Source organism: Ammodytes marinus (genome assembly GCF_949987685.1).
Source record: "Ammodytes marinus genome assembly, chromosome: 6".
NCBI lineage: Eukaryota > Metazoa > Chordata > Actinopteri > Uranoscopiformes > Ammodytidae > Ammodytes > Ammodytes marinus.
The window spans coordinates 22,335,589-22,457,484 of record NC_137235.1 but is presented as its reverse complement, the minus strand read 5'-3'; the positions used below and the strand labels follow the sequence as shown (position 1 = coordinate 22,457,484).

The 121,896-nt window shown below is 40.4% G+C and overlaps 5 protein-coding genes and 1 pseudogene across 12 annotated transcripts in view; 2 read left to right on the top strand and 4 right to left on the bottom strand.

Annotated features, from left to right (window-relative positions):
- Positions 1–14,809: 14,809 nt before the first annotated feature.
- pold4 (DNA polymerase delta 4, accessory subunit) lies at positions 14,810–24,076 on the bottom strand. Of its 3 annotated transcripts, XM_080029715.1 has the most exons (6): positions 23,917–24,076; positions 22,972–23,080; positions 21,314–21,431; positions 19,890–19,973; positions 17,724–17,835; positions 14,810–15,176 (listed from the first exon to the last, which is right to left on the bottom strand). In XM_080029715.1, the coding sequence occupies exons 2-6, from the start codon at positions 23,077–23,079 to the stop codon at positions 15,152–15,154; spliced, it is 447 nt and encodes a 148-aa protein (XP_079885841.1). In that variant the 5' UTR covers position 23,080; positions 23,917–24,076; the 3' UTR covers positions 14,810–15,151. The 3 variants fall into 3 exon arrangements, with proteins under 3 accessions (XP_079885841.1, XP_079885843.1, XP_079885842.1); XM_080029717.1 differs by lacking the exon at positions 22,972–23,080 and having other exon boundaries at positions 23,841–24,076; XM_080029716.1 differs by lacking the exon at positions 22,972–23,080.
- A 10,407-nt stretch (positions 24,077–34,483) lies between these two features.
- On the top strand, positions 34,484–61,812 carry LOC307251468 (large neutral amino acids transporter small subunit 3-like; the record flags this gene model as incomplete). Its single annotated transcript, XM_080028839.1, has 14 exons — positions 34,484–34,637; positions 36,693–36,858; positions 36,941–36,996; positions 37,305–37,381; positions 41,832–41,924; positions 45,314–45,447; positions 49,857–49,996; positions 51,989–52,135; positions 53,117–53,152; positions 53,562–53,694; positions 54,991–55,120; positions 55,275–55,348; positions 61,366–61,489; positions 61,585–61,812. 14 exons carry the CDS (start codon positions 34,484–34,486, stop codon positions 61,810–61,812), a joined length of 1,692 nt encoding a protein of 563 aa, XP_079884965.1.
- A 4,288-nt stretch (positions 61,813–66,100) lies between these two features.
- On the bottom strand, positions 66,101–82,562 carry zdhhc5a (zDHHC palmitoyltransferase 5a; the record flags this gene model as incomplete). Its single annotated transcript, XM_080028679.1, has 11 exons — positions 66,101–67,743; positions 69,029–70,005; positions 71,048–71,157; positions 71,297–71,387; positions 72,650–72,776; positions 74,350–74,441; positions 75,455–75,557; positions 76,239–76,411; positions 81,299–81,456; positions 81,754–81,875; positions 82,399–82,562. 11 exons carry the CDS (start codon positions 82,560–82,562, stop codon positions 67,533–67,535), a joined length of 2,328 nt encoding a protein of 775 aa, XP_079884805.1. The 3' UTR covers positions 66,101–67,532.
- Positions 82,563–87,445: 4,883 nt separating this feature from the next.
- On the bottom strand, positions 87,446–94,331 carry tmx2b (thioredoxin-related transmembrane protein 2b). Its single transcript, XM_080028789.1, has 8 exons — positions 94,050–94,331; positions 93,863–93,923; positions 92,534–92,647; positions 92,046–92,122; positions 91,822–91,928; positions 91,677–91,742; positions 91,438–91,567; positions 87,446–89,254 (listed from the first exon to the last, which is right to left on the bottom strand). Exons 1-8 carry the CDS (start codon positions 94,236–94,238, stop codon positions 89,087–89,089), a joined length of 912 nt encoding a protein of 303 aa, XP_079884915.1. The 5' UTR covers positions 94,239–94,331; the 3' UTR covers positions 87,446–89,086.
- Positions 94,332–96,881: 2,550 nt separating this feature from the next.
- Positions 96,882–97,299, top strand: LOC307251419 (late histone H2A.1-like; annotated as a pseudogene). The gene has a single exon. The product of its transcript is annotated as a late histone H2A.1-like (transcript).
- Positions 97,300–99,972: 2,673 nt separating this feature from the next.
- LOC307252039 (uncharacterized protein) overlaps positions 99,973–121,896 on the bottom strand; it is a 29,802-nt gene continuing 7,878 nt past the window's right edge. For 2 of the 5 annotated variants that reach the window (XM_080029573.1, XM_080029574.1), the window contains exons 3-25: positions 118,550–118,611; positions 115,901–115,930; positions 113,051–113,148; positions 112,671–112,763; positions 111,163–111,326; positions 110,060–110,275; positions 109,615–109,713; positions 109,398–109,435; positions 109,242–109,288; positions 108,098–108,129; positions 107,808–107,924; positions 106,552–106,683; positions 106,133–106,174; positions 105,623–105,754; positions 105,324–105,488; positions 104,619–105,134; positions 104,096–104,482; positions 103,838–104,002; positions 103,533–103,710; positions 103,214–103,432; positions 102,145–102,270; positions 101,341–101,462; positions 99,973–100,532 (exon numbers count right to left, since the gene is read on the bottom strand). In XM_080029573.1, coding sequence (XP_079885699.1) covers positions 100,476–100,532; positions 101,341–101,462; positions 102,145–102,270; positions 103,214–103,432; positions 103,533–103,710; positions 103,838–104,002; positions 104,096–104,482; positions 104,619–105,134; positions 105,324–105,488; positions 105,623–105,754; positions 106,133–106,174; positions 106,552–106,683; positions 107,808–107,924; positions 108,098–108,129; positions 109,242–109,288; positions 109,398–109,435; positions 109,615–109,713; positions 110,060–110,275; positions 111,163–111,326; positions 112,671–112,763; positions 113,051–113,148; positions 115,901–115,930; positions 118,550–118,611 — 3,237 coding nt within the window. In that variant the 3' untranslated portion in view covers positions 99,973–100,475. The remainder of the gene's footprint in view (positions 100,533–101,340; positions 101,463–102,144; positions 102,271–103,213; positions 103,433–103,532; positions 103,711–103,837; positions 104,003–104,095; positions 104,483–104,618; positions 105,135–105,323; positions 105,489–105,622; positions 105,755–106,132; positions 106,175–106,551; positions 106,684–107,807; positions 107,925–108,097; positions 108,130–109,241; positions 109,289–109,397; positions 109,436–109,614; positions 109,714–110,059; positions 110,276–111,162; positions 111,327–112,670; positions 112,764–113,050; positions 113,149–115,900; positions 115,931–118,549; positions 118,612–121,896) is intronic. The other 3 variants (XM_080029577.1, XM_080029575.1, XM_080029576.1) reach the window with 3 other exon arrangements.

Sequence of the window (121,896 nt, the reverse complement as noted above, 5' to 3'; positions counted from 1 at the left end):
GTCTAAGGCTTTGTAATGCCAAAGGACCTTAATTGGTAATTGTCTAGCATTTTCATTGAAACCACTTTGTAACTTTCTCCCAACAGGTTTGCCAGATTGTCTGGGCTTGCGCTGTTCTCCACTACGTGGCACAGCGCAATGGCATCCCTGCGCCAGCTGAAATCATGCCAGAGGACGAGGACATGCCCCCCCCCCCCTCCCCCACCACTCAATCCAGCCATTGCCCGGGCCTTAGCCATCCGGGAAAATGTTATGCACTGTCTATAAAGACAACAAACTGGGTACTTTTTGGCAATTTCTTTTAATACGTTGCACATTTCATTCAACACATTATGGACCTCTTTTGTCAGTTGCTGCACAGATGTAACAATTTCTTTTTGTATTTCCAGCACAGCATCCGTCAGAACGCGCGCACTGGCACGTGTTCCGGAGGAGACTCCACTTGGGCCTGGCCGTGGGGACATGGACACACGGACCCCGCTTGGCCCTGGCGCCTCCTCTGCCGTCTCAAGACCTTCAGCCACACTTGATTCTAAATAAATGAAACCGAAATCAATGAGTTGTCTGGTTGCTTAAATATTGTAATGCCTTCTTACTTTGCTTTGTTTAAAAAAAGACGTTTAACTTACCGCTCTCTGGACTGGCTGCTGTGGCTGCTGCTGCGTCGCTGTCCCCCACTGCCTCTGGCACAATGCCGGACAGCACAGTTTCGCCAATCATGCCAGCAATTTTTAGATGGAGCGGTGAGGGTTCGTCTGCTTCCCCCTCGCCCCCACCAGTTGCTCTCACGGAGTTGCGATGTGAAGTGATCGACTTTTGTCTCCACCTTCATATCCGACCACTTCTTTTTGATTTCGGCCACTGTCCTCTCGGTCGAGCTGACGTTATTCACCGCCGTTGTGACATGTTGCCACTCAATTAATTTTTATTTATTTGAAATTCCTCTGCTGAGGCCTCCAAACAAAACCTTTTAGCGGTGCTCCACCTCTGTTACGAGCACCTCCATTTCGCTTTCAGAGAACTTTGATTTTTTGGTCTTCTTCAAAGTCATTTTCCTCATGTCTGTCAATCGACCGTCCTCATTATATAGCGTCCATATTCATGAGCTATTTAGCATATGCCATGTATGGTAGATAGTGGGAGGAGAAGTGGGATGACACGGGGTGGAGATCATCTGCGCACAATTCACCGCAGGTGGGTATTTATAAAGGGAAGATTGCGTCCAGGTGTGCACCGCACAGTTTTATAAATCTGATTTTTTTTTGCGCAGCACATTTTTGGCTTTGTGGCACAATGTTTTAGGATGGTTTCTACGCACACCGTTATAAATGAGGCCCCTGGTCACCTCAAGTCCCCGTGTCAACCAGAACAGTTCGTAGAATTCTGTCTGGAAATGGCCTCCATGGTCGCATCATTGCCTAGAAACCAGCACTAAACAAAAGGCAATTAAAAAACGTGTGGCATTTGCCAAGGCCCACAGCCTGCTAAAAGGATGGACGCTGGAAAAGTGGCAGAAGGTGGATTTCTCAGAAGAATCTTCGGTTGAATTACATCACAGCCGCCGCAAATATTGCAGGAGACCTACTGGAGCCCGCAAGGATCCGAGATTCACCCAGAAAACAGTCAAGTTTGGTGGCGGAAAAATCATGGTCTGGGGTTACATCCAGTATGGGGGTGTGCTATATCAGGAAGTATTTGCTACCTCTTACATTCCCAACCGTAAAAGGGGTCAAATTTTGCAGCAGGATGGTGCTCCATCGCATACTTCCATCTCTACATCAAAGTTCCTTAAGGCGAAGAAGCTCAAGGTGCTCCAGGAATGGCCAGCCCAGTCACCAGACATGAACATCATTGGGCATGTCTGGGGTAGAATGAAAGAGGAAGCATGGAAGACCAAACCAAATAATCTTGATGAACTCTGGGAGGCATGTAAGACTGCTTTCTTTGCTATTCCTGATGACTTCATCAATAAATTGTATGAATCATTGTCGAACCGCATGGATGCAGTCCTTCAAGCTCATGGAAGTCATATTAAATATGGATCTCACAGCACCACTACTTAAGTCATTGATGTTATGCAACATATTTTTGTATTTGAAGTAAATTATTTGTTCAATTTTCATAATAGGCGACAACTTGTCCTGCCAACATCTGACATTAAATGATCAATATTTCTTCACTAAAGCTAATTTATTTTAGTATATCAAATAATTTGGGAGGGTTTTAGCTTTCATACGAGACATTTCTAAAACCAATGGATTTATTGAAAGTCAGGTTATAAGCTGTTGTTTCTACAAAATGGATAAGAGACAAGACTTTTGTCCGGGACTGTGAAGGCTGCTGTCACATCAGGCGCCCTCTAAACTAGCTTGCTCGCACTAGTCTTACGTCGCGAGAGAGGGTGTGTGTGTGTGTGTGTGTGTGAGACCTAATGCCAGTCACATCTCATCATTATAAAAGGTTGCTGTCACGTCAGGCTCCCTCTATATTATAAGCCTAGATAACCAAGCTAATTCAGAAATGTATGCCGTGTTCGTTATGGTTCAATTAAGAACTTTTGTCACCTTTTTAAATGATAATTATATTTATTTATGTACATTTGAGCTAAAATGTATATGCAAATAAATACATTGGTGAGAATCAGAGCCGGCCCAAGCCTTCATGGGGCCCTAAGCGAAATATGCTTAGGGGGCCCCTCTCCAATATTAGCGCTGCTGAAATTATACACTCAACAAAAATATAAACGCAACACTTTTGTTTTTGCTCCCATTTTTCATGAGATGGATCTAAAATTCATTCCAGATACACAATTGTACCATTTCTCTCAAACATTGTTCACAAATCTGTCTAAATGTGTGATAGTGAGCACTTCTGCTTTGCTGAGATAATCCATCCCACCTCACAGGTGTGCCACATCAAGATGCTGATCTGACATCATGATTAGTGCACAGGTGTGCCTTAGACTGTCCACAATAAAAGGCCACTCTGAAATGTGCATTTTTTTGCTTTATTGGGGGTCTGGGGACTCAGAACCAGTCAGTATTTGATGTGACCACCATTTGCCTCATGCAGTGCAACACATCTTCTTCGCATAGAGTTTATCAGATTGTCAATTGTGGCCTGTGGAATGTTGGTCCACTCCTCTTCAATGGCTGTGTGAAGTTGCTGGGGACGGCTCATGGTGGAGAAATGAACATTCAATGCACGAGCAACAGATCTGGTTGACATTCCTGCTGTCAGCATGCCAATTGCACGCTCCCTCAATGCTTGTGGCATCTGTGGCATTTTGCTGTGAGACAAAACTGCACATTTCAGGGTGGCCTTTTATTGTCCCCCCACAAACAAAGGTTTTTCACACCTCCACACTCAATTTGCATACACAGACACACACACACACTCTGTGTGCTTTAGTTTTAGTGGTTTTTAAATGTGTTGGATTTTATTTACTTTATGTTAATAAATTACATGCATTTTCTTTTGTAACTAGAAGTTTCTGTCATTCATTTGTGTGAATATTATTGGGAAGTCCACAACCAACAAGTACAAGGATTCTGTAGCCTTCAGTGTTAAGATCATATTACCAAATTTATAATAGTAATTATTTGATTACATTATTTTATGGAAATGATCATTGAGACTAGGATTGATTTATTTAACTGAACATTAAACTAATCAACATTTGAGAATAAATCATTGATTAAACAAGACAATTTGCTATTATTTTTCCATTCTTAAATGAATGGTGGTGCCCCTTTGAACTTTAATAAATTATTAAGGTATTATTAATCTTCAGATTAATTTTTAATAGGATTAATCTGAACCACCTGTAACCGCTACAACATCTAGAATATATAGAACTTTCACTTTTTTAATTAAATTTGATTAAAAAAAAGTAGCTTTTCCATTATATTCTAATAATATGAGTTTCGTATGTGTTGGTGTTGTAATGTGTAAACCTAGCAAAAGGTAATTTAGGACATAGTCTGGCTTGACCTGTTTCACCAGCGTCTATCAGCGCGTACGTCAGCTACCAACGGAACTTCCCCTCTTCCTGTTGCTGGCTTTCCCGTATTGAGCTCCCCCTCAAACTCGGAAACAATTCGCTCACAGCCAACCTGTGTGTGTCTGACTGTCAGGGCAGCGCCGCTCTCCCACACACACACACACAGAGGGTGTGAGAAGTCACGTAACTGTAGACAGAAATAAGGTGTGGAGATATGCTGAGGATACTAATAGCGGCCGCGCAGCCTATTAGCTTAGCCTAGCCACTTCATTGTAAAACTTCCCCCGGGCAGAAATACCCTCATAAACTCTGGAAAATGAAGCGTGGGGGTTTGGATTGAGCAGCGGACCTTATAACCAGCTAGATTAAGAGCCGCCATTCCTTTTCTTTGGTGATTTACGGGACATCAGGCCGCCGTTGTTAATGTTACCAGAGTAAACACTGTGTGACTACTAGTTAATTCCTGTTAAATTATCCCGTGAGTTCCTTGAGGGCAAAAGTGTATGGTGTCTTGACATCCTGGTGAGCAAGCAAATAACTATGTTTATTCCTTTTGTCTTTAATATTTTGTTTTTGTTTGCGGTTGGGATTTAGCCATTTCGCTGACAGCCTCTGAAAGTGCAGACGTTCCAGCAAAACAATTCCCCCCGGGACTATTTTGCAGGGACACCGCTGCTGCTTCCCGGGCTTAGCCCTGCCCTAGACGATTGTGATTGGTTTAAAAAAAATTAAAACAGGCCAGCCCAGTTTCCCCCCGGATAGACGGCTCTAAATAGAGTGGATCCAGACCATACTACTTGCTGTAGTTTGGTCTGGCTTTACGAGACTACTAAGGACATAACCCAAACCATACCAAGGTGCGCCTGTGGAGACAGCCAGAGCAGAAGGCGGGAGAACTACAAGACTGCTGCAGTTTAAGTAACCTCAGCACACCAGAACCATGTGAGCTGAGTTACTCTAATTAGTGAACTAAAAGGGGAAGGCACATGTTAGAGACACAGGGGCTGTGTTCGGAAAGCCATACTAACGTCCTACTCATACTCATTTTGACTTCAATTTGAGTATGTGACGGTTTGGGTATGCGAGAATTGCCCGGATGAATGAATCCATTGGACTTGGACTTAATTGCACTGACATGATTACAAACTTATGTAATACATGATTTTGTGAGATTACTGTAATATTTTATCTTTGTTTGGGGTGAACCAGGGATGTAAACGATTTAGCATGTCATGTAACTCCAACTCAGTATGTGTTTTTGGACACAGCCCTTTTTTGTTGCTAAAACACAGACTTGACATTCAATGTAAAAGTTATTGCACCCAAAAGTAACTTAAATTGGAGTTGTACGACTGATCATAAACTACTCTGAATTAGTTTAGTTGCCAGCAGTAACTTAATAGTAACTCCCTTAATAGTTGTACATTTCTGGGTTAAGAGCTGCTTGCGTGCCTGATTGACTGATTCCTAGCTGCTAGTGCAGTCATACAGCAATAACAGAAATCGCTCTAGAGGCTCCATCCAGTTGTTTTTTGAGTAAGCTAAGACACTGAACACTCTTGTGAAGTCATCAAAGCTCCCCTGTGTATCCCACGCTGTCTTCTAGTCCCTGCCACCAAAAAATTACGTTGTCACAACCATTAAATGCTTGGGACACTGGTAAGGCTACACATCGATCTGGACCTAGTGGGGTTGTTTTTCAGTGTTGAGGGTTGTCACACCAAGGCAAGGCAAGTTTATTTATATAGCACAATTCAGACACAAGGCCACTCAAAGTGCACCAGTTGCCAGGAAGGAAACAGTTCAATGCAAAACTTTGGCCAGTTTAAGAATGGCACAGGATGGCTCATTGCGTTTACTAACTCCCTTCCCTCTCTTGCTAGCATTGCTGCAGGGTTCTCCATCCGGTCTACAACACCACCGGCACCTTTCACAGAGGCAATAATCTGCTTGTGGGCCTAGTCAATGGCATTGGCTGAGAGGCTGCATGTCATCTTCTTTACAGCAAAGTTTCCTTTTAGAAACTGCCCACCGGGATTAGTATCTTTCAGTGTAATCATGTCAAGCAAGTGGACTGCTATCCATCTGGCAGTGTGGTTGTGTCCCAAAGCAATGAACTAAGGCACGATCTTGGTCAGGGCATCAATATAGAGTAGGAAGTTGGCCTCTCTTATTGATCAAAACATAAACATTATATCATAGTTCATCAACTATTTCCAGCTGCAGGGTGATTGACCAGAAGTGAAACTGGGGACATCACACAGCTCTTTCAGTGCACCTGTCAGGGATGTATGATTGTTTTCCTCCTCCATTGATATACTTAGTGTAGTTCTTCTGCATGAGAAGATATAGGATGCTGGCTGTGACCTGATGAGCATGTCAGGTACTTGTCACTTTGGAGGCTTTCAGAAAGGTATCTATTGTCCCAGCAGTAGCAACTCCAGCTTGTACATGTGCTCCTGTCCATTTGTTCTTGTTTTTTTGTGGCCAACAAGTTTACCAGCGGCGGAGATTACCCGATTCAGGTACAATGCAAAGCCGTAATTTATGGCCAGCTGGAAGGTGTGGCCAAAGCAGGCAACGGAAACCCAGCTGACTCTGGTTGGACAGTTAGCAGCAACTATATTGGCCTCGTTGTCGTGAACGCAGGCAATGACTCGGTTTTAAGGGCAGGGGTGAAAAAATTAAAAGGGCACATTCTGCCCAACACCGGCCCCCACCAGCGTGCAAAAAGCTATGATGCATCATGTATGATGAAATAGTCCTCATCCTTGATTAAGATAAGCATTAAATTATAAGGAGATCCAGATAAAAGTAATTAATGATGTGGTAATGTCAATTACAATTATAACCACACACCTCTATGATAAAACCACACAGGAAACTATAAAACATTTACTATATTTATTCTACAAACAAAAGACAGAGGGAACTATAAACATGTGTTTCACAAACACACACAGACGTGATAATGACAATGAAAGCTATGATTTGGGAGCTTAGTTGTCAGGGGACGGAGATGGTGGGTGGTGGAGTCATAGGAGAATTCTTCTTTTGGCCGTGTGTTTGTAGATGTCAATGACCTCGTTATAGTCAATTGGGATATCCCTTTCGATTGAAAGCAGCAGAAGATCCGAGAGCCTACTTTCCCCACATCGGTTTCTGAGCTGGGTTTTGATCAGCTTCAGTTTAGAGAATGATCGCTCTACTGAAGCAGTTGTCCCCGGGATTGTTGCATATGTTTTAGTAGCAAAGTCAGACCAGGGAAAACTGATTGCACATCATTGTCTTTTAGGCACTTTAACACAGCTTTCACATTGCTGGGGGGAAGAGCATACGATGAGTGGAACACCTTGAGCTCGTTGACAACATTTTCAACATCATAAAATCTGCATACATCTTTGACAGATAGAACAACTCTGTAATTTGTCATGCCTTTCCAGTGACTTGGGATGGTAAGGCAGTGAAGGCCTGAAATAATTAACCCAGTTGGTGTCTCATCCTTCCCCTTGAACCTCCGGTGTAGCTCCTGAGAGAGTGCATCAAGAAAGGTAAAGAAAACCTTTCCCCGGTAGTGCTCCTCCAAGTCTTGGGCTTGGTAGTCCTCCGTAGCATGCAGATTTGGTGCTGTATTTGTACTTTTGGGGTACCTTTCTGAGTCTGGCTGCCTCTGAGTTCCCTTTTGCCTTTGAAAAAATTATCTTGAACTCCTCATCCTTCCTCATTGTTTTTACTCTCTGTATAACTCCCTCCACAATGGTGTATGATGTTGTCAAGTCAAGGTCTTTCTTCTGCAGTGAAGCAGATGCGATGGCAGTCTCATTGAAAATGGGTGTGGTAATCTCCATGCATAGAATGAACTCAAAATCTATGCTACGCAGGAGCATCCGGGCATCACCTGCTGCAGCGTCTGGTGGATCACTGTCAGCCATGTTCTGAAGCAGCTTAACGACGGCAGAAAGAACCTTCTTCAGGGACCTCAGAGCGTCTTCTCTGCATGCCCACCTTGTGTCAGACAGCCTTTTCAATTCACAGACCCTTTGGTCAGGGTACATGGACTGTTGAATTTTAACAAGCACAGCATGGCGTTTTGTAGATCCGGCAAAAAATGTGTATAGACTTTCCACTAAGTTGAAAAACCTAACAAAATGCTGGTTTGATTTGGCACTCTCAACCAAGACCAGGTTCAGACAGTGGGCATGGCAGTGCATGTATAAAGCTTTGTCATTATGGCTCTGAATTTGCGACTGCAGACCCTTGTAGCTTCCACTGATATTTGCAGCTCCATCGTAGCCTTGGCCCCTGACATCTTCCAATTTCAGTCCATTCTCTTCAAGGAGTGTCATTACAACATTCTCCAATTCCTTTCCTGTTGTTCCTGTCACATCGCAAACTTGTAAGAATCTCTCCTTGATTTCCATCTGATGGACAAAGTTAACAACGAAGGACACTTGTTCGACATGGGAAACATCAGTGGTCTCATCCAAGAGAATGGAGAATAACTTTGACTCATTTTTGTTCACGTGTAAAGGGCAGCCAATAAGGCACTTCTCTTTTTTTCACCACCATAGAGGGTACTCTATGCACTTTCTTCCCCTTGGAAAAAAAACAATTAGAGTGTGTTAAAGATTTACCTTTTGATTTCAAAACAAAATCTTGTGTGTGCATACAAAAGAAAATATTGGTTATGTGGACTAATGATCATCTTTTCCATAATTTGGAAATATTGTCACATCGATCGAATATATCATCAGGTGTTGAACTGCATTGTTTACATTACCTCGGGAACAGCATCTAAAATTAAACAGGCTGCATGGTATATCCTGAGATGGCTCAGTTGGATTTGGTTCAAGGGTTCATTTGTCATTTTTATTCCTCCTATATCAAGCTCTGCTGCCTAAAGTAAGTGATACAAAACTGTCAATGTTTTTACAACACAGATCTCATCTAATAACATTTACATAATCTATTTGTAATCACTTTAAACTCGAGAAATAGTCAGTCAAAATTCACTCAACAAAACAATACTCACTGTGAGGATGAACACACCACAGTTGACACCATCCTTCTGTCTCCATTGGTCAGGATATGACACAGACCATTCTTTCAGCATCCATACGGTTTCAAAAGCTCGGCTAAACACAAAAGAAAAGTGTTGTACTTTGTGACCAACTTTGTAAACATTCTGCATAATTTTCCTTAACATATCATGCATTTTAAAACAAAAACATTGGATACCATATAATGTCCATATCCCGAGTAGAAATGTCCTTGTTCACCTCCAGGAAATCATATATTCGAATCTCTTTTTTTGAGCCATCTAATACCTGTGAATATACTGGCCATTATTAGTTTTATTATTTTATTTATTATTAGTATCATGGCATTCACTTGAGACTTTGAACAGGCATTCTGGTATTTAAGAAAAAAACAGCTTTTCATTTGAGTGAAGCTTACCCACAGAATTAAGTGATTTCCTGTTTCTGGAGTTGGATGGCAACAACTCGGGAAAACGGAACAGTTGAGTCTTGCTTTACATCCTTTAATAAAAAAAGGCAACATTCAATTAACTTAACAGATACAGCAACTCTGGCATACTTTCGGAAATGTTATGCACTGTCCCTGTCAAATAAAGCAATAAACTAAAAAGTAATCAAAATATAAAATCTTGTTATATAGTCATTTAGTGCATTTCTTTTAATAAAGCAAAAAAGAACAGGCATTGAAAACCCACAAGCTCACCTGGATGCATGATAGATGCCGGGAGCTGATAGATTCCCCATTTAAACAGTTTCTCCACCAAGCTGTAAAATGGTATGTTTGCAAAGCAAACACCTGTTTAAAAAAATAAAAATAATTAAAGAACAAGCTAGTGCACCGTTTTGGCATGCAAATGTCTTTACAAATAATTACAAAAACAAAAGGCACATACATTCTGCACAGGTCTGGCCATTTGGAGTAGTCTCACATTGACTAGCTGTGAAGGAGTGCGGGAGGAATTATTTTTGTACGCCACATGTACTCGTAACTCGACCATCTTTTTTATTTGAACTGAACTGATATGTTCTTGCCTTTTGAGCCCCTTGGATGGCTCCATGTCTTCACCGTATACATTGTCATCCGTGTCACTGCTGCTGCAACCCATATCTTTTTCACTCTCTTGTAACAGATTTTTCCTGTGCATACTGAGAAGTTGACTCTTTGACCAGAGTAGCCGTGTTCATCGTAAAATACTGGAAATACACCAACAGTTCCCTCTTGTTTGGCCTCGTCATTTAACTTTGTGCATTCGTCTCTGATCCAGAAATCAAACCCTTGTCAAACATCTCCCGAATGGAAGGAGTCTTGAGCAGTGGAGGTGGTTCATGGGGCTTGTAGTATTTCACCCTTTCAAGGTGGAAACATTCCCTGCCTGTAACCATTGTCATAAATTATCTGCAGTCCGCTGCTTCACAATCTATAACTTAATTGCTAAAGGACTTGCAGATATGTACAATTGAACGTGGTCCTGATTTGTCCTTTGCAGTAATAAAAATGCCTTTTGCGTTGTCTACCATGAAGATTGGTTCTGAGCATTTAGCATGTTTTTCTAGTTTGTGATTTCTTAAAGTAGCCGATGTGGAAAAGCACACTTTACATGAGGGACACGGAAAGGATTTTTTCTTCTGTTTAACAGAATCCACAGCTTTCTCCTTTGTACTTTTTTCTGGAGAAAAGGGGGACAAATAAATTAGAGTATATAAGGCGCATCATTTTTTTCATAATATGTCATGTTATGGCTATAGGCTTATAAAAAAATCCAAAGTGTGAACACTTTGTAAAGAACATCTAATATTCAGTTAAATATTTGTCTGAACCAAAATATTCCAAACCTCACCATTTTCTCTTTGCAATGCAAATACATACGTTTAACGCTTAAATCAACTGCATGGATTATAAAGTTTCCCTTTCAGGAACACTTTAATATTATCTAATGTTAAAACATACCTTCAAGGAATTTGTTTTCCTGCAGAGTCAACCCTGTCCATTGAGAAAAAGAATAAACATACATTATCTGCAAAACACTTCGGTAGTTTAACTAGACATTTTTTTAAGAGTAAACAGGGGACCTAAACAGAGGAGACACATAAAGCAATGCCATTGACTACGTTTACATGCACAGCAATACTCCGTTATTAACCCGGTTAAGTTAATATTCAAAATAAGACATGGTCATGTAAACAGCAGTTCTTGCTCACCTTAATCAGAATAAGCTCATATTCACAATAAGCCCTAAACAGGTTAAGATCTCAAGCACAATATTGTGGCATGTATAATCAGAATAAATATTCGAATTGCTGTTTTTGCTGCAGTTTGCAACCCATGCCCTGGTTTATGTACAGTGTGTAAACTAGCAACACGGCCCCTTGAAAGAAGAGGTGTAATTTTTGGGAAAAAAATACGCTGACATGTAAATGGAAATATCCAGAAGCTGCTGCACATGTAAACCTTATTTGATTATTGTCTTAACCGGAACATGGACTTTACCATGGCTTTTCACGTGATTTTCAAAACTATGTTTCCTCTGAATTGTTGATTTGCACTTGGGACAGTGCCAGTGACTTCTCCCTGACGGTTTGATTTGACAGTGACATAGTATGCAAAAATGTATGGAAGAAGAATTGTAAATTTAAAAAAAAAAATTGGCCAAGAATAAGAACTTAAAGAATGATAAACTATGATACTTTTCGACTTTTATGACCTATAAACGTTGTTATAATGATTTATAGTCATGTTTACAAAGGACCTATGATACTTTTCGACTTTTATGACCTATACATGTTGTTATAATGATTTATAGTCATGTTTAACCATACTAGAGTATCAAATAATTACGTACATGTATTTCGACGTATTCCCTGCTGACCGTCTGGGGTGGCTATGCAGAGCACTAAACACTATGACAGCCGGTCGAGCCGAACTCGTTCAAATTTCCGGATTGTTTCTGTCACACTCGGGTCGTTTCTGTCGTGTTTCCATGTATGGTAATGCTGCCGCTCAGGCAAGCTCCGGCTGCATGCCCCCAGCTTCCTGAAAATTTCCCGCTACTGGAAGGAAGGTAACCAATCACAACGGAGTGGGGTTTGCAGCAGGGGGGGAGGGGCGGAGAAGCTCAAAGCAGTGTGTAGAGAGAGACTGCTGTGCTCGCTAGGGTAAGAGGAAGAGTGTCCCGAAAATCTACATAGTTTTTTGTGATGTGATTCGTGTCAGGTTGCTCTATAGCAGTTTTTAACAAGAAATGAAGACCAGAAAAGTAGTATAATAGGATCTCTTTAACTTCATAACGACGGCGTATTAGGGCAACTTAAAAGAAAAAGAAAAAAATCAGATATTCTGCGGGGAAAACTCGGATGATTGTGTTTTTTTGTTGTCTATGGCCACATGTGCTCATTTTAGAAGGCTTAAATTATACTTTGACATTTGATTCAGCACTAAGAAAATGCTTCTTATTTTAGCCTAGCATCATCAGATTGTAGCGCCCAGAGAAGGCATATGCTCTTATTAATACGCTGGCGTACACGTGTTTACGTTGTTTTGGTTTTATTAGAGCTATTCCAAGTGATAATACTGTCTGTGTGGTTAGGACAGGACAGCATACACTTGTTATTTAGAAATATATACAGCGTCCCCTGTGGCCTAGCCACGTAACGCGCAATAATGATCTAGCCTACTCTTAACACATTGTAATTATAAGTCACCTTACTACAACTACAACATATTTAATCCAGACGTCAAAGTGACTGTGAAATAAACTGGGTCTATTGAGAAGAAAATAACCCCCAAGTATTTTTTTATTTTCTTATTTTTTTCTCCACAGTGACCCTAATATGTCGTCGTACTTCACAGTATTTGCCGACATTTGCTTGCATTTTGATAGAGTGCCCAGTTGTAGCCTACTTACCAACGTTGTCCTCCCTGAAGCACAGGGAATACAATACTTAAGGTGCACTGTATTCAGATGGTGTTTGGTTGCCACTGTGGTTGACAGTAGCCTACTGGCAAGCACTGTCCTCTTTTTTTATAAAACTCCTCCAAGGTGGAGAAAGCCGTATTGACCTCTAAATAGTAGCCTACAATTAATTATTATTATTTTGATACTGACATAACCTTAAATACAAAACCGAGTAGCTCAAACCGCGTTTAAAAAATATTGACAATGAGTACAATAGCCTACGTGCTTACATACCTGCGGCAGCCATGGCCATCCGTTAAATTATCCACTTTCAGCTATAAAAGCAAAATCATCTGGCCTATCATTTTGATAAGCATAAAATTGTGCTTATTTTGAAAGTTTAACTTTTCAGTCAGAAATGTATATGCAAAAATGTTTGGGGGAACAATTACAGATGACTTGGTCAAATGGTAAACGACTAGAGGGGGAAAAATAAGAATAGGAAATTTGATGGAATGGTGATGGAAGTAGTGGACTATTTGTGTTCTCAATATAAACTAAGTCCTCATAATTTTTTAAGATTTCGGGGGAATTTAGATCAGAATAGGCAGAAGGAAGTCTGGCGATCATGAAAATCCCTTTCTTTTTCGAGCTTAATAACTATTTTGGGATGGGGTAAAGCTTTAGACGATACTTATTGGGCATGCATATACCCTTTTATCGTTTCAAGATTTACAAAAATGTTGAAAAGAGATCAAGTCAACAGATATAATGGGAAATAGAAATAACTCCAATTGAGGAGTATGCAGGCACACAAGCTCTTTTCTTTTCCTTTCCTTTCTTGTTCATTTTATGTAATATACCTATACTCTCTTGTATTTTGCAAATAAAATCCCTTAAATGTTGTAAAGTCTCAGTCGTGAATTAGTTTATAACTGGAACAGAAGGACTTTAGGTATAGGTTTTTTCTTCAAAGAGATGGTTCCGTCCTCGGGGAGGTAAGTACAATGCCGGGGTTCGCAGCTCGTAGCAGGAACCATGATGAGAGGGGAGACCTCTTTATGAAGAAATAATGTACAATTAGAGCATCGTGTTACAAAGTTGGTTAATACGGGTTTAATAGGACATAACTAATAAACTTTGGATACTAGCTTTTCATTATAGATCAGACTTTGGTAGTCTAGATCGCTACAGAGTGAGTGTGTGTGTGTGTGCGTGTGCCCAAGCGTCAGAGTACAGCATAAGCTAATTACAATAAAATATCTGACTTTTTTATTTATTTTAAAAAAATTAAAAAAATCTTCTTCAGTTATGCTACAAACAAATCAGAGAGTGCTACAATAATGAAATAAAGGAAGAGTCAATGGATCTCTATGTTTAAAAGCATTGCCATTACAGCCATGTACAGAGATGAAGAGAAAGTGAGAGACCAGTGAGTCACTGTCTGGTCCGTGCCACTAGCTTTAGCGCCCCTAGTGGCAATGACCAGTTGTATGTGGTCGCTGAATGCGGTGCAAATAAATTGAATTTACAATTCTGTCCTGCATGTCTACTTCACCATTTCACTGATACTGTGGTTACAATGTACTGAACCCCTCCCTTCATTTTTACTCACAGTTTTGGTACATTAGTTTATTAGAAATAAAACAAAACAAAAACTATGAGTAGCAGACAAACAGGAGTGCAACTAACAGAAAACACACAAGTAGATGTTGTCACTCTTCCAAAGTGTTTTTAATGAATGACAGGATTGCAAAAACATTTACTGTAAAATGGAATATACATATTTTTCCTTTATTTTATTTTATTTTTACCAAAAACATACCCCACCCTCCCACCCGATAAGAAACACACCTACATCACACTTACATGACTACAAGAGATGGTTTAAATCACAGTCTAAATTATAATACATAAAGGTTGAAAATGGCATAAACTGAATACACCAAAAGCATAAATAAATATAATAAATGAAAATAAAACGAAAGAGGGGAAGGGGTAGCTACTCTGATATTGTTGTAGTTGGTTTCTCCAAAAATGTCAAGAAGGGGCGTGATACTTATTAGTTTTCATCCTCTAACAAGGATCCTTGCTCTGATGTTCTTTTTTTAAGTTTCTCCCTTTTAGTTTTTTCCTATACAGGGCTGGCGGACAAGGTGAATCACTTCAGACTTGGCTTTTGTTGGAATCCGTGGTCTTTTTCTAAGCTGTCTTCCTCACAAAGGATATTCGCTCCATAAGCTGAAACACAAAGAGAACACAATCATTAGACATTGAGATCATCTTCAGTGTCCACCAAGCTTTACTTTCTGAGTGTGAGGTTCTTTTTTATAAATAGATTGTTCTCAATGAGGAGCAAGCGTGTGCAGCACGGCGAAAAGACACAGCGACCAAAATCTTTGCCTTTGAGTGGCTGCTTCATGCACTGTGTGTTGAAAATCTCTCAACTATCATATAGAAGATCGGTCAGGGCTCGTCACTGTGGCAACCAAGACGACGAAAGAGAAGCTGGTATTTACTGTCTCCGTTAACTTGAAGCTGTACTACATGAGTGAAAAAAATGAACACAACAGAGGACGGACACACTGAATACTACTTTTAACAGTATGCCATGAACTTAGCCCAAGTTAAAGGTGAAGTAAGCGATTTATTTATGTTAATATAAGTGTTAAATCGCTCTTTATTCATACAGTGATCACTTCTATAGTTCTGTATAATTGATAGGTTTTATATAGCGCTTTATTGCCTAGGCACTCAAAGACGCTTTACAGGGTTCCTGGTTCAATTCGTTCACACACAGTCATACCGGTGGTGGTAAACTACGAGAGTAGCCACAGCTGCCCTGGGGCAGACTGACGGAAGCGTGGCTGCCATTCAGCGCCAACGGCCCCTCCGACCACCACCTCAAACATACAGCAATCATACACATTCACACAAGGCAAGGTGGGTGAAGTGTCTTGCCCAAGGACACAACAACCATGACGCAGGTGGCAGGGCGGGGATCGAACCGCCAACCCTTTGATCGTTGGCCAACCCGCTTAACCACCTGAGCCACAGTCGCCCCAAATATATAATGTATAGTCACCCGCTCTGCATGTAATCGGCAAATAAACTTTTCGGGGATCCCACTACCGATAAGTGATAACCAATCAGAAGAGAGAACGCTACAAACTGACACCTGTCTCACTGCCGGTGCACGTGAAGAGCGACAGATGGGTGAATGGCGGAGCAGGTAAAAATCCTTCCCAATGTCTATTTTGATGTTTTTTATCATGTTTTATCACACTTACAGATCTGAGATGATGCTAGATAACCACCTGTGTGTTTCCTTCAGTTGACACTTCAGGTCAGCGGTATGATAATGACACTTGTAAGACCAGGGATATTAAAGTAGTACAACACACTTATTTAGCTAATGTTATCAGGGTGGATTTTATTTTATTTATTTTGTAAATTTCACCCAAGACAAATGATCTGTAAACTCCTCAATACATTTCTGATATTCATGGAGAGGGCATGGAGGTCTAGTCGTGGAGGGGTTGCAGTTCACTGGGCTGACGAGCTCATTGCTGCTGTTTGCAGTTGATGTGGTTCTGATGGCACAGCTCTCACAACATCAGTCCACAGCCGAGTGTGAAGTGGCTTGGATGAGGATCAGCACCTCTAAATCTGAGGCCATGGTTCTCAGCAGGAAACTGATAAACTGATAGACTGCCAACTCTGGTTAAGGAAGCGAGAAAAGCCTGGTGCGGTCGGGCGGAAATAGTGTCACTAACACCCGAGGAAGGACATTGTCAAAATAAAAGCATATACTACATCAATATGCATCGATTTTTGGACGTTACATCGATGCAGTTGGATCGTTCGCAAATCAATCGATGGATCGATCTACATCGATGGATCGTTACAACCCTAACTTTTATGCGTCCCAGGTCTTCCTCCTGCAAACTGGACGCTCCTGAATCACCTCCCCAGGGAGTCGCCCAGGGAGCATCCTTACTAGATGCCCCAACCACCTCAACTGGTTCCTTTCTGCCAAAGGAGCAGGGGCTCTACTTCAAGTCCATCACGGATGACTGAACTTCTCACCCTATATCGGGAGACGCCAGCCACCCTCCTGATTAAAACCCATTTCCACCGCTTGTACCCACAATCTGGTTCTTTGGGCCATGACCCAGCCTTCATGACGATAGGTGAGATAAGGAACCAAGTTTAAACGGTAGATTGAGAGTTTTGCTGTCTGGCTCAGCTCTCTTTTCGTCACAACGGTGCAGTTAAGTGAGTGTGAAAGCTCAATTATGGTCCCATTAAGTTCGAAAATAGAGACATACTTTTCCAACGTCAAACATGGCTCCAATAGGAAGAAGAAGAGTCAAACAGAAGAAATAAATAGTTTAATCGATAGCGACATAGCCATAACGATGAAGAGGCAAAATGGGAGACAGTGAAGACATTAATATCATGACATGTCAAACAGACTAGTCTTGCACGGACCTCCCCTTCTCTGTTGCTGCCGTCAGCCTACCGTTCATCTGATCTCTGCCCAGCAGCACTGTAGTTGTCTGTCTCTGTGCCCATACCAGGCATGCAACAACAACTCATACAACCTGTCCTCAAAAAGTTATGCAATTTTCCAAAGTATACTTTGTGTTTTGTTAGTGTACACGTATATACCATAGATACATAGTATAATATATATAGTATGTACAGCCTATGGTTCATACAAGAGCCGTTGGAAGCTTGAACTGTTGGCTGGTGTGTGTGTGTGTGTGCACGTGTGCATTCTACCTCAGGTGGTACTCGGGGTCAGTGTGTGCTTGCGAAAGCAGGTCTCTAATCTTCTCAGGTGGGTTCAGGCCATGCATGTTTGCTCTTTCCCATCGCTGCAGCCTGCTGATACCTGGAAAAGGAGATTAGGGAATTGCATATTAATTATGCAAGTGACACATAGGAACGCATTTGTAAACTGGCTTATTAGTGCATTTCTGAAAAAGTCCCATTTCCTCAAGGTGATTTGTGAAGCATTTTTTTTGTTTCATTTTGTTGATTATGGTTTACAGCTCATGAAAATATAATAAATAATCCGGCGTCTCAAAATATTAGAATATTCCAAAAAAAGAATTTATAATACAGAAACATTGGCTTTCAGAAAATAATGTTCATCTATGCACTGAATACCTGGTCTGTGATCTTATTTTGCATTGATTATTGCATTAATGCGGCATGGCATAGAGGTGATCAGCCTGTGGCACTGCTGAGGTGTTAAGGCCAGGACACACCAGCCCGATAATCGCCGTCGTCAAAAAAAAAGACGAATCTGTTTGGTGTGTGCCGTGACGTCGGCCGACGTAGAGGTCGTCGGGCTTGTTTTGAGCCTGTCGGCCGCCGATTGAACATGTTCAATCGGCGGCCGACCGTCTTTCATTTGGAGCAATTTGATTGGTGGAGGGCTAGCGAATCAGTGAAGCCCGGAAGTGAGGCGGGTAGCACAAACAGCTAACAACAGCTAGCCATCGTTTTAATGTGTTTGTTCGTTTCGTTTTGAGAGTACTCACATGCATCAACCCTTGTTGACTGCTCGACACCATGCTCGACACTCTCTGCTAAAAATTGTGCTCTTATGGTCCATAAATATAAATACGTATTTCTATCTATGTTTATGCTCTAGAGAGATGTCCAATCATTTCCGGCTATCGTATTTTTTCGGGCCACAATACAGATTAGCGCCGCCTGCTGTTGTGGAGACATTACGTCCCGCGAGCGTACGGAAAATAAACAGTCGTCTCGGTGTGTTCTTTAGCAGCGACGGGAAGCTGGAGCTTCCTGAAACGGCCGACTCCATTTTTTTTGACGACGGCGATTATCGGGCTGGTGTGTCCTGGCCTTTATGAAGCCCAGGTTGCTTTGATAGCAGCCTTCAGCTCTACTGCATTGTGAGTCTGGTGTGTCTCATCTTCCTCTTGACAATGCTCCATAGATTTTCTTTTGGGTTTCGGGTCAGGAGAGTTGTCTGGCCAATCAAGCACAGTAATACCAGTTACTAGTGGTTTTGACACTGTGGGCACTGGGCAGGTGACAAGTCTTGCTGGAAAAAGAAATGGGCTTCTCCATACAGCTTGTCAGCAGACGGAAGCATTAAGTGCTCTAATATCTTCCGGTAGATGGCTGTGTTGACGTTGGACTTGATAACACACTGTTGCCACTGTTTCCCACACTGCCAAAAATACTAATAACTGTTTGGCTGACCAAGGTACGTATTACTGTGCTTGATTGGCCAGACAACTGTCCTGACATTGTCAAGAGGAAGATGAGACACACCAGACACAACAATACAGACTAACTGAAGGCCACTATCAAAGCAACCTGGGCTTCCATAACACCTCAGCAGTGCCACAGGCTGATCGTCACCATGCCATGCTGCATTAATGCAATAATTCATGCAAAATAAGATCCCAGACCAAGTATTGAGTGGATTAATGAAAATACTTATCGGAAGTGCAACATTTCTGTATTATAAATCATTTTTTGATTGGCCCTATGGAATATTTTAATATTTTGAGATGCTAGATTTTAGAAAATAAATAAAAATATCACAAATCTAATACATCTAGACTATATGGAACTTTCACTTTTTGAATTAAATGACAGAAAAAAAGCTTTTACATGATATTCTAATAATATGACATGCACTATAACTGGGAGCGAGGCTGTGTATTCCTTTAAAAGTGAAAGTTTAAAATCTATTCTGAATTTGACAGGGAGCCAGTGAAGTGCTGCTAGGATGGGAGTGATGTGGTCTATTCTTTTGGAAGAGTTGTAGATGAGAGATGGCCCTTGACTAAGTAATGAATGCATTAATTACTTTTTCCAGGTCTGGTTTAACGGTTTAACTTTGGCAATGTTTTGAAGCTTTTTTTATGGGTTTTATTTAGGGTTCGGGGTTAGAAATGTTACCTGTGCAGGGCCCAAATCTCCAGTCCAGATCAAACTGTCTGAGCTCCTGATGCTCCTTCTGGCGGACAAGTTCAGTCGGAGACTCTGTTGCAATAAAAAGATTCAAAGAGAATCAAGACAAACCCATGCCTTTTGGAAATCAGACATGGAATGTTGTAAACGTAAAACCTGGTCAACTATCCCTGTTCCTGTTCAGCTGACTTTAGGCTGGGTTCAGATGACAAAAGGACAACAGTACTGTCATTGATTCATTTTTATCAATACTAGTATTTGTTATATAAAATAACAGATGTCTATTTATCAATTCCACATTTTTCTTTTCCAGAAATCAATTGTTAAAACAAATAAAACAAATGGTTTTGATAAACATACACCTGTTATTAAATATAAGAAATGCTATATAGTATATAGTATATAGTATATATATAGTATTGATTCAAATGAATGAATTATGGTTAAACTATATTTAGATATAGTTTAACCATAATTATATAGATGCCGCATTCTAGGTTGTCGGATATAGTCCATCGTCTGACCTTCTTACTGCATTAACTCACTGGAGGCTGACATCTGTCAATGCCCTACATCATCAAAACCTTCTGAATTTTCCAACGATTCACAAGCTGTTTGGTTTGATATAAAGGGCAGGAATGTATTTGTAATACAGGATACTTGTTTAAATTAAAGAAGGCAGGTTTTCATACTAAAATGCTTTATATTATGTTGATAGGCTGGCTATACAGTAGTTCTATAACAAATTCATATCTTATATTCTATATATTATTATATAATATATATAAATATAAGATATATAAATCCAACATGTATTTTTGGGTGTTTATTTGACTAAACCTTGTATGTTAGCATCTGTGTATTTCTCTTAAACATCTTAAAATAAAATAAGTCTTTATTAATATAGCCAAGTATCATAAATAACGTTTTGCCTCAGTGGGCTCAACAGTTTGCACACCATGGCCCTTTTCCATATACCATATGCAACCATGTGCTGAAAACGCATTAAGACCTGTACATAGTAGGCAATTTTTTGATTGATAAAATGAAAAAAGGCTGTATCCAAGATCTGCTCCGTGAAATCTTTGGACACTAATATGCTGTAAAAATGAAATGAAAATGAAATGTATCCAACACCTAGATTTTGGGTTTTAAAAGAAACGCGAATGTACGCATAATTAGTTAGATTCAGACAAATGTTGCATATAAAATGTCATGTCTTCAAAACCCCTTTGCCCCCTGGGTATATACAGTGAACTTTCATTTGACACATATTTAGCTAGATTTGATCACATCTCTTATAAAAAAAAACATATATACATATATATAAAAATATATGTAGTAAATGCTTTCAGGATTATTAGATACATCGCAGCATATGACACATATACAAACACTGCCCTGCTCTTTACCTTTCTGTGGTTGAGGAGGAGTGGGCCTTTTCTCTCTCCTGCTCCCTTTTGCTTTCTTCACCACCTTGAATGAATCCGTTATGAGTCTGCGTTTGGTTGTCATGGTAACTTCACTTATCTGGAAAATACAAACATAACAATAATTGTATGCTTTAAGTATTTATGTTATTGGAGGTTGAGGGGGTGTTGGATGACAGTCATTATCCGGTATTATTTTTGTCTTAAACTGCAGAGTATTTACAGCTTCACAGAGTCCCTCAACCAAATCCTACATTTAAGCACATTAAATGCTCATATTTTCCATAGAAGACCAACATATGTCGTGTTGTATCACCTCTTAATGAGTTTAGATTACCACAGAGAACTCTTACAACTAAAACATTCATATTAAGTAGGGATGCACCGAGTGTTTGGCCACCAAATATTGCCTGAATATAGCTAAACTTGTTCAGTGTTTGGCCGGAAAAGTGAGAATGTGGAAAATGTTTCACCAAACAATTAAGTTTTTGATGAAGCAATCAAATAGAATCCAGCGTGCTGGAGTGAGGCCGCGACGCTCGTTCTTTATCATTGCAGCTAACATGTTGGCAGTGTGGAAGCACTTCAAAGTATCAGAGAAAAACTTGGCTGCCAACACCAATTTAACTCAGGCTGACATAATTGGATTTGGGAAAGCCGTGGTGATGGAGACAGTCAAGGGCCCGTTACTACCGATGAGCAGAGCACACACTCATTGTCTGATGAGATACTCCAAGAGAATTGGAGCTTTTTAAACAAAGGATACCTATAATTTATAGTGACACAGTCTAGTGATCTGAATGTTCATTTGTTAAACAAGACAAGGTGATATAATTTTAGCAATTCATGTTGATTAAAGGTGCTCCGAGGAACATGGTTGTTGCTCCTGGGTGAGTGTACCCATGACAAAGACATTAAGAACAACTAAAAATAGCATTCTTTGCACTGATGGTCTTGTTTGCTGTTACATGTCATTTATGATCGTCAGAGGAAAAATTAGACTGTTTCAGAAGTAATGCACTAAAGTAGGCTAGAGCACATGACAATACACCTCCTTGGTGGAGGACTTTGCTCCAATTTTTGATAACAGAAATGTACACGCTTTGATTATATTTTTAGTAGGGGAGAGTGGGGTGAGTTGTGCCAGGGGTGAAGTAGTGCCACCCCATATTTCTAGAAAACCATAGAAGAAATTGGTCATGTACTTTCAAAGTAACATTTCTATGATCAAGGTTTTTTATTATTGTGTCTGAACAATTATAGTCAAGTTTGAATAATTTGACACATATTTTAGTGCTTTAGTATGCTATATTATGAGTCTATAGCACGATGTTAGCCCTGAACTGCTGCATCATGCTAGTTTTTCTACATTGCTGGGGTTGGGGATGATTTGTGCCAAACGGCCTAGGGTGAGTTGTGCCAGTGGCATGGCTGTATATGCTGGTCACCAAAAAGAAAGTGATTGTCTACAGTAGTGCAGAAGAGACTGACATCTCCATTTACTTTATTAACTTTAAATAAACCTTAAATGAATAATTGTCTAATAGATTCTTCTTGCTTGTATATAGCATTACAGTTTAAGAGATATATATCAATGGCACAATTTACCCCAACGTATTCTGCCCAAAGGTACAACTTACCCCACACCAGGAGCAAGTTGTGCCGCAAGACCACTTTTTTTCCCGAAAACTATATTTCTTACAGTTTATTTCAGATCCAAAGTTATTGTTGCCAGAGATGCACCACATCCTGAAATATACATATATATTTTAGTTGTAGACATTACTGTCAAGGCATCACTTTAAAGTCACTTTCAGTAAAAAGTGGCACAACTCACCCCACTCTCCCCTACTGATTAAATATAAATTGATAATTTATCATTTAACTAGTGTTGCTGATCTGCATACTTGTGAATCAGCTTGCATGATATGGTAAAGTAAATGTTTACTAAAAAGGGATGTTTGTAACCACATTGGAAGGTTAGCAAAAAAAAGGTAAAGCGAAATCACACAGAAATTAAAAGCTTTGCCTGTAATTACAACGTCAAACTTAATGATTAAAAACGTTACTTGTCACATTAGCATTCATATACCACTTTTCCTACCGTCTCTCTTTGGATTATTTAACAGGTCGGCATGTCCGTTTGCAAGATGTTTTGCCCAGTTGAATAACGCACCCTTTTGATTTCCAATGGCAATTGGCATTTCATTACCAATGTAAGGTGTAGTTAACACTGCTGCTGGGTCATGAGCAGTGAGACAGTATTCCTAAAATAAAATAATAATAACTACTACACCCCAAAACATCTAATAGACATATGCCTATGTTTTGAATGCGCAGAAAGTACTGAACAAAACAGGACAATAACTATTTGAAAGACATAGACTACAGAATGCCAGAGAGCTTGATCTTCCATTATTACTATTACAGAAAGAAAGACGCATGCGCGCTTATAATGTAGTATATTAATTAATAATAATAGTAGGCCTATTTAAGCTTTCATAATTACCTGATGTGATTGATTTCACACCACATTTGCCGATTCAAAGAAGGTGGAAAAGCTACTGTAGGCTATGTCTACTTACCAATATTCAACTGCAGGAAATAATCAGATTGGCTACGTTTGACCCCGATTCACAACGATACCAAATATAGGCTGGACGTAGGCCTACGTTCGCTCTGTCAGTCTATTGAACAGAACGTATCTCTTTATTTTATTTTCCTTTGACTGTAGTAAAAACCAAAACAATCTTCTTCTTCTTCTCTTTTCTGTTTTCTGGGTTTGGCAAACAACTTTTAGGTGCATTACCGCCACCAACTGGTAGGCTATTTTACACAGATGATGCACTCAGGCAGCGTCGTTGTCTTTCTTTATACTGTATATGTCCATGATCGTTATGCATCGTCGTTGTCCAGTTTCCAAGTAACCTTTTGGATACAAACGGCCCAAAACATGGAAGTATATAAGACTGTCTATAATAATTTATTTCGTAATATTCCTGTTAAAGCAGTGCAGTGTTTAGGTAGGCTACACAGATTTTACCCATAGACTCCTTACACCGTGTGTAGCCTATCGATGAAATTAAATTCATATTGCTATTTTTATGCACTTTTTATAACCAATCTTTCTATCAGCTTGTTCTCTTTAATCAAATGTAATTCCTATTGCTATTTGTATGCATGTTTCTTTTTTATAAACCAATAATATATAATTTTTTATATTTGTTTGGTTTGACTCCACGTATTTGGAAATGAGGTCCACCCATCAATGATCCCTGGAGTATAAATGAAAAAACAATATTATGTGCTTGTTTTCTTGGGCATAGGCTACAGAGTGTCAAAATGGATGTCAATTCCCCCCAAATTCAAATATGCAGCAGCGGTCTTTATCATATTTTGTACATTGAAGGCTGCAAAAGCTATGGTTGACTACCAATATTAAAGGCCATGCTTGAGACAAGTCTTTATTTGTTTATTAAACATATTTGAAGTTGTATTTTTATTTTAAATATTTTTATAATATTGTATTTAATAACATAGTATCTTCTTTTTTCAGAGTTCACAATGATAAAGTGTGGTTTGAGTTGCAGGAGTGCTACACAATTTCAATGTTATTGCACAGTTACTATTATAAACAGAGCACATCAGTTTTAAAAGCACATGGTATCTCATAAGACGTCTCTCCTCCAGTGACCACGGCTGGACTGACCATCTGGCATACCGGGAAAATGCCCGGTGGGCCGGCAGGCCTTTTGGGCCGACGAGGTTCAATTACATTTTTTTTTTTCTGGGCCCGGCCAGGCCCATCCATGCCGATGCCCGGCCTTCCCTCTCGGCCGCGCAGACTGTCAACTTAACCTGAAAGGCCAATTAAATATTGGTCCATTCATCATGATTGGTTCTGGGCCGGGCCTGGCCCAATCACACACAAAGCGGAGGGCCGAGGTCCCGCCCCTTGGACCTCGGCTGTCAATCACTCAATCTTGCACGTCACTAACTGACAGAAAAATGGAGAAGAAACTGAAAGGAGACAGTTGCTGGAATAGTGAAAATAAAGTTATGTTGAGAACAATTATTTCTGTAGCATGCTAAATTTTAACAGCATATAGTTTGCCAACAGCTAGCTGCTTGCGTTAACATCATGGATAGAGCCATCTAGATGCTTCCTGCTTTCCTACTGTGCAGACGCTTTTCTGTTTGCTCTCTCCTCCTCTTGCACTTTTTGCTTACATTCTTCTTTTTCGTCAACATAAATTTAGCAGCAGCGCCTGGATACATACAAATCAATGGGACTGTAATTTATTTTATTGTTTAATAGATACTACAGGCATTTTTAGAAAGAACGTGAAGAGGCCTACAAACAGGACAGGCCTGTGGTGACTGTAAGCGAGGCGCTAAGCTAAAGCTAATTAGCAGCAAGATGCCTCCCTTATCAAATGAGGACTATCAAATACTCCTACAGAGGATTACAGCACTGGAAACAAAAGTGAATCGAATAGAAGTGAACGTGGAAGTGAATGGACTATGTGGGAACGACACCACTCTATCAGTGACTCAAAACAGTGGACAAGATCGAGCTAACGCACAGCTAACTAGCACCAGCAAGGCTACGAAGAAACAGAAGGACAGTGTTCAAGGCAGTGATAACCCTCCCTGGAATCGTCTTGGTGCAAGGCCAAAGAGATTGGAAAAGGGAGGACGGATAACCGGCAGGGCCGAGCGTCATGAGATCTGGACGGCTGGCCTGCATTACCACCTAGGCACAGTGCCTCCTCAACCCCCGTGCCCCGGAGGCCGCAGCAATGGATAGCTGCAAATGGGAGACGTAACAACAAACTTCCCCAGCAAACAAGTGTGCTAGTGTCAAATAGGTTCACCCCACTGTTACAAGTCCCTGGATAACACAGCAGCCTCACACCGCAAGGTAAGGCCCGAAAGCCAAGAGCCACAGAGAGAGCTAACAACCGGGCTAACAAAGCTAACAACCGGGCCTGAAAATCTGATTGTTGGAGACTTTTCTGTTAGAGATATGAAAAGCATGTTTAGTGTTGATACCAAAGTACTCTGCTATCCAAATGATATGGTATCTGACTTAGAAAAAAGAATCCTGGACATTGCAGCTGCTCACACAACTGTAAAGAACATCATTCTGCACATCGGGTCAAATTATGTTGTAAAGCAGGAGTCTGAAATGTTGAAACAGGACTTTAAAGATCTCTTGAACACGGTCAGCTCACTGAAAGCTGAGGTGTATATCAGTGGTCCTCTCCCACCAATCAGAAGAGGACCTGAGAAATTCACCAGATTGCTGGCACTGAGCATGTGGCTTTCAGCTGCGTGCCCCGACCACTCAGTGCATTTTATTGACAATTTTAACACTTTCTGGAACCGCAGGCAGTTTTTTAAGACAGATGGACTCTGCCTAAATAAGACTAAAATAAGACTAAAAGATTAAAAGTATTCATATCAAATATGTTCTACGTCCTGCGCCACCCATCTGTTCGTGCCAAGGACAAGATACTGGAGAAAGCCAAAACACAGCTTTGCAGCAGCGCCGAAGGACAACTGCCGGCCCCAGATAACAGCTCAGACCATGAGAGATAACAGGGCAGAGAGGAGGGGGCTCCACCCATCCCCGTCTCCCCTGGACCCCGCAGGTCATCACCAAGCCGACCTCTCTCTCCTCCTTTCTCTCCTACAACCACCCTTTCTCCATCCTCTCCTGAGCTGGAGTTCATGGAAATCGTATGTACTCCCCGTCCTCAACGTCAATCCACTCCCCCTCAACTTGTCAATCTTAGCCACAGCGCCCGGCTCGTCACCCCTCCACGCACACCCCCTCTGATCCCACCGCGCAATCTTAGCCACAGCGCCAGGCTCGTCATCCCTCCACACACACCCCCTTTGATACGTCATCATCATCAGGCTTGGGAGACTTTGAACGGCCGTGTGTCTGAATCGAGCTTTGTAGATAAACTTGCCTTGCCTTGCCTTGATGATGTCAGCACTTGTTGATATGTGCCGGGCCGCGGCTACACAGGTATCGCCTTCGACTCACAGGATAAACTGACAAAGCTTCGAACACACTAATTTTTTTTACTCTGCACAATCTTAATTTTATGTTTTTAACTGAAACTTGGTTAGACCAAGATAACAACTCAGCTGTTCTCATAGAGTCCGTCCCCCCAAATTACAATTGTGTGAGTGAATCCAGAGTGCATAAAAAAGGAGGGGGGGTGGCTATTCTGTTTAAAGAATCTCTACAATGCAAAAAGATGTCTTATGAAAATTTTGATTCATTTGTGTATGTGGCTCTCCAGTTAAATTCAGCCTCTAGAGCTATTTTCATCAATATCTACCGGCCACCATAATACAATACAAGCTTTTTTGTTGACCTTGCTGAACTGCTGTCTGTAATCTGTACTGAGTTTGACTGTGTATTAATCGTCGGAGATTTCAATATTCATACTGACACACCAGAGGACAGATGTGCGAAAGAACTGTGCTGTGTCCTTGACAACTTTGGACTAAATCAGCATGTTGACAAACCAACTCATAACAAAGGGCACACGCTGGACCTTATCATTTCCAGAGGAATGAACATTTCAGACTTAACAGTGGCGGATATAGGTCCCCTCTCAGACCATTCCTGTTTATTTTTTGAGAGTAAAATGTCTGTGCACACAATTGATCAATCAAAAGTAATCAAAAAACGGTATATTACAGATAATACCAGTGAAACATTCATTCAAGCATTTTCTTCAATACCACCCTTTCCCTGTAACTCAGTTAAGGAGCTCTTAGACAACTTTAACGGCAAACTTCTAAGTATTATAGATGCTATTGCACCCACTAAGATGAAGGTTGTCTCTGGTAAGAAAATATCTCCTTGGAGAAATGCCCCGCAGGTCAGAATAGAAAGAAGAGAGTGCCGTAAAGCAGAACGCAGGTGGCGAAAAACAAATCTCCGGGTTCATTATGACATCTTCAAAGAGAAACTGTGCACGTTTAACTCAGAACTGAGAAATGCAAGGCAGTCTTTCTTTTCTGACATCATCACCAAAAACAACAACAATGCACGTGCCCTGTTTGCTACTGTCGACAGATTAACAAACCCTCCTGTGTCAGTAGCGTCTGAACATCTCTCCACGAGAGCCTGCAATGAATTTGCCTCCTTCTTTATTGAGAAAATTCACAAAATTAGACAAGCTGTCACTGCATCAATACCAAGTTCAACATATGTGTTCCCTCTTAAAGGTCACATATTATGCTAAATGCACTTTTTAAATGTGTTCTAACATATCCATGGGTCCACGGTGTGCCTAGAGACTGTCAAAATATAAAAAATAACAATCTCTCCTTTTCTCACTCTCCCCCTTTCTGAAACCCCCACCCCTCCCCCCCAATATACTCCAGTCAGAATTCTCCTCGTTTCTGACCTCACAAACTGGAAAGCCAGAAGCTTCCACTGTGCAGCCCACACCCCTATTTCTTATTGGTCCATGGCCCTGACAGACACAGGGCGAGGCGTATCTGGCTTCGCTTCCGGACAGGGGGCGGGGGGAGCTCAAAGATTGTATATTTACGAGGGGAGCTGCAGCTCTTTTTAAAAAATAGGCCATTGTGAGATTAGCTGAACATCAGCATAGTACAATAAATTATCTGAAAGTTTTTTTCAGCAAACAATTAAAGAAAAACGTATTAGGGACCACTAAGACCATATAATATGGTGTATAATAGTACCGAAAAGTGTATAATATGGGAGCTTTAAAATCAATTCAAATGCAATGACAGAATTTTATCTTATAAACCACAAAAACCTGGTGGACATTATACAACACCTGAACTCCTCATCCTGCTGCCTTGACATTCTGCCCACAGGCTTCTTTAAAACAGTTTTTAGCTGTATGGCCTCAGATGTTCTACTAATTGTCAACATGTCCCTTCAGACAGGTGTATTCCCACAGGCCCTGAAAACAGCAGTCATCAAGCCACTCCTAAAAAAGAATAATCTAGATACATCACTCATGAAAAATTCTAGGCCCATATCTAACTTACCATTTTTAAGTTAAATCATTGAAAAAGCTGTTTATCAACAGCTAAATAACTACTTAGCAAAGAACAACTGCTTTGATGTTTTCCAGTCAGGATTTCGACAACACCACAGCACTGAGACTGCTCTGGTTAAGGTCCTCAATGACATCCATTTAAACACAGACAGTGGCAAAAGTTCTGTCTTAGTTTTACTGGATCTCAGTGCCGCTTTTGACACAGTTGACCACAGCATATTACTAGATCGACTAGCAAACTGGGTTGGACTTTCTGGAACTGTACTAAGCTGGTTTGAATCCTACTTAAAGGATAGAGACTACTATGTGTCAATAGGCAATTTCACATCTGAGCGGACAAATATTGAATGCGGAGTCCCCCAAGGTTCCATTCTTGGGCCTCTTCTGTCACAGTAAGAGAAATGTAGGGTTAGACAGTGAGACCATAAAACACTATCTGCCTTTTCTCAGGCTAGGATGAACCAATTTCAATTTTTTTTTTGCACATTTATACTACATAGGATCTCAGAATTCAATACACCTTCATATTCCCACCGGTGAAGTAGGCCTTTAACATCTACATGCTCCCACTAGCTCAGATTATGAATAAGAACAAATTATGCTACCATAATTATGCAGACGACACACAAATTTACATAACCATATCACCAGGAGACTACAGTCCGATACAGGCACTGTGTAAGTGCATTGAACAAATCAATGATTGGATGTGCCAAAATTTCCTTCAATTAAACAACGACAAAACTGAAGTAATTGTCTTTGGTGCCAAAGATTAACAATTAAAAATCAGCGCACAGTTTACATCCGTTATGTTAGAAACCACACCCCAAGCCAGAAATCTTGGTGTTGTCGTAGACTCCAACTTGAATTTCAAGAAACACATTAAATCAATTAATAAATCAGCCTACTACCACCTAAAAAACATATCAAGAATTAAAGGGCTTATGTCTCAGCAAGATTTAGAAAACTTATCCATGCATTTATCTTTAGTAGACTTGACTACTGTAACAGTGTCCTTGCTGGCCTTCCAAAAAGATCTATCAGACAGCTTCAGCTAATTCAGAACGCTGCTGCTCGAGTCCTCACTAGGACCAAAAAAGTGGATCACATTACCCCAGTTCTGAGGTCTTTACACTGGCTTCCTGTCACTCAAATAATTGATTTCAAAATACTGATGTTGGTTTATAAAGCACTAAATGGTTTAGGGCCAAAATACATTACTGATATGCTGATACGTTATGAACCGTCCAGAGCCCTTAGGTCGTCTGGGACAGGTCTACTTACAGTCCCTAGAGTTAGGACTAAATAAGGAGAAGCAGCTTTTAGTTATTATGCACCAAAAATCTGGAACAAACTATCTCAAGATCTCAAGAAAACTTGAGATCTGCTGCAACTCTCAGTTCTTTTAAATTGAGTCTGAAGACTTTTTTGTTTCCATTTTAACCTTCAATTGTTATCTTATTTGCTTCTTTTATTCGCGTTTAAATGTTTTATAATGTGTTTTATGTATTCTAATCTTGCCCTTGTAAAGCACTTTGAGTGGCCTTGTGTCTGAATTGTGCTATATAAATAAACTTGCCTTGCCTTGCCTATAGAGCCAGGTCAAAGTGGCTATTTTAGCTAGCCTATAAACATTTGCTAGCTATGTGGTTTCTTTGAGGAGTTAAATAGCTCTGTTGTTGGTGTATTGAAAGAGTATCATTACTTTACTAGCTGATCAACATTAAAGTGAGGAAACTGTCAGTTTTTGCTTCTTGCTGTAGTACTTATTCAGTATAGTGGATTTATTAATGTTTACTTAAATATACTTTTCTGTACTGATTGTTGACATGGTTAAAACATACTTGAATTTTATTTATTTTATATATAATTTAATTGCAATTTAAAAATACAGACTGTAATTTGACCTGAACATAAAAAATATATTGATATATTACAAAGTTAACAGTAAATGCAGAAAAGTACATTCACTCAAATATGCAACATAAAGTTGTCACACTTTCTCCTTTCACAACACTTTGAGTGTTTGAGGCATTAGGCTTCATCTTTTTTTAGAAACATTCAGAAAATTTGACCACCACAGAATTGTACTTACTTTTTACAAGCTGTTGAGTTTCTTTGACTAGAAGTGCTTTCTAGACCATCATGTACTTTAGAATAATACACATTAGACCATTACTTTTGTACACTTTTTTCAAATTGGTTTACTTAGTAAAACAACAATTTGTGCATTTTGCCTATATAACTCTATATTGTAATGCATCTTTCCACCTCTTTAACTGATACATCCTTAAAACCTCAATCAATTGTGTGTCTCTCCTCCTTTATGAAAAAGGTTGAGAGACCATCCACAGAGGAGGAGTCTGTCGAGAGAGAGAGAGCAAGGAGCAAGGAGCAGGAGGTTGATTACTTTATCAGTCCTGAGCCTATGTTAGAGGCATTTTTTGAGCACCACCCACAACAGAATACTATAGCTACTATAATACTTTGTAAATATTATTGTATTATATGTCTGTACACTTGTTTAAAATAAACCAACATTTTAATTTAAATCAATGGAACAGTCATCGGGACCACGGTGATAAATATGTTCTGGTGGGTTGTCGATCAATTGTGGTGGGCTTGGAAAGAGTCATTACTGTTATGCTCCTATGTAAAGCGCTTTGAGTGCGAGAAAAGCGCAATATAAATTAAATATATTATTATAATTATTATAATAGTTTATGACAGCAAGACAAATACCCGGCATTGCCCTTGCTCAAAAGCTAAGCAATCATGCCTTTGCAAAGCCATAGGTAAATGGCACCATTTTGAGACAAACCAACACATGTTTAAGAGACCAAAGTCCTCAGATGTAGAGGGAACCCAAGTACCACAACAGACCTCAGAACAGGATGCCACTCAGGAAGAAGCGGGAAACTATCCACCTGGTCACAAAGATGTACAACGAATGCTTGAATACATTGTATCTAGGTCGATGAGATAATAAAATTGAAGGTCATTCTGATGTGAAAAAACTTAGCTAAATGCTAGTCTTTGCTACAACATAAAACATGATTTCTCAACAACAATGGATTAAAAAAAATGCATTTGCTCAACAGGTAGAGGAAGTAAGGGCTCAAAGACGGATCTTGTCATCAGGCTACAGGAGAAGATGTCTAATAAGGTTACCTACAATACTGTTTTGAGAAGCTGTGGGGAGCCTCTGGTGAGTGAAAAGTATTGGATTATTAAATCTATCAATGCTTTTTTTGTGTGACTGAACTACAGCGTTATAATTAATTTATGTCTGTAAGGCATTTTTTCTTCAACATTTAACCATTACTTGTTTTATATGCAGTTTGATGAAATCTAACATGATACTGGTGTGGGCAGTTTGACCTATATAAGAAATATTTACCTTCAGTTTGGATAACTGCTTTTCTTCTCCTTAGATCACTACAACTCCAAAAATCTTCTTAATCATAAATGATCAATTACGATCATGATGTTTATCCTTTATCCAGTAATTTTTACATTGCTTTAGAAATCTCTCTTATGAATTTGGTGTCGATACGAAGCCTTCTCTAAAAACCGTGTAAAAAAAATAAAGAGAGATAAACAGTAGCTGACCACATGATGGGGACAGTGGGCAGGCTACCATTATATCAGTGCTGCCACTGAAAAACTTTGTTCAAATCAGACCAATGTAAGGGTTATGAGATGGTTTTATGAGATTCTTCTATTGAGAAGTGTTAACCTATTCTCAAGTAACATCACCAGAACTGGAGATAAGACACACAAAATTCAGACACATAAGTTCCAGAAAAATCTAGCAAGCTTCTAGTGTAATAAAGTCAGAAAGAGACAGTGTGTGTGCATGCGTGCATGCATGCGACCAAGTGTGTGCGCGTGCGTGTGTTTGTGTGTGTGTTAAAGTAAGTTGGGCAGACAGGCGAGACCTGAGCTATTTATAGGCATACTGTAAATAGAAAGAGAGAGAGTCACATTTGCGCATATGCCGGTGAATACACGGCCACACATTGGGAAAGATTGCACACATTAAATCTACCAAAGAAAGAAAGTTAGATAGAAACAAAGTCAGACAGAAAGAGACAGAAAGAAATAAAGAAAGAAGAATTCAGCTTTAAAACAGAATCGACTTTTTACCTTTTAGGAATCCGAAGCTGCCAGGACGTGTGTTGAATCATTATCATATGATTGAAGATCTTCTGCCTCGTAAAGTAAGACTTACAACTTCTGACATCTTGCACAGTAACCAGCGAAGGTTTCCCCGCAGTGGGACAGAGTTTGGTTGCTGTATTTGATTGAACTCTGAGGTCTGTCTTGGTTAAAACGGCTTCAGGATCAGTTTCCTCTCCTGTCAATCATCAACAGCTGTAATGTGCATTCATCTGGGCACCTTTTTTCAAGTGTTGGAACCAGTACATGTATTAACATCAATTAGCATCTATTGCCACATTTGCATATTTATTCAAACATTTCTGAAAAAATGTAATATAAAAAATGTAATATAAAAAATGATGTAAGTAATCAACTGGCAAAGTTTCATCATGATATCTATGAATTATAAATGTTACCCTGTTCACCTGCAGTGTCTCGCCTCCATTACAGTAGCCTATAATTTAAGAGGTGATAACCGCTAAAAAGCTACCAATATAAAAGGTCTATCACATCAAACCCTCTTCTAGGGATGTATAGGATATAAAAGATCACAACTAGAATTTGCCCACCCAGATGGTACCGATATCTGGTCTGGCCAATGGAGTATATAAAGTACCCCAACTTTCAGCAACTCTCACGGATTTTCCTAGGGCAGTTGAATTTCAACTTTTTAAGATGTGTTAATAGACACATTTACAAACACATGAGGAATTTATTCCCAGATTTGCCAAAATCTGATAATATTCCTGCAGCTAAATGTATTGTGAATGAAACATAATGTGACATTAATGTTGCAATAGGGTGGTGCAAAATAAGGATTTTTTGTATTGCTTATTTCCACCACACCTAGGCTTTCTGTTGTTATGTGGACTAATGTTTTCCCTTTATATGCCTCCTGTTGTGTGTTTCTCCAGCTATCATGGCTCCCAGCTTGTCCCAGGCGTACAGGAGGAGGTGGTGGATGGCTATCACAGCCATTATAGAGAACCTGCTCTGCTCTGCTGTTTTGCTGGGCTGGGGCTCACTGCTCATCATGCTTAAGAACGAAGGCTTCTATTCCCACCTTTGTGTTGGTAAGATCTCCATCGACCCAGCTGTTCTGGTAGCCTCTACTGCAATCAACCACAGTCAATATGTCTCGGAACATGTATGTCGATGATGCACTCTGACTATCCCACAGCCAAGGTTTCTGGTACTTTAAGGCACTGATCCCCAACCAGGGAAATATTTGGGTACAGAATTTGAGTACAGAAAACAGAATTTATAATTTCATAAAAATAAATCCACATATTTTGTCATTTGAAGGAACTGTGTGTTTTCACCACAGGAACCAGGGTCTAAACCATAGTTTCTGGAACTATGATTACCCCAGAAAAAGATCCTTCTCGGGGGGTAGGACTTAAAGATTCAGGAACCTTTGTGTCTTAATCTTTCTCATAAGTGTGTCTGCCGACTGTGTAAACAGATCAGAGCAGCGACACTATTCAGCTCACCGGTGTCATTTATTTTCCCCACAAGACTTGCGCGTCTCTCTGCTCCGATTGACAACATACCAGCAACATTCACTGTAGCTTTTACAATTATGGTGTGTCCTTAAAAATAAAACCTCCCACAAGTGTACATGCCTTGTCTGCCTGATATACAATAAGGCACACTAATTCTGTTGAAAATCAACGTTAATTAAATGCTGGCCTGATCTGCATAACCTCTCCGGGACCTTTAAGTTCCTGGAACTATATGTTCCTTGGACTTTTGGTGGAAAAGTGGGCTTAATAAGTACTGGATACTTGGTTGATATAGATAGCTTAAAGTAATGAATGAGCACATAGTTGGCTAATGGAAACGGATTAGCTAAAGGTAATGGATGTATGTATGTATGTATGTATATTATTCGTCATACTCATTATTAGTGTGAATGCTGCAATCTCTCTCAGCACATTCAAAATCAAAATTCTATGACTTATTACCAGATTGCTTTTAGAAAAAGGCAACATAAAAGGATAACGCTCTATGGGGAAAATGTGAAGCCAAAATTGAATGAAAAGTTGACTCACAACATCTCTCCTTGATAGTTCAATGTGTTCTTCCACAGCAATATAATCATGACAGGTTGTTGAATAATGTCATCTTCACTTTAACAAAAAGCAGTGTAAGCACCAGCAGCTTGTCAGTTTCAGTTGAAGTATAAACATCACTAAAACAAAACCATTTGTCAAAAGGTATAATCAATATTCATTTCCATACAATCTGTGTATGTGAATCCAAAAATGTGGTAACTTCCACTTCTGGGTTATCTACTAACAGGACAGGCCTTGCCCTGTTAGAAGTTTATTGTGATGTCTAGACTTGCAGTGCAGTGAAGAAGTAGCCTAAGTTAAAGAGGACCTATGATGCTTTTTGACTTTTATGACCTATAAACGTTGTTATGATGATTCATAGTCATGCTTAACCATACTAAATTATCAAATAATGACTTACATGCATTTCGACGTATTCCCTGCTGACCGTCTGGGGTGTCTGTGCAGAGCACTAAACACTATTCTAGCCAGTCGAGAAGTCACGTCTTCAAAGCGGTCTACCCTTTCATAATTTGTGACGTCGCATAAAAATTTGTGACGTGACCACGCGGATGTTTCCATGTATGGTAATGCTGTCACTTCCCTGTTCGCGTCTGCCTCGCGCCCTTATAGGTCCATGCTCGCGCTTCCCGCCACTGAAAGTGTTCCGGAAGGAAGGTAACCAATCACAACGGAGTGGGGTTTGCAGGAGGGGGGGGGGAGGGTAGCGGAGATGGCCGATGCACAGGCGGAGGGAGCGGAGATTGCCGAAGCACACACACTCAAGTGTTGACAGGATGTGCTGGATCGCCAAAATAAGAGAAAGAGCTTCCCGAAAATCTACATAGTTTTTTGTGATGTGATTCGTGTTAGGTTGCTCTATAGCAGTGTAAAACAAGAAATTAAGACCAGAAAAGTAGTATAATAGGTCCTCTTTAAATTTCTTTATTTGTCAATTTACACATGGTACATCAACATATTTTCTTTGCATATGCCCTCTCAAGTTACCACACTTCAGAGGGGGTCAAAATGTGTCCTCCGCTGACATTCTTATTCTCTGACCCAATCCAGAAAACATCACTTCCATAGATAGCAGTGATTGGCCCAGTTGTGTGGAGCAGGAAGAGATACTGAATCTTGGCTTCACCATTGGCTCGTTCCTTTTGAGTGCAACCACTTTACCCCTGGGTCTCTTAATGGACCGATATGGGCCGCGCCCTCTCAGGCTCATTGGCAGGTATGACAGACACTCCTCTTATTTCACCATATATGTTATATCAAAAGCCTGTATGTTCTCTCATGTCCTGTGTTTTTGTCAGTTTATGTTTTGCAGCCTCCTGTGCAATTATAGCCATCGCTGCATACAACCCTGAAGGTAGGAGAACACATCTTGCCCTAGATTAGTGAGCAGTGTAACAGCCTGTAAACGTATGTGAAGATCAAGTCAAAATGCTTCAATTAATCAATTGAAGGAACTACTTGGACCTACCCTGTTTGCAATGTGCATATGCAAATGCATATTTTTATGCAATTAGAGCTTCTAAATGAAATGTTGGGTGCACTCACCTTCATTCTAGAATGATGGATAACCACCTACAGTATCAATGAAACCACACAAAAACAAAATACCTTTGATATTTTGTTAAACCATATGTTATTCTTCATTTCCATGTGTTCTGTCAGTGCTTTCTGTCCTCATCTTCCTTGCGGTCTCCCTCAATGGCTTTGGAGGAATCTGCCTGACCTTCACCTCACTCACAGTACGAATTTCACTCACACAAAGGCAGACACACACAGTATTTGTGAACAAGCAGATACTTGTATGTATGTTTTCACAACTGAATCAGTCCTGCGGTTACTTTGTAAAATGCTTTCCCTTGATGAAATATAACGACTAATATCACAGGATTTCTGTTTGCTGAGCGGCAACAGGCTGGGTAAAGTAGTCAAGTCAAGACTCTCCCCTGCTTTTTCTGAGGCATTCCCAGGGTGTCTCCGAGTTGCGCTGAACTGGCTTCCTCAAACGGAAAACCCAGGGTTTCCACTAACTCTAAGTCAACGTACCCTGAGTTTCTTCAAAAGCTCCTTCCTGAAACGGGCCCCTTGACTTCCCACATACCCACTTCTTTTACTTTGATATCTGTTAAAGCAGGGTTTTTCAAAGTGTGAGAGAGTGAGCCCCCCCTCAGAGAACAAATTTCAGCTGACCTTTTTAAAGTGAAATGCATGAATCTGGTGCACTTTGAAAAGAAAATTAAGAGGCTAAATCTGAGGAATTTTGTGTGAACAAATAATTTGGAGACACTGGGTCAGATGAATTAGAAGCTATTGAAGAAAGACACATGAATTTTCCATAAAAATATTTACTTAAAATAAAATATTATGCAGGGTCCTCTTGGTTGGCTTGGAGCTCTTTTTCTTTAACAAGACATATTTCTCTGTAATATAGTGAATGCATTTAAATGCAGGGAGAGGAACGAAGCAGAAGATCTCTTGTCCAGCTATCTTTATTTCCACAGACAAGGCTATAGACTATACACAGTGCATGGGAAACTGAGGGCAGCCCCATTTCCAAATGTTTTTAAATAAACTCAATACACACTGTGCATGGACGTGAATGTGACGTGATCACTTAACCTCGGATTATCTCCCAGATGATCTGATTCAATTATTAGGCTATTAACTATCTAGAACAAAACATTCTATTCCTTTTTTTTGTAAGATAACTTACATTTGCTTAATATGATGTTAATATCAAAAACACAAACTAAAAAAAAAAAATCGTTATTTTTTCTTAGCTTTTTCACATATTCATCCGCGCCCCCCTGCCATAACACCGCCCCACAGTTTGAAAACCACTGTGTTAAAGTCAAAATACATTCTTGGACAGCACACACTTGTGTGGTGTGTGTGGCCAAAGGTTAGAATGTTTGAATGTTTAAACTTCGACCTCTGTGCTTCACTGTGGATGTTTTGAGTCCAGTAAACAAAGTTCAGGTTCATGTCCCAAACACATTGTGTGTATGGTCAGGTGTGTGTGGTCAGGTGTGTGTGTGTGTGTGTGTGTGTGTGTGTGTGTGTGTGTGTGTGTGTGTGTGTGTGTGTGTGTGTGTGTGTGTGTGTGTGTGTGTGTGTGTGTGTGTGTGTGTGTGTGTGTGTGTGTGTGTGTGTGTGTGTGTGTGTGTGTGTGTGTGTGTGTGTGTGTGCGCAAGGGGGGGGGGGGGTATTTTGGTAAGAAGCACATGCAGATCCAATGGTTCTAAATTCTGCTGCAGCCTCTCAGCCAATCCAAAGCATGGTCAGTCAACACACCCTCCCACAGCCTGACCCCTAGCCATCCTCACCCCCCCCCCTTCTCCTCCTCCCACGTCCTGACCTACACCATATTTTGGATTTGTCATGGTGATTCAGGCATCACCGTCATTACAGTTTGTGTTGTAGTGTGTATTATTTAGTTCTTAAATACTACTACTACTACTAATAATAATAATAATAATAATAATAATAATAATAATAATAATAAAGTTAGGTAACACTTTATAATAACTATCCGTTGTAACTCGTTAATAGATCATTAGTAAACTCTTAATTAATGATTTGTTAAGTGTTTGTTAGCAGTTTGTTAAGGATTTATAACAATGGTAGATAGTTAATAGCTTAATAATTGAATCAGTTCATCTGGGAGGTAATCCGAGATTAACTGATCACGTCACGTTCAAGTCCATGGCATGCACAGTGTGTATTGAGTTTATTTAAAAATATTTGAAAATGGGGCTGCCCTCAGTTGCCCATGCACTGTGTATAGTCTATAGCCTATTTCAGCCTCGTCGGTATCTCGGATTACCTCCCAGATGAACTGATTCAATTATTAAAATATTAACTATCTACCATTGTTATAAATCCTTAACAAACTGCTAACAAACACTTAACACATCATTAATAATCATTAATTAAGAGTTTACTAATGATCTATTAACGAGTTACAACGGATAGTTATTATAAAGTGTTACCTAAAGGTAGAAAAAATAAAAATAAAACAAGAAAAAAGTCAGAATTCTGAGATTAAAGTCAGAATTCTGAGATTTAAGTATAAGAATTCTGAGAAAAAAAGTCAGACCTTAATAATTTTTTTATGTTTGGCCCTAATCCTGTTCCGTAGCTCCCCCCCTCCCCCCCTTCATACAGGGCTTTGAGGGGGTCTTAGTCAGGATGGCGAAGAAGCAATTTGAAGCTTTTTTTTTTAGAATCAACTGACAACCCTTTTTGTAACAACATTTATGAAAATCAAATAATGGAAAGTTGTGATGTAGAGAGTTTTTTTTCTTTAAGCATATTCAATTATCAATCATAATTTATTAACATTTGATTAATTTAGCTAACTTTAATACACAATAAGTGAGTGCCCTGCCCTTTGTGTATTACTCAGTATGTGGCCCTCAGTGAAAAAGGACTACAAGGGTCTTTGGAAGTCACAGGGGCCCAGAGGCACCGTGGGTTCCAAGGCTAAATGAGCAGGTTGCTGACTAGCAGCAACAGAGCAGGTAGGATGGATTGGCTAGTTGCAAATGCCCATAAAACGGAGGCCCTAAAAGTTGATTTCCACCAGATGGGCATTTGGTCCTTCTCCGCACTGCCACGGCAGCAGAGCTGATAAGTTAGACTCTAGTCAGTGTGTGAGCTTCCAGTAGTTGGACTGCATTGTCTCTCTAAACCTTTGCAGCACTGACCGGCCGATGCCCTCTGCAGCAAGTACGCACACTTTCTATTTATGCCGGTCGCTGGAACACGCTGCATTGCTTAAGCACAGTAGAGTGTGAAAACGGACACAACAAAAACATAATCAAACATTTTCAGAATAAGATACTCTTTGTTGACGCCAGATATACTGTAAATCTAAAAAAAGACAAATCCAAGTATGTCCACCATCCTTTACCTCTTCAGGTGGGAACAATAACCTTCTGTGTGTTAGTTGTGTAAATACCACACACAGTATCTCATTCCCAAGTGCGATGGTAGGTGGGTGTTGACGGATGTGGGAGCACAGAGCAAGACCACTACAGAGCCGTAACACAACGTTCACGCAACCAGTGGAATCCAGGGGTCGGTGTTTGGGGTAAGGGGTTCCACTCCCCCACTCTAGCCAGGGCCTGGGGTAAACTGCCTGTTCTGCCCAGGCTAGGACAGCCATCTTAACAGGGATGTTCTCCCAGAAGTCTATGATAGAGAGTATGGTATATAAGAGCTCCTCCATATTCTCACAAAAGGGCTCCATTTAAGGGTCTCATCCTACTGTTAAGATTTGGAGAGAGAGAGGAAATGTGGTCGGACCCAGGCACAGATACACACAGCAGCAAGTGGAATGAGGTGTGATTTATTGAGGTTGATTTTATTTAACAGAGTAGTGCAGAGTGGAAATTGGGAGAATGAGATCGGCATGAAACAAAGGTTTCCAGGCTGGAGTCTGGCACAGGACTGTTGTGTCTAAGGACTAGGCCTTAATTCCCTGTGAGCCAGCACGGTACTTCAAATGGGGTTATATTTCTCTGTTGTTTGTGCACCATTACCATTTCAAAATGATGGCACTGCTGAAGCATCTATGGCAATTGCCTTGTTTGGCTAGTTTAAATGGAAATTTGAAAAAAAACTGGCAAGCTGTGTCAAGCACACAACGAGCCAACTGATTCCATGAGCAGGAGCACCCAGTTCAAACTGAATATGAAGGTCTGCAGTGTGAACAGGGCCACATGCGCTGTGATTGGTCGTGCTATAGTTAGAGAACAAGTCTGCAAACACACTCTAATACTTACCATGTTCACAAGCGCACACCCACACACGGCAAGTTGTCATGACAAAGGATTGGTGTCACATAGCTGTGTGTGTGTTCAAGCTGAAAATGTGGACTGCACTTGTATGTCTCAAAAGATCAACCAGCAGTGCCGTCTGCTGGTTCAGTTTTTAGTGGGTTTTAAATACGTACTGTTTTAAATCATTTATTTTAGTAATTTTTATGTTGTTTTACACAAATGTCTGAAAAAGAGCAAATATCATGGGACCAAAGCATAGCTAATTAACATTACATTGTTACAGGGTGAAAGGTAAGGTGTAATTAGCTTATTGTTGTACATCTAGTGCTGACTGACTATAGCTGAATTCTTTTATTCTTCTTGTGTTATTGACTTTCTTTATCCCTTTCTTCTCTCTTTAATCTAGCTGCCAAATATGTTTGGGAACGTACGCCAAACCATCCTCTCCCTGACTTTTGGCTCCTATGCTTCTTCAGCCGTCACTTTCCCTGGGGTCAAGGTGCGCGTGCGCACACACACACACACACACACACACACACACACACACACACACACACACACACACACACACACACACACACACACACACACACACACACACACACACACACACACACACACACACACACACACACACACACACACACACACACACACACACACACACACACACACACACACACACACACACACACACACACACACACACACACACACACACACACACACACACACACACACACACACACAGAGTCCATGCTATAAGCCCAGACTTTTCATAAGATTCAAAACGTTTTCACACCTTAAGAGACTCATACATAAACAGCCCAACATAATATATAACATATCTTTCTTTTAAAACCAAAAAAAAAAAACATATATTTTGTCTTACGCCTCGTTCACGCATACATACATTCTCGTATGCGAGCCAACGGGAAGTCCATTCATTACATAATACGCCTTATTATCGGCCCGGTGTGTCTGCGCCTTAAGACTCTGAAAGGTGTGACTTTGCATAAATGGTAGATCTCTTTTGAAAAAACTAAAAAAAATTGTAATAGTTGCCTTTGCAGTGCATTTCAGATCAAGTGTCAGAAATAGAATAGATATAGAATAGAGTAGAATTTAAATTGTGATTTTATGGCATTTTTTTCTCATATCTAATTTTTTTCATGGGTTTACACAGCCTGCACAATAGAACACTCTTTGAATCTGCTCCAAAACAAACTCTACGTTATGTCCTCTTGAGTCTTTTACAGGTGGTTCCATCATCAAAGCCTCTCTCTATTGTACCAAAGATATCATGAATCATTCTTAAATAAAATTAGACTAGTAACACTTCCATTCGGGGTTCCATTCTCTATTTTTACAGTCTTGGAGCTGACACCAAACACCATAATTGTATAGTCCTTTTTATTAAAAACAGCTTTAATCCATTTGCCCTCCTAACTAAAAATGTAAATCATTCCAGAGAGTCAAATGCCTTCTCAATGTCCAAAAATACACTTTCTACTATTTGCTTATTATTAAATGCCCTTTTAATATCCTGATCTAAAACTTTGTTTTAGTTTTTAAATTTACATTTTCTTCCTCTTCTTCTAGTCTGCGATGCAGAGAAAAAATTCAGGCACAGCATAACAGCAATGGACAACTATGGTCATGCACGTTAATAAGAAAATGTATTGAAGTAGTGGAATGCTCTTATAGGGCCGGTTTCACAGACAAGGCTTAAGCCTACTAGTCCGAGGCTAAAATGCCTGTTGAGCTGGATTAATTCAAAGCCACTTGCACAGACTCAGTTTAAAATAGTCCTAGATTAAAGATATTCTGGATTAAACAAAGCCAATTGCAAGACTGTCGACTAGAGCTACTCTAGGTCTAAATTTGAGTTTAAATTAATCCTCCAAGGAGGCAGGTTTAACTTCAGCTTAGTGGTGTTTGTGAGAGATCATGGACTATTTGGAATATCTAAATGAAGACCAACTCCCACTGCAGAGGCCAGCCAGAAGAGTACTTGTGGATAGGTCTTATCCAAAACATTTATTTTATGAACTTACATTTCGAGACCGCTTTCAATATGGAAAATGCACTGAAAATAACAACTTTGCTTGAGTTTATTAGATGGATGCATTTAAATTGAAGATACTCACAATACAATGAGTGTCTAAAACAATTCGGTTTTCAAATGTGGTTGCTGTGATTTAAAATACTGACACACATGAATAACAAAACACAACATGAACACCTTTTATTTTCTACTTATATCTTCACTGTGATTAGTAATCACAATTGTCTTAGTACTGTATCTTGTTTGAATCATAGCTCTCTCTTCCAACTTCATGTCATACAGTTTACACTCTCTGGACTTTCTTTCCACCTCTATCCCCAGAACCCGCACTGAGTTTGGGAAGAGGGCTTTCATGTACTCTGCTCCCACCGCCTGGAACACTATTAAAAAAACACTCAAATGGCAGGAACTCATCACTAAGAATGATTTTTAAAACTTTTCTCATTGCCTCAAAATTGTTCTTCTTCTTCGCCTTCTGGAATGTATTTGTCTCTGTTTTCTCATGTCTGTGCTTTCTTCTTATGTTTGTCTTATATTTCATTAATTCTAACTGCTGCCATTTTCTGCCAGGCCTTGCTCGGAAAAGAGGTCATTTGACCTCAAGCAATTTTGCCTGTTAAAATAAAGGTTAAATAATGTCCAATTCCACCTGTAGAATTTTCTAGAGCTGCAACGATTAATCGACGAATCGATTATTAAAATAATCGCCAACTATTTTGATAATCGATTAATAGTTATGAGTAATTTTTTAATAAAAAATGTCCAAATTCTCTGATTTCAGCTTCTCAAATGTGAATATTTTCTGGTTTCTTTAATCCTATTATGACAGTAAACTGAAATATCTGTGTGTTTTGGACATACCAATACATTTGAGGACGTCAACATGGGCTTTGGAAAATTTATCAATTTTTCACCATTTTACGGACCAAAACACTAATCGATAAATAATCGATTAATCGAGAAAATAATCGACATATTAATCGATTATCAAAATAATCGTTAGTTGCAGCCCTAGAATTTTCATTTTCATGTTATACTTCCTTCAGATATTGCATTTTCTGTTCATGGAATTCTTGGGCTAACTTTCATGCAACGTCATCTTTTTTGTCCTTTGTTGAAAGGTTGTGGCAAGCTCTTCTTCAAGGCAAGATTCGGGTTTTTCCACATAGTCTATCAGAGCAGATATCATTAAATATAATGTCAAAATTATAAATGAGAAAGATGTGAAATACCGATAATAATGAAGATGAACCTGAAGTTGGTGTCTTAGTAACATTTTCATTAATTGAATTTGTTGCAAATTGCGGCCCAACTATTTAATTGCTCAGTCCCAGCAGTATGGTTTTTAGATTCAATAACCGAATGGTTTCAAACTATTTTTTTAAGAGATTTTTTTCAAATTCATTAAAGTTTATTGATGGGATTTTTTTAGCCTCTGCCATTGTTTTTTCTCACAAGCAATGGTGTTTCAGCTCCACTCCGGGTTTTTATGATCACCGTTGGAACAGCAGCATGTGCTCATGGGCAGGTGTTTACAATCAGGCTTACTTACCTTACTCCAGGACTTCATAGTCTCAGACAAACTAAGCCAAACTTAAGCCATATCCATGACAGTGACTTAAACGTCCTAGTTTAACTAGTCCACATTAAGGCCTACTCCTGGCTTGATCTAGGCCCTGTCTGTGAAACCGGCCTTTGTGTTCGTTTTTCCCCACATTGACTAGATTAAGTGGTGGCGGCGTGGAAATCGGTGGTGGCAACCGCCTCCAAAATTTGCAAGAAAAAGCCTGTTAACATTATCCCTTCCCATTCCTTTCCAGTTGATTTATGACCTTGGCGTGTCATTCCGCATCATCATGTGGGTTTGGTCTGGTATAGCCTGCTTGGTCTTCATAAACTGCTTGATAAACTGGCCTGCTGAATCCTTCCCTGCACCTGAAGACATCAGATACAAGTCAGTACACTCTACATCCTGTTATAAATACACAAGTCTATTCTGCCATGGCTGGAAAATCCAGTAATGAGATTGACTGTGCTTCCAAATAACACCCCTCCTCTCCTATCTTTATTCAAGAGTGTGGTCTTTCTCAGAGCATTATTTATAGAGGTAACACTTTGCAATAAGGGTACATTAATTAACTGTTAGTAAATGCTTGGCTAATGCTAAAGAAGCATTATCTAAGCATTAACTAACCGTTAATAACTTCCTAGTTAATGCTTAATTTGAATTTAAATAGCGTTTACTAATAGTTATGCTTAGACAATGCTTAACCAAGCATACGTTAACTAAGCATAATTCATGCTTAACCAACCAATAACTAAACATTAACAGTAAGTTAATGGCGAGGAATAATAAGGAATATTAACTGTAATATTGAAGGCCAATTTTTAAAGATATGGATTAAGCCAAGTCCTGGACTAAATGGAATTTTGAATAGAGATTGTCCATTGAATTTAGCAGAGGACTTGGCTTAATCCATGCCTGTGATACTGGCCCAAAGTGTCCCACAGAAAAAAGCCCAACTGAGTTAACTGAAGATCTAAATCACTTCTACTGCAGATTTGAGCAGAGAGACCATTCCACAGAGAGGGAGGCACTATTAAAACTATAATATCTTGTGTTCTTTTGTTTGGATGTATGGAAGGTAAAAAATAAAAGATGACTGGAAAAAAGTTTCAGAGTTCTCAGTTGTTGTTTAATGAGATCACAGCTTATGCAGGTCAAAAAGTCAAAAAAGTAATGAGCCTTCTCGACAGCAAGGCTTTTTAACATATCTTGACAAAGTCTACTGATTGGTGTATCTTGTTGTCTTCTATCTTCTCGTCCAATTCTCTTCTTCTTCGCTCTCGACCTGCACTATGCCGAAAAGTAGAATTATGCTCCTGGCCTTGAATGTAACTTGTATCTATGGCTTGGTCAGCTGAGTCAGGAAAATACAGTAGGCCTTTGATTAAAATAGATACATCTGTCCCTTCTCTGGCCTCGTTTTCTGGGAAAACATCTATAAAACTTACAAGACTTTTTGTGCTATTTCCCTCCCTTCCAACTGTCCCTGCTCCAAGGCCTGAAATGAGAACATTTTAGATCACATGTTATAAATGTATCGATTGTTAGTTGATTATATATAAGAGTAAATGCAAATTAATGATGGTGGTTATAAGCATCATTAATATTTAAAAATTAAAATCCTGACAGCACTCATGAGCGAGCTCACAGTTCAATTAACTATCCAGAGCAGCATTATCAATACAGAGGAAGGATGTATTTGACGCTTCTGCACAATGTCCACATTGCAAGGCTGGTGTTCATTGGGCCACAAGCTGCAGAAATTGGATGTCAGTTCACACCTAAATTCATAGGTCATATCATTCCTCACAGACAGACGGCAGCTGAGTGAGATTCAACGGCCACTGCAGCTCAGTAAGAACCATCTCCACAGGATGTCCTCCCGGTCTCTGTGATCTCCCCAGTCAGTGGCGGACTCAGGGGAGGGGCAGGGGGGGCGACCGCCCCCCCTCGAGGCTCAATGGATGAAAAAGCGCACTAAAGAGTGGCGAAAACGAGAGGAAATGCCTTATTGGCTGCCCTTTTCACGTGCAAACCATGATTAGGTGCCCTCTAGGGTGCTCCTTCACAGAGCCGGCCCGAGGCATAAGCGAACTAAGCGGCCGCTTAGGGCCCCCGACTACCTGGGGGGCCCCCTCCAAAAAAAAAAAAAAAAAATGTTTTTTTTTTTTTATTTAGTTTGTGTGTTTGATATTAACATCATATTGTGCAAATGTGAGTTATCATACAAAAAAAGGAATAAAATGTTTTGGTCTAGATAATTAATAGCCTAAAAATGTAATCAGTTCATCTGGGAGGAAATCCGAAATTATCTGATCATGTCACGTTCACATCCATGCACAGTGTGTATTGAGTTTATTTAAAACAACTGGAAATGGGGCTGCCCTCAGTTGCCCATGCACTGTGTATAGTCTATAGCCTATTTCAGCCTTGTCTGTGGAAAAAAAGATACAGTAGCTGGACAACAGAGTTCTTCTGCTTAGTTCCTCACACTGCATTTAAATGCATTCACTATATTACAGAGAAATATGTCCCGTAAAAGAAAAAGAGCTCCAAGCCCAACCCAGAGGACCCTCCATAATATTTTATTTTATATTAATATATATATTTTTTTTTAAAGATTTTTTTTTGTGCATTTTTATGCTTTATTGATAGTGCAGAGAGACAGAGGTTAAATGGGGCAGAGAGGGGAGTGACATGCAGAGAACGACCGCGGGTGGGAATCGAACCCGGGTCTGCTGCTGGGCCCGGCCCGGGAGGGGGACGCCTTACTATATTAATATTTTTATGGAAAATCCATGTGTCCTTCTTCAATAGCTTCTAATTCATCTGACCCAGTGTCTCCAAATTATTTGTTCACACAATTTCTCAGATTTAGCCTCTTAATTGTCCTCTCAAAGTGCACCAGATTCATGCATTTCACTTTAAAAAGGTTAAAACAATTTTTTTAAAGTGCTACATGGAGATGTAACAAGTGCCACAAATGGGACCTTCAAGGCAGCGCTTGCTAAGGTTAGGGGATAGGGCCTTCCAGGCAGCGCTGCCTTTAAGGCCCCGTTGGGGGAACAAAACACCATCATGTTAGAAAAGCCACTGTGTCCGCTGGTGGGGCCCCATGTTGTCCAGAATGTGCCCTTTTTATTTTTTCGCCCCTGCCCTTCAAACAGTCTGAGTCCGCCACTGTCCCCAGTCATGTTCACCCTTTACACCAACAAGTGCAGAAGTGAGAATCCTGACACAGTCATTATGGATACCACCAACTCAGGGCAGCAACTGCAGCCTGAGGGGGAAAACTTCTCTCTATGGTGCAGGGATAACCAGCTCACCTTAAACATCACTAAAACCAAAGAGATGGTCATATTATATATTTCAGGTGCTCCTCAACCAGGTCAGACAATTGAGAGACTGAAAGACTACAAATATCTTGGTTCCATTATTGATCACAAGTTCATCTTCATAAGTAATGCAGACCACATCTTCAAGAAATGTCAACAACACCTGTACTTTCTCTGGAAGCTATGTCGGCTGCAAGTCGACAAGTTAATACTCCAGTCTTTTTACATCTGCTTCATTCAATCCACCTTCAGCATCCTGGCATGGTTTGGTTCACTGAGTAAGGTGAACAAATATCCGCTCAACAGGGTCATACAGATGAGTGGGAAGATCATTAGACAGCCACAAACCACTCTCACAGCCATATATGACAGGCCATCAGGAATAGGAGACTGATCATTTCAGACAACACCCATACACTGTGTGCACAATTATTAGGCAAGTGAGGATTTTGGCCATATCATAATTTTTATTCATATTTCCCAACTTCAAGCTGTATAAACCTAAGTGCTTATTGGATTTAAGCATACCAGGTGATGTGTATTTGTGTAATGAGTGAGGGTGAGGCCTCTATATCAAGGTGTGCATAATTATTAGGCAGCTTCTCTTCCTCAGGCAAAATGGGCAAAAAAAGATTTAACGGACTATGAAAAGTCAAAAATTGTAAAAAGTATTTCAGAGGGATGCAGCACTCTTGAAATTGCTAAGATATTGGGGCGTGACCACAGAACCATCAAACGTTTTGTTGCAAATAGCCAACAAGGTCGCAAGAAAACGTATTGAGAAAAAAAGATGCAAATTAACTGCCAAAGGTTTGAGAATAATCAAACGTGAAGCTACGAGGAACCCATTAACCTCCAGTGCTGCCATATTCCAGATCTGCAACCTACCTGGAGTGCTCAGAAGTACAAGGTGTTCAGTGCTTAGAGACATGGCCTTAAAAGATCTTATGGAGTTATTTTCCTATCTTTTTCAAGAGCTTGGTTTATCGATTTAAGAGCAATTGACTTCACATTCAGAGTTTGTACATAAGAGAAAGCACTTTCATACCATTACCAAACACTGAAATTATACTGAAAAATTGTCTAAAAACACACTAGACAGTGTGGTGTAATCTGCCTGCCATTTGAACTTAAAGGCCCCCCCATGTGTCAGTTGTAATTTAGGTTCAAGCATCCATTAGCCACTGAGTAATATTAGCTTTTATTTGGAGTTGTGTGATTACAATATTCACTTTGATTTACATTAGTCTAGTTTGTTCTCCACCCACATAATACAATATAGTGAGCTGATACATTCTAGTCTCTAACTGGTTTATCAGAGCTTTTTCACTGAAGCAAACAGTGTGGCCCATAAACCAAAGCAATGACAGTGTGGTATACAGCAATGTCCCCTCATTATTTCCAAAGTAGTATTATTGCAAGTGTAGTATACACGCAATCTCTTGCTCTCTATCTCAGCAGTAAAAATCGAAAGCTGAGTGGGGTCGGGACAGAGGACAAAAAGACTGGAGACAGCAATGTCACCCAAGGGACTGTTATGGAAGATGTGATGGGAGCCAAACAGCCAGAACCCAAGCAGATCTCCCAAAGCACAACCCAGGGTAAGGAGCATTAACATTTACATTACATTTGTGTTTATTTACACTGCTGATATTTAGATTTTATGAGTTAAAGTTTTACAACCTGTATCCCTGCTCCATATTCATTACATTTCACATGATGAGGTGTTAATATGATAATAATATTTGTTGTGAGCAGTGCCAGCTCAAACCATTTGTGTCCTAGGTAAGATTAATATTTGGCGCACCTCAAAGGAAAATTGAAGTCTAATAATTCTATATACTGTATATACTGTGTATATATACAGTATTATGGATGGGAATCGAGAAATGGTTCAGCCTGCCTGCTTAACGATTCTGCCTAACGTTTCCGCTCGATGCCAATACATCATGACTTCACACACACCCTGCGTTCTTTAGATTCAGAACGCAGCAAACATTGCGTCGAGGCAGAAGCGCTCTAACGTTTGGTTGTATTTCACTTGAAAAGGCGACAATACGGCCACTTGCAACAATTGTAAAGTTTGCATTTCGTCAAATGAGCACACGAGCACAAGCAACCGCGCAGACGGCGATCCTGACGGTTAAACGTTTAAACGTCCGCTGTCTTACAGCCTAATGGATGCCGCCCACATTAGAGGGCGTATTTTTCCACAGTGATACCAACAAAAAAAAAATATTAGGATCTTAAATAGCCTACAAATGGAGATATGACTGCAAAATTTAAAAAAAACAACAACGTTGGAATATGTTCTTCAGTTATTAAAGAATAACCTACCTGCATGTTATTGAATTTATTCTGATTATTTCGAGGTGGAATACATATTACTTTTACACTGACGCTGTTCTCGATGCCTCAATCAGGCAGACAGGATTGCACATTTTCATATATTTATCATATTTTATTTATTATAGTAGGCCTACTGTAGCCCTACATCACATATTGTGCTAATTTTGCATGGCTTTTAGTCCGTTTTATCTATGTGTTTTTCTTTATGCTTTAGCACGTTGTAACTGTTTTTTGAAAAGGGCTGTGAGGTTAATTATTAACCCTCCACTGCCGTCACTGTCTGCACAGGGAGGGATTCCCCAAATCAGTTTTTCATGGGGGGGTTTCAGTTGCCCCCGCTCATGGCACAAACACTGTGTGAGGTTATGCACTTGTTGGCTTCCACTCTTATGTCGGATCGCTTTTTAATTTTATTTCGGCCACAGTCTGAGGCTTAACAGAGATCGCCACACGTTGACACTCTGACACCGTTACGCTCACACTGTGTCACCAAACTACATTTTCCCTTGAGGCCACCTCCCCAACGGGAACTTCGGCGTGACCGCGGTGAGCACTGTTTCATAGATCCGAATATCTCTGTGCGCAAGCTTTTTCCTAAATCCTACGAACGCCACCTTACAACGCAAGTCCTACGCACGGTTTGATAAATGAGGCCCCTGATTGGTGGAGTGATGGAGGCCACTGTGGTCATTGGGAACTTTAAAGCAGCAGAAATGTTTCTGTACCCTTCCCCCGATCTCCAAGTAAGCTGTAGAACCTTCTCAAGGATGATCATTGGAAACAGTATCGACCTGAGCCCAATGTTGAGCTTGATCGCAAAGGCTGTGAATACTTACAGTACGAACAAGTGATTTCTTAGTTTTTCTATTTTAAACACAGTTGCAAAAATCTCAAACAAACTTTTTTTAAGTTGTCGTCACGGGGTATTATGTGTAGAATTTTCAGAAGAATTTTTTTTTTTTAAAGTGAAGCGCTAAGAATACTTTCCATATGCCTTGGATGCTTCAATGAAAGATAAAATAAACTGTGCAAAGAGCGCTTTAGGAGCTGAACTCTGTAAACTTTAAGTGGAAACTCTCCACCATAACTAAAAGTTTTTTTACACCTCATTCTTCTTTCTCACTCCCCCCCTTTCTCTCTCTCCCTCTCTCTGTCTCCCTCTCCCCCTCTTTCTTTCTCTCTATCCATCTCTGGCTCTGTCTCTCTGTCTTTCTTGTTCTCTCTCCCTCTCTTTCTGTCATCAGGTCAGGTGCCACTCTGTCATTCTATGTGCTCTCCCGTTGTTCTATGGACTCTGGTCACCATGTCAATTACCCAGCTGAGGATCATCTTCTTCATGGGAGCCATAAACAAGATGCTGGAGTTTCTGGTCACCCATGGCCAAGTCAACCGTAAGACCGGACACAGAGCATCCGCTAGCTTGGAAGATGAGAGGGAAACGCTGATATTCACCGGCTGGAAATGTGTCCATTACTTTGAATTGTAGCAAGTTTACGCTGTGAAAATTCTGCTGTAGTGGTGCAAACACATCAAAGGGACACACACTTACGTTGGTTGCGGTGTGGAGATAAAGAGATCCATTCATTTTATGGACTTTCTAAAGAGGTGACATCCACTCACTGTCATGGCTGCTGTCCACTGTCATTGGTTGCGTTGGTCTATTTGATTAAGCTCCGCTACAGCTGCTTTATTAAATAAGAAAGTTGTATTTATGGGCTATTATAGTTCATACTAGACGATAGTGCAAGGGCTTCGTCTACCCGTTCTCTTTAGATGGCACACTTTTACCCAATGGGATTTTGTCATTTAGCTGGGGCTTTTGGGCCCCCATTCAGGCCTGTTGATACGGTCAAGTTGAAATATCTGTTGAAGGCGGCATTATTAGGCCTGTCCGGCCTGTGGAGGACGTTCGCTCTGCCGTTCTGACCAGCTGTTTGCATGTTACGGTGACGGGTGTCAGTCCTATGGTTTGGCTCTATCCAGTGAGTGTGTCATAGCATTAACCTATTCCTTTGAGATTCCTATTCCTTTCTCGTGAGAATAGGGCTTAAGCTGCACACATAACTGCGGTCAAGCCAGCCTACTCGCACATGCAAGGTCTGTATTTTGAGGAGTCGATTAAGGACCAAATTTGTTTAATGTAACGGAAAGGAACGAGTTACTATTGACAGATTACATGAGTAATAAGTAAAGTAATAATATCACTTTTAAATTGAGTTAGGATGAATAAGTAGGCTAATATATGACTTTTATTTCAGTTATGAGCCCAACACATGGCACAAGCTATGTCAAAGACGATGTTGCCACTAATGAACTTTCATATACAAAACTTATGTATTGATCTCTGACCTTCAGCTTCTATTCTATTCCAGCTTCAGAAGAGCTGAAGCATGAAGCGAAGGCACAAGGTAAGAGTGAAGATGCTTAGTGTTTAGAGTGGACTGGTTGCCCTTATCTTTAAATGTGACTGCTATCCACTGGGCAGATGCTGCCAGCTGTGTAGTTTAGCAACAGTATGTTTAGATATGGATTTATATCAGGACACTGACAGAGCATTTAGTCATTCATTGTAATTATAAAAAATGGCAGTCAAATCAATATATTATTATTGTGTCCATCATATCAAGTATTGCTCTGTCTGAACTCCTAACATTCTGAATAGGGCTTTAAAACACTATTTAGACCTTAGTCAAATGAAAATTAAACATTAAATTCTCAGTATTTCTAACATCTTCACCACATCCCTTAGATCTGTTCTGTTTACTTGTCTGGCTGCCTTTCCATGGACTTAACTCTATTTCTTCATGTCTTCCCTAGTTGGTTTCTACTCATCTATCTTCGGTTCGATGCAGTTGCTGTGTCTACTGACATGTCCTCTGATTGGCTACATCATGGACTGGAGGTTGAAGGAGTGTGAAGATGAAAATGCAAACACACAAACAGAAAAGAGGTATGAAGGGGCTTTAAGGGGCACTCTACACGGTAACGATTGGGGCACAAACGCAAAGGTATTCGTACGTTTGCGGCCTATCATTTACATCAGGGGTGCCCACACTTTTTCAGCTTGTGAGCTACTTTTAAAATGATCGATGCCGATCGATGTAATGGGCACCCCTGATTTACATGATAAAAGAGTTTGCAGTCTTGAAAAAGGAAACTTTTGAAACCAGGTTCCAGAGTGGAATCTTTTCAAAATGCAACTCCAGCGTCACTATGTTTATAGCTATGCTGTTCCCTGTGATAACAATGACATCATGACTCCACTCCTCACATGCGTAGTAGGCCTATTACATTTGCAGTCAAAATAGCTACACACAAGTTAGAAGTTAGAAGACAACATTCACGGTGTCTCCGTTGCACCATCACCGTGATCAGTGGAGAGTCTGGTGCTCAACTATAATACCTGCATTTGGCGAGTGTTATAGTTGCTTTTCTAGTGGAATAAACTTTTGTCACCACCGGTAATGCCCTGGACACGGCTTCAACATTAAATAACACTAGCTAAAGATCAGAGCATAGCAGTTAAGTAACTGTTAAAACAAACAGATCATTAAAGCTGCGGCTTCACATTAATAGCATTTCATTGGATTCACATTAATAGCATTTCACTGGACAATTGTAAGTTGACTTTTATTTTAAAGCAGAAAGGGACAGGAAGGGAAAAAAAGAGCACAGAAAGCTTGTCATTTGCAAAACATTTAACCCTGCACTCACACCATAAGCTTCATGAACGTTAGTTGCATTCATTTTTCGTTTACGGTAAACAGATTGTTTACATGTGCCAAATTGCTTCCGAAGAGCTTTCTACTTGGCTACAAGTGTCACCGCCAACTACTGGCTTGCCATGCGTACTACAGCGGTTTCGGCCCGTTTTCGGAAACCATGTGCATGATGAAAGTTTTCGAAACAATTGCATCTGAAGGCGCAATTTTTTGAAATTGTTTTCACCAAGACTGTTGTCGTATAAACATGGCCTAAGTTTAGGCATTGTGTTGCTAAATGTATAGATCCTTGTATAGCAGTCAGAAAGACAGGTGTTTATTGTAGGTTAGGATTAGTAGCTTTCAATCCTTCCATAAATTAAAACTATGATTGATGATTGCCATCCATACTGACCCTGAAGAGATCCATTCCTCAACTACACTGCAAAAGATTCTCTTGATAACTGCACAGTTTCTTGCTCCTGCTTTTTGGAGCATGCTCCTTAGCTACGGTATATGCCTCTTTTGACATTTGTCCCCTTCAGCCAATCAGATCCCCCAAAGAGAGACAGAAAGATCCAGAAACTGACCAATTCCATGAGAGCTTTCACCTTCACCAACCTCCTTTTGGTCATCTTTGGAATCATTTCCTTGATTGACAACCTTCCCATTCAGGTTAGAGAAATACTGTATAGGAATACAAAGACCCAGTACCAATGCCTATGAATTGACAGACACACACACACACACACACACATATAAAGATATAGTGGACACGGGGACATTCATGAATCTGTACTCCGTCATTCTGCCTTTCTTTCTCTATCAGGTTGTGGCCTTCGTTCTGCACACCATAGTGAGAGGATTTATCCACTCCTGCTGTGGAGGTCTCTATGCTGCTGTGTGAGTGTTCTTTACAGCTTTACTACAAATGTTTTTATATGAACAATGGATCTGAAATGACTATATGCGGTAATTCTGTAAACCTACTCACTTCTTTTAGCTTATCTGTTTTTGTTTGTTTTTCTTTAGGTTAAATCTCACATCTTTTATACAGCAGCAGCTGTTTTCAAGGAAAAAGCCCTTCCCAACCGCAAACAGTTCATGGACACAGTTAGAAGCTAGCTGCTGAACATATTTGTAGTCAAGATATAGACTAGAACAGAGATTTAAAAAAATAATAATTACTGAATATTGGACTCACATAAGGACAGATTTTCGTACAATTTCCAATAAGGTGTTAGAGCGTCAGCATGTGGCCAATGATGTGAACACTTCAGCCTCAGAAGGTCGGACTGTGAACCAAATATAAAAAGGAGCGCTCCAAAATAAAAGTGGGTTCCAAAAAGCGCATATCTTTACACACACAGTGTTGGTGCAATAGGCAGAAGGAAACCAGAACGCCAAGGGTGTGTGAGTGTGTTTGTGGGAGGGGGTATTTTTTCACCGTAAGAAGGGCTTTTGTCAAATAAATGAGATGTTCCGCATAGAGTTTGTATGTAAACTCGCCGCGCGGCGGAGTGCAGTGTGTTCGCACCTTCAGAATGCCCCTGCTTATGCCTCCCTTCCTCATCCCTCCTGTGAAAAGCTTGCAGGTCTGGCCATTTAGGATCTTGTTCCTTTCAGTTTGAGGTTGCGATGTGTGCAGATTGCTCCTCATCAGAAGCAGTTGTGTTGAGGGCCCAATGCTCCAGTGGTTTCTCTAATACATTTTCAAATTTTATGTTGCATTGTTGAAGGAGCCTGAGACTCAGGAATTGAATTGCCAATGACTATGACAAATAAACAATCTTGAATCTTTTTGACCACAAGAACGAGACTATCCCCATGCTTTTGCCATGGTTGGTCCTGTACTGTGTTCTGTGTCTCTGGCACACTTCACGGTATCTTAGAGCTGAAATGCCCATACTGATTCCTGGGCTCCAGCACAGCACTTTGAGATCGCTGGATGACCTGTATGGAGTTTATTCATTGTCTTATTACTACTTACAATAGGGGAGAGTGGCCTAAGTTGTGCAGGTGGGCAAGTTGTGCCACCCCTTGTTTCTAGAAAACCATAGAAGAAATTGGAAATGTGACCACATGTTTGTGAAGAGCCATCCATTAAACTCATCCTTTAAAGAAGGGAGAAACATGGAATAAGATATAAGCACATTTAAGCTAAAGAAAAACTGTTTTTAAAGTCAAAATAAAATTTCCATGATCAAGGTTTTTTGATTACTTTGTCTGAACAATTATAGACACGTTTGAAAACATTTGACACATGTTTTAGTGCTTTAGTATGCTACACTTTGTGCCAGAGGGCCTAGGTGAGTTATAAGTAAGTAAGTAAGTAAAATGTATTTATAAAAGCACATTTATAATAGTTTGCACTGTCCAAAGTGCTTTACATAGTGCATTCAGTAGGTAAAAAATTAAGGTAATATACCAATAACCAAAATAAAAGACATAAAGCCCAGACATCCACATATGAACAAAGATAGTAGTGCAGAGGTAAGATAGTTAAATTGGGAGGAAAAACCAGGGTGTACATATGGGTTTTGAGCCTTGATTTAAAGGCAGAAATGGAGAGGGAATCGCATATGCCAGGTGGCAGTTGGTTCTACAAGGGCGGAGCAGCTAGTGCAAAGTACATTTCTGAGAGTTGTGCCATTGACATGGCTGTATACGCTGGTCACCAAAAGAAAGTGATTGTCTACAGTAGCTCAAAAGAGACTGACATCTCCATTCCACTTAACGACACCACTGACAAGAGTTCAGATGGCCAGAAAGATGATGATGGTGACTTTGTCATTGTTAGCTTTGCAGGCAAAACCACCTAGATCTGCTAGGCCTTGTTTAAGAAAATTGACCTTCAATCTTTGTAAAATATTTACTTTAAATAAACCTTAAATAAGTGATTGTCTAATGGATTTGTCTTGCATTACAGTTTATGAGATATATATCAATGGCACAATTTACCCCATGGTATTTTCTCCAATGGCACAACTTACACCACACCAAGGGCAAGTTGTGCCACAAGACAACTTTTTTTCCGAAAGCTATATTTCTTCAACAGTTTATTCCAGATCCAAAGTTTTTATTGCCAGGGATGCACAACCCCCTGAAATATACTGTATGTACAGGTCCTTCTCATATAATTAGCATATTGTGATAAAGTTGATTATTAAGAGTCAGTTCCAGGCTGGTGCTGGGGTCAGTTCAAAACTGGTTACAGCCTTATCCCAGTTATGAACCGGTTGGTTTCACATGACGTCACTGTAAACGTGTGTGTACGTCGCCCGACGCCGCTGCTCTTGTGGCTAACGCTAAAGCTACCGCTAGCTTTAAGCACAACAACAGCGGCGAATACGTCTTATTTTTACACGTGTTAGCTCTCGCTTTGCTTTCTTAACCAAACAGGACCCATACAGAGTATTCTCGCCGGTCAATTTGATCGCTACGTTCGGTAATTATGTTATGTTTACGTCTCGTAGTAGCGGTGTTTTTAAACATGGCGGGCATGAGGTTTTAGTTGGTCTGGTTGGTCAGGATAATCCCTCCCCCGGCCGCTGGCACAAGCAGTTCACTTCAAACCCTGCTCAATCCTGGGGTATGAGTTGAACCGGTTTTTACAAAACACTGGCTCTAACTCCGAACTAGCGCCGATTTTGCGGCGGTGTGAAAGGCCTATTTGAGTAAAAAGTGGCACAATTTAGGCCACTCTCCCCTACTGTGTCACTGTTTTGCATGTTACGTCATTTTGTGGTGCTTGTACAATTTCTTCCAACCATTTGTCTGTAACCAGAAGTGAGGACTCCACAGCATCAATACACACCTAGACATCTTCTTCCAGTTGTAGATGGTGGGAGAAGGGATTGTCTCTCAGTGGGGCTTTGACAAGGCGTAATGAGACTTGTCCCAGGGACATGGGCAATGTCAGAGTTGTATCTCAAGAGTCTGAGTAGGAACCCTAAAACCCTGGCTGGCAGATTGTCCAAAGCCTCTTGTGCTCAACATTGAAAACAGGGCTTTATCTGCTACCCTGCAGATAAAAGGTAAGTCTTTGGCACGCCCATGTTACTGCTACCAATTGTTTCTCAATCTGTGCATTGCACTTCTCGGTGTCTGTCCGTCCTCTTGAGATGTCCGTCACAGGATGCCATGAGCCGCTGTCCTGTTTCTGTGTGAGGACGGAACCTACACCATATGCAGATGCAGCAGCTGCTACTATGTCTCTGCTGTGTGGGAATACTGAGTCAGTGTCTTTGGTGAGCTCAGTCCCTCTTTCAGCTGTTGAAAAGCAGTCTGTTGAGGTTCCTCCCCAACCCACTCATGTTCCTCTCAGCAGCTTTTTAAGTGGCATGGTGAAAGTAGCCAGCTGTGGCCCACATAGTTCACCATGTCCACAAGGCCTTGCACATCCTCCACACATGTTGGCTGCGGCATCTGCAGGATCATCTTTACTTTGGATCTGGCTCAATGCCTTTTTCTGAAATTTCATGACAGACAAAGATTATGTGCTCTTTCAGGAACTCATATTTCTCATTTAGAATGAGGCCTTCGTCCTACATTTCTGGAGCACAGTGTAATGACTTTGGGGGGGGGAGGGTTGGGACACAGGTGCGGACCCAGGGGTGTCTGAAAGTTATCCCCGGAGGGATAACCAATAAATCGCAAAAGCGACTACAGGGAAGGGGAGAAAACAAAAATGCACAGAGCTGAAGAGCAACAACAAAACCACCACTGCCAAGCAGCTGAAAGCACACACAAGTAAAACAGTTTCCTTTGCAACACTTAACACAGACAGCACTCAGAGACAACCTCTCACTACCTCTGAAGGTGAGACAATGAGCAGCACAGAGCACTGGGGTCTCAGGGCATATAAAACCTCCTCACACCTGGGCTCAATCAGCCAATCAGTGCCACACACACCTGATTGCAGTGAGGGAATTCTCACGGAGGCAAAAGATTCCGTGCCCTCACAGGGCTGAAATCCTCCGTGTCCTCACAGGACCACCCCTCTAAGGAACGGCACCTGACGTTCCAACAGGCTGAAATCCTCTGTGTCCTCACACACAGAGTGTAGTCTTTGGTAATGCTCCTCTCTGTCTCACCCATACACCAACACATTCATCTGCATGAAACAACACACCCTCCAAGCTCTCAAACATCGGGTGACGTCCTCCTCTGGAGATGTTCAGTACTGGGTGCAATGTCTAAGGGAAGCTGGTTGAAGAGATATCTCCCTAAGATGGTGAAGTGTCCTGACTCTGATCATAATGGAATTTGCCAAATTCCAGGTAAAGCATCCGGTTTTGTGAATACTGTTGTCCCTTGACATTGCCCAGGTTTGGTGAACAGCTTGTAGAATGTGGTGTTCTCTCTTCACTGCTTTACCAGGGGTATGGGACCCACACAGATCCTGAATTGTCTTTGATTGGTTTAGGAAAAACAACCAAGCTGTTGGTTCAGTCATAACTCTATACAGGCCTGGCGTTAACGGGGAACACCTGTACAGTTGTCCTGGGCCCTGGAGAGGAGGTGGGCACAGAGAGACATTCGGAGAGAAAAAAAACATCTAAAAAACCTCTCTTACAAGAAAAGAGAAAAAGGTAAAGAAGAGAATAAACAGAACATCCTCATCCCACTTCTGTGCTTGAGCATGTAACAACATTTTGAGTCTTTTATGATCCACATGGAGCTGCAGGCGAACATAGGGATCCACCTCATTAACCCTAACACATTAACTCAATGCAATGTGACATTAATTGCAGATGGTGATGGCTGTCAGGCAGCACACAGGCATGCCCCTGTAAATACCAACCAGTGTGCCTCTATGGGATTTTTTTTCTAGGCAGAGGAATGGAGAGAGAGAGCGTGGCTGAGTGTCATACAACAAAGAAAAACACTACACAAAGAAATTACTGATAGGCTGCACTGCACTGACGAGATTTGGCATAGTAATACATGGCCGAAATGCGCTTGAAAAATTTGCAAAAATATGGCTGTCTGCCGGTTCTGTGTAGCATATCTATACATTTTGTGAAGGAGCGTTTCCCTGCTGGCCCCCTCTGCAACAGTACAAGCCTGATGTATCTTACAAACTCCTTAAAATGTATGCACAGATCACCATCTCCATTAAGTAACACACTAACTATGCATAAGGTTCTCATATAACCACACTTAAAAAATACTACATTATCCCTTTAAAGCAGGGAGGAGCATGGATATTTTATGTTCTTTTTCACTTTCTGTCGCCATGGAGTGCCTCATAACACTTTACTGAGGAACAAGGATGACACCCACATTGCATTATACTGTAGCTACTGTAGTCCATAATGCTACAGCTTTATGTGGATTTGCAAAGGAACTTGTTCAGTATATGATACATGACATGTAATATTTGGATTAATTTGACACAAACACAACGTTTCTTATATTTCATTATTTTACCATCGACATCTATGTTTCTGGTTTCTCACGTAAATTCTCTGTTTTCTATAAATCCCATGCTGTTATAAATGACAGGCTGAGAAAGTGGTGTGCGCTGTCTTCTGTGTGGATACCCAAGGTTTCTTAATGGGCAGTTAGTGCACATGAAAATACAGTAGAGCTGCTGCAACAAGCAAGACATTTTCAAACTCTACTGTAGTCACTAAAGACCCTGATGGACCCAAATTCTGCATGGTTGGGGCTTAAAGGCAAGTTTATTGGTGAAGAGTTACTGCACCTAGGTATTTGAGTTTGGTCACAAGTGTCTTCATGGTCAAGGCATGCATTTCAATTCTCAAGTTGGTAAACTACAACATGTGGAACTGAAAATCGATCACCCTAATATGCTAGGTCTAATATATTGCATATGTGAATGAGGACATTGATTGGGAAATATTATTTTATTATGTTGACGTTTATAAAATCTATCTCCCATTCCACTCTAGATATCCAGCCAACCACTTTGGGACATTGACAGGCCTGCAGTCAATGGTCAGTGCTGCTTTTGCCTTGCTCCAACAGCCACTGTTCATTCTGATGGTGGGACACCTCGGTGGAGATCCTTACTGGGTAGGGAGCTCGCACACAGTCAGAGAGAGGACACATGTATGCTGATACATTTACCAGCTTTGTCACATGCACTGACATGCCTCTCCTTCCAACAGATCAATGTGGGCCTTCTCATCTTCTCCCTGGCTGGGTTCCTGTTGCCAGGCTATTTGTTCTATCATCTTCAAAACTTGACCAGGGCAAAGGCAGAGTGTCTTAGGCTGGCTGGTATCCAATCAGACAAAGAACATTCCCTTCTAACCTTATCTGATAGTGGAGCTGCTGACAGCTGCGACAATCGGCATGCATCCAAAGGTTACACACCTAACGGGAATACTGATTAAAATAAATGATAAGAATTAAATGATCAATTTATGTTAGTTTTTTGTAATTACTTTTCAGCAGTTTATGAATATTCTCATAATCTCTCTCAGTTGTAAGCACCTTCACTGTACCACATTAATGCAATGGGTCTAAATTTAAACTTTCCTCCATCCTGATGTTCTCCTGTGTCTCCAAAAACAACTTAAATTGTCCATAATATGGAACATGTGATTGACGTGTGAACTGCATTCTGAGTCCCCAAACCCTTGTCCCTTGCCACAAGAGCATACAAATCAAAGACCATACCGGTGTTTCTGTTATTAACCACTATTGTTCATTGACTTTGTATGTAGTCTTTCTGCGCGTCAGTGTGCAGTGTGATCTTACCTTAACTTCACTTTTTAGATATAATAGATCTTTATTGTCTCCCGAGGTGGAAATTTGTCTTTGGTGGCATTCACACCAGCCTTGTTTATAGTGTGAACTTAACAACCAGACTCTGGTTCCCTTGAAAGGGATTTTCCCCGATTACAAAACAGAAAAATTAATAATGGTGAATTGGCCGGGGAAGTTCATTTCTTATTAAGGGGAGGAAAGCCCCTCCTGGCTGCCCCATAGTTTGCATCCCAAAGAAGATGATATTTCAATGGTGTAATTACTACTTTTCTCCACTGCCCCAAGTGGCCAAATAGCTCTTAAACTGCTGCCAAAAGATTTTGTGTTCAAGACCACTGAATGTAATATGACAATACTCCTTCGTTTACTTGTGTTTTCATTCACTGAAAAACATCAGCTCAAACAACTGAGCTGGTAGCCAGATAGTGCGTTGACCTGTTTCTATTTCCCCACATTGAAGGAATCTAAATTAAATGAAAACATATATTTAAAAAACACAAAGCAGAAACAAATAAGTTGATGTCACAGAATATAACGTTAATATTTAAATTAATCACTGAAGTGCCAATTTGCTAAGGAATTAATCTCATTTCAATTTAGATTTCATTGAAATGTTATTTTCCAAATCCTTATTTTAGGCCAGGAAACGAATGCAACACAATTCCTCTGTGCAGGCACAGAATTAATTGGAGCTAAAACAAAGACGAAGTGATCAAGTCTACACTCGGAGTAAAGTGTAGGAAACAGTAAAAGTGTATATATGCATTACATTTTGCTGTGGAGTAAAAAATGTTGTAGCAGAAAGAAAATAAAGCTTGTTTATTTAACTTTTGTGATTGAAGAAGCACTTAAATGTAGCAATGTGAGCACAGCAGGATAAATACAGATTTTATTCTCTGTTTTGTTTTGACTGGCTGCAGGCTAAGATTATGATGTGGTTACTATTAAAGTATGTACAGTTTTAAGAGAAAAATTTGACAAAAGGTCAATAATAAGATTTTATACATAAAATATTTCTGTAGGTGTGTTCTGTGTATCTGTGACATAATCTGCATGCTGTTGAATTTCCTCTGGTTGACCCCGGTCTCATTTGAAAAGCAGCAAACTTCTAACCCCCTCCCCCTCCCCCAACAAACACACACACACACACACACACACACAAAAACAACACTATTTGATATTAGATATGTGTGTGTGCGTGTGCATGCGTGTGGGGGTGTTTTGCATTCCACCTACTTTGGGTTAAAGTTTCAATTATAATCAGTGGTAACTATTGCTTGCTACTGCTGTAACAGGTGTGAAAAGAGTGATCAAGCTTTGTTAAAGTATATAATCAAAATCGAAGGTTTATGTTAGACATTTCAAATTTAAATAATGGTTCAGCTTTCAGCTGAGGAATATGTTTTGTGTTACATTTATTTGGTTTCTGACTTGATTTGCAATTTTGTTTAGATTTTTTTGTGGAGAAATGTAAAGAATAAAAAACAATAAAAATAAAAATGTTACATGAAATGTTCTGTTCTTGTTCACGTTTCACATTTTAAAAACTGGAAATCTCAAATAGATTCCTTACTTTCATTTTAATACAAGACCCCATTGTGACATGAACTTGAAAAAACACAATCGTTACTGCACGTTTTGATAATCTCAAATTTGACTCGTAATTGTAGAGGAATTAATATTTCATACATAGAATTGGTCTAGTTTTGATTTCATTGTCAGCACTCTGAACAGAGTGTGCTGGTAAATACGCATGATCCGTCTCTTTCTGACTGGACAGCCTCATGAAAATGATATTTTACAATTGTTTACATTATATATTAACGAAATTGTTTAAAGTTCTCTTCCTGTTTAGACTAGCATCAGCTTGCAAGCTGTGTGCTGTGGTGTTAGATAAAGTCAGTTTAATGGGTAACTAAACCCCCCTAGTTTGGGCTGAACTGCATTCCTCCCCTAAGTTCAAAATGTGCATCAACTTGGGCGGTTCTGAGAGGTGGGCTAAAACAGTAAAAGCACAGCCCAGTATTCTAACCTTGACAGTGTGGCAGTTTTAGAAAGCACTGAAATAGAGGGAGCCAAATAATCTGATCCACAGCGTGCTGGGTTAGATTTCCTTCTGTTCGGTAAGGCATTTCAAGTTAAAAGAGTGACTACGTTCCACCTCTTTGTTTTAGGTTTATTATCAATCTTCAGCCTTGCACCACATACATTCACAAACACACTCACATTAAGCTGTACAGTACACATATTAGTCATTTGATTTGAATTTGTTACCCAGCCTGTTCTAATTGGACACGCAGGAAAATAAGCACCTACATTGTTTACCTCCCATCAATTGTGCTCAGATCAAGAAGAGGGCTCAGATGAACACCAAACAGACTTTTCCTTTCTTTTTGCTTCAAAGATCAGACACAGGATTCTCTCCCCGATTCTTCATGTGTGCTTCATTTATTTATGTCATGTTGTCCTGTGCTGTAACCAGACCTAATGGTGACACTCATCCATAAGCCTGTTGTCTGCCACTACAAAGTGATGGCGGGCATTATGACAAAGCACTGTCACTGACTAAGAACTGTAAAACAAATGCAGTCCTGCATTAGACTTAATGCTACTTTCTAAATGTGGGCGTGATCACAGTTAAAGGAGCAATGAAACTCCAAAATGGCAAAAAACAGCTCAAGGTTTATGAATTTGAATTTCAGCTCTTTAGCAAATGCTTATCACTGAAACAATTGTTCTCCTTAATCTGTTTTACAAGTGTCTACTATATCAACACAACATTTCCATAAACGATCTCTGTTAGTAATCTGAAGATTAAGGAACAGTCTCAACATTTCTTCACATGGTTGGCTTCTCAGGTTTGTACAAATACAAAAAAGGAGGTTTGTAAGCTTCTTTTCATTGCATCTTGAGCACTTTCCTTGACATTAATTGGGAAAATTGAGTCTATGGGTTGAATAGTCAGACAGGTTATTAGGGCCACTGAGAGTGGTAGTTGATTTCGGAATAAAGCCTAGGTATTTTACACAATTTTTGTTTTTACGGTTTTAACAGTGTAAAGAAATACAAAACATGGGGATTTCATCCATGTCAGAATCATTTGACTCTATTCTAAAAATAATTTTTTGAACGGCCCAATATACTGTTCTGAAAGTCTTTTTATAAGTAGCGGCACCAGGTGGCGGTAAAGTGAGCTGCAGCGAGCAGCTTGCCCTCACTACTGGCCAAAATAGTGATAAAGAGATGGTGTGATAGACCAGTTATAATGATGGATGATGCAAGGTTTTTTGCACCGTCTAGACTAGAGGCATTTGAAGTAGCCATCAGTTGTGCAAAAAGGAAATTCCAATGCAGGATGACAGATGAGACCATGCATAAAGCTTAGGTTCTCTTGGTTTCCATCTTTAAACAGGATAAACAACTACCTATACCACTGGGCACAAGACATCTAACGTTAGGATTCAGAACAGTTTTGGTTGTTGACAATAAAGAGTCTTCTCCTGTTTATTCAGTGCACACTCAGGTACGCATAGAAATGACTCATCCTTTGCATTTTTAGCGGAAGAATCTGACCAGATTACTGTTCGTAGAGATAAGTGAACTGTCTTTGTTATGGGCAACGATAAAAGTCTGGCAAAGTCTCATGTTTCAAGTTAAATTGCAGCCCTTTCAAGCACCATATGCAATATATAACGTGATTGTTTCGTATGTGTTACATAGTAGACTTTAAGTGTACAAATTTGACCTCATGAAATTACAATTTAACCACCCTTTATTACACCGTGACCATTTCTGAATGGATTTCTTGTCAAATTCTGAAATAATGGCATTCCTTATTTCTACCTTTGAAAAGGATTTTTTTTTAAAGACACCTATATTCATCACATGGTCTTACATCTAATCAGTGGAGCTAAAAAATCAGATGGGCTTGATTTACCACAATTCTGAAACTGAAAACAAAATTCCTCTGTTGAGCAGGCTACATATTATAAACTCTTCATTTATCAATAGCCAGATTTTCATAAAAATTCATATAAAAAAATTCAAATTAAATAGGTAACATTAGAAAAACACTTGAAATCTCAAGGCAATTGCATTTACATTTCTAGAAAAAAAGAAACTGCTTCGTCTTAAAGACTGTGTTACAACAAAAGGCCAAAACATAATTTACTTGTTCACCTTAGTTTCCTCACTTCTTGTATGTTCAAACAGATAACATGATCCACAGCCGAAACACAATGGCCTATAGTGGCTAGTAGTAATAGTAGTGCATGCTGCAGTCCGGAATGAACGCCACTCAGAAGAAGAAAGAAAACATCATCCTGTACAAACCTAAAAATCATAATCACATCTAGGAATAAATAAACACATTTATCTAAGAAAAAGGGTATCAGCATTATGTTTAGTTTCTTTCAATTTCACATTTTTCATCAGTCAATACACACATCAACATTTATTGAAAAGTCCACAGGTAGCTTTCCTAAGCTGCAGGTAGATCGTCACAAGTCCAGCATAGATCCTCCTGTCAGGTTCTGTTGTGCATTTCCAGAAAAAGGAAAAGAAAGGCTGTTAACAAGTGGAGACAAGAGGAAGGAGACCCTGCCTTGGCTGCAGTACTAAATCTGTCCGTCACACAAAGCTATTGCAGTCACACACAAAGTTCTATTTGGTGGAACTTGTATTAAGAACTTGCTAAGACTTGATATAGTATAACTTGTGTTTCATTGTATGTTTGGATTACCTAAACTGACCAGTTTGGGTAATTGATTCTATGGGAAACCTTTTGATTGGATTCCACAAAGTCTGCATGAAACAATATTTTGATCTTCATCATGTTCAATGAATTGATTAAATCTTCATATATTAAACATCTGCACCATTGTTTTACTTAAATGCAGCTTCAGTCCACAAGTGCTGATATAAACCTTCATAAAACTTAGTCTTCCCACCCTAATCCAGTGTTCATTGGTGGTCCCGGCAGGACATCTCCTCACCTGGCAGTGGTAATGCCTTGCGCTGCTATACTTTTATAATGTACACCCAGATTTATAGTGAGCCATAGGCCTCACAAAAATAAGCCAACTCATGGTTCCCGTTTGGTTTGGTGAGATCCAAAGAAAAGTCTGTCACCAAGCCCATTACCACCAAGTCCAACTACAGCAGTCATTTTACTAGCACAGTTATCAAGGTGTGTCAGCAGCTTGGCCGGTCCAGTACAGTTTAGCTCAGTCAACCAATGAGTTAAGACCTTGACATCCTCTTAATTGATGGAAGAGCCATCTCTCTCTCCCTCCGTGAAAGTAGAGAAAGACAGTCTAATGTCCTCCTGGTCTCGCTGGTCTTTTCAGACTGAGATCTCGTAGGTGTTGCCCCCGAGACTTGTCCCTCTCTGGAGCCCACCGCCCCGGGGCCTACGGGCAGGACTCAGCATCAAGGCCAATGCAGAGCGGCTGCTGCTACCGACTGGGTGAGAGGGAGAGGAAGGGGCGGAGCTGTAGGGAAACAGCTGGCTGCCATTGGTCCCAATCAGAGGTTTCATCTGGAGCCGCTCATCCCTGATGTTAAAAAGAAAGAAAGACAAAAAAAGGAAGGATGATCAGTGTGACAGTAAAGGACAGGAAGACCAGAGTGGATTTAAAGAAGAGATTGGGAGACAAACTCTTTATTTAAAAGACTCAGTGCTTATTATCGGAGTGCCTTAAGTGATGAGGTCAAGCCACTCCTGTCAGCTAAAAACATGAAACTGAGGCTACAATTCTCACAGGATCACCAATATTGGACAATAGAAGATTGAAAAATCATGCCTGGTCTGATGAGTCTCGATTTCAGTTGTGACATTCAGATGGCAGGTTCAGAATTTGGCGTAAACAACATGAAAGTATGGATCCATCCTGCCGTGCAACATCAACCATGCCACGTTCAAAGTCACTTTAACCCCCTTTCTTCCCCATTCTGATGCTCGGTTTGACTAAAGTACATTGTCTTGACCACATCTAAATGCCTAAATGCATTAAATTGCTGCCATGTGATTGGCTGATTAGCTTTTTGTTTTTATAAGCCATTGAACAGGTGTACCTAATAAAGTGGTCGGTGAGTGTTTATCGGCGCAAAAAGGCAGAATCAGCTTTCCACCATAGCGAAAAATAGACACACCTGAGCTACCTCTGCATCGTCAGTGCTCTCATTAATGTCTAGGGAAAAGTAATTGGCACAAAATAATAAAGAGATCAGGGCAAAAACTCGACAATAATTAAATGGTCATTCCACGTATGGTGTGATGTCTATAGCATGACAAAAATTAAAATGATAAACATAACGCATAGCGATGCTGGCAATGGGAGCTCAGACTCCACAAAGGACCAGTGTTCCTACCGAGACCAGCCATTCAACAAGGCCTCTGCACGCTTGTTTGGTGCGCACCCGAGTGCGATTGCTGTGTTCTAACAAACCACTGCAAAGGTGAAAAATGCACCCGAATTTCATTTCAATTGAACTAAACACGGCAGACGTGAAATCGCCTTTATGGGTCCATGTTTTTGTGCCCTATAAATGTGCACACATTTGATGCAATGTGTATAGAATCAGATTTATCTGTAAAAGCTAAAGATACTGGTAGAAAATAATCTACCGACTAAAGGACAAGAACAAACAAGCAGACCACAACATCAAAGATGAAAAGGGAAAAGGAAGATGCACTCACAGGAATGCTGGCAGGAGGAGGAGGAGAGAAGGGGAGAGGAGGAGGTGCAGGTGTCAGGTAGTTTTCAGGCGAGCAGGTGGTTTTTTCTCTGGATTAGCAGCGACCCCATTGTGCCTACAAAAGGCCAAACTCATACTCACTTTGGTGCATGTATTCCTCCTCTTCCTCCTCCCATCCCTCCTCCTCCTACCCCCGCTGCATTAGCTCCTGCTGAGGCGGCCGCCTGTCGGACCAGCCGGTACTGCATCTCAGCAGCAGCAGCGCTGGAGTAGGACAGAGACTTGCCCAGAGGGGGGGCGTGTGGGGACCGTGGGGGACGGCTGGTGTCCGTGGAGCGGGTGCGGTATGGATACGCCTGGTGAGGAGGGTGGGAGGAAGAGGAAGAGGAGTGGTGGTGATGGGAGTGGTGGTGATGGGAGTGATGGTGGTGATGGTGTGGAGCCTGACTGGCTCCAGGCTGCAGGGCGCGGGGCTCAGCCAGCAGACGCTGCCTCTCAGGGGGCGGGGAGGAGGAGGTGGAGGAGGAGGAGCGATGCAGGAAGGCCTGGTGGTGGTGGTGGTGGTGCTGATGGGAGTGCATCTCAGCCACTCTCTGTTGTGAGGACAGGAGAGAGCTGTAGCTGCCTGCTGCTGGCGTACAGGGTCTCTCAGAGGACATCTCAGCAGTTGCTGAACCCGCCCGCACCCCTTTGTCAAACTCCTCTCCGCCTGCCAGCAAGCTTTCATATGACAGACTCCCGTTGCGGGAGGGCTGATGAGGCGGTGGTGACTGGTTGGCTAGGCTCTTGAAGCTGGTTGAGGTTGTGGTTGCCTCGGAGACATGGGCAGCACCTACTGAGGTGTGATTGGAGATAGAGGATGGTGAAGCCACTCCTGATGGGACCATGGGCTCGGAGAAGGAGGGATAGGAGCGTCCGCCCAGGGAGTAGCCAGGGATGCCCCCTCCTCCTAGCTCTCCTGCTCCCTCTTTCCTCTGGCCTCCCTCCCCTCCCCTCTCACAGGAAGCTTCTCTCTGCTCTCTCTGCTCCAGGCTGGGCTGGGAGCGGAACGCAGGCTGCTGGCTGGCCTGCAGGAGGGACGAGGCCCTGGCACTGCCAACACTCTCCCCTCTACTTAACTGGTGGAGGAGGAGAAAGGGGGAGGGATAGAGAGGGGGAAGAAGAAGAAAAAGAAACAAGAAGCCCAGCAAATAAGAGAGAGGTTTCTAGGTGTGAGCAGGAATCTCTGCGGCTGTGTTCGAAAAGCCATACTAGCGTCCTTCTCATACTCATTTTGATGTCAATTTGAGTATGTTGTGGTTGTGTATTCGAGCTTGTGTAGAGGATAAATGCCCGGATGAGTAGGCTACTTACTTCCGAGTTCCAATTTTGTGTATGGATCAAAATGTTACTTTTCCTACTCAACCGCCCCACAATGCATTGCGTCTTTTCAAACGACACAGAAGGTTTTTTAAACATTCTTTATTGCTTCTGCATACGTCAGTGTAAAGGGTCCGACGAACCTCGCATACACAATAAATCGTTAAGTACACAGTATGTAGTATATACATCTTGGGTATGAAAGAGGGAGGACGTTAGTAGGCTGTTTCGAACACAGCCTATTTCACTGTACTCCCTCTAGTGTTGACATAACAACACCACAGCTGTTTTTTCTTTGCCACACAGGAAGTGCTTTCTTTTTTTTTTGTATTTTCTAATGATGATAAACCAGCATTGTCTCTTATCAGAGCAAACGCCAATTATCTCAAGAGACAGAAATCAACATCATGCTAACTTTGTTGGACCAACCAGGCAAAATGGCCAGTAGTTCATTGATATCTAGAGTTAACAGATTACTAATAGCAGTGATGATGACTTACTTTTGTCTTCTTTAAAAATCTCTTTATGTCCATTTCCAATCTATCAGATTCCTATTGAAAACTAAACATTAGCTTTGGAATGGACCTTATCCCAGTAATCAGACTGAATGGATTCGATTGACACAGAGCTCTTAAAACACTGCGTCGATCAAAATAATGATTTAATGACGACGAAATGGCTGATCAGGGAATCAAAAATAATAAGAAAAAATATGAATGTGATGAACTGATTTATCTTGTGTGTAACTGTCCTCGCAAATCACCTGGCTGTCTCTCCTGTGAGTATTTGTGTGTGCAATACCTGGTTGGCGTAAGCGTGTGTGAGCGCAGTGTGGTTCCTCCCGGGGCTGTAGTGAGGCCTGTATTTGTACATGCTGGGAGTGGGAGGGGCTTGTTTAAGTAGACTGAACTCTGCAGGAGGGATGGAAAGAGAAAGAATATCAGTGTCAAATCAACCAAAAACCAGAGCAATGCTTGCTTTTTTTTTTTACAAAAGATGAGACAATGTGCAGATAGCTGGTGCAGGTCAGAGAGTATAGGGGAGGGTTACCCTCTGCAGTGTAGCGCAGCTCTGGTTTAGGAGGAGGAGGAGCTTCACTGTCACATGACTGGCTCTCCATCATCTCCAGGCTGGACTTGGACTTGGGAAAGAACGGAGCAGATGGATAGAAAAGAGATACAAGGTCAGAGAATCACATTCAGTTGACAACATATGAAGATGATATGAAGTCAAGTCAAGTCAAGACCAGTTTTACATTGTCGCTATAATTGAATGTATGACAGTATCTATTAGGGGTTGATCAATTATCGCCCTGGACGATTATTGGGACGATATTTGACATTTTAACGATTATCTGTATCTGCGTTTTATTTCATCGATAATGGATAAAGTTAATTAATTACACAGTGCACTACTTTGGCTCTCTCTCTCTCTGCTCTGGTTATATTTACCACAGAGTGCTACTTAATGCATACAACACTAATCTGCTTGGCTAGATATTATAAGACTAACAGCAAATCAACATACTGAAGCTACTTAATGTTCCGCCCACTAGACTACAGTATGTGATTGGCTTTTACTCGTATAATCAAGCCAACCAACACACAGAGTTTATCGAATTTGTTGGAATTTATTTTGTATAACCGTTTGACTAAGGTGACAAATTGCAAAGAAAAAGTTGATGCCTTGAACGATGACGTCATGGGTCATCAGACAAAACCCAATTTTAGACACTCTTGTTGTGTTGTTACATGTGTTAATATTTTTTGAACATAATAGCCTAAGTTCTGGTTTGTCTTATATTTGAGGTGATTTATATTATGTTCTCTACCACATTCTCTAACCCGTTGCTTTTTTAATTATTTGACTAGGTCGGCATGTCTTGGTCAGATTTAAAACATATTTTACATACAGGCTTTGTGGTGTCCATGGGATCACCCTGACTGTTGGTTTGCGAAACTTACTTTACAATTCGCTCAGTGCGTCTGCTTTGTCTGCAAGCAGGACAGTAGCCAATTAAATACCTTAGCCCAGTAGCCCACATTATTCTCTCTAATTGCCACTGCTCCGTATTCAGATGAGGCGATCACGTGAACACAGTCGTCTATTTTATTTTTATTTTTATGCATTGTTTCCCCAATCTGCGAAGGAACTGTGAGGGTTGGTCCGTACGGACCACGGATCAACCATGATCCGTTGCACCACTATTTCTGACAAATTGTTGCTTTTGTTCACTCACTCAGTCACTCATTCAGCGACATTTGTGTTTGTAGGGCTGGCCACTAACACAGCACCTTATCAACAGGAAAAAGCTATTACATTTCCCCTTAAATCATGTTCAAATCAAACACTGGCACTTTGGTAAAAAGGTGTCTCTATGAACAGCTATCCTTCAGTTCTTACCCGGTGCATGTCTCCCTGTACACCATTGTCCAGGATCTTTGCAGACAGATGGGCCTCTGTCAACTGTGGCCGCAGAAAAGGAGGCTGTACACACACACTCTGCAAACACTTCTTCCTTCCCAGATACCTGCACAGAGCAAAGGGGCAGTGAATGTCCCCATCATAGAGACCCACCACTACACTTGTACACAAGCTTTCTTTTGAACGCAGTAATACTTTTTAGAGTTGAATTGCATTCAACCTTGTGGGTAACATGGTAGAATGCAATTATTGCTATCGATATACAGGTGATACTCATATTATTAGAATATCATAGAAAATGAATTGGAATTGAGGCAAGAATTAATGCAAAAGGGGCCCAAACCAAGTACTGAGTACATATGGATGATTATACTTTATAGAGGGCTGACATTTCTGTATTTAAAATCCCTTTTTTATTGATTTCATGTAATGTTAAAATTTCTGAGATTTTAAATTTGGGGTTTTCATAAGCTGTAAGCCATAATAATCAAAATGATAACAAATAAAGCCTTGACATATCTCACTTTGCTTGTAATGAGTCTATAAAATATATTGTTTTCACCATTTAAGTTGTATTACTGAAATAAATGCGCTTTTGCACGATATTCTAATTTTTCGAGTTTCACCTATAAAGAACTCAGGAGCCACAGGCCACATTAACAACGTTCCTTTGCCACACTGACAAACTCTTCTCCCCTCCCATAGACACTACAGTACATGTTACATTAAAGTACAACCGCCTAAATCAATGCATTACATGTGGACATATTATGAGAACCTCACCTTCTCAGAGTTTGTGTACATACATTTGGGTATTTGGCACCTACTGATCCACACACACTGAAATAAGACAACCCAGTCATTTTGTTTGGACTGTCTCTAGGTCAGAATATTTGAGACAGAAAGCCATTCCTATTGTTTTCACTATTTTTTGAATGTCATACAAACTGGAACTCACTAGAATAGAACCGGCCACCCTGGATTCACACTTAAAACTTGTGCCACCCCACCAAAGAGAGAGGAGGAGAAATCAAAGACGAAAGTCAGAATGTGGAGAGAAACTGTGTGAACACTGAGCCTTATTTCTTGCCAGTTACATAGCAAGGGGGAATAGTTCAGTTTAAAAGAGGGTCATTGTGGTGTTGAAGAAAGGAGTGACGAGGAAAGAAAACGATGAACAATAAACCATGAAAACAGATTATTTTAGAAACTCAAAATACTGCATGAATTAAAGACATAATGTAAAAAGAGGACCTAGTTAAGCTTACCCATGCCTTTATCTCCAGTAAACTGGACTACTGTAAAATTCTGTTCACTGGGATTCCGAAAAAAGGTCTTCGGCAACTCCAAATGATGACATTAGCTTTTTTAAATATATATTTTTTTATCTTATTGTTTTAAACTGTATAATTTGCTGTTTGTTAAGTTAAGTCATTTATTGTCAAGAAACACACATGCTTAGTCACACAAGGTATGTCACACACATGGCAATCAAAATTACTTCTCTGCTAACCTGTCCTACATATCTAACACAAACATGCAGTTCAGCAGAAGGGGTCCTCGGGCAGGGTTAAGTGTCTTGCTCAAGAGACATACCTTTGTAAGGTTATGTAATGCTTATGAACAGCCTATCCGGGAGAGTAGCTGTTAAATTAGAAGGAACAAGTTAAAAAGTGCACCTTGGGGCCTGTGACCTGCAGAGGACTTGAGAGATATTCTTCCGACAGCCATTGGTGAATGGGTTAACTCCTCCTCTGAACTTCCCTGTTACCTGGAGAAAGAGACACCAATAGGAGATTGATAAAAAGTGACCTAAAAAGCAGCATTAAGATACTTTCAAAAGGCTAAAGGGAGGATGGCAAAGTACAAAAGGACCGGTTGTTAAACATGTCAACACTTGTGTCTGAAAATGTGACTGATTTGAAGGAGAAGTAAGTGATATTATTTTGTTAATATACGTGTTAAATCACTCTAAATTCATACAGGAATCACTTAAACAGTATTTGTGCAGTTCATAACACAGGTATCCCAGTCATTCAGCTTTGCAGTAATTGCCAGTTAAAATTTCGAGTATCTCGCTCGTTTTATCCAATCAGGAGACAGAGCGCTATAAAGAGGCGGGTCCCTGTGCCCCTGAACGATGACTCGCTGCTCTCCATCGCGGTACTATCTGATGAAGACGACTGCACGTTCATGTGATGGTGACAGGGACGAGGGAGGGGACTGCTAACTGCAGTCACCAACAGGAAGTTAACTAAAAGGACGAAAACACTTACTTTGCTTTTAAGGCAAAGTGTTCTCTAAGGGTGTTTTCAGATATATAGTTCGTTCTGGTCTGAATCAGGGGCCTATTTGAAACAATGTTGCATTTTGCCTCAGGTTGTGTTCGTGTTCACACAGCAGCTTTTGGGAAAACTCCCTGATGCACACAAAGAGTAAATGAAGAGCAGACTCCTATTCCGTTTCTTTCCAGAAATAGATCAAAATAGAACATCACAGGTTGATCTTGGCAATGAAAATAGTTTGCATATATAAATTAGGCAAATGACACACTTTGAAAATGAGGCGCAGCTTTGCTAGTACCATTTTTTTTCAGATTAATTTGCAGCATTTTGTAGAAACCAGAGAAATAAAAGGCTTATTACAAAGCACAAAGCATGAAAAAACCCTAACATGTCATACTGTACATTTTCAAATATCAACAACAGGATTATGGGACTCAACAACTATTTTAGCTGTGACTCCAGCAGACATACCTGCCAGACATACCAGAGAGCTTCATACCTGTTCATTGGTGGTCCTGCCTCTGGCCACAAGCACCATGTGGAAACCAGTGAGGCCAGCAACAGGGACAAAGAACATCCCTGCAACACACATTACCGCCAGTCTGGAAGCACAGGGGTCAAGGAATATCTCAAGAGATCAGAATCAACAGATTTATGAAGGCCCATAGAGATTACATTATTAGATTTCAGGAAAATATGCCTGTTAGATTTTGCTGCTACTTCTGAATAGATACAAGGTTTGTTTGGTCATGGACATGTAAATGTCACAAAAATAATTATAATTATTAAACATTAAAATCTTTTTTTAAGGACACAAATGTCTTTCAAACGGCACCTGGATGTAGCCTGGTCCTACCAGACCATCGTAACTCATTTCATTTGTACAGAAGGTCTGGAATCGCTCAATTGACAAACTCACTCACTTGAAGAAGGGTGTCTGTTGAAGTTTAAAACTATTGGATCTGCCCAGTGCCACTCTGGATCTGCCAACCAATCGCATAACGTTTGGTCGTGACTTATGTCATGCCCCGGCCTCCTTCTGTTCGCTGATTGCACTGGCAGAAATCTGGCTGGATAGAACCCACCAATATACCACACACCCAGACTGACTACTGAAGGGAAATTAAAATTGAGCGGAAGTATGTAGGCGGGCGGTTATTTTTATTACTTGTCCCAGAATTGTAGGGAACTTCTGGCTGAGGTGTATAACACTGTAAACTGAACCATATTGGCAATCTAAAATAGATAGGATAAAATAATTGGTGAGGGACATGAAAGGATACGTGACGATGCCATGCAGACGGTCCGTGTTCTGCCGATGGTAGAGGATAAAGAGAAGGCCGAAGCCAAACACTGCCATAATATGAGCTGTTAGAGAGAGGAGGAAGAGGAAGAAGTAGCGGTAGTTCCTCCTTCCTATGCAGTTGTTCACCCATGGACAGTGGTGATCAAAGTCCTACATTTTGAGGGTTGAAAAAGAAACTATTGTAAGGAAACCAGTAGAGTGAATGGCATTTATCTATAAATACTGTTGTGAAAAAGTGTTAGGGTTAGGTGAATTGGTGGCATCATGGCGGTCTAAAGTGTACTTTACAATGTTTTTTGTAAGGAAAATGGGTAACACTTTATAATAACTATCCGTTGTAACTTGTTAATAGATCATTAGTAAACTCTTAATTAATGATTATTAATGATTTTTTAAGTGTTTGTTAGCAGTTTGTTAAGGATTTATAACAATGGTAGATAGTTAATATCTTAATAATTGAATCAGTTCATCTGGGAGGTAATCCGAGATTAACTGATCACGTCACGTTCAAGTCCATGGCATGCACAGTGTGTATTGAGTTTATTTAAAAATATTTGAAAATGGGGCTGCCCTCAGTTGCCCATGCACTGTGTATAGTCTATAGCGGGGGTCACTAACAGGCGGACCGCGGTCCGGGTCCGGACCCAGACGCCGTCCTATACGGACCCGGACCTGTAGTCAATCAATTATTTAAGTATTTAAAATTTTGACGGGGCGCTTCTATTTTGACCGGCGCAGCTTTTCTAGACTTTACGGTACTGGTTTAGCGAATCAGGAAATGCTTTCGAGTTAAGCCATCCCGCCTCCTGCTACTCAGGCAGCCAATCGAATCTGTGCATTCCCGGCTCAGGCTGGCTCACAGACAAAGAGACAGTGAGCTATCATGCGAGAGATGACAGAGAGAAGTGCAAGAATTACGAGAATTTCAGCGAAATAAATCAGATTAGAGTGAGAAAGACAGCGGGAGGAGAGTGAGAGACAGCTTTCTCTCTCGCTCGCCCGCTCGCTCACCGGTGTTGTGCCGAATTCCCACTCCCCCGCAGGATCCCACTCCCCTCTAGGAGGCTTAAACGCACCAGGCTTCTCATGGTGCGTTTAAGGACAGCTCGGAAAAATGTGTTACAACATATAACAAATGGGTCTCTCATGTAAATGAGACCCTGGGTCTCAATGAGATTTTATTTTACCTGTATAAATAAAGGTTAATAAAAAATAAAAAAATAAAAAAATGAATTAAGTGGTTGTAGAAAGTGCGGGGGACAGAGGGCACAAATCGTATAGACTCTCAAGTGCAGCAAAACATAACTTATATTTTGATGAAACATGAATTAAATAGCCTACGAACAGTTTCCTCAAAGCCTAAGACGAAGGAACTTGGCTTGTAAAAATCGCCTCGGTTCTTCAAACTACAACTAGCAATACGCTAGGAAGGCAGTGGGGAGTGGGATTTCGGCGGGGAGTGGGATTTCGGCACAACACCGGCTCTGTGTGTCGCGAGCGAGTTAACGAGCGATCAACAGCTGAGTTTTTTCCTATTATTTACTATCTATGGTTTTTTCCCCTTTTGTAAGACTGGTGAAAACCGATCAAGGTGCAATCATGTGGACTCTCTATTACCCTGATGTAGACCTATGTGTGAATGACACAGACATAAGATTGACATAATCACCAATCGCCAGCAGCACTGCATCTACTGCCCACAACAGCAACAGGAAAAACATTATTTTTAAATTTTTTTTGTATGTAGTTTCAATTATCTACATTTTAAGTTTTACATATTCTTAGTAATGGCAGAATTTATAAATACAGGTTAATTTTTTAGCAAGATATTTGGCAGTAGCCCCCACTAACATTAGCGAAAGCTAGTGGTCATCCGTCCCTCAGTCCAGTTATCTGGCTGCTAGCAAGTTATGTTTTTTTGTTAATTTTTCTATTCATCTTAACTATATTAAATGTTGACCTTTTCTTTTATTATTTTCCCCAGAATGCACCAGAATGCTCCGATTACATTCTAAAAACACAAAAAAAAATTACTGGGGGGGAAACCCCCAGACCCCCCTACAAGGGTTTAGTTTCTGACATGTCACTTTTTCAGAGCTTTTCAAAATTGCAAAATAAAAATCCAGTATTAGACAAAGTGGGAGATTACTATGTTAAACAAACATAGTAGGTATAGTGAAGTTTAGAAATTATACATTGAAAATATTTCTCAAAATTATTTAATTTTTCAAAAATGAATTATATATTTTATCTTTATTTTAAGATTATTATTATATTTATTTTCACCATTTTATTTTTAAATGCAGCCCTTCTCTATGAAGAGATTAGTTTCAGTTGAGTCACTTAAATAATACATATATCTTCAGCATTATATATCTATAATTATTTAAAAGTGAGAATAAATATTGTTGACATGTTTTTGAATTGTTCTTTCTATATTGATCTGTCAGTTGTTAATTACATGCAGACGTTGATACAACTACTAGGCTACTTCACTATATATCACACTGAATCATAACGCAAGTTAGACATTATGATGTTCCGGACCTTTGCTTGAGGACATTTTCTCTAACTGGACCTATTTGAATTTTAGTTGAATACCCCTGGTCTATAGCCTATTTCAGCCTCGTCCCAGATGAACTGATTCAATTATTAAGCTATTAACTATCTACCATTGTTATAAATCCTTAACAAACTGCTAACAAACACTTAACAAATCATTAATAATCATTAATTAAGAGTTTACTAATGATCTATTAACGAGTTACAACGGATAGTTATTATAAAGTGTTACCGGAAAATGTCCTACATCTCCTAATGATGGCTCTATTCTATGTTTTAAAGAGCATAATGATGACTTTGTAGATATTACATTTGTTTAATGGGTATTTTAATGGCCAATTTAACAAAAACAACTGAAATGCCAAGTGTTCTAATAATTTTGGCCGACCACTGTAAATGTTTCATTATAGGGGGGATGCATTCCTGCTGAACGTCACTCTGGGGGCAGGGCAAATCGACGATTCCTTTTTCCACCTGTGACATTTCGATTGATTACACCCGTGTATAATGTGTAATACACTCAACAAAAATATAAACGCAACACTTTTGTTTTTGCTCCCATTTTTCATGAGATGAACTTAAAGATCTAAAATTCATTCCAGATACACAATTGTACCATTTCTCTCAAACATTGTTCACAAATCTGTCTAAATGTGTGATAGTGAGCACTTCTGCTTTGCTGAGATAATCCATCCCACCTCACAGGTGTGCCACATCAAGATGCTGATCTGACATCATGATTAGTGCACAGGTGTGCCTTAGACTGTCCACAATAAAAGGCCACTCTGAAATGTGCATGTTTTTGCTTTATTGGGGGTCTGGGGACTCAGAACCAGTCAGTATCTGGTGTGACCACCATTTGCCTCATGCAGTGCAACACATCTTCTTCGCATAGAGTTTATCAGATTGTCAATTGTGGCCTGTGGAATGTTGGTCCACTCCTCTTCAATGGCTGTGCGAAGTTGCTGGAGACGGCTTATGGTGGAGAAATTAACATTCAATGCACGAGCAACAGATCTGGTTGACATTCCTGCTGTCAGCATGCCAATTGCACGCTCCCTCAATGCTTGTGGCATCTGTGGCATTTTGCTGTGAGACAAAACTGCACATTTCAGGGTGGCCTTTTATTGTGGACAGTCTAAGGCACACCTGTGCACTAATCATGATGTCAGATCAGCATCTTGATGTGGCACACCTGTGAGGTGGGATGGATTATCTCAGCAAAGCAGAAGTGCTCACTATCACACATTTAGACAGATTTGTGAACAATGTTTGAGAGAAATGGTACAATTGTGTATCTGGAATGAATTTTAGATCTTTAAGTCCATCTCATGAAAAATGGGAGCAAAAACAAAAGTGTTGCGTTTATATTTTTGTTGAGTGTATATATTACTAAATTTAGAAATGCTGAAACCATCATTTATAAAGTATGAAGATAAAATCATTTAACACTTATTGTAGTTTTTAATCAAGAATAAAACATCTATGGAGGGTGCCCTTGGTGAAGTTGTGAGATGATGCATTTACTGATACTTAACTAATGCTAAATAGTGTTCAGTTTTTATAAAGTGTTACCCAGTTCTGTTATTAGGAATACATATTTATTCATCTAAAAAGCCATGAATGTAAACCCTCTACTTCCTCTTAATGAATTTATTGCATTGTTTAAAGGCTGTTTGGGCTGCGTTCACACAAAATCAGGCAGTGCGGCGAATCACCGATGTTGTGGGAGTTTGACTTTTAGTTTAACAATACACCTCGACACCTCTATGTGTGGTCTGGTCAGCTGCTGCAGCAGCGTGGCGTAGGGCCAAAGGTTGAGCAGGTTCCTACTTCTGTGGTGCAGACCAGTCCCGCAGCTTAAAGCCACTACGAGTAACTTTGTCCGTTGGCGGCCCCTTTGGACAAAAGCGGTAGTATTTTTACGACGCCAGCTGTCGCAAAGCTGTTTTTTAGCACGTGCCTTCCGTGCGAGAGTCAAATGAATAGGACGCAATATAGTGCATGTCCGTGTAGCCTATTGAAAGTGTGAGGGCACCGGACTCTTTTCGGCTCCGTGAGAGTGGTTAGTGACTCTGGATCAACTAATGCCAGTCAGTGCCACACGCACCTGATTGCAATGAGTTGATGCAGTGTCACCTAACTACTCTCACGGAGCTGAAAGATTCCGTGTCCTCACAGAAAGTGAATGAACGAGAGACGGCAGTTAGTATGGATCACGATGAGGTAATGTGTTTATGTTGTTGTAAATAATGACTATTTCAGATGAATAATGGTAATCTGATGATGGTGAAGCAAAGCAAACTTTGTGTTAGTACCGCTCATTAATTTAGGAGTAAACACTGCAGTCTAGTTCGCTCCCGTGAAATTGTTTACACGTTGTATTTGAAACATCATTCTTTCAGAGACTGTCAACATGAATGTATGTATCCAATATTTGACACGTAAATGTTGAATGGGTGAGTGTGAGCACACCTCCACACAGTTGTCACAGACCGAGCAGTGGGAGCAGCGAGGTGGCCTGTAGAAGCGACAGGTTGAACACCACTTCATCCTGACCTGAATCCCTCTGATCTCTACTGTCTTGTAAAGGGGAGCACGGAAATCATCGTCCTTATCCTCGTCCTCCTCAGCTGCACAGATGGGAACAGAAGACACACATTGGATCCACAACCCAGCTTCAACTCCTACCCTTACTTCCTCACTGATCCAACAAGAATGTGCCGGATTGACACTAGTGGAGAAGTTCTTCATCTTTCTGAGACTATTCAAATGGGAAATTAGGACGTTTGAGGCTTTAATGGGTAATTATCCTTGCACCAGGATAAATAGAGAATTTATACAAATAATAACAGCAAAATAGACATACTACAGACAGCATTTACTGTCCTATTTGGTGATACTAACAGTACATTAAACTATTCACTCACCTCTCGGGAAGATGCCAGGGTCCATAAATGTGGCCATACAGAAATTAGACAAAACAAACAGGAAGATGACTCCGTTGTAGATGGGCACAGCTACCGAGAAACGTTCTGAAAGCCACGGACACCTGGAACATGATCAGAGAATGTCACATTACATGGTTCAGATGTAACAAATAGAGGTTGTGGCCCCATAGAAAGTTAACATTAAAATGTGAGCATCTGTTTGTTCTTCACACTTCTTCATGTTACACGTTATAAACACATGTTACCTATCTATTTTTAATGTTAACACTGCTTATAACTCGTAACTTAAGCTACTTGTTTATCAGTGGCAGCTCATTAAAGTATCTTAATTGAATAACAAAAATACCACTCCCTCCCAAATAACCCTCCGGTTGAGGGCCGTAAACATTACTCTGTTCTGTGATGCCCTGTTTTGTCTGTGGGGTTCCGTCATGTTTATGTTGTTGTTTTTTGATCTTGTTTAATTGTATTTTGTTTTAACAGCGAAGTCAGGGGACAGGTGGAGAATAGCCTTTTGGCTAATTCTGGCATTTTTAACCCATTTATGACCATGTGTTTTATTAATTTGCACTGTCCCCTTCTTAAATAAACTGAATTGAATTGAATTGAATTGATGCAACTTACGTGAAGCAGAAGAAGAGTGTGGTTGAGCCAACAAGGAAGAAAGTGGCGGCCGATACTGGAACATAGCGGGAGGGTCGCAGTGGTTTGCTGGGTGGGACCACGGAGTGGGGGAGGGGGGACGAGGATGGACCCCTCCCTCCACTCTTATGGCTGCCACCTGTCATCACTTCCTGTTCAGCAAACTTCTATGTCAAGGAATTTGTCATTCAGAGTTAAATGTTACGACAGGTATAATGAGCAAATTTTTAGCGAGGGGGTAGAGATGACGAATGTTTGAAAGAAAAGGAAATGTGCAGGAAAGATAGAAAAGAGATGGAGGGGTAGTGAAGGAGGGCTTATAACACACCACAGTGTGCTGAAATTAGAAAATAGTTGGTCAGGTCTATATTAATTATTATAAGAAGCTTACAAAAAGCTCTGCTGTAAAAGCCTTGCTTTCCTTTTGGACAGAAGAACAGGTTGAAAGGTGGGATTTGTCTAAAATAATCAGATAATTAAAACACTAGAATGATGCTGGTCTACTCAACTGCTTATCAATTACAAAAATGTGCCAAATTAAAACTGATCATTCTTATGGGCCTGTTTGCTCAAAAGCAATCTAAAAAGGAGATATTCCTGCCGTGTAGCAATGTAAATCAAGGCTTAGTAAAAACATTAGTAAAATTGCATAAAAAATGGAAAGTAATTGAGTTAGGTGAATGACAAGTCAAAACCTAATTCCAACTAATGAACCTAAGTAGTCCAGTTTATTTTTGATTGAAATGGTCCATAAATTATTTTACTAAGGTAAAAAAAAGAGGTAGACCTGTTTTGGTAGGAGATGGATTAAAAAGAAAGGAGCTTGAAATGAGGCTGAAAGAAAGAAAGAGAATGTCGACTAGGAGAGTTTGAAAGTAAAATGATCTGGTAATGCTGATGTGAATTTCTATTTTCTTTCATCTGTGACTTTCTTCTTCTATGAAAAAGTGTTGGTCATGACCTTAAATGGGCAATGAGCAATGAGCTTGTCTATGGGAGTCCTATTCACTTCAATTTAATGTCTAACACATGGAGATCAACAGGCTGGGCAGCTGTAGCAATGCGAGATAAAGCTTTGAAAAAAAAAAAAAAAAAAGCAACCACCTATGTTAGAGAAGGAGATAAATTCAGTCCAGGACTCTTTAAGTCTGTAAGCGGGCCAATGGAGTAGCCTGGTTTTCCTGTGTCGGGGCATCCCTTAACCCTGCCAGTGGTGGCTAATTCCAACCACCTCACCTGCCTGTTGGTCCAGGGATATGATTGAAAGACCAAAAGCACAAAGTGATGTTGTGATTCTTTCCAAAACATCCGAGGGAAAACCTAGTAGAACATCCATTAGTATCCATGGAAATGAAGAGTTAAATAAATAGTTTTGATCTGAAGCACTGCTGTATCAGTCAAGAAGCACTCAAACTGTTATTGGACTACCAAACCTGATAGTTTGGTAAGTGTTGGCTGTTTTCTTTTTTTGCCCTCTTGTCCTAGGACGTGCCTCGTCTTCCTTCCCCAGTTCTCTTATCTAGTGCTTGGATAACACTGTCACACAAAAATCCCTTGGAGGATAAAGCCTCTCCGGGTGAAGGTCCTTCAACATCACCTCTGACAAAAATGTGAGAAACTGCTGCTTTTACGTTGAAGATGGAGACACCCATTTGTATCTTGAGGTTTTTCAGGTGTTTTCCAGTGTTGATCAGTGGCCTGGATGAAACACAGAGGTGGTAATATTAAATATCAACTTCAACAGGTTGTCCTGGGTGACCAAAGAAGATTCTCCAGTCTTATGGTCAGTAAACATGCTGCATCTGCAAAGTAATGAGAGGAGAAAGGGTTGGTTACACTTCAACTCACCTACGCAATGCTTTAAAAAGTCTCTTCGTTCTCTATACAACAAGGCACAGTCAAACCCCACAGTTCTTTGGATGATAAAAAGCCATAGATTTGATGACTAAATATTTTGGTTGTGAGCTGCTGCACAACTACTCACTTCTTCACATTCAATAATGCTATACAAAATGACAGGTCAAACTAAACCTAACCCTAACAATGGACTGTGCTTGAATTTTAGGAATAACTGTCTGAAACTCTCTACATGTGCATCGTGGAGAATTTGAATCAATGAAAAGTTCATTTGTTTCTGTAATTAAATTCAAAAGGTGAAACTTTAATATATTCTAGATTCAGAAGTGAAATTAATCGAGAATAAACTTACTTTTCAGAAGGTCAACATTTCTGAATTATGATGGGTTTATAATATTCTAATATTTTGAGATAGGCTACTGTTTTTTCATTCCATGTGGTGTGAGTCGTAATCTAAATTAAAAAGATAAGAAAGGACTGACATATTTCCGTTTGCAGGGCTCTAGATCAAAGTTTTCATTGGTTGCACTGGTGTGCCTAAATTTTTCATTTGGGTGCAATAGCATATATTTTAGCTGCACCGGCACCCAATACAACATTTTCAGCATTCACCATCTTGTAAGTTCCCATAGACACGTAACAACGTGACAAGTAAATCTTATTTTGGAAATTTAGAGAATGCTTAGAATTAATTTTTTATTATTATCACAGCACGTTGACCAAAAATGGAGATAAAACAGAGAGTAAAGTGCTGTTTATATGTGCTTGACTAAAAAACTAAATAAATAAAACAAATATAGCCTAACAAAAGTGTGCTGTTCTTTAGTTCTTATTGAGCATTCTGCTGACCCAAGATCCTCATCATATTATTGATTAGAGGTCGACCAATTATCGGCCAGGCCGATTATTGGGCCAAAATGCCAATTATCATTAACTGTGTTTGATTTGACAGGTAATCAATAAGATAATCAATCAGTAATTTAATTAAAAAGAGTGCTACTCATAAAACAAAGAAAACCACTCAGGACTCAGGAGAAGATTAAACTACTAAAATCATGTTAAGAACTGTCCAACGCATTATTAAAACCTGGATAGATGGTGGTGAACCGTCATCTTTGAGGAAGAAATGTGTGTGGAAAAAAATCTTTAAAGATCATGATAGGACGGGATATAACTTAAAATTAATAAAATTACTTGGTGGCATCAACATTTAAAATATCGACAGTAGAACTCCCAGCTATGTTGAATAGTGAAAGTAAAAGCATCAGGGTAAGAAGAGAGGTGGATGAAGTGATGCTCCCATCATGCCTAGTGCCTATTGAGAATGTGTGGCAAGGTACAGTAGGATCTGGTGTTGCTTCAGTTGGTCAGGTCTATTGGTTCTAAGCAACCAATAAAGCTTATCAAAATGTGTTATGGCAAATAGGCTATGTGCCGTAATCAAAGCTAAAGATGGTCCAACAAGATAGGCCTATTTGAGTGTGACTTTTTTGGTCCGTGCAGTTTATATTTGTAAATTGCCACTTAATGTTTATTCAGGGTTGTGTTTGTAGATGTCATTTTTGTAGTCTATGTTTTTTGCCTGTTTTTATGTGCTTCAAATTGTTTGTCACGGCATTATTCTGCGGCAGCGAAAGCAGATCTAGAGGAAATATTCACTGATTTTGACAACAAGCATTCTTCAGAATCGCTGACTCCACCTTTAAACACATCCATTCTGGGTGTGTAGCCTATTTGGCCCGCTGCAGTCACGGCAGCAAGCGCCTCGGTATGCACTGGACTAAAGGGAACAATTATGGCTATCCTTCAGTCATACACCCTAACACTAACAACTTCATTTTGTCACATTTTCACACATTTTGGATGGCAATTTTCAACAATTATTTCAGTTCAAACAATAAATAAAAGCAGCTTGAATAAATCAGCTTGCTAACGTCTTTACTGCAGGTAGAAAGCCGGGTGGGGACGTTAATAACGTTACGGACTTGGAATGTGGAGCGAATGTAAGCTAAAATTGTAATTGGCGTAAAATTGACAGTAGGTAGCTGCCATTAGAATGATGTCCATAATGGTGAAAGGAGGGTAGGGTGGAGACAACAAACGCTTCTGAGTTACATGCGGCAGAACGATAATGGGAAAGATAAAACGGGTTACAATGGAGACATGGTTCAGGATCAACCATGTACAGTAGGCTATGTGGGAAATGAACATTCGTTAGCTACTCGGGTCTATCGGTTAACCCTCGCTAGCAGCATGCAAACAGTGCACCTAACCTGTGAGGCTGTCACATTGGTCCTTCATCCCAAAACGGCGGACGGGATGTTCCAGTCGTTGTCGTGTTATTTCCCCTCGGGATAAAAATCAGCAGAGACAACTCGTTACATCCAATATTATTAGCCATAGGAGTCGTATGGCTGTGTCAGCATCTGTGCGGGCTAGCTACGTTAAATGTTGGCTTCCTAGCTAGTCACGCCTGGCGTTCCTTACTACTACAGGCAGTAAGCTAACTAACTGTTAGCTTGGGTTTCAATCGGCTTGTTTATGCTTGTTATTTTACTTATTGTAATTATATAGCGTCTGTCTGCAGGCTGCTTCGCTAAGACAGGAGTAACACAACATGTAATGCAATCCCAATGCTGTGGTCGTCTCAAATATCCGTTATGTTGGTGACCAAGAGATTCCCAGAGCCTGTTATATGTCACTACTAGCCTACAACACACTAATGCCAGGGTCCAACAGCAGGGATGGACCAGGATTGGACGACAAGGCTGTCATCAAGCTGCAAGCTTCTTCTTTTTTTTTTTTTTTTAGGCTAACAAACAGTTGAGTTACTTACATTCAGTGTTAATTGTTTGAATTGAAAAGAAAATATACAAAACTCTCGAAGGGGAAGAAACATAACCTACATCATCAATACGGTAAAATGCAAATGTTGTCATTTAAATGAAAGAAAAAGAGATACATTAAACAACGAGAGCAGCATCAAACAAACAAAAACTTATTTTTTAAATCACAAGACGAAAGAAAAAAGGCTAGAGAAAAACAATATTTCATGTTGCGGCCCCTAAGCGCAAATAGAGGCCAAGTGGGTAGGGTTAGGGTGTAGGGGCCTGTTGGGAATGGGATTGGGCCCTAGATTTGAATGAGAAAGGAAGTGTGCACTGAATACATCACAGTACATTGCTTTATTGCAAGTTGTTCAGAAGAGCAAATAAACTACAAGCCTTGGAATGCCGCTCAAATGAAATGCAACATGACAAGGTCAAATCAATTTTCAAATAATTGTGCCAAACATTATCAAAACAGGTTTTAGTAATACAATATTAATAAATAAACGCAGTAAATAAACGTTCACAAAACGAATCCAAACCATTTACTACAGCATAGACAAGTTACAAAGCCTGATTGGGAATGCTACTAAAACACAGAACAGCAGGAAATCATACAATCAAATGCCTCAAAAACTTCTGGTCTGGTTCAAAAGGTCATAGATAAAAATAAATCAATACAAAACTACAGTTGAATGGAATGTCATCTCATCAAAATGCTTATCACAGGTTTGTCCAGTAACTCAGCCAAAGAACGCACAGAATATACACGCGTTGGACAGCAGTTGATGGACCAACATGACTTGACAAACCTGATGAGTCTTACTGATGCATTTAAAGCAGTCACGTGTTTCCCAATCTCATGGTATTATTGAACTGTGAAAGACAGATGAGCTCTGTTCAATCATCACTCAGGACAGATTTCTGACTTAATGTTCATACAAATAAGATTCAAAACAAGACTTATCCTACACAGACATGCTAGCATCTCTGGATGTACAGATAGGTGCAGTGCTTTGACACTATATACCATGTTTTGTCCATCTGTAGCAGTGAAGACAAAGTAGAGCAGAGGCCCATTGATGTCATGAGTTGTATTCTCTTATTAACCAACTCACTTATTAAACATCAGTTGCTGGAGAAAGTCTGGTCAGTAAAGGCTGATAAACTGTCAAATATGGACAGGCTGTGGATGCAAAATCTCATTACCATATCCCTGCATTTGGAATTTAGGTATGTCAGAGAAACAAGTGCAATCAGGTCAGCATAAAACCTAAAAGTGTCTTATAAGTTAACTAATGCAGCATGACATGTTGACCTCCATTAAGAAGCTAGCTAGAGTCCAAATCTGTCAACACTAAAATGGAATGGTTGAAATGTGTGAGTAAAGCTTGAACGACAGGGTGGAGCTTGATCTGGTTTTAGGAAACTTGAGAAACATTACTAAACTCACAGATATACATGTCTCAAAAGCGCTCCCATACTCTCACCTTACTGTATAGCACTAACAAGTTAGACCTTTATTTTAGTCATAGAATGGTGTTTACAAAATCTACCTTCAAATAAATAAATAAACATGTTTTTTAGTAGTATCAGAGTAGAGTAGTACTAGTAGTAAAACATCACTGCTCTCTTACTTTTCAAGAGCAGTGGCTAAGACTGCACAGCTACGAGCATGTGAAATGTGCGGTGTATACCCTATATGCACATGGCAGGTCTTAACAGCAAATTTCCAGGCACTTCCACTGAAACACTGGACAAGGTTTGAACATTACAAGCCCCTTCAATAAAGGAGAACATGGAGCGCCAGTGTCCCTCCAGCTGCACCACTGTGGAATCATGGGGCTTATAAGGAATGGTGAGCTGAAGGAGCAGAAGGAGGAACACCATTCCAGGCACTCACAAATGCTCTGAAAGGACAACCAGTGGAGAATACTTGTGTGTGGGGTGGGGAACAAACTTTACACTTTGAGGAGAGGGGAATCTTATTTGTCTTTCTTGGTTTCAGGTTCTGGGGCTCCTTGCTGCTCTGGCTCCTCCTCCTCCAGCAGCGGGGGGAACTGGGATTGGCTAGCCGGCTCTGCTTTGGTCTTGTTCAGCTTCTTGGACTTCTGGTAGAGTTCGTTCAGGTTGAATTCTCGGATGATGTTCTCCTAGTTGTGAGAGAAAAGAGACTTGTATCAATAAAGGCCAGGACACACCGGCCCGATAATCGCCGTCGTAGAGTCGGGAGGGGGAGCGGACACGAATCTGTTTGGTGTGTGCCGTGAAATCGGTCGTCGTAGATGTCGTCGGGCTTCTTTTGGCAGTCTTTCAGTTGGAGCAATTTGATTTGTGGAGGGCTAGCGAATCAGTGAAGCCCGGAAGTGAGGCGGGTAGCACAAACCGCTAACAACAGTTAGCCATCGTTTTAATGTGTTTGTTTGTTTCGTTCAGCGAGTACTCACACGCATCAACCCTTGTTCACTGCTCGACACCATGCTCGACACTCTCTGCTAAAAATGGTGCTCTTTATGGTCCATAAATATAAATACGTATTTCTATCTATGTTTATGGTCTAGAGAGCCGTCCCATCATTTCCGGCTTCCGTATTTTTTCGGGCCACAATACAGATTAGCGCCGCCTGCTGTGGAGACATTACGTCCCGCGCAAGCGCAGAGCGTACGGAAAGTCAGCAGTCGGTTTGGTGTGTTCTTTGCACTTTTTCGACCGCGACGGGAAGACTGGAGCTCCCTGAATCGGCAGTCTCCATTTTCGGGTAGTCGGACTGGTGTGTCCTGGCCTGAAGAATGACCATTACTATTGGAGTCGGTTACCCAAACTGATGATACACACACCTCATGATCGTTTCATGTTGGGAGAGCTACCCTACAACTAGATAGGCAAGCCAGTGTTTCTGCTGATGCATTATACTGCTACATGACCTTCAAGTCAGACAACACTGTGGGAACTTCAACTAAACGCAAGTTTTAATAATAACATTCTTATTTTAGGGCAAAGACAATTTGAAATGATACCGTTTCATCCGTGTTAAATAGCTGTGTTTTAAGTTCAGTATTTTTTAAGTGGGGTTGTATGGGGTACTAATGCATAGTTAGTCTATAACCCTAATGGAGATGGCGATCAGTGCAGTCACGTAAGGAGTTTAGGACATGGCTGTAGCAGAAGTCAGCCTTGTACTGTTTCAGAGGGGGCCAGCAGAATTTTTTGGAAAATATACACTCAGCGGCCACTTTATTAGGTACAGCGGTTCATTTTCTTGTTAACACATATAACTTATCAGCCAATCACATGTCGGCAACTCAATGCATTTAGGCATGTAGACCTGGACGGGACAACTTATCGAGGTTGAAACCGAGCAACAGAATAGAAAATAAAGGGGTTTTAAGTGACTTTGAACATGGCAATGTTGAGGGTGCCAGGAGGGCTGGTATGAGTATTTCAAAAACTGCTGATCTACTGGGATTTTCACTCTAAACCATCTCTAGGGTTTACAGAGAATGGTCCGAAAAAGAAAAAATATCCAGTGAGCGGCATTTGTGTGGACGTAAAATGCCTTGTTGAAGTCAGAGGTCAGTGGAGGATGGGCATACTGGTTGACAACGTCTAATGCATAAATGCATTAAATTGCTGCCATGTGATTGGCCGATTTGCTTTTTGTTTTTATAAGCCATTGAACAGGTGTACCTAATAAAGTGGCCGGTGAGTGTATAAATGCTTACAAAAAAAAAAAAAATATCTGTTTCATTGTACACAGAGCAGAATTTAGTTCTGAGGTAAGCATATTCGTGGCGAATTTTTTTTTTCTTCTAGCCCTCTCTGCAACATTACAATGCTGACTTCTGCTACAACGACGTCTTACCAAAACTCCTTAAAATGACTGCTCTCTCCGAAGGGTAACACACTAACTATGCATAGATACACAGTACGTTTAACACCTTTGAAATAATGTTCTAAAAAGCAAAAGAATACACTGCAACGCATTTAAATACCTGACTGAGGGGAGGCGGACTCATGACCTAAAACAAGTCATACATTCTAAAATCCTCTTGGTGTGCTGTGGTTGGTTCTTGTTGAAAACACTGAACTCTATAATGCAATTTTCTGTTGTATTAATGACAACCCTTGTGCTGAAAATGAGGTCGGAATCATTGCTATGATACAGATGAAAGTGTAGCAGAGTATTAGTGTTTCAATTCAGCCAATCTGACTCCATAAAGTATATTTTCTAGAAATTTAGTTTAATGAGGTTTGCCTTTTTTGAAAATACAGTTCATATTATTGACCTAAGGTATCGTGTGATGAAAGGTCCCAGATGTGTATTGTCCAGTCTTACCTCAGTAAAGCTCCAGGATACAGCTCTACCCTTCTTGTCCACCTGGGGGCGCCGCATCACCTCCTTCCCCCCCTGAAACAGCACCAGGGAGGGAAGCTGTTTGGACAGCGGAGACGCAGACACCTTGTACCTACACAAATCCACCAGACAACATAACGGCTTTTAAACATGGCCTTCTATTTATGTCAAACTTATTCAAGAAAAAAAGCAAGGAAAAACAAAGGAATAAAATGTCTTACTTCTTGGAAACCTCTCCATAACGTCCAATGTCCACTTTGCCAAACTTGAGGCCAGCACAGGTATACCTAGAACAACAAAACTGGAGTCAAGAAGAGGTACTCTATAAAGTCACTGAGAAAACATTAAACTCACTCACTCACTCACTTGAGAGAGAGATCAGCATAGACAGCAGCAAAGGACTGGCACTCTGGAGACCAGTTAGCAAAGAACTCAACGATCCATGTCACACGACTGTCTTTGTCCAGCTCATCCTGTAGAGAGAGACACACACACACACACACGCACACGCACACACACACACACACAGTACAGCTCTTTGCTTTGGTAACAGACAAACTGTTGCTACTTATTCTAGACCTTTTACTCACATCAATAGTTTTGTCGCTGAAGTATTTGATGTACTCTGGTCCCATGTAAAGAGGAGGCTTACAGGTCATCAGAAACACTGGAACACATCAAGCACATCCACTCATTTAAAACAACATATTCTGGGTCCAGTCAGTTCGATGTCATTGTTTTTTTTAGGATTTTGGTGGAGGGTTTAGACAAGCTCACTAGTTTTTCTTTTGCCTTTTACTATTTTTATTATCTTCGTCATTCTGTATATTTCAAATTGTTCAACTAATGTAATAATAAAAGCAATGATAATACACTTTGAAGACAGGAGAGAGAAGTGAGCTGGTGTGTGTGTGTGTGTGTGTGTGTGTGTGTGTGTGTGTGTGTGTGTGTGTGTGTGTGTGTGTGTGTGTGTGTGTGTGTGTGTGTGTGTGTGTGTGTGTGTGTGTGTGTGTGTGTGTGTGTGTGTGTGTGTGTGTGTGTGTGTGTGTGTGTGTGTGTGTGTGTGTGTTGGACTGACCTATGCAGAGAGTGAGGTAGAGCAGTCCCATCCTGATGTCCAGTCTGAAGAACAGGATGACATTGGCCACTTTGCTGAACAAAATGATGTTTCCCAAATGCTGCTCCACCGTGACTGATATAAACAGATACAGAGACACTGCTTAAACATTTAGACTGGCAGCTGATTATCATGCTGATCTGGAATTCAAAATTCAGAGCAGTGTTTTTTTTCTATGCTATTTACAGACAATATGGTTGCCAAACATTTGGTGCAACCCTAATTTATTCTTATTTTTTTAACATCCAATAGATGCAGATGGCCCGCCCTGCCCTTCGTGGACGTATTAAAAGGACGCCGTATCCTATTCAGTTCTATAGAAAGCTACTCACTGGCTCATGGTGTATTATTGAGAGAATATCTCAACGGTTCTAGGCTAGTAAGACCCCTACAAACAATGAGGGATGTGTGTCCAAATCTCTATCCAGTGTGAAAACCCCAAAAATGACCATCGGAGTGGCCACGCTCTTTTGACACACTACATGTGATTACTTAATTCACCCTAAACTATTAACCTGAAAAGTGACAATGTGGTATTATTGAAATCCCTGACTATGAACACATAGGGGTAGAAATCACATGGAGAGGGCTGTCAGCACGCTCACTATAAGGAGTTTGGGGGAGTTGCGCTGTAGCAGAAGTCAGCCATGTACTATTACAGGGGGCCAACAAATACATTTCTCCACATAATGCTAACCTAAGACCTAAATATCCTTTCAACTTGTATGCTAAAGTGAGATTTTTCCCACAGCTTTAGTTTGCGCCAGACATCCGTTTATTTTTCTATCACTCATCCAATCAGCCAGTCGACTCAGAGCTACTGCAGAATATTCAAGCTGTCTTAGCAACAAACTGAAGCTTCTTTGTACTGTCTGCAACAGTACAAGGTTGACTTCTGATACAGCAATGTCTCCCCTAAACTCTTTATAGAGACTGCAGTGATTTTGCCCGCATAAAGTAACACCCTAACTATGCCTGAGCACCTCATACAACTCCACTTCAAAAATACTGAACCATCCCTAAGAGAGGGGTAAACATTTCACATCGCTAAACTTCCTGATACCCAACATTTCAAAAGCTTTAACGCATTTTCCTAGGGGAGCTGAGTTTAAACTTTTTTATATATTAGCCACATTTATAAACATATTTGTGAATACATTTTTGGTAAGGAATTGAATCCCACATTTTGGCAATATACCCACACTGTACTGTATACAGGATATCGAAACAAATTGACAATCAAGAACAAATTCATGCAGAATAAAAATAAAAGATAATTAAAAAACTTACTGGCCCGTCTGTTCTTCATCATGACGATGGCACTGAGGAACATGAGGATCTCCACCTCTCTCTGAGAACACAAACATGATGTCAAATATATCAGCAGTGATCCAACAAACTGTCCTCTAACATAGCAATTGGCTGTTGGCTAGCAATGTGTAGCAAAGTGTGCCCCTGCACAGCATTGAATACAGACCCAGTCGAAGTCGCAGGAGTTGCCGTCCTCTCGCTGTGTGGCTAGCTGGTCGCAGATGCCAGGCGTTTTGCGGACAGCTAGGAAAGCTACAGACATAAATAGAGAGGCGACATAGTAAGGCCTTAGCAGCCACTTGTACACAAGCGGCAGGTGGTACAGGAAGGCGAATAACGGCGTTAATATAGCCATTATGTATTATTCAACTGTCGAACTACAACATAAACAAGCCGAGGAACCCGCTGATGAAGCCGCTAGCTTAACCCTGCGCTTGTCAGATAGCGGTACGTCTGTGCGGAAGTAATCGAAACTATTACTTCCGGTTTAAAAAATATTGTTCAAAATAAAACCATTTGACATGTCATGCGCAAAGTGACCTTCAAATGAATTTGATACGATTGTAAAATGTATTTTGAGTAATTATACTATAGACTATTTATATTTGAATACGTTTCTGTGTTCCCTAATAATATACACTGGCGCTTGTTCTCACCAAAATTAACATATTGGTTTCAATAAGGTTGCAGACCTCTTACCTCCTGTAATAAACAATACAATAAAAATAACTCATGAACTTAGGTATCTTCCAACAAAGTCAACAATACCTTCCACACCTTACTAAAACTTTTTTGTGAATTCCATTTCTGTTCCTTTCTAGCAAAGGTCATCATTTGGTTCAGCCCCCTCCTGAAGCAACAGGCCTGTGGAGACTTCCAGTTTATGAACTTTTAAGCTGCAACCATGACCATTTAAGAACCTGCTTTTGATGGGATGGGCTTTATCCTGTCAGAACAACCCAATAGTGTTAGTGTCAAGGGTTTTCAATTTGGTTGTGAGGGAATTAAATCATTAAAAACATGACCTACTCTTTGGTTTGAAACATAGATTGTGGTTTGAAAGTGAATTCTGGGACCCCATCTTGTACAAAATGCCTGATTGAAAGTAGCAATACAAATGGGATTTTGAGGAAGGTGATATTTTGTTTGGAACTGTGGAAAATATGGAGACCAATCATTAATACAAATATCTCCAATACAGTAAAGACCTCTTTCCCTCTAAAGCTTACATTACAGTCAATGTTACAGTAAATGTGCCAAAAAGCAGGTGCATAGATCTTGCAAGAGCAGAAAATTTCCGCTCGCGAGCCGCGCGCGCGAGCATCCTCGGTGTGTCTGCCCACAATTATTTCCAGTAGCCCACCTTAATCTAACTGTCTAGAACCGGCCCTGTGTACAGGTATGTGTTTATGTAGGAATAAGCGCATCATGCACATTGATACAAGTTCAGTATGAGTAAAGGGGGCCCAATGACTGGACCTTTTCAGGGGCCCAGTCATTTGTCTGGGCAGGCCTGCGCACACACACACACACACACACACACACACACACACACACACACACACACACACACACACACACACACACATCAACAATATTTGTGCTAATGCTTTTGATCTTCTATGATCTTCCCAGACAGAACAATGTCTTGAAAGCATTGTTTACAAATGGGGAAAGTAGTCAGAGGATATAATAATAAACCTCTACTTAAGACAAAAGAAAACCAATATTACTGGTGTGTCCACTGTTTTAATAAAGTCTTACTGCAAGATATTTGAATATTTCTTCATGCAAAATAGATTGGGATTAAGGTCAATTAAAATGTTCCATTTTAGAGAATCGTTGAAAGCGCATCATTTTGACCTTTATAGAACAAGGGGAGTATATGATAAGTTGAATAATATAGTTACTATGTTTTATTTAAGATTTGGTTCAGATTTAAATGCTGTCCGTTTGCTTTACTTCGCACACGTTATACAAAAACAAAAAACAACTGTCTAACTATCCAAAGTCAAAGGGCTCAAAATGCATAATAATGCTCCTGTACTGTTATATTAAATATGATATATTATCTCATTCGTACAGATTTTTAATGATTTATGTTTGTAGCTGGTTGCGAGTTTTTTGTTTGTTACATTTTTATCCAAAGAAATGTTGTGCAGTTGCAAGTATATAAACACGCATAAAATGGAAATGCTCGAGTACAATTACCTTACAATTGTATTTAAATTAAGTGCAGTACTTGATGTTTTAAGTAATATGCATATGCAATTACTGCCTATATTGCACACACATTTTGATCAAATTATTTAAAATGTTACCTTCAGCAGGTACAATTTTGGAGCTCTAATCTTTTGTAAAAATCTCATCCACTGCCATTGAAATTTATATTGAAATCTGTGCTTTCCCTTTTTTAATTACAGTGTGTCTCTGCTAATTTAAAGAGATAATACCTGTGCATTCAGCTAAACCCCACGGCCACTCACTAAACAAAGAGGTTTGTGGCCTACAAGACTTCTCCACAGATAAAAGGGTGCCTGTACAGAAAAAACACAGCATTGCATCAAGAAAACTAAAGGCCATGCAATTGTACCGTTCCTCGGCACAATGTATGTGAGGGTTAAATATGGGCTCCCACAAATACCAAACAGTCTATATAATAATGGCAAAGGTAGGTGATCAAGGTAACTCCATGCAGCAGAGGAGCCAGGTGTCAGTAATCAACAAATGACTTCCCCACTCATATAAAAGCAACATGCTGGCTCTCAGTGGGAAGCTGCTGTCTCAACTTGAAAGAAGTGCAGAATACTGGTGAGTGTTTATTAAAGTTCTACCTCGAGAGGACATTGTTGATTAAGTGTTAAGCATTATTAAATGGCTAATGTTCACCTTTATTCTGAACACAACTGCTTTAAAAATTCTACATTGACTAAGAAAATAACTTGGTAACTTTATATACTGCTCTGTATTAAAGTATTTTTCTCATCTCAGATTAAAGATGTCTGGTCGTGGAAGTTGTGGCTCCAACTCCAAAATCTTCTATATCCCGGTCCACCAGAGCAGGACTCACTTTCCCAGTAGGCCGCACCCACAGGCTGCTCAAGAAAGGCAACTATGCAGCGCGAATTGGTAACGGCGCTGCAGTATACCTGGCGGGTGTCATCGAGTATCTCCTCGCTGAAATCCTGGAGCTGGCAGGAAACGCCTGCAGAGACAATAAGAAGCGCCGCATTGCTCCTCGCCACCTCTTGTTGGCAGTGAGGAATGACGATGAGCTCAACAAACTGCTGGGAGGGGTCACAATTTCAGAGGGTGGTGTCATCCCAAACATCCAGGCAATTCTTCTGCCCAAGAAGACCAGCAAGGTGTCAAAGGATGACAGCTCTGCTAGAGATGTTGAGTCTCAAGAGTTTTAAAGTGTAAATTTTATCCTAATAAAGTGTTGTTTTTTTTACTAATGGTCGCTTTTATTTGTACTTGTGTATGGCCCAGGAAGCACTAGGATATACAGGTCCTTCTCATATAATTAGCATATTGTGATAAAGTTCAATATTTTCTGTAATGTACTGATAAACATTAGACTTTCATATATTTTAGATTCATTACACACAACTGAAGTAGTTCAAGCCTTTTATTGTTTTAATATTGATGATTTTGGCAAAAAAGTAAAGAAAAACCAAAAATCCCTATCTCAAAAAATTTGCATATTTCATCCGACCAATAAAAGAAAAGTGTTTTTAATACAAAAAAGTCAACCTTCAAATAATTATGGTCAGTTATGCACTCAATACTTGGTCGGGAATCCTTTCGCAGAAATGACTGCTTCAATGCGGCGTGGCATGGAGGCAATCAGCCTGTGGCACTGCTGAGGTGTTATGGAGGCCCAGGATGCTTCGATAGCGGCCTTAAGCTCATCCACAGTGTTGGGTCTGGTGTCTCTCAACTTCCTCTTCACAATATCCCACAGATTCTCTAGGAGGTTCAGGTCAGGAGAGTTGGCAGGCCAATTGAGCACAGTAATACCATGGTCAGTAAACCATTTACCAGTGGTTTTGGCACTGTGAGCAGGTGCCAGGTCTTGTTGAAAAATGAAATCTTCATCTCCATAAAGCTTTTCAGCAGATGGAAGCATGAAGTGCTCCAAAATCTCCTGATAGCTAGCTGCATTGACCCGGCCTTTGATAAAACACAGTGGACCAACACCAGCAGCTGACATGGCACCCCAGACCATCACTGACTGTGGGTACTTGACACTGGACTTCAGGCATTTTGGCATTTCCTTCTCCCCAGTCTTCCTCCAGACTCTGGCACCTTGATTTCCGAATGACATGCAAAATTTGCTTTCATCCGAAAAAAGTACTTTGGACCACTGAGCAACAGTCCAGTGCTGCTTCTCTGTAGCCCAGGTCAGGCGCTTCTGCCGCTGTTTCTGGTTCAAAAGTGGCTTGACCTGGGGAATGCGGCACCTGTAGCCCATTTCCTGCACACGCCTGTGCACGGTGGCTCTGGATGTTTCTACTCCAGACTCAGTCCACTGCTTCCGCAGGTCCCCCAAGGTCTGGAATCGGCCCTTCTCCACAATCCTCCTCAGGGTCCGGTCACCTCTTCTGGTTGTGCAGCGTTTTCTGCCACACTTTTTCCTTCCCACAGACTTCCCACTGAGGTGCCTTGATACAGCACTTTGGGAACAGCCTATTCGCTCAGAAATTTCTTTCTGTGTCTTACCCTCTTGCTTGAGGGTGTCAATGATGGCCTTCTGGACAGCAGTCAGGTCGGCAGTCTTACCCATGATTGCGGTTTTGAGTAATGAACCAGACTGGGAGTTTTTAAAAGCCTCAGGAATCTTTTGCAGGTGTTTAGAGTTAATTAGTTGATTCAGATGATTAGGTTAAGAGCTCGTTTAGAGTACCTTTTCATGATATGCTAATTTTTTGAGATAGGAATTTGGTGTTTTCATGAGCTGTATGCCAAAATCATCAGTATTAAAACAACAAAAGACCTGAAATATTTCAGTTGGTGTGCAATGAATCTAAAATATATGAAAGTTCAATTATCATTACATTATGGAAAATAATCAACTTTATCACAATATGCTAATTATATGAGAAGGACCTGTAGTCTTTCTGGGAAACCACTTTACAGCTCTTGTAGCGACTTGCATGTTGGTATAGAAAACTGCACATTTCTTAGAATGCTAAGGAAATGTGCGTCATACTCTTCAGGACTATTTGAATTTTTGATTTTCTTGATACTTGAACTCAAATTGATTGTCAAACAGAGAATACATGTGCTGTATGAAATGAACTGCCCCCTGATTTACGGTTTAAACTAGCAAGGCATTGTGGGAAAATGGGCCGTCTTTTCCATTTTTCCATCAGTAAATCTGTGTTCGATCTCTGGGTTTACTTCTGAAAGCTGTGGGCTGGCACTTAACAGAATGACTTACACCTGGCTTGACAAAGCGGGCCCTTTTGATCCTGGATTGGCATTTATGCAACTGACTGATCCAAAGTGCCCAGGCTAGACTTTGTCAAGGCTGGCTTTATCTGGCCCCAGGTATGCTTGAATCCAATAAGCACTCAAGTTTATACAGCTTGAAGTTGGAAAATATGCATCAAAATTATGATATGGCCAAAATACTCACTTGCCTAATAATTGTGCACACAGTGTATTTAAAAACATTCTACAGCTTTCCCAATCTTTTAATGCCCGTTACAACTTTTTTGAAATGTGTTGCTGGCATCCTATTTAGAATAAGCATATATTTACGAAAAACAATTAAATAGACAGGGTAAACAACATATATTGCAGTTGTATTGTTTTCAACTTGATTGTATGCAAAAAAGGATTAACAAATTATCACACTCGTTTTATATACATTTTACATAACATCCCAACCTTTTCAGAATTGGGATTGTAAAAACCATGGGGGTGTAACCATTTTTATAGCGCCAATACAGCCTATCATTGAGAGGGGAAGAAACTTCCAGTTCCTTATATTAACTTTTAGTTTGACTATAATGTCCAAAAAATATATTCACGCAAAGCATGGGGTATCTGGATATCTTAAGTCTAAGATGGGTAAAGTGGTTAAGTCATTTAAATGGCACAGATTTCCCAAATTCAGCGCTCAATTTGTTCATCGGGGAATAAATTCCCTTTTATCCCAGTTAATTGTATATTGTCAGTCTATTAAATGATTTACTATAGTTTAGAGAAAACTTTTTGAATATATATTCCATGCTGAATTATCACTTATACTCAAACACTTTGGAAAAACTGTAGAACATGCTACAGCTTATCAAATACTATGAGACCTATGAAGCTTCAGATAGAAATGTGCAGATCGTGAATGACTTAACAGACAATTTGGTATAAACATTTTATTGACTGTGCTCAGTTCCTACAGCCATCTTACACTATGCTTTCCCCTAATTTCTTGTAATTTAACATGAAAGAAATCAATACAACATTCAAAAGAAGAAAGGACATGATACTAATTTACACCAATGTGAGAATGTGGACCCTTAGAAATGATGAGACAATACAAAGCCTTGGAAAGGCCAATTCAGTCTAGAGTTCATAGCCACATTCAGCTCAAGTCAGCCTTGGTAGTCATATTCGCCATCTCTGTGGTCTGCAAGTATTTCTAGAAGAGATGAACAAAGACACAAGGTTAAATTAGAATATTCTGGATATTTTGTGACCCAACTAATGTGTGGAGATATTGACAGTTGATCACAGTGTCAGAAATAGTAAATATAAAACATTTAAATGGTGAATGCCGCATTTGACTAGAAAAATTTCAAAGATGAATCCTGCTTTCAACATACTTTTACGTCTTCAGTATTTGTTTAGTCAATTTCTCTAGTGTCAGAATAAGTTACACACATCAAGAAACCCCATATTTGCTCCAGTCACTTAAAATGTTGGTTGTCAAAATCACTTTAGTCAAGTGAATATCTCAAAATGATACACGACCTGTCCGTACTGTGTGTGTGCTGGAAATAAAATCCAGTGCTTATACACAGCCTAGGCTCTGTAAACTGGCATGTAACAAAGAGTATGTAAACAAGGGGGCCCAACATGTCAGTTTACAGAGCCTAGGCATGTACAGCAGAACAGGTAGCAGATCATGAAGATATTCACTGATTTTGACAAGCTTTTTCCATAATCGCTGACTCCTCCTTAAGCGTGAAATGTAAGTATTCCTTATGATATAATTTCCTTCAACAGAAAAAATTGTCTTGTACAGCAAGCTCAGGAGCATTGTGGATGGTGTGATTTAAGATCATCAGTGACTAACTAGTGATTACACTTTAAAAGCAGAAAACCAATCACAACCTAAAATAGTTCAAGGAAAACTTCTTAAGTCCATTTTTATTTCTAAACAGAATCATATCCTGTTTTTAACCTTAGATATGCATTATATCCACACAAGTAACTGTGTTGCTTACCTGTACATTGGTGTAGTGTTTGAGGGTTTTGCAGTGGTTAATCTCTCCCTCTTTGAATCCACTGAAGAACCTATTACACACCTTACAAAAGAAACCCGTCTTTGGGATCAAGAACTCCATCCCTGTGGACAAACACAGACATGAAGTTGAACTCTCAGCTGTTGACCAGATGGTTCAGACAGTGTGAACGGACATGTGGTAACATAGGCTACGTTTACACAACAACGCTCTCACTAAAAACAAAGGTTTTTCATTCGTTTTTAAAACTTCAGCCTTTAGACGACAGTGTTTTGACTACGATCAACATGCACACGGATGCGCAGAAGGGACCTGTATCGATGCAGTACGCATGCCAGGCCAGTAGTTTTGTGGTGAAACCTTGTAGTAGATAGCCCTGATGGTGAAATTTGGAGCATGCAAACAATCTGTCTCCGCTGACCACAGCTATGGTGCAGCGGAGACACTGTGCAGCAAATCTACAATTTTTGTTAATAGATTTAACAGATAACAACACATACACACAGCTCGGTAATCCACTAATCTGTCAATGTTGTCTTTTAATGTGTGTGTGGCTATTTGACTGTCAAATGTTATACACATGTGTGCAGTGGAGCTGTGATGTCATCATTTCGACAGGCTTTGCTAGTTTCAACTGTGACACTGGAGTAACGTTTTCAAAAGATTTCAATCTGGACCTGGTTTCATAAGTCTACCTTTTCAGCCCCCCAAAATGCTGTTGTGTTTTGTGTTTATGTTGAAAATGTTAACGAGTCCATAAATGAACATGGTGGAGGAGTATCTTACCAACTGGGTTGCTGGGGTTGTAAGGAGGGAGGGGGCAGTCAGTGCTCATGGTAGGTTCCTTCTTTACTGCCTTGCTCACACTATCTTCATCAGTGTGTGTCTGCTCTTTAGACCCGTCATGCTTTCCTATGAGAAAGAGACAGGGAATGGTGTAAAAAGACCTGCAAGTGGATCTTCTTAATCCTGCCTTTTCAAGTGGACTCTAGATGTCTTCCTGCTGCTGTCATTACTCACCACATCTAGCAATGGGCAACTACGAGGATGAGAGGCCATCGTCCTAAACACTATCAAGATGCCGTAAATTTCTCCTGAGCTTCACAGTTCAAATTCCAATCACCTCATTTTAAAAAATAGAAATGTGTGTCCTTCACCACACTTTAAATCACAGCCCAGTGCTAATGCCACTTTGACCAGATTTCCTGCATGGAGGTCTGGGGAGCCACATCTTCTGTCAGATTAGGATTTATCACACTAAAAGTAAAAGGCAGCGACCGAAGCATCATCATTCCCAGTGAGTCATATCAACATTAAACATAAGAATCAAATACAACTTACTACATAGAACTTTTCATAGACAAAAAGTCAGGAGAGAGTGCTTACAATCAAAGCCATGACCCCCTCCCCTCCCCTGCCACAAACAGTGTGCAATACAGTACTATGCTCTACTTGTTAACATAAATACGCAATGTAAAATGTCCTATTTAATTAAAGAGTGACATAATAGCATCAAAAGCATTAATTTTAAGATAAATTATTATGGTGAGATATATACCGTTAGCATCTATAAAATCGATATTCATTTTAGAACACACCATACAGAAAAAGTCCAAGCCAGATGGGTTTCTCCCACAACCCAGTTTCCTGCATTACTACCTGGGCTAACATTCCAAACTCATGTCACTCTAACCTGTTACGTGCTCCTCTGCCATTAATTAGAAAATACTACTTAAAACAATATTGTGGTCCATAGGCCCCTTAGGATATGCTCACAGTTTATGATGCGTCTCAGACATTTGAACCCCTCCTCCCACTAATGCTTCAAATTCAAACTAAATCCTATAGATGGTACCGGTGTCAGCAGCAGGAGCTTCTGTCTCTCTGCCCTGTTCCTGGACCAGCTGCCGGTTTTCCTCTGCTTGCTCCATACCCTCCGGTAGCTGTGTGACAGCAATGTCCTCCCGCTCTGCTTTCACTTTCACTGGTCCTGAGTCAGCCGGGACCGACGTACACGTGGGAACGGGTTCAACCTCATCAGCGAAGTCCGGGCTGGCTTTCAATGTGCTTCCTACTAAACGAAGACAGACTTCAGCTCAAAATAAATAAATCAAATTAAAAAGATAGTGTTTCATTCAGTTCACAATAGAGGTTATATCAGCATGAGCTTGTACCTATCTCAGGTGCATCTGGTTGACATGATGGCACATGTGTTGGGCTGTGGTTTGAGTCGGACTGTGAAGCTGCAGCAGTGAGAACCAGAGCAGGTGTGGGCACAGCCACACACTCACATATGTCATCAGACTTCACCAAGGACACACTGCTGTCTGTAGGAACCTCCATAGGTGTGTCCTACAAGACAATCCAAGAAGAAGGAAGATGACAATTATGTTCTTACATTGTTCAAATTAAATTGCTCTGAACCCCGATAAGCATGTAGAGAAATGGTTGCTTGTCATGTATTGAAGCCAAACTGTACCATTGTAGTGTCCATTTGACCACACACGGGGTCCTCCCCCACCTTTGTGGTTTCCATAGGGATAGTGGGAGAAGGAGCGCTAGGAAGGTCGGTCACATCTCCCACTTCATCCACAGTCACAAAGTCGCTCATGTTGAAGGGGAACTCATCAAACTCCTCCTCCACCTGGTTGTATCAGCAGAAAGAAAGGAAGCAAAGGATGAGACTAAAGACATATTGAACTTGTTTCCACACTTTGACCGGACAATGTCTTCTCACCTTATTAGTCTTTGCTTCAGAGTGTTTTTTCTGTTCATCTCGCCTCTGCTTGTTCCCCTCCAATCTGCCCGCCACGCTCTGGCCGTATGTCCTCTTCCTGTCCCTCCTCTCCCTCTCCCTCCTCTCTCTCTCCCTCCTCTCCCTGTCCCTTCTCTCTCTCTCCCTCTTCTCTCTGTCCCTCACCCTCTCCTTGTCTTTCTTCTTCTTCACCTCCTCCTCGGTGCGCTTCCTGGCTGCTTCTTGTGCCTGTGCTGCCTCTCGGCCCTGCGCTGCCTCCAGTCCTGTCTCTTTCACTTCTTTGTTGGTGGGAGCCGCTGAGTTGTTGGGATGACTGGGGACTCTTGTTCGGCACTCCACCAGTAGCGCGTTAACCATCTCTTGGGTAACCTGGTGAAATGGGGATTAAAAGGAGATGTAAAAAATCAAAAATCAAAAATCAAAAACATTAATCAATGTGCTTGTTTATCATTAAGACATTCTGTCCCCAACCACATAAATCACGTGACAGGTTTGGGATTATTACCTTACGGAGCTCTGGTAAGACGAACTCCTTGGATGTTGCTTTGCCATCAGAGCTAGATGGCTTGGTCTCTTCGCCAGCAGGAGACTTGTCTTTTTCTGATTTGGAAGTATCAACGTCTGTCTTGTCTGCTGCTGTGGCCCCCATGTCTGTGTCAAGGTGGATTGTCTCTTTCATGTCTGTGTCCAGGACTGTTTCCCCCATATCTGTGTCGAGGTGGACTGTCTCTCTCGTGTCTGTCTCCAATGGAACTGTCTCCCCCATGTCTGTCTCCAGTGGAACTGTCTCCCCCATGTTTGTCTCCGGGGGGACTTTACAGTCAGGTTCAGCCAATGGGCCACAAACAGCATTAGGAAGCACGTCTGTTTTTACCAAAGCTTCCCCTTCTATCTCGTGTGTGCTCTTGGTCATCTTGTCCTTCCCGTCAACATCCGCTTCCTTTCCCTCCAGTAGAGACTCCTGTGTGTGTGCTGTCTCCTCTTGGTCCCTTTGGCAGCCTTTGCCATTAGCAGGTGTTTCCTATGACCAGAGACAGAGAGCCATTGATCATTGTCACATCAAACACCAGCCATTATGTGTTTGGAATTGAGACCAATTAAAACTGTCAGAATGTATGGAGTTTGTAGACAAAAAAAAAAAATATGTGTCAAAATGGCTCACACTTGACTCGTAAAAACCATTGCAAATCTTTTTCTCAAAGTGACCAACCTCGGATGAATCAATGCATGCAGAGATGACTTTGTTCTGTGTGTTGGCTTTCGGGTCAGGCTTGCGGGAGAAATACAGAGGGTTGTTCTGGATGATGCACGGGAATTTGTTGAAGCGTTTGTAAACAGACAGGGCCATCGCCGCAGTGGCCATCTCACAAATGACCTGAGCGGGCAGAGACATTACATCGTGTTAACAGCAGGTCACATTACTGATGCCTGATAAATAAGAGGTGAAACAATAACCCAGGACAGAGCTGGATATGAAGGAGCAGATAGAGTGGACAGAAAGGCCCTCACCATGCTATTGATCACTACAGTCTTGATGACGGTACCAAAGCGTCGCACCAGTTTCTGGACCTCAGAGTGGGCGCTCGGCGTGTTTGGAACATTACTGATGACCAACAGGCTGCTCCAGCCTACTGCACTCTCCTGCAGGAAGCAAACACACATTGACTATGTCTTCTATGCTGTCACAGGGACACATGGAAAAGGATAACAGCATGACAAGACTTTTTTTATAGTCGGATTTCAAGGGCGATGTGGCAGTTTCACACTTTAAGCTTCAAGTAATTAGAAGCATTTATTGCTTTTACTGTGAAAAAGCTGCAGGTTTATTTAGGTTGGTGAATGCAATAAAAAGTTCTAAATCTACTCTTGGATTGCCAGACATAATGTGTCATTATCTCTTAACCATTGTTGATGACAAGAAAAAAACTTAAATATTTACAGTAAAGTGTATTGTGTGTACTGTCCCTGTTGAATAAACTAACCAAAAAGGGAGAGAACAATAATGTGACAAATACTCACTAATGGGTCCTCTGATCCCATCAGAAGATTGTAGAGAGCCACCTGTGGAAAGAGTTTCATAAAGTATTAATCCCTAGAGACAGGCAGGAGACACTTTATTCATCCCCAAAGGAAAACGGTGAATAGTTTAAATAGTGAAATTCTACTCTTTAAGAAGAATATTAAAGAAACCAACCTCCCAAAATGAGATGACTAATGAAGAACATCAAATAGACCTGACAACCATTGACCACATTTTGAGTACCATAATACCAAAACATGGCAGTCCTTCACGTCACGCACCATCATTTCCCTGAATATTTCCGCACTTACCACTATATCTACTTTTTTTTAACTTTTTAATAAGTTCCTATCCATTTCTAAGGAATGGGAGGTAGATATACTGTAGATAAAAATTGGGTTAGTGATGAGAGCCCTACCGGTGTGCTGAGACGGATACACTTCTTGAGATGGATCATCTTCAGCTCACAGTCATTAATCTTCATAGGGTTGGAGGTGTTGACTTTCACTAACTCTTGAGCAATATCCATGTTTAGCACTGACACAAGCACCTGAAATACAAAAAGCATTTTTCAAAATAATGTGTAGTTCTTTTCTTCAACACATACATCCTTGGACAGAGTAAGGTCAGACATAAGCAGTTGAAAACAAGCTTCCATGCTTTTTTTCACCAGCAAATCACCAGTAAAAACAGAACTGACAAACTGTTCATGATCATGTATCGTGAGCATCCTATTGAACAGTTAGTTTGTAGACTAAACTATCAAAGGAAGCTTTTGAATGAGATAAACCTTAGAGCAGCTGCCAGTCAGAGGGTGAGTCTAAAGTAGTGGAACCTACAACCCTACAAAGGAGTCCGCAGAGCCACCAACCCCTTTACCAGCAAATGCACCCCAGCAAAATGAACAGCAGGCCACAAAACACACACGGCAGCATACAGTATTTCATTTTCGCCACAGTGTATCATACAAGAGCACAAGTGCAAACAATATCCAAATAGTTGTGCAAATATCAATATTTGCACAACTATTTTATTTGTTTGTTCCAAACCCCGGAGTCACTTTCTCAGTCTATTTCCCCTTCTCATTCTGTTTTGATGACTCTCCAAAATAAGTCAGAGTGAGACCTCACACCTGTCAGGGCCTCTTTGTAAAAAAACAAAGCCCAACATTGGTTTTACCTCCTCCGATGCAGAAGATAGCTCCGTTCACCTCAACCTAACACGTGTTCAAAATCTGGTAATCTGGTGGTGCTATTTGTCACCACCCTGACTCTGACCTTGATACGTTTAGGGTCAAACTGGAGGAAATCTTATTATCCACACAGGGAAAAACTGAGACGATCCTCTTAGGGGGCTTCAATATTGACGTCTAAAGGGACAATGCTGCAAAAAGTGATTCCATTCATACATTTGTTCTGTACCATAAATACAGTTCCTAGCTAGGACCTTTTATTAGCTTATTTCGGGTTCCCCTTTCACTTGTCTTATATTGCCATACATTTTCTATGAAATTGCCTGTCAATGATAATATGACGTGTGAATAAACTTAACGACTATCTTGCAAAATTGTTTATGGCGTTTTCTTCAGCTACTTGTATAAAGTGGTGTTCAATAGTGTCAAAAGTTCCTCTCCTAGAAACAGCCAAAGCTTCAAATGAAAGTATGTGTACTAACCTTTCCTATTTGTGTTGCCATGATGATGTCAGAGGGAGTTCCAAAGGGCTCAATCAGCGCGGCGATGTCACTCTCTGACCACATGCTCTCGGGAAGTCCTGTGATCAACACCATGCCCTGTGTAGCAAACATTGGATTGTGTTGAGCAGAAAATGCTTGGATAGCGATATTTTACTGCTTGTTAATTCACAATTGCGTATCAGCCACTGGATGTTGTTGAAGAGACTCAACAGGCGATTTCAAAATGTTGTGCTTTAATATCCCACCAGGTATGTGTATGTATCATGTACCTGATCAGCAGTCTTCACGTCAGCTTCACCTCCTGCAGAAAGGAGATATGTAGGGCAAAAGTTCAAACAGAGCTAAAATGAGTAGATTTTCCACACAACAACCACAACATGGTAAACCACAATTAGGGTTGCTGACCGGGTTCCGGGAATCCCAGGAAATGTGTCAGCGCAAGTGGGTGAGATTTTTCTCATTAATAGAGGCTTGGATAATAAAAGATATTCTGGCCATCGTGGCCTTTTCAGACGGGAGGGGATTGACGTGCCTGGTTATACATTCTTCAATGACATGTGAGCGGAGAGAGAGAGAGGCACGGGAGTTCTTCAGGTGGAGCGGTAAGCGGCCACACAGCTGCTAAACTGTCACCTCTTTACTCATTGTTGCACACACGCGCTGTCACAGCCTGGTAGAGCTGAAAAGTGTTTCACTTTTCTGCTTCATCAGATGGTGATATTCACAGTGATCCCGTCTTCGAGTCAGACTTTGCTGCTTTCTCTTGTAGGCTACATGAATACAAATGTACCAAACCTAGACTCAATCAACATATTAAAATAGAAAATTAAACTAAACAGAACTGAATACCTAATCAACTTAATTACTGAACAAATGTTAACAATATGAGTTGCTATTACACCCGTAATATGGTTGTTAACAAAAGCTACTTCCATGGTTACAACACCTCCTCTCTCGCCGGTCCACGTGCACTCCTCGTCTGAAAAAGCCTTTTGATGACTATTCTGACTCCGTTTAGTGCCATTAGTTCTAGCCCTTACATTCAGTCTGCCCTGCGCATATATGTCTAAAACGTGCCCAAAAACCCCTCAGTCGAGTAAAGGGAATACAAGGGAATTCCCAGGATTTAGAAAAGGTCAATTTTGAGAGTTTTCAGCAACCCTAGTCACAATAATAGCGATTTTTCATATAGTTAAAGTTGGTATACTGAACACTAACATTTACTCTGAGCACAATTTAACTTTTATTTAATATATATTTACACAAGTACTTTTACTTGAGTGAAATGTCTTAAGAAACAGTACTTTTATTTCAGCAAAAGTACTTCCAGTATGATATTCTTAGTCTTTCCGTCTCTCCCTATTTTATTTGTTGGCATGGCAGTCTCCAAATTCCACTTTTTTGTTTTCCTACCAGTGTCTTCTTCAGCAGCACCTTTGTCAGGTCCTGGAACAGGTTTGCTGTGAAGACAATTGAAGAGGAGTGAAGACAAAGCAAGTTAAAATTGGCATTGTGAATGGTAACTAGTAGGGTAAAGGAAAAATGCTTATGATGAAAACTCAGACAGACCTGTTGTTAGCATCCAAAGACTGACCTGCATCGTGTTCCTAAAACAAAAATAAATGAGTTAACCTAAAGTGTACATGCCACGACATTAATGTGCTCCAAAATTAGAAGAAAAAAAAAAAACATACATTTGTGTTACAGGCCGACTTAAACTTGCATCTTTCAAAGGTCTTACACTATATGCCATATGCATCACGTCCATCTATTTTCCACACAGTACCTTGGCAATTGAAGCAGTGATTTGCTGGTCTCGGATGGAGAGATTAGCGGAGTTAGCCAGAGACTGAGCATCTTCCATCCTCACCATACATACAGATGCCTGAAGCGGAGGAGTTAAGATGATAATATGTCCAATATATCAAATGAAATGATAATTTGCTGTCTTGTAAAGCCACATTTATATACTACGGGCCTGATTTCCTTAAGGTTTGCATTGTGTAAAATGGTGTGCGAACTTGATTTCACGGACGAAGAATAAACCGGTTGCTGATCTATTAATGGTACACACTGAGGATTGAGTGTAAAATAAAATGTGCAGTCCATTTAGTATTTTGCCTTAATGAATATGCAATATCGGTTGAGTGTGAGTTTTGGAAGGAGATCTGTAAAAAAGATTAGTTATATTTCTAGCAAAAAGCCTCCATAACCAATGTGTTCGATAGTACCTTTTGTCCTTGGTCTCTTTCACTCTCTACCTCGGAGCATGGCATGAGGATCACGTTGTTGATCTTGCCAAAGGACCCGACCCAATCAGTCACTTCCTGCTCCGAGGCGTCTTTCGGGATGCCTGTCAGGTAAAGCAGACGGTCTGCCACAGAGGAGTCCTGGGAGGCTGGACTCACAACTTTCTTCTTCTTCTTGGCCGGTGGAGGCTTGGCAGACTGGAAACCAACATCACAAGGTTCAATTTGCTTTTGGGAGAAATCCTGCTTGAGTCTAACAGAAGCAAACTTAATTCTAAATTAATTATTTCACTGTGCCAGGAATCAACCTCTAGTATAAGTTCCACCACACAAATAAATACTGTAAAACACGAGAGACGCCGAGATTGTTTATCGGCCTGTGGCATTGGCCACAGCGACCACTGACATAACATGGCATGTGCCGCTTAGTAACAGTAAATAGGTAGTTAGCCTAGCCACCTGAGCAGGTCTGACTAATCGATAACAGAGATATAGAGCTAAATAGTGCCTTCCTATTTCATGGAATGTGTAGTGTTGATAGCAATTACAAGTATTTAATAATAATATATAATTAATGAATTTTCCAAACAAAAGCCTGATTAATGTTACGTGATGTGCTGAAATGTGTGATTGCTAACAACACCTGGAACTGTTGCAAATAACTATATTGTACTTTCCCCACGTCATTTATTTGCAGCCATTTTACAAAGTTGTCTTCTTTTATTATCTAATTGTCTTTTTTAGTAATCTGAACTCTCAATGAGTATAAATAACGTTTGAATGAATAATGAATGATAATCAAAGAAAATCACAATTCATACGACAATATATAATGCACTAGTTCACATTATAGCGTGTTGCACAGTGTCTAATGGCACCTCCCTAAAGCACTGTGAAAAGTTGCGTTTTAAAGAAGCTCATTATAGTGCCTTAAAAAGCGCACATTTTCAGGAATAAAACTGCATAAATGCTGCAATTTAGTGTTCATTTAGCTAATACAGGGGTTGATTTTAGGCACTTTTGGCTTTCCACAGTGAAAACCCTTCACTCCCGTCAGCAGCCTTGGCACTTGCCGTCTTAGTCACCTTGGTTCCGGGCTTGGTGCCACTCTTGACAGCTTTGGTGGGCTGCAATGTTGAATTTTTTGAGTTGCGATTGGCCTTGGAGAGGGATGGACGTCGGCTGGTGTCTGTGGAGAACTTGGTTGAATTATTCTGTGGATATTTCCCAGCACTGTGAAAGGGACCACCTGTAGACAGGCCACAAATCAGAGGAAAAAGGAAAGGAGAGCAAAATTAAATGCTGAGAAGGAACAAACGAAAACAATTATTCAATTTAGTCATAAACATGAGCAATAGAAAACCAATTACACAAAACAAAAATACAAATGCAAAATTGCAACACTTTTGGTTTCTGTAATGGAACACTTATCTTTTTCTTAGATAATCCATCCACCTGACCAGTATGGCATGTCAAGATAGTCATCAGACCGTATTGTTATTGCAACAGTGTGCTTTAGGCTTGTCTTAGTTTTAGTTTATTAGTTTATTTGTCAGGGACCATGTACAAAGTAACATTAATCTCACAGAGAAAAGATGCATTGTACCAGATTATAGCAGTTTGCTAATTTCCATCTGCAGTCCCTGTGCAGGTGAACACAGAATACAACAACAATATACAGTATATATACATATCACATCACTATATGGCACACATGAAATCACCATTTTAAAATTACACTGAGATAAAACTATCATTAAAACGAGGACTTTTAAAGACTAAACTAATGCGTGCAGGTTTGGTTATTGACAATCCATTTCTTAAATTGGCCTGAAAACAAGTGAAAGTCTGCCAACACTTTCAGCTCATTTGGAATGATGTTCCATTCTTTTATTGCTCTGTAGGAGAAAGAGGACTGACCAAATGTTGATTTTTTTTGAGGGACTCTACACTCCCCCCTAGTGGTGGACCTTGTAGTTCTACAGGTAGTTTCAGAGCAGAGCTTGACAAACATTTTCAAGGGAGGGGGAGCACTATTGTTTAATATTTTTTGAACCATACGGATATTCGAGTACCTGACGAAATTCTCAAAGTTTAGTATGTTGTAATGGGAGAGTATTTGACAGTGGTGATATTGTTGGGATTTTCTGTCAAATATTTTAAGAGCTTGTTTGTGGAGACTTTTAGTTGATTTTAATGTTGATTTGTTTGCCTGAGACCAGCAGGTTATACAGTAGCTGATACGAGACATAATCATAGCATTAAGAAATATCATAGATGCCTCCGTTGTAAGTGATTCTAGTGGGACAATTTTATTAAAATTTCTTATTTTAAAATGAAATGAAAAGTCGTGCACCTTGGTGGTCAAAACTTACATTGTGCACTCTAGCGCCACGGACACCGCGTTGAGCATAAACAAAGCCGCATAGTTCAGCGCATACCACATAATCTCTAGTCCGTGGTTCAAGTGTGGCTGGGGACCTCTGCTGCATGTCATGTCCCTCTTTCCCCCTATGTTTCCTGTTTCTACACCCTGTCAGCTCTTTAATAAAAGGCAAAATTAAAGATAAAAAAAACAGACACAATGACTTACCAAAAGATTCCCTGGCCCTCTTCTCAGGGCGATGTTCTCTGGAGGAATTCCTAAGTGAGCCGGCATGGTGAGACTCCAACTGATGACCGTGTTCTTAAGATAATAAAGTTGAGTTGATAAGTGGGTAAACTATACTTGACATATACCAAGCACAATACAGTATTCAGTAATCCCTACATAATCAATCACTGTGCAAACTTATCCTACAGTAAACTAAAACCCCTTTCACACATGCACTGTGACTCTAAAACTATCCTGAGTTTACCCATGTGAGCTGTGTGTGGGAACACAAATGTCAGGGATTACAGCATTGACATTACTTTAGTCATTTATTCCCCTACTTGATGAATGTTGCGCCTACTATTTGGCATGTGTTCTACCTGTGGAGGGCTGATGGAGAGGGTGAGATGGGTAAGGCCTCCCAAGCGGCTTGCGTTTGCTGTGAGGTGGACTTGGGGTCGGAGAACCAGAGAGCGACCTAGATACAGAATGGGAAGGAGAGTCGTCATTGGGATTCCATAACACTCGGCTGCCATGTCCACTTCGACTAGACCAAAAACAACATTGATTGAGTAAAGAACACAACCACACCAAGTTAACTGAGAGAGAGATTGCTGGGACAAGTAGTAGCATGGAGGCATATTTTCTTTTTGGGCAACCTGAGCAAAATAGCTAGTGAAGTTTTCAGGATTCGGAAGCATGTGTCAATTAAATAAAAAGACTGAAAAACAAAGCTGCTATTGACTTTGTTACAGACTAAACGTAAGCCTCTTTTCCATCAAAACTACTAGGAACTTTGCGTTCCACCACGGCCTGAAGTCTTGTGAAGGTTATGCCAATCAGGACCGATGACGTATGGAAAAGCAGTAAAAGTAACTGCAGCGCACATCATATTATGATACATTTATATATTGAATTTCGATAGAAATCTGTTTACCTAATTTTATATATAAAAAATATATATATTTGCGCATAAAATACATGCTTTGGAGGTTGAAATCTGAAAGTCACAGCAGAATTGTTGAAACTATAGTGAATGTTGCTTGTATTAGGGAAATATGATGGTCAACAGATGTATTTCTCTGTATAATTTAGCAGAAAAAAAGAGAAAAAAAGCATCTTGTTCGGAAAAAAAGGCGAGACTCGAGAGCTGAATAATGTTTCATCGCGGCCTGCACGCGCTGTGTGGCTGCTCTAAGCTGTTAATATGGGTACACTTAAAACATTCTATTATTTCTACTAGGTTCAGAAACATGGCCATTTACTATAGTTTCACCTTTTCATTAAACCTTGAAAAAGTCAACAGAAATATTTTCAAATGGGTAAACAACAAAACGGCGTAAACCCAGGGGGCAAAAACTCCTTTTATGGAAAACAGACATGGAATTTTGTAAAACGACCTCCAAGGATGACAACCTGGGTGGACAACTTCAATACAAAAAATAATTTTGTTAATGACAGTAATCAAATGGCAAAGTTTAATGATGATATCTTTAAGTTAAACATTTTTAATTTTACCCTCGCCTTTAAAGAGATACTATTATACTACTTTTCTGGTCTTCATTTCTTGTTAAAAACTGCTACAGAGCAACTATGGAAGTAAATGAGTGTCATCGGATTTTGAAAATAAAAAGCCATTGAATTTTAAGCACTGAATATTTATGCATTGAAATAACGTATCTGAATTTTTTGCAGCATTGAAACAATGTATCTAAATTTTTGCCCGCATTGAAATAATGTATCTGAATGTTTTGCCTCTGAATTTAACTCATTACATTTTAAACAACAAATTTTCACCTTTATTTTACAATGTTCTCAAATTCAAAATCTAATTTTCAATGTTAAAAAATTCAACATGCCAAATTCAACTGCAAAATCCCATGTATGAAATTCAGAGTAAAACTTTGGGGACCCAAGGAAGAGCAATCGATCATAGATAGTAGATTGCGTTCAACAAAGAGAGCAAGTGGGAAACAAACATGTTTCTATATATATGCTAGCCATTATATTCTTCCCTATATAGAAACATGTTTGTACTCACCCAAGCACCATCGTTACTTGTGTTGCCGTTTGACATGGCTAAAACCTGATTTGCCTTCCTGCATCAGTCAGGGGTATCCAAGGCAACAAGCTAATATTCCCACTGGCTCTCTTTGTTTGAACGCGATCTAGCATCTATGATCGATTGCTCTTCCTTGGGTCCCCAAAGTTTTACTCTGAATTTCATACATGGGATTTTGCAGTTGAATTTGGCACGTTGAATTTTTTAACGTTGAATATTTAATTTTGAATTTGAGAACATTGTCAAATAAAGGTGAAAATAAGTTATTTAAAATGTAATGAGTTAAATTCAGAGGCAAAAAATTCAGTTACATTATTTCAATGCTGCAAAAAATTCAGATACGTTATTTCAATGCATAAATATTCAGTGCTTAAAATTCAATGGCTTTTTATTTTCAAAATCCGATGACACTCATTTACTTCCATAGCAACCTGACACAAATCACATCACAAAAAACTATGTAGATTTTCGGGACACTCTTCCTCTTGCCCTAGCGAGCACAGCAGTCTCTCTCTACACACTGCTTTGAGCTTCTCCGCCCCTCCCCCCCTGCTGCAAACCCCACTCCGTTGTGATTGGTTACCTTCCTTCCAGCAGCGGGAAATTTTCGGGAAGCTGGGGGCATGCAGCCGGAGCTTGCCTGAGCGGCAGCATTACCATACATGGAAACATGACAGAAACGACCTGAGCGTGACAGAAACAATCCGGAAATTTGAACGAGTTCGGCTCGACCGGCTGCCATAGTGTTTAGTGCTCTGCATAGCCACCCCAGACGGTCAGCAGGGAATACGTCGAAATGCATGTACGCAATTATTTGATACTCTAGTATGGTTAAACATGACTATAAATCATTATAACAACGTTTATAGGTCATAAAAGTCGAAAAGTATCATAGGTCCTCTTTAACCATGGTTACGATTAGCTATTTCAGTCCCCTTAAGCTTTCCAGCAGGTAGTTGACCAGGTTGTCCACCCAGGTTGTGATCCTTGAAGGTCCTAGATATAATTTCTGCTGAACAACCTTTTACAACATTCCATGCCCATAAAATCACTTTGCCCCCTGGGTATCAGTGAGATACGTGTTATTTAAAATGTGCAGGACCCTACTGGCTGCTGTTTACAGCTATATCCAGACTATTGGAAACACAAGAACAAGAATAAAACTGACCTTGGTAGATTTGGTTTCCAGTCAGGGTACCTTCAGACACACACAAAGATGTCATTCAACATTGTCTTAAATTGTCTAAAGAAATACCAAATGCTTCTATATTCAAATACAAATCCATGCTTTTTAAAACATACATTAAACAGTTGGGGCGAATGCTCCACCCGTCCAGACCGTCGGCATCGGCGACCCGCGCGTGGGGGGTGCTTGGTTGTGTATAAAACCCGACTTAATTTCAGCGTGCACATACAACGGTGAGTATATGTCAGCTGACTGACAAGAAGTGTTCTAGATTACAATAACTGAGCTTGCCTTTAAGCAATTATCTAGATACAATTAAGTGTCATGGGATATGGTGGTTTGTAGTACCGGGCCCACTCTGTCAAGTCTCTGCACTGCTTTCCAGATGAACTCTTTTTAAGCTTGTTTCAGTTTGTACTGCCCTGTACATCTGTTTTATGGCTAACTCTCATCGCTAACACTACTTCCCCAAACAAGCTGTGTTTGGGTGCACTCACACTAGGCAATCGTACCGGGCCCATACATGATTGACGGCTAAAGTCTAGTTTGTTTAAATAGTGTGAGTGTTCTGTTAAATTTATGCTGGGCTCACACTTCAGTTATTTGACCATCTTTATTTGCTGAGCTCGTCCCCCAATAACTTTAACTCCTAACCCTGTATTTGACGGTAAAGTGCTAAGGTTGCGCGGCTGTCAGCTTGGTTCTCCCGCCAAGGCTTCAAGGAAAAAGTGTCCGAAATAAGTGCCTGCACAGGCGGACACAGGTCGCGACTAATGCCGCTCCTCCTGCGTCTCGCTTGGTGCATGCGAGAGTGTGACAGTGTTTACGTCATTTCGCTTCAGCCAACCCCTTAAGACTAACGATAATATCAAACATGTTTGATAATGTCGGGACGTCAGGACGGGAAGAAGTCTGGCTGAAATCAGGTCGGAAGACAACCATACACCAAACGACTGAGATAAAGGGAGAGCGCCACAACTCCAGCACGACTTCTGTGATTTCAGTCCGACATTGGAAGATTGTCTGCGACTGTCAAATCGCGTGAAAAGTCGTGTAGTGTAAGCCCAGCATTAAGAGCATGGTACACTTCCTTGGCCCTTGCCTGGTTGGAAGAGGTGAGCCTCGGCATGGCACGGATGCTCATGCACGAGCATATAAAGCGGTCTTGACATCAACATATGTGACTGTTCCCCTTGACGGACATATGACGGCGCAGGAGTGTTGGTCAAATGCGGAAATTCTAATGCCCTTGGACAGCCATAGTTAATAAGTCCCTTATGAGGATGGTCAAACATAAAACGATATATTCTCTGAACCAGAATTAAAGGGCAAGTTAACATTGAACTTGGTAGTATATTTTAAATTCTGCAGCTCATGTTTTTTTGTTTTGCAAAATTGTGTCATTGACCTTTTCTCATTGCGACTGTAGTTAATGCTGCAGGCAGAATAATGGCCGGATTGAAAGATGGATGAAACAAAGCTCTTTATACATTATCGTCAATGTTTAGAGTGCACATTTTTATTTAAATGTTGTATTGCTAATAAATGTATACTTCTAAACCACTAAAGTTACCACTACCAAGAAAGGTTACCTTATCATTTGGAATATTGTTTTATGGCATGGTAATGTGCACGTCTCTTTCTCTTTTATATACAGTCTATGATCTCTCAGCACATAGCACAGAGCCACAGCTATTCAGCAAAGCACTTCTTACTGCATAGTAGAAACAGAATTTCCATGGAACATCAATGTTCGTCTGTTTTTCCTGTATGTGTAAGTAGGCAACAGTTTACTTGTAATCCTAGATTTAATTTTGAAACTGATTGAAGACAATACATAGGGCGGGTAATAAAGGGTGAATAAACGGGTGAAGAAACGACGGTTGAACGAGCGGTAATGCGGGATGCGTCTAAAGGCCAGGACACACCAGTCCGACTACCCGAAAATGGAGTTTGCCGATTCAGGCAGCTCCAGTCTTCCCGTCGCGGCCAAAAAAGTGCAAAGAACACACCAAGCCGACTGCTGACTTTCAGTACGCTCTGCGCTTGCGCGGGACGTAATGTCTCCATAACAGCAGGCGGCGCTAATCTGTATTGTGGCCCGAAAAAATACGGAAGCCGGAAATGATGGGACGGCTCTCTAGACCATAAACATAGATAGAAATACGTAAATTTATATTTATGGACTATAAAGAGCACCATTTTTAGCAAAGAGTGTCGAGCAGTCAACAAGGGTTGATGCATGTGAGTACTCGCTGAACGAAACAAACAAACACATTAAAACGATGGCTAACTGTTGTTAGCTGTTTGTGCTACCCGCCTCACTTCCGGGCTTCACTGATTCGCTAGCCCTCCACAAATCAAATTGCTCCAACTGAAAGACTGCCCGCCGCCGATTGATGTTCAATCGGCTCAAAAGAAGCCCGACGACATCTACGACGACCGATTTCACGGCACACACCAAACAGATTTGTGTCCCCGCCCCCTCAGGACTCTACGACGGCGATTATTGGGCCGGTGTGTCCTGGCCTTAAGCAGACATCTTAGCTTATGCGCTGTGGGAAATCCTGAACTATGAAAAAATTATAGGAGATGCAAGGCTTCATAAAACCACATTGAAAATGTCCTCACTTGTTGCGCAGGTCTCTGCAGGCAGCAGTGTGGTTGACTGTGTTAATATGGTCAACCCAGTCCTAAAGAAAAATGACAAATGGGAGAGAAAGATGTCAGTTAACACACAATTAACAGAGCTAGATTCACATTTCTAATATATGAAGATATACAACATGAGCCAATTCTTAGCATTCAGATATCCAATTAATCAACAGTGAAAGTCTGAAGTACTCAGACAAAGCTCAAGACGATCCGTTATTCAAACGGGTGAAACCCAAAATTTAGGTCCAGTCCTTTGATCCCATATATACAGTGGCTTGCAAAAATATTCATACCCCTTGAACTTGTCCACATTTTGTCACGTTACAACTACACACATAAATGTATTTTATTGGGAATTAATGTGATAGACCAACACAAAGTGGAGCATAATTGTGAAGTGGAGGGATTGTGGTACAGGTATTGATAAAAATGTACAAACAATGTTTAAACTAGTGGTGGGCCGATAACGGCGTTAACGGCTGCGTTAACGCCAAACTCTTATCGGGCGATAAAAAAAATATCGCCGTTAATCTCTTAATTCCACCTCCTGTTCGGCTCAGGGGAGATGCTGTTCGCCGTCGGGGTGAACCCCCTTCCGCACGTGAAGGCTCGCTTCACGTGCGGGAAAGCTATAGTGTGAGCGGCCACAGCTTGTATTTTGGTCATATCTAACACTGGACTGCAGGCCTATATAAAAGTGTTGTACCTTTGCTTTCTTTGGGTTAAAAAAAACTCCATCAACTCAGTATCCGTCTAGTCCAAAAAAAACTCTGTCAGCTGCTGCTGCAGACGGTGTGCAGACGTGCTCGGAGAATCGGCATCGGCGCATCAACAGTCATTCAATGCAGCGGCAGTAATCATACAACCGAACGGTGTAGAAAGTCCCGTCAGTTAAAAATAGTGATCCAGATTTTAAATCCATGTTAAAATCGGAAGGATATAAAGCTAGTTAGCTTAAAAAAAGTAGCAAACATGTCAACTGTGATGTGTTCAGGCCGGCTCAGTAATATGATTGATGTGTTCAAATGCAACACAAAAAAAAAGAAATTTGAGATTTTGGCGAAACTTGTTTTCCCAGCAAGATAAAATAGATAGTAAAGATGGAATGGAATTATGACCTGTTTAATGTCCTATCTAGAGCTATGATCATATCAGCAATTAAAGCAATAATACAAGTTCTATTTCAACAAAATAATAGAAAATTATCAATTTTGATATCAATAAAGACTTGGATCGTTAAGGAGTCTTGAAAATGGTATCAATATCAATACAAATTAACTCTCCTGTCATCTGAGAGAAATTAAGATGATTTAATTTTTTTAACCGTTAGTATTTACCGGTTAAAAATATTATCGGTTGACTGGTTTACCATGGACATCCCTTATACTGTATAAATGTATATCATACATTGTATGTTTTTTTTTGTGTTATCCCAGTTAAGTTTATTATTAATTTTTTATCATTTAATATTACTTTTAATAGTTCCGGGACGTTGGAGCAATAACCTGGTGTTTTGACACTTCAGTGTGCACTGTGAATTTGAAGTAATGTTCAGTTTTTGAATAAAGATGCAGCATTTACAAATGTTTATTTTTTTTATCCGATTCATCGATTAATCGAAAAAATAATCGACCGATTAATCGATTATTGAAATAATCGTTAGTTGCAGCCCTAAACAATTCATCGTTACCTCTTATGGCCTACAGTTCAAAGTTCATGTTTAACTGAATAAACAGTTTGTAAACACAAGTACATCTTGTTGAACATTATTTATTTTCATCACCAATTATCATAGTAGAACAGCTTCCTCAAGCAGTTTGTGATGCATGTTGGAAACAGGAGATGAGCCCCTGGTCTGATGCGCCACCTGGCTTGAGAAACACGTTCTCAAAGACTTACTTTGAGTCATTATTTAGGGAGCACACGCATATTATGAATGAATTCAAATGAGCCATTTTAATCTAGATTAATCTAGATTAATTTCAAAATTAATCTAGATTAATCTAGATTAAAAAAATTAATCTATGCCCACCTCTAGTTTAAACTGAATAAAAGTCCAAAAGGCTCAAGAGGTTGACATACTTTCAAGCGACACTGTATATACATTAGGGGTGTGAACCAAAGATAGTATATAAAATGGATTTAGCATCCGGACTGATCTCAGTTATTTCAAATGCATCCAATCGTCCTCTCTGATGCGCGTCTCCATCTTGTCAGATTTTGACTCCGCCTCATTTCCTCTTACCAAAAAAGGGCATTGATGTGACGTTGGGGGGAGGTATACGCCCATCTAGCTGACGTATACCTCCGAGGCAAAGTGAGGGGCAGCAGCTAGCAGTCACACAAGAGGCCGCGCCCCTGATTTTTCATACATTTTAACCACCAATTGTATAAACCTGGTACAAAATAATCCCCCCCCCCCTCAGTAACATACAGGCTAGAATGTTGTTTGTACCTGGCTATTAAAATAGGTTTAATAATGCTGTGAAAATGGCCTATTTAACATTGGGGTCATTAGGAATTGCTCTATTATTAAACATGCCCCTAGTGGCCACTCAACAAACTGCATTTTTTTATCGTCTGGAACTAGTGCCATTCTCCTCTGACCTTTGATATCAACAAGGCATTGTAGTCCACTAAACTGTAGCTCACTGGATACTTTCTCTGTTTTGGACCATTCTTCATAAAGAAGAGATGGTTGTGCATGAAAATCCCAGTAGATCCCAGTTTCTGAAATACTCAGACCAGCCAGTCTGGCATCAACAACCATACCATGTTGCAATAGGCTGCCTATGAGTTTATTCTGAACAGGATTTGCCATTGTTATGGATTGTTGCAATATTAATGAACATATATTTGTTTAAAGCAGCATATTTGTCCACTCCCAACATGGTGATGAGTATTCAATTAATCTCATTAAAAAAGGTAAATTTGGAACAGATGTGAAACAGAATAAATGTGCGATTAATCGCGAGTTAAAGCAGCTCCGAATAACACTTAAATATCTTTTAAACAGCCTCATGTTACCTCACATAATCATAAATTACCTTTAACAGCAAACGAGACCATCAGTGCAAAGAAAGACGTTTTTATATAGTTTTTATTACTGCATTTGGTCTGGTCGCACACCCAGTCCGATTTTCGGTTCACGCATGCATGCTCTATGGTCACATATCCGTATTGGTCGCAGATTTCAGTGTGGAGCAACAACGCGATTTGAGAAGCCTATCCCTCCAGGTGAGGGAAGGGGAGCGGGAGCCTTGTTTGAGACAGTTGTTTGTCGTCATAATGACTGATAACGGGGCTGAACCATCAAAGAAAAA

Excerpts from the sequence above, each read along its gene's own strand:
- tmx2b (XM_080028789.1), bottom strand. The coding sequence starts at position 94,238 with ATGGCTATATTAACGCCGTTATTCGCCTTCCTGTACCACCTGCCGCTT. Across the intron at positions 92,648-93,862 it reads GATGAAGAACAGACGGGCCA|TCACGGTGGAGCAGCATTTG; the intron begins GTAAGTTTTTTA and ends TGTTTATATCAG. Across the intron at positions 91,568-91,676 it reads TATGGAGAGGTTTCCAAGAA|GTACAAGGTGTCTGCGTCTC; the intron begins GTAAGACATTTT and ends GGATTTGTGTAG.
- pold4 (XM_080029715.1), bottom strand. The coding sequence starts at position 23,079 with ATGTGGTGCATCTCTGGCAACAATAACTTTGGATCTGAAATAAACTGT. Across the intron at positions 17,836-19,889 it reads GAGATTTGGGCCCTGCACAG|GTATCAGCAGGCTGCAGCGA; the intron begins GTAACATTTCTA and ends CTCCTTTTCCAG. Across the intron at positions 15,177-17,723 it reads GACCCCGAGTACCACCTGAG|CTTATGGAGCGAATATCCTT; the intron begins GTAGAATGCACA and ends TTTGTGTTTCAG.